The sequence below is a fragment of the Sarcophilus harrisii genome, chromosome 2 (genome assembly GCF_902635505.1).
Source record: "Sarcophilus harrisii chromosome 2, mSarHar1.11, whole genome shotgun sequence".
NCBI classification, from domain to species: Eukaryota; Metazoa; Chordata; class Mammalia; order Dasyuromorphia; family Dasyuridae; genus Sarcophilus; species Sarcophilus harrisii.
Genome location: NC_045427.1, coordinates 259,075,168 through 259,219,346, shown reverse-complemented (window position 1 = coordinate 259,219,346; position 144,179 = coordinate 259,075,168).

Below are 144,179 nucleotides of genomic sequence, written 5' to 3'. Positions count from 1 at the left end.
AAAGATGAAAAAATCAATATCAAACAACAACCTTAATACAGAAGCTTAAGAATTAAAGGAATTACAGGTGAGAATGAATTCTCAAAAAAGAAAGATGGGGAAACTTCTGGCCATCTATATGGTCACAAGAAATCCAACACATTGAAAAGTCAGATCAAATACAAATCAAATTCAATGGTTTAAATACAGAAAGTTCAAGCAGTATTAATAGGATGCATGAGAACATTTAAATCAAAAGATATGAATAAAAGCCAAGGTTACCTGAAAAACTGGAAATTGTTAAGTCTGGACAAGATCCATTACTGTTGACATGAAATATTAGCAAAGTATTTTACCAGCTTCCTCTCCAATGCAAGGCTGCTCCTATCTTTCTTAACCAAAATAATCACAAATCTATTGCCAAAAGATAATAGCCCTGAACTCCTCCAAACACATGCCAATTATGTGTTTATGTACTTTATTCAAAGCATTCAAGACATATCATTAACAAGATCTATAAACACTTAGAAGAAAACAACATATTTGTAGAAAGATAAAAAGAATGGGTCAAAAAAATCTGGGGGATATCAAAACAAACTTAATTTTGATCTGATAATTATTGAACAAGGTACTTAAAAGTGTCACAGCATTTAAACATCTTTGTTGATTGCAAAGTCTTTGACTCAGTTCCACACTCACAGACTTTTCATTTACTGCATATATGTAAAATTGACCCAAGGATAAAGAGATTACTGGAGCATTCAATGTCTACATAAAACTTATCTCTACTTAATTCCCTTAACTCCACTAAATATTCCACTGACACAATAAAGTCAAGAAGAATTGAGTTTAAGCATGACATCTTACAGGAGAGCAGTTAAAAATCATTATAGGTCTGCTGCCCATTATCATTGTGCTGAAAAGGACAAGGTATAGCTAAATACTTTTAGTATTTAATAGAACTTGGAACTTCTTCCAGGATTATCCCACTGCAAGGCCCACACACTTCTCCCATTGGTGAGGTCCTTGTGGGGAGAACTCTATTTTGTTAAGAAACCCAGGCTTGTCATCCTTTTTTTTCCTTTCTGGCTCTGCCCCATAGTCCCTGGAGGAATACAATAAATAACTGTTTCCTTCTTTCCTTCCTTCTTTTCCCTCCTTCCTTCTTCCTTTCCTTCTTTCTCTTCCTTCCTTCTTTTCTTCCTTCATTTCTGTTCCTTCCAGTCTTCTTTCTTTCCTTCCTTCCTTCTCTCCCTCCCCCTTTCTTTTTTTCTTCCTTTCTTCCTTCCTTCCTCCTTTTGTTTCTTTATTCTTTAATTCTTCCCTTTCTCCCATTCTTCTTTATTTCCTTTCTCAGATCAAGGCTAAACACAAATATATTTAAATTAGTTAACACTTATCATCAACACAACACAAATTCTAATAAAAAAGGTCATGAATGTATTCTCTCTCTCTTTCTCTCTCTCTCTCTCTCTCTCTCTCTCTCTCTCTCTCTCTCTCTCTCTCTTTCTGTGTGTGTGTGTGTGTGTGTGTGTGTGTAGTAATGAATCACAGGACCCGTTCTTTTAAGGCAGCTAGACAAAAATTAATATTCACCAAATAAAAAAGAAGAGGATTATTAGTAGTATTTTTATTAGAGCAGGTGATAAACAGATTAGAAACCTACAGACATGACTTTTGGAACAAGTAGAGTTTATTCAACAAACAATAGTGAAGACTGATTGCAGATATATGCCATTGAATTTGTCGATTATAATTATATGGAGCCAATGAAACAACTAACATTCAAGAATGGAATCAAAAGTCACTCCATGGGCAATAATCACATTAATTCCAGCAACACAATGTGAACAAAGAAACTCTTTTTTTTTTTTTTTTTTAGAAATGACTAGCCATGAGGATTTGTCTATGGAAAGGGAGGGGTTTAAGATGATAATTCCAGACCAAGTAATGCTCTTTCTATATTTCTTTGCATATCTCAGATTCACATACCACTTAAAGTTTTCAAAGTGCTTTCTCATAGATCATTTCATTTTGACTTTCAAGTAAACTTTGGCTGTCAAATAAATTATGTAGGTATTATTATCCCATTTTCACAGATGAGAAAACTGAGGCTCAGAACATCTACTCAATTCAACCCCAAATTTCAAAGTTGCCAAGTGATGAAGCCAAAATCAAAACCTGGAACTTTTGAGTATAGGTCCAGTCACTGTACTTTCCATTACTGATGTCCTTTAATTGATCTGTTCTCAAAATAAGTTTCATATTTCAGGTTTTGTTTAAAATAGAAACTATCTGACTGCCAGATCCCCAGTGTTGTATCCACAGCAGTCTGAGTGAGTATCTATTAGGCACTAGACAGACTTTTTTGCCAAGTTTTTCCATAAAGAAGGCAGGATTTTTTAAGTTAGCATTCGCACTACATAAATGTTGAGATGAACTTGCTCCCTCCTTCTCAAGCATTTTCATCAGCAAATCCATCAGCCTTTCATTATATGCCTGGTTGAACTACAATTTCACTCATTTTCCTATGCGAACTGAGTGGGACTCTTTGGGAGATTTCTTGCACTCAGAAAATTTGTTTTTCCACTTTTAATTTAAATCTTGCCAATATGTATAATATATAATCCAATATGTACAACATATAAAAGCTTGGCAGATAACCAAATTGAGAGCCTGAGAGTCAAGGAGAAACGCGAAGAAAGGAAGAACTTCACAGTATTAGGTTCAGATCTATTGTGTCTACTGTCTGCTGAGAGAACTAGATAGTAGTTACTAAGCAGGAAACCTAGAAATACAATAAAGGAATGAGCAATAAAAATGGAGGCCAGATATGCCAAAAGATGTATTGCAGCGTTTTGGGTAGTAACAAAAGTTACCAAAAAAAAGCAATCAAGTGAATGCCCATTGATTGGAGAAAGCTAAAAAAACAATGTGTTATACAAACAGAATATTATTTTGCTTTAGGTAATGACAAAAGATAAACATAGAAAAGGATGAAAGGAGTGAGGTGAGCAGAATCAAGAAAACAATAAACATTGGCTGCAAAAATGCAAAGGACAAAAACAACCACAACAAAACAATTAATACTGAAGATTACAAAAGTATATCAAAAAAGTTTGATCCCAAAGAAGACATATATGATGATGCTCTTAGACTCTTTTCCTTCTCAATGGTAATGATTTGTGGGAAGAGGACATCATGTTTTTCTATGTGTTGATCAGTTTTACCAAAAAAAAAATTTTAAATTTACTTCACTTTTAAAAATTCTTTGTAATAAAGGATGGCTCTCTCGGCAAGAGAGACAAAAGGCTACAAGGAGAAATCTAGTTAATGTAAAAACAAAAACAAAAAAAAAACTCAATAAAAAGCTATTTTTTACCAGAAAGAAAATGGAGGTCCAATTCCAGTAGGTCACCACTCTCCTATCTGACCATGATCATAAGCATCTTATCCATTGTTGCAGCCTTATGTCATGGACCCTTCAGAGAATATCTGTCTACCACAAATTATAATTTAGCTGTAAAAACTCAACCATGCTAAGGAATTTTTCCATGAGAAACAACATGTCTCAGTCTTCCCGGGGTGCACTGAAATACTTTTTGTAGGCTTTTAAAAATGTGACTGGCTTTTAGATACATTCTTACGGGAAAAGAGACTTCAGATTCTCTAAGCATGATGTGAATTCACTCGTGTGCTGCTTGGTTTCCCTGTCAAATAAGCTGCTTTTTAGAGAACAGACCTCATTCCCAAAGGACTCCTTACCCTCCAGGAAGCTAAAAAGTGATTTAATAACGTTCCACACATCCTATAAAGAGTTGTTGGGCAGAGGAGAGGGACCAGATCCTCTCTAATTTGACCGGATTTCAAACAAGAGGCCACTTGGCCTAAAATGTAGCTAAGGGATTAATTACATTCAGACATAAGGAAGGCTATACTGACAGTGAGTCATTCAGAGAAATTAATTTCTTTGGTATATTATGAAATCTCTAATTCTAATTCTAAACTTTAGAGATTATAAGACTTTATGTGTTAGTGTGTTTTTCTTGTTTCTCCGTTTCTCTGTCTCTTTCTGTCCTAGCCTTTCCAGTTATGTCCAACTCTTCATGATCCCATTTGGGGTTTTCTTGGCAAAAATATTGGAATGTTTGCCATAGCCTTCTCCAGATCATTTTACAGACGAGGAAACTGTGGGAAACAGGGTAATGTGACTTGCTTAGGGTCACACAGCTAGTGAATGTCTGAAACTAAATTTGAACTTCCAGGCCCAGCACTCTGAGCATATACCCAGTGCCACCTAGCAGCCCTAGCCCTAGCCCCCTCTCAAGTAGCTTTGTAATCACTTATCTGTCCACTAGAATGGAAATCCATGTCAGGGGCACTTTCAGTTTTAAATTTTTACCTCCTCAGATCTAGCAAAATAACTGGCACAGAGCAGGTGCTTAATAAATGTTAATTATTGAATTACAATTGGAAGTAATTAAAAAGTCATCTGGACCTGTTCATAGCTCAATCATGAAATCTTCAGTCCAATATACTTTGACTATGCTTCCAGACAAGGAAAAGGATTTTATGAACCAACAAGTTTCCTTGCAGCCCTAGGAAGGGCTTCCTAAGCTATAACTGGATCCCAGCCCTAAAGAAAAAGACCATTTAGAAATGGCATTCTGATGAGGGAAACCTGGAAACCCCAGAGGGAATTAAACACACACACACACACACACACACACACACACACACACACACTTACTTTCTTGACTGAGTATTTGAATTTTTCAAGGGAGAGTTAACTCCCAAGATGACAGAATTTTAGCATCGGAGGAGATCATGTACTCAGACAATCAGAAGATTTGATAGTTTGACAGCAATTTAGCATCTATTCCCTTTATACCTACCCACACCTGGAAGGAAACCCTATTGTACCTAGCCTGATCTAGCTTCCTTTTGTGTGTGGTTCTATTCCATCTTCTTGAGGGCAAGAACTGTCTTTCTTTTTTCTTATTTGTATCCACATCATTTAGCACCATGCTTGACACATAACAAAATCTTTCCAAATGTTTATTGAATTGAATTGAGTTGAAATGATATCCCATTCTCCAGGTAACCCTTTACATTTTGGGTTAATTCTAATTGTTAAGAAATTTTTCCTGACTTCAAGCCTATATATTTAGATTCATAACTTTTGTTTCTGCCTTGTAAGGTTAAACTATTTTTGTTTGGTTATTTTTTCAGTCCTACCATCACTTTATGCACTTTGCTTCCTAGCTTGCCTCCTCTAGAACCAAAGAGAACACATCTGATCCTTCCACCACAAAATAACCCTTCAAATACTTGGACACACTACTTTTTCTTCAGGCTAAGATTCTCTAGTTCCTACAACTGATCCTCTGATACAGAACCACACGGATCACTACCATAGTGGTTGTCAACCCCTGGATAGTGCATCTTATCAGTGTCTTTCTTAAACTGTGGCCCTCATAATAGAACACAATACCCTAAATGGGATTTGACTACAAAGGGCAGAGTACAAAGGAATAATGACTTCCTTATTCCTGGAAATTGGGCCTCTCCTAAGGCAGCCAATATTGCATTAACATTTTTGGCTGCCATATATCTCTGCTGACTCACAATGTACTTGAAGTCTACTACCACCCCTGAGATCTTTTTTTTCAGAATAACTACTGTCTAACCATTTCTCTCCCATGTGGTAGTTTTTTACTAGGAGATTCCTAAGCTGATTAAATCACAGATACAGTAAAACACACAGACCATGCATAGGGCCTTGTAAAAGTCTTAGTGCAATTTTAACTTTTAAGTTATTTGCAATAAAACTTTTGGAAGACTATGTGTATGTACCCATGTATATATTTATTCATATATACATGTGTGCATATGTATGTATGGATACATGTGTTTTGGAGAGAAAGGCACTAGATGTTTTCTGAGATGCTTTCTATTTCAGATAATATGATTCTATAGTTATCATTCTTTAACTGTAAGGACATGAAGTAAATGAGATCCTTCTATCTAGAAAATGAGTAGACAACTTTCTAAAAGAGATGGGTAATTGGGAATGTTGGAGAGTAATATTCATATGTGTGTATATACTGTTAATTATATATGTATGAATAAAAATACTAGTCTCCTTTACCCTTCTTCAAAAGGTTTCCAAAGAAGACTAATGGAGAATAATACTCATTAAACATATATATATATATAATATAGATTTAGATATAGATATATAGTTATATTCATATATAGAATGTATCAAAAGACAGTACAGTTTAAAGTCATATATTAAACTTTGTATACTACTTAATATATCACATAATTTGTTATATAATAAAATTATATAATATAAATTTATATAGATATTCCAGTATTTATATATAAATCTTGACTACATTATTTATATATGACATAATATAAATTACATTTATATTATATACAATTTATTCATAAATTTGTACACAGAGAGAGAATGAGAGATGGGGGGATCAGACAGAGACAGAGACAGAAACATAGAAAGGAAGACAGAAAGATAGAAAGATTAAAACTACACTAAAACTTTAGATACAACTTTCATTTGAATAAAAATAATAACCCTCTGTCTCCAATTACTCCTCTTTTTCAAAAAGTTGCCAATCTCTTTTCCAGGAAAAAGGATCTCATTCACTTTAGGTCCTTACAATTACAGAATCACATCACCTGAGTGAGAAGGACCCAAGGAGCCATCTTATCTATCCTATATTTGAATAGAGGAACATTTGATCTTTGTTGTAAGACCTCCATCATGCTCTACATCCTTTTCCCTCCCCATGACCTATTTTATTTTTTATCAACTCTAGTTAGGAAATTTTCATTTTCATATCAAGTCTGAGCTTTCCTCTTTGGAATACTAATTTTGTCTTCTCTTCCTTTCACATAATATCTCTTTAAACATCTTAAGAGAATTATCCCACTGCTGTCTTCCTCCCACTAAGTCCTGTCTCCTCCTGGCTAAGCATCTCCTACTCCTTCAATTAATTAATTTTCCATTTTCAAGTCTCCAACAATATCTTCTTTCTCCTCTCCTCTGAGAACTTCTCATACTTCAATGAGAAAATCACAGCTATTGGCAAAAACTTCCTTTATCTCATTTTTATCTCTCACTCCATACACACATTATCATCCACAATATCCTTCTTTACTTCAGTCTCTTATAAAGTGGTCTTGTTAATACTTTTATATATACCTTTGATCCCACTTTCCTGTCTTCTCTATATCTCTGTGTCTCTGTCTTTGTGTCTTTATATCTCTTTCTCTCTCTCTCTCTCTCTCTCTCTCTCTCTCTCTCTCTCTCTCTCTCTCTGTTTTTGTATGTCTCACTGTGTGTCTCTCTCTCCCTCTTCTCTTTTCTGTTCCCTTCCCTTCCTTTCCCTGCTCCTTTGCCATTTCTGTCTGTGTGTCTCTGTATCTCTCTCTGTGTCCTGTATGTCTCTGTCTCTCTGTGTGTCTCTGTCTCTGTCTCTGTATTTGTCTCTGTCTCACTCTGTCTCTCTTTGGGTGTCTATGTCTCTGTATGTGTCTCTATCTCTCTGTCTCTGTGTAGCTCTCTTCTCTCTGTCTCTCTCTCTTTCTCTGTCTATCTCTTTCTCTGTCTCTGTTTCTGTCTCTCTCTGTCACTCAATCTCTTCTTTCTTCTCTTTTCCTTTCATCTTCCCTTTTGCCATCTCTGTGTGTGTTTCTTTATCTCTCTTTCATTTCCCCTATCTTTCCTTACTACCTACTGATAAGTCCAATTAGCCCTCATTAAAAAAAAAACAAAACTATTTCCAATTCTATCATTTCTGAGGGTTATTGTCCTATTTCTCTCCTACCCTTTTCAATTAAAGTCGTTGGAAAAAGTCATCTTTGTTTTATGTTCCTACTTCCTCTCCTCTCATTCTTTTCTAAATTCTGTACAATCTAGTTTCTTATCTCATCCCTCAACTGAAGCTACTCTCTAATGATCATTTCTTAATCCTCATCCTTCTTGCCTTCTCTGAAACATTTGATACTGTGTCCTAACCACCCTTTTATCCTATACACTTTTGCCTCTCTAGATTTTTCTCCTTCCTATATGAACTATTCTTCCTCAGTGTCCCTTGCTGGAAATATCTCATCCACATTTCTCTCTCTAACCATGGCTATATCTCCAAAGCTTTTTAAGCCCAATATCAGATTCCTGTGATTTTCTAATCCTTCATAAGAGAAACATCATCTGTATTGAGTCTCAGCACAAGGAATATACTTCTGTAATAAATGATCACTAAAACCTTTATCTTAATAAGTCTCCAAACTTCTTCCAATTAATTTGGCTTCTGGGCCTGTGTATTACATTGACTTCATGCATAAATCATAACTGACACATTGGGGTACAAAAGGAAGAAGGGAGAAAGTTGAGTCAACATCAAGGCAGATGATTTATGAGCACCTTTGTCCACTCATTACTGACATGCAATTAAATACCAAAGAAAAAAATTCAAAAAGCAAGGATATTCATGATATCATGTGAAAATCCTCAACTTCACAACACCTCACTTTTTCCAGATTGCGTATTCCAAGCAATGAGTACTCATAGTCTGTAACTAGGGTATGGGTAGCCATGTTTCACAGCCTAAAGTACTCCCTTGAGTTCAGCTCCATGGTGAGTAAGATTTTTCCTCTATGGAATTTTTTACCTCCTTCTAATAAAGTTTAACACAAAAATATGAAATACTCATAATTCCCAAAAATACAATTCCGATAATGAGAAATCAAATTTGGGACTGTTAACCTGAGCATATTTTTATTTGACCTTTTACTGAAAAAAGCAATGCATGGAACAAATGTCATGGCAAAAACCAAGCAAGCATCTACCAAAAATGGAAAAATTGGTCTTATTTTCTATCCCATGCACTGTTGTTCAAGTTTCTCACTTTTTTACTTTTACAACATGAATTCATTGGTATTCCAACTATTGGACCATTTACAAATATGGAATTGGTAGAGGAAGATGATAGACCAGATAGGGACAGGAATAAAAGGCCTGATGGAGTAGAAAATGATAAAGAACCTGGTTGGAAACACCAGGTGCCACATCCCACTACTAGGTGTCAAGTTAAATGATCTATCAGATCTTCTGGGACTGGGCAAATGGATAATTGGGCTGAGGTTCAATGTTATTAAACTAAGGAAAGAAGACATACTACAGGAACTAGTTATGGAAATGGAAAGGAAGCTGTAACTCTTAAGTTACTTAAGTTAAACTGAGGAATAGTTGTAAATGCCTTTAGAGGATAACCAGAATAACCAGAATAGAAATGTTGAAAATTCAGAATTTGGTTAAAAGGGCCTAATATAATAGTCAAGAAAGGGGAGAAGAACAAATAAGGTGATAAGAACAAGTCCAGTTCAAAATATTAAAGCAGCACTCTCTGTTAAAAAGTTCAAGACATCCTACAGGAGTAAAGGCAAAAGAGAGAAAGGAATTATAAGGACACAAATATTTATTGTAACATAATAGAGTGGGAAAGGTTTCTAGATTTGAAATCAGGCTACTTTGATTCAGAACTTGCCTTTACTATTGGCCACTTGAGTGATCTTGAGTAAGCTGTTTAAACTTTCTAGACCCATTTTTCTCATCAATATGTTGAATTAGTTAAACTCCAAGGTCTTTTCTAGAAGGAAATTTATAATTCTTTAATCCACTGATTTACCTAAGGTCATATAGGTAGTTGTTGATTCCAACTGTAGCTAGAATCCACATCTTCAAACTTCTAATTTAGAGCAGGGAGCCTTAGAATCACTTTCAGTATAGTACAGTTATTTCAGGTTTGCCTAAAATAAGAAACTCATTTACTGAAGCCACAATGAATCTTTACATAGTCACTCAATAAACATTTATGAAGCACTTACCATTATAAGGCAGAAGCTAATTAGGTGGTTCAATGGGTAAAGTAAGAAAGACTCTGAGTTCAAATCCTATATCAGACACTTACTAGCTATGAAACACTGGGTAAATTATTTAACCTCTGCCTGCTTCAATTGCTTCAACCCCTAAAATGGGTATATTAAAAATGCTTTTTTTTCCAGTGCTGTTATGAGGATCAAATGACAAACAAAAAAAATTTGTATAGCAATTAACTCAGTGCCTATTTCATAGTAGGTTAATAAGTACTTGTTTTCTTCTCATTTTATTCCAGGCCTTATACTAAGGAATAGAGATATAAAGAAAGGCAAAAGACTCCAAAATGATTTCTTACTCAAATTTCCCGAGTCAGGACTTGCTAAGGAAAGGAATGGAAGCAGAGAATGGGCAACAGGAGAAATTTTAAAAAATAGAAGTAAAATGTCTGGACTGAGTGACCTCTAAACACTCTTCCAGATCTAAGCCTATGCTCTTAAATTTAGAGAAAAGTAGGTGGCATAATGGTCTGAATTTGAATCCTGCCTTAGTTGCTAGCTAGCTCTGTGGTCTTGGGCAAGTTGCCTTATTGGGGGAAATGAAACTACAGCAATAAACAGCACTTATTTCACAAGGTTTTTCTTTTTTCTCTTTTTTTTTTGGAGGCAATGAGGGTTAAATGACTTACTCAGAGTGACACAGTAGTGTCAAAGTCAGATTTAAATGCAGGTCCTCCTGACACCAAAACTGTCACTCTTTCTCTCTCTACCATGCTACCTAATTGTCCCCTTCACAGGGTTTTTCTAAGAACCAAATAGGATTAACAGATATAAAGCACTTTGCAAACCTTTAAGCCCAATACAAATGCTAGTTATTATTATTTTTCTGAAGGAGAATAAAAATGAATATGTGCCTATATGTATATTTATGTGTATTGCTACAAAGAGGGAAAGCAAATTGAAAGAAAAAATAGGCATATCTTTGGAGAGTAGCAGAGGACAGAGGAAAGAGAGAGAAAGAGAGACAGAGACAGAGAGGGAAAGACAAAGAGAGAGAGAGAGACAGAAACAGAGATGCAGAGGAGAGACAGAAATAGTGAGACAGAGACAAAGAGACAGATAGAGACAGAGACTGACAGATACAGACAGAGACAGACAGAGAGACAGACACAGAGAGAGGCAAAAAGAAAGGGAAGAAGAGAGAAGGAGATTATTTTCTTGCTACTATCAAGAAGAATTCAAGGTACTATCTTATCTGCTACAGAATCCAAGATCTGGGCCTATGAACAAAATATGCAAATAATAGTTTTTCCAGATGTCCCTTCCCTGCCTGAGCTCACTCCCAGCCTCACCCCCATATAGAGAGCCAGAGCCAATAATTGTCCTTCTCTTTCTGGGCTCCTCACTGCCCAGGGCCTGCTTTCTGGCTAACTGTCTTTTTTCTTAGCACTTGTTGTCAGTCCAAAAAACAGGGGAAACTGAAGTTAAATAGTTCTATTTGTTTATGTGGCAACAAGTTTTTTTTGCCGAAAAAATGTCCTTGGCCTTTGACAAAGCTGATTCGGAGATGCCTCTGTCTGTTTTAAATAGGCCACAAATTGTAGCACGGAAACCAGTGCCCTCCGCCAGAAGCCATTTTGCTGAATAAACCTATATTAAGGGAGAAAGACTGGGGTGATTCAAACACATGGGTGTTTTTGAAATTTTATTATATCATTTAGCCTCAGAAGAATGTAGTCCTTTTTAAGGCAGGGCTTTAGGGTTGGAGATTTGGTTGATGCTGGAGAAAAGTCACGTGGAGATTGATTTCTATGAGTAATATTTTCAGATTTTGGAAATTTTAAAAATATAATAATGAGACTTTAAAAAATTGGTTTTATTAATGGAGACTAGTATACAATATCATCATAGAATTCTAGTCAGGGTTTCTGAATCTTAAGGAAATCTTAAATAAGGTTCCAATTTTTTTTTCAGATGAAACATAGAGGCAGAGAGAAATGAAATAATTTTCCCAGAGTCACAAAGCAAATTGGAGCAGATCCAGTCCTAAGACTTGGACTTCCAAGGCAGAAAGACAGGCTTCTTGGAAAACTGAAAGAATCCTCATTTTTCAAGTATGGAAATTATAATCCAGAAATATGAAGTGATTGGTCCTAAAGTACATATATTAAGAAACTAAGTCAGAGTTTGAAGTTAGGTTATCTGACTCTCTTCTAATGCTGATTCTATTAAATGATGCTACCTGAGACAGTGCATAAGAAGACTGATTCCAAGAAGAAATACTTTATATGAGACCAGGTAGCCAAATCAAATTTCTCTTTAAGAAAAATAGAAAATATACAAAATTTAAACAAGTTTTTGAATAATGATTGAGTTACAGTGTCAAAAACTACAACAAGAATAAGAGGAAGCTTTTGCCCTTATGGAGGCAAAACATAAATAGGGTAAATATGGATCCAAATCCCACCTGGCAACTAATACTACCTGTGCAAACTTTGATAAATTACTTAACATCCCTGAGATTCAATTTCCTCAATTGTAAACAAGACCATTTATCTCTCTGGGTGATAGTTTTTTCATCTGTAAAATGAGATGATTGGATTATATAGACTTTGAGTTATTTTGCAGTTTTACACCTATGATCTTATTGTCCTAATTTTAAAAAAAATACAAGAGATATCACTACCATTAATTGTCAGATATTAGAATAAATCATAAATGATAAGACGTTGACTTGAGTTAAACTATGAAGGTTTCATGGAGAAGGAAAATCTGGGCTGTGTCTTAAAAAGAAGTAGGATTTTGAAAGAGGAAAATATTCATTTGATCATAGCTTTAAAGCTAGAGAAAACCATAAATTAAACCTTTATTTATAGAGGAAACTGAGTCCCAAGAAGTTTGTTAAATGACTTGCCTATCATCACATATAAATTTTTTTTAAGTAGGAAGAATGATACCAGCCAAAAAATACTATGACTAGTTTCTGACTCACCCCATTTCTGTACAAAGACATGGGGAATACCTAGAACTCCACTTCAAATTCTTGGTTTTGTCTTACCTACATTGCTATGCAGTGAGTACTCTTCATAAAGTACATAACTTTCACCACCTGAGCCACAAAAGCAATAATCAAGGCCCCTTTGCCATGAATTATATATGTCTCTGTGTGTCTACATAGCTATTTATATATACATGTATATATCTATAAAAATAAAATTGTATATATGTATATGTATGATATACAATGATACAGTGTATGATATATATATCATGGTGTGTATACATACATATATAATTTCATATATGTGTATCATTGTATATATGTATCATTTTGTGTGTGTGTGTATATGCAGATGTCTATACATTTATTTGTACATATATGTATATATGGCACTGGATCTGAGAGGCCATCTTATTCAGGACTTTTAATTTAATAAATGAGAAAATGCAAATATAGAATTGTAGTATTTCAGCCTCTTACTACCTTATGACCTATGTGATATTCAATAAGTCACTGCATTCCATAGGCCTCAGTTTCCCCATCTACAAAAAAAGAGAGGTTGAACTAAATGACCTCTAAGATCCCATCTAATTCCATTTTTATGATCTTAATATGATTCAAAGTTTGAAAATGTACTGAAAAAAAATTCCCTTAGTTTTTGGAATCAGCTACATAGCATTCTCTATCAACCTCTTCATTTTAAAAAAGAGGAATCTCAGGTCCAAAGATGCTAAGAAATTTCCTACATAACAAGAATCTAGGTCTCCTGCTCTCCAGTTTGGAAAAAAATATATTGCCATCTTGCTCCTCTTATGGGACAAGGTCTAGGAAAACAAAAATATTCTTTGGGAATAAATTTGAGAGATGTTTTGGAGCAGACTCCCAACCTCCTGCTTTCTCCTTCATCTTCCTAAAATTGTCATCCTTGCTAATTCTTGTCACTTTAATCAATGCTGAGTATTTATAGCCAAAGAGAACCTTCAACATCTTGAGATTATACACACATATATATGTATGTATATACATATATGTATTTGTATATTTTTGAATGTACTTTATTTTAAAAAATAGAAAAAAAGAAAAACAGAAAAGGTAAACAAAACCGAATAGAACAGAACATTGTCAAGTACCCAGAAGAACACCAGGGAGGATTCAAAATATATAACAATAAATTACGAGTTCATCATGAGTGTCCATCTTTTCTTTGCTTCCTTATAAGTTATTCTTTTGTATTCTGTTGTGTATTTATTTTTTTTACTTTATTCTTTTTCCCCCCTTTCATTCCTCCCCTACCTCCTCCAAGCAGGCTATAGTTAAGTACAGATATATGTTATACACATATGTAGATGTATGCACATATAGATATATACACATGTATTCACCCCATATATATGTACATACATACACACATATATACATATATACACATATACATTCACCCACAGATTCACTCACATATACATATATCTATATATACACATACATAAAGCAACATGTATATATATATCTACATATACTCAGACACATATATACACATGCATTTAACCATATGTAAAAACATGCATCTAAAACAGTATTAGTATGGCTGACTGACATATAATATAGATTTCTCTCTTCATTGAATCTTTAAGTTTGACTATGTCTAAGATCAATGATTATTAGTCATACTTGATTTTTCTAATAAATTCTATTTCTGATCCTTGTTGTAATGTTTGTATATATCTCTTCTTTGTTATCTTTGTTAACTCTTCTGTTTTAATTCTGCTCCTTAACTTGTCTTGATATTATTTAACCTCTTCCCACCCATGGATCCTTCCATCTTCTTCCCCAATTCATTGGTTCCTCCTTCACCCATTCCTTTCCCCTTATTTCTTTATTGATTTTGAAGGGTGCTATCTATACCTTTCATGATATGTATGTAATGTCGCCCATTCAATGTGAGTAGTTTTTCAGAACTAGGAGCCCCACACACATACACACTTCTAATGCCTCTGTGTCTATTCTTCCTCTGTACCTTATTTGTATAACATAATCAATATTTTTACTTTTTCTAGGTTTTGGGTTTTTTTAGAATTAGATCATGGTAAAATCTGCCCCAATATTTCTTTTGAGCTACTCAATTGCTGATATCAATCTTAAATATATGATATACATTACCATGTCAAAAATATAAACAATTTGTCCATATTAAGTTCTTGAAATTGATCTTTGATATTGGCTTTTGTATGTTAAATTTTCTATTTAGTTCAAGTTTGGTTGATAGTCCTAAAAATCTGCAATTCATTGAATATCTATTTTTTCATTCAATATTATGGATGATTTTGTTGGATATGATATTTTTGGCCATAGGCTACTTCTTTTGATTCCTGGTATACAGAATTTCAGAACCTGTAGTCTTTTATTGTGGCTGCTGGTAATTCCTATACAATTCAAATTGCAGCTCCAGTGTATTTGAATTGTTTTTCCTTGGTTTTTGCAGAATATTCTCTTTTATATGAGGGTTTCAAAATGTGGCAATAATATTCCTATATATTATCCACAAAGGATCTCTCTGAGGTGGTGATCGGTGTATCTTTTCTATTTTTATTTTTCTCTCATGTTCCATCATTCCAGGAAAATATTCTTGGATCATGTCTTGCATTATTGTGTCAAGGTTCTTTTTTTGGTCATAGTTTTATTTTTTATTCTTATATCTTCTTTTCTTCATCTGTTCTCCAGATCTATTGTTTTTCTTATAAGATGTTTTTCATTGTGTTCTATTTTTTCATTCTTTCATTCTGTTTGGTTATTTCCTGGTCTCTTATACTTTCTCTAATCCAATTCTAATTTTCAGAGTTATTTTTATCCCCAAGACTCTCTATCTTTTCTAGTTGGTTAACTTTTTTCATAACTTTTTTGTTTTTCTTGGATTTAAAAAAAATTTCCTCAATGTCTCTCATTGATTTTTTAATTCTTTTTTGAGTTCTATAAATTCTCTTTGGGCAGGGAGCCATTTAACTTTACTCTCTAAGCCCCCTGAGATTTTGTGATTGTGAGTCATAAATATATGCATGTCCTTTACCCCAGATAAGGACCGGGTCGGGACCCTGACATTTATTTGACAGAGGGTCTCTCCATATGGCCTGTGTATAAGTATTGGCTGTAGATGAATGCCAGAGGCGGTCAGCGGCAGATTTGCCATCAGTATCATAAGTAAGAAAATTCAATACAAACATTGCATGATTTAGAAGAGTTTTAAAATTACCTGCTTTGGGATATAACATCTCTCCCCCTAATTGTAATTTTGAGACCATATTTTTTAAGGTTTGATGAGCCCTTTCAACGATCCCTTGACCCTGGGGGTTATAAGGTATGCCAGTAATGTGTTTAATTTCCATCTGAGCACAGAACTGTTTAAAGGAGGAGCTAGTGTATTTGGGACCATTGTCGGTTTTAAGAATCTTGGGTTTTGGGACTGTCGCTAAGGAGGCAAGAACGTGACAGATTACATGTTTGGAAGCTGTAGAAGTTTTTTTTTTTTTTTTTTTAACTTCTGAAGCTTTTTTTAACCTCTGAAGGTAAATCCAAGTCTTCCCTGTTACTATAGTAAGTTTCTTTTTTCCTGGTTCATTTTTTTAAAAATTAGAATTAAAATTAGAATATTTAAAATTAAAATTAGAATTTTTAAAAATAGAATTAAAATTAGAATTAGAATTTAAAATAAGAATTAAAATTAGGAAAATAGAATGTAATCATAGGTTGAGATAGTATTTCTAGCTTCACTTCATCTCTTTCTCTGACCTGGAATCCCAAACTAAGAGCTCCCCTCTCCCATAAGTGTAAGCAGCCAGCAGCACCTTTGCCCCAAAGCCCCTGCACTTATGGGTCTGCTGATTCCTTCTCACCCAGAACCAAGTTTCTACAGCACAATTGGGTTTGTCCTTCCTAAACAGCTGAAGTTTCCTCAGTCTTTCTGGACTCAGATCTCCAATACCTGATGCAGTCTAGGAGGTGAAAGTTTTGTGGTTCCTCTAGAGATTCCAGCCAAACCCAGCTAGCCCCAAGGGGCCCTTCTTGGTGTTTGTGCAGAGCTAGCCTGGAGATGTTTGCATGTATTAATCCCCAGCCTGGGGTCTTTCTTCAGATCTTCTTGGGTGGTAACTGGTGGATCCCTATTCTGCCCCATCTCCTTGATTTTTCACCAGTTTTTGTTTGCCCTGAGGCATAAATTTGTTGGGGGGGGGGGGCGGGAACCTGGAGAACTTGAAATTTATAGGCCTATTCCTCCATTTTCCCAGAATCCTCCCCTTATGTGCAAATATGTATGGATATGAATGGAATGATAATGAGACAAACAGGTAGATAGGTAGGAAGTAGATAGATAGATAGATAGATAGATGGAGGAAAAGCGGGAGGAAGGAAGAGAGATATAATAGAGAGAGAGACAACACAGAGAGAGATGACTAGATATGAGTATTGGTATGATAGATAGATGATAGATAAATACATGGATGAATAGATAGATAGACAGGTAGATAGATTATAAATAATTGGATAAAAGGATGGATGGATAGATGACAAATAGATTGATAAGATAAATGATAAAGCTAAAGTCCATGGAAGATATCACGTGACCAAAATCACACACGTAGCATGGATTTGAATCCAGGTACTCTGCAAACCCTGCACAGTCCTCTTATAAAAGGGACTGAGGAGGCCCCAGAAGTGAAATGATTTGACCACATTTACACAATAAATTAGTGTAAGAGACCCAGTTAATACTCAGCTCTCCAGATTCCCAGGCAACTGGTCTTTCAAATCCATAATGTCTCACTCTCTCAAAAAAAAAAATCAAAACATCAGTCTAGCTACTCAGCCTGCCTCTAATATGTGGGCCTAGGCATTTGCCTGAAGAACAGGGTATAAGGACATGGCTGAGATGTCTCCAGCCAGTTTCAGGAGTTGAGCTTTTCATCAGTTTTTCTGTACCACCCAAAGTCAGAAATAGAACAGTCTGCCAATTCTAAATCCCAACAAAATGTCAGCCCTGTTTGGCTTGGGAAGGAATAATAGCACAGGGTGGCAGGACCTGGTTTGCAAATGAGACGTCTCCTTTTCCCTGAGCCAGTTGGAGAGGAGGCATGATTGATGACAGGAAGAAGGACAGAAAACAATCCTGAACCTTCGCCTTCACACCTGTCTCAGACATCTGGGTAAGCCAAAATAGAAGCAAACCTGGCATATACTGGATGTTTTCCTCAGGAGGTTTTGGGCAAAATTTCTTTGGAGGAGGGAAGAATGGAGGCAGGAGGACAATTCATTGCAGGTGCAACATCTGTTTCTACTTATAACACAGTGGAGGATGGACAGTGGTGGCTGCTTTCATGGGATCACAGATCCACAGCTGGAAGGTACTTCAATCTCCACATTGGACAGATGTTGTATTATCTATTTAGAGCCAGTGAGGACCTCTAGGGTCATAAAATTTATCCTCTCATTCTACAGAGGAGAAAACAGTCCCAGGGCAGCTAAAGGACCTGCTTATGTTTACAACTTGCAAGAATGTCACTCACTTCCCCAAAAGAGTTATGGAGTAGCATGGTTTGACTCATTCCTGGATCTATAATCAATTTTGTCTTTGCTCAGGGAAAAGGGAGCTATGAAAATTTTTTTTGCATAAGGGATGGTGTTGTTCAGTCCTTTTCTGTCTTATCTTACCTTTTACAACCCTATTTGGGGTTTTCTTGGCAGATACTAAAATGGTTTGCCATTTTCTTCTCCAATTCATTTTACAGTTGAGGAAACAGAGGCAAATATGATTAGGTGACTTGCCCAGAATCACACAACCTTTAAGTGTTTGAGGCTAGATTTGAACACAAGTTCACCTGACTCCAGGACTGGCATGCTATCCACTACACTAGGTAGATAGATAGATAGATAGGTGACATGTATAGATAGATAATAGATACATAGAGAGATATAGATAGATGATAGAAGTATAGCTAAATAAATTAATAGACAGGTCTGTAGATAGGTAGATAGATGATATGGATAGATAGGTTAATAGATGTATAGGTTAATTGATCAATAGGTGGATAGATAGATACATAGAGATAGATGATAGAGATATAGATAGATGATACATAGAAAGATGTACAGATAAATAAATAGACATAGATGCATAGATATATAAATGTATACATAGATAATGGGTAGATAAATATATAGATGATAGATGGATAAACAGATAAATGATATATAGATGGATGGATACATGATAGTTGTATAGACAAATATATAAATGATAGAGATATGTAAATACAGATTATAGAGATACATGTATATGTAGATGTACACACATACATGTTTATATTTTATATTTGCTTATATAGTAGTAATAATAATAGCTAGCATGTCTTTAGATAGTTGGGTGTTACAATAGAAAGAGAGCCAGGCCTGGAATAGGGAAGACCTGAGTTCAGATTTGACACTTATTATCTGTGTTATCTTGAACAAGTCACTTAATCCTATTTGGGTCAGTTCCTTATCTGTAAAATGAGCTGGAGAAAGAAACAGCAAACTTCTCTTTATGAAGAAAACCCAAAAAATGGGATCACAAAGAGATGAACACAACTGAAAAAACTTGAACAATCTATAACACTAGCACAGTGCCTGGCACATTATTGGTTCTTAGTAAATGCTTGTTGATTGATTAATTAATTGTTCAAGGGAATTGAACTAGACAATCTATGAGGTCCCTCAGCTCAAGGTTTATGATGTGATATTCTTATGACTTAAAACAGATCCCATTAGCCCATTTCTGTGTTCAGAGTGGTAAATAAAGTCCCTCTGTGTCTGGATGAATAAGATAATAATATTTCTGGTTTTGTAGGACACTCTAGGAAAAGGTCTCCAAAAATCTAACCTCAACAGATAGATTTCCATTCTGTCATGCTCCATGGTGAAGGTCCCAGCCTATGCAAAACCTTAGTATACAAGATGACTGCCATAGTTTCCATGAGTACCAGAGAGTGATGGGGTCTTGGCAAAGTCTTCCCTCTAACTTACAGGACTTATGGCTAAATCCTTGTGGGTTAGCTCTCTGTGTTTTCACTTGTGAATAGGCAGGAGAATTTTCTGAGAGGCCTTTCTAAGGAGAAAAGACTGGGAGGAAGCCTGTGTTTGATTTTCCAAGCATCTTAGGTGATGAGTTTTCACTGGATCAGTACTTAGACTAACATTCTTGTAAAGGCAGCAACCTTACCCATCTTCTGCCTTTGAAACCCCACTTCTGCTGGCTCTTCTCCTTGGTCCTAGGGGCCTCTTTTGCTGGTGAGCAATCATGGCAATCCCTATACTTTCTTCCTGGGCACTGTTTCTTAAGACCTTATGCAAGTATTTTCATGCACAGACTGTTTTCATGGTGGTTATGTCTCCCTCACCTGTTAAGTTTCTTTACCCTAGAAGCACTGCCAATTGACGATGACTTATTTAGAATATCAGCCTATCACAAGAAGAGGATTCTGCTCCATGAATGGCTTTTAGGGAGACATCTCAAAACATGGAAAATGAACCCTAGAGATGTTGAGCTGGCATCAAACTATATAGGCCTCCTAATCTAACATGGTGCCAAGAGAAGTGGTTACAGAAATGGAAAACTCATTAGGTACCGCCAGACTTCTTTGTTCTCACCTTATAAAAAGTGGCAGAGAACATTTAAAATTGACATCTGCCATCTTCCTCCCTTCATCCTTCCCAGACAAAATATAGCAGGTACATCTGTAAAAGTCAGAGTGAAGTGACAGCCAGAAATACCCACCCAACATGACTGGAACTATGATGTGTTCTGAGCCTGCTAAAGTCTCTGTGTGAGAGTCCAAGATAGACTGGGCAAGGGGAGAGTCAAACATTTGGATATCAAAGAAATAACAGACAATGATGAGTTCTATCCCTATTCCTAAGAAGAAGCAAGGTGGAGCAGTGAAAAGTGATGAACCTGAAGTTGGGAGACATATTGGGCTCCAACTTTTGCTCATTGGGGAAAATATTTAATCTCTTAGCCTCAGTATTCTCATTTATAAATAGGAAAAAACACAATATGTCCTTTATACAGTTATTGTAAAATTTGTGCATCATGGTCATTATTCCATTGCCCCCTGCCACCAATTTTCTAAATTTGCTTTCTAAACCCAATCCCCTCTTTTCTGTAAGTGGGAAATCTTTTCAGAATGGCTTGGTCAGATGACCAATGGAAAAGCCAAATGCAAAGAATGATAAAGACAGAATGTCACGTGTTTAACATATATTGGATCACTTATTGACTGAGGATGGAGGGAGGGGAAAAATTAGAACACAGGGTTTTGTAGGGGTGAATGTAAAAAATTATCCATGTATATATTTTGAAAACAAAGAGCTTTAATTAAAAAAAGACAAAGTGTCAAGAGCAAAATAAGGGCCAGATATAAATATGAGAGTCAAGGATAATGATCATTCTGGGTCACTGGAATTTGTTTTGCTTTCCTGATTTCCTTCAAAAGTCAACTCAGACTTTACATTTTTAGGAGGCCTTTCCCCATCCAACCAGTTGCTGTGTCTTCCCTTTCTCAGAGAACTTTCCATCTACTCCTTATCTATATCTTCCACATATTTACTCTTATTCCCCCTGTGACATATAAAAAATCTGGAAGACATAATTTCTAGGTAATTAATCATTTTATTAATAATTCTAACATATTAGTAATAAAAGGATAAATATTTGGCCATCTCTTTCAGAATTAAGACAAATCATGGAACCCATTCAACACTTGGAAGCCCTTAATAAAGTGGGTGTTTTTAAAGGTAAAAATCACCTCTAATTGTTAATAACTAACAAGAGCATGAATATTATAAGAACTAGATGTGTTCTAATGAGGGCCTAAGGGGCTAAGGGATGACTTTGATCATGTCATTTACTTCTAAATCACCCCCAGCGTTGGGCCATTTAATCAAACAATTTATCCCCATTCAAACCTGATTAGAATCACAATGGGCAGGGACTCACCTACAGAAGACAGTTTAGGTGGGATAAATTTTTGGCATATCAATAACTTTCTTCAAAAGATGAACTTTGAACAAGAAAATGGGTGAGGGGAAAAACTTGGATCTCTCCCATAATTTATTATTTATAATCATTTCTTTTATCCCATTAGAATGTGAGTTTTTTGAGTGTAGAGATCATGTTTTTGCCATTTTTTCCCTATTCTCCTTGCTTAGCACTGTATCTGGCACATTGGAAGCTCTTAACAAATATTTAATGCTCAACTATACAGACACCAAAGTAGTCAAAGACAGAAAGGTTCCCCAGGACACCTTCATGGAAGTACTTTAAATGAAACACTCTTGTTTATCCTCCTAAGGACCAAGGACGTCACCAGATGATGTCTTGACTTAATAAATTGGATTTAAGTGAGACTGAGTTGTACAAAGTCTTCAGCTTCATTCTCTCTTCCAGAATCATTAAAATACAGTGTCAAGACAAAAGTGAAGATAACTAATAATGACCCAGCATATAGTGAATAACCTTGACATCTTTGATGTCTAATCAGGCTCTAAAGATTCCACAATGCCTGCTCCAGCACCTTTATGGCTATTGGAACAAATTCTTCTCAACCACCCATTCTGCTAGGGAAAATCTTACATGCCTGAGATAGGTATTCTCCTAAGTAAATTACTAGTAAAGTGCAAAGTAAGTGATTGTAGATCAAGTGAATGGTTAAAAAAAAGATGTACATAACTGTGCTGAAATACTATTGTATATAAGAAAGGATCAAAATGAAGATTTCAGAGAAACATGGGAAAACTTACCTGCACTGATACAGAATAAAGTTTTTTTTTTAAAGCCAGAGACACTATATACATAATGATTACTATAATGCAAATGGGAATAACAATAATAACAAAAAGAAAAATGAACACTGGACAATTAAAATGATCAAGTTTGATCCTGGAGAAGACTCGAGAAAATCTACCTCTCTACTTCAAACGAAAAGTGTGGATAGTTGTGTATATTGATCCGTTAAATGATTTTAATAAAATAAGATATTTTTCTCTTTTAAAATCTTTGTTACAAGAACTGGACTCATTGGGAAGAGGAAAGAAATATACATCTGAAATAAAAAAAATAGATAAAAATAATAATTCTACTATATATATCCAAGCAAGCCTCTCTAAAAATTTCTCCAATTAAATATAATTTAAATAAGTCTGTATGTACCTGTGTTTATATAATTTTGATTTCCAACCTTTTATTACAAGCCCCGATGCTGACATAGTTGGATCACAAATATTTTCCACTGTTTAGTCACAGGGATGCCCCCAATCACTTTCTCTTCACTGAAGAGACTATGGAGCTCAGCCCTCATCATCTCAAATATAAAATTTGTGAAGCTTTCAATAGCAACCTGATATACAAAAATTCTGAGACTGATCGAGGAGGGGTTAACAATAGGACCCAAGCTAACAATAACAATAGTTAACTTATGTATAGTGCTTAAAGGTTTGCACAGTACTTTACAAATATGATCTCACTTTGCCATCAAAACATCCCTGAGAGTTTTGGAACTATTTATTTTACAGTCGAAGAAACTGAAACAAAGAAATAGGATCACACAGCTATTAAATGTGAGGCCAAATATAAAACCAGTCACTATGAAGTTTCTGACTGGTGAGATCTGTTCCTCGCTCCAAATCCAGGACTCCATCCACTGCAACATCTAACTGCTAATAGCAACACTAAATTCCACAAAGTCTAATCATCTCCCTTGGGAACAGGGGTGAACTAAAGGTCTAGTAGTAGAGTACCAAAAAGGCTGATAGGCAATTTTTACTCTGTGTCCTGAGATTGCTTCTGAAATTGTGCAGTTCTAACAGGAACCCTGAAATTTAGACACTGGCATTATTACTGATGCTTAGTACCACAGGCAGTGTGATAAAAATGCTCCTGTGAATGTAAGAACTAGATAGTGTAGCATAAAGTTGCAGGATGACCCTTCTTGCAAAGCCACCATAACAAATGGCAATACTTTGTATTCTAATACCACAAGAGGGCAGGATCCATCCCAGCAAAGTAGAAATACCAATCCCCCTTCTGGTAGAAATGTTCCAGGACACTGACCACTAAAGCAGGCAAACCAGGATTGGGCATGAAATGGACTAGAGATCTGAATGTTATTATTGTGCACCACAATTATATTATAGAAAAATTGGGAATAGATCTCACCAGCTAGAAGTTTCATACTGCCTTTTATCCATGATAAATTCAGCTCCTTCAAATATCCTTTAAAGTAAAAACTGTCTTACTTTCTTTTTGTATCTCTAATGTTTAGCAGTTCTTTACACATAATAAGGGCTTAATAAATATTTCGGACATTCATTAGACATAGTACTTTAAAGTATACAAAATGTTATACATGTTATCTCATTTGAGACTTACAATTAATTCTATGAGATAGGTGCTATTATTAACCACATTTTACAGATATGTCTCTCTGTGTTATTATCTCTCGTTCTTTGTCTCTTTCTCTGTGTGTGTAGGTCTGTGTGTCCCTATCTTTCTCTGTCTCTGTCTCTCCTTTTTTCTCTGTCTTTGTGTATGTGTCTGTCTCTATCTTTCTCTCTCTCTTTGTCTCTGTCTGTCACTCTCATCTCTCTGTCTGTCTATCTCTCTGTTTCTCTGTCTTTATCCCTGTCTCTCTTGGTCTCTCTGTGTCTCTGTCTCTGTCTGTCTATTTCTCTCTCTCTCTCTCTCTTTCTCTTCCCCCTGAAGGTGGGAATAAACTTCTTCCTTTTTTGGGGTGGTGGTGGAGAAAGTTTTATCAATATATGCTGCTGCTTTCTTATGTAGTATGCAATTATTCTCTATTCATTCAGCCTCCTCTCCCTTATAGAATTCCCTTAGAATTCCTTCTTCTCCCCTTTTCTCCCTTCTCATACTTTCACTCACTCTTCTCTTAGTACATACTTTAATTCCCCTCTGCCCACTCAAAGTCATGCTTTTTCATACTGAATTATTTCTATTATTCTTTCTGGGAACTCTTTACCATCTTTAATAAATGGGAAAGCTGAGAAACATTCCTCATTTGTAACGCCAGCTAATAGTCACCATTCTTAAGGAGAAAGATGAGTCTCAGGTATTTCTCAGAACCTATTACTTCCTGGGTTTCAAGATAAATAACACTCTCTCATTCATCCTTTAGGGATACACCTTATAAAACACTATCAGTTTACATAAATCACCTACAATTTATTAAAAACTTTGTTTCCCTGCCTATTCCATTTGTTTGTTAGAAATATTTCATTCCTACTTTTAGCTCTAGTTTCCCTTTTATCCTATCCGACAATATATTTCAAAGTTTTAGTAATTAGAAATAAGAACTAAAACTGTGGTTTCTTAACATACAAATATTCAAATGAGGAAATTGGCTCTTCCAATGTATCTGAGAACTTATCTGTCACCTAGAGTCTCAGAGAATTGACTAGAGAATTGAGGGGTTAAATAACTTGTCCAAAGTCATTAACACAGTTTAAATCACTGCCTGCCCTTTCTGATCTATTTATTATTATTAGTTTTAAAATGTTTAAGACAGATAAAAGGAAGACAAGGTTCAATAAACCTTTAAAAAGCAACATCCAGTTAGATTGGAAAATTGTTCAGTTGTTTCTTAGACTTAACAGTTTCCTAGACTGAAGACATTTCAATTGCTTAGAAAACTTTGATTTTGAAAAGGAAGTTGCAAATGATTATACTACTTCTTTCTGACAGTTTAATAGATGGTTAAAATTTTATCTTCAACTAAATTGGCAAGATAGGCAAATTAACATGAGGTTAGGCTTCTGGAAGAAACTTTCAAGGGTGGTACTCAGAAATAACTGGCCAAGCCCCTTCTGAAATAAAAAGAGAGCAAAACTAGGGTAGAAGAGAGACATCATCATTCTCAATAACTAATTAGTTATTGCCTGCTATATTGAAGGAGTTGAACTAGGAAATAGGGATAAAAACAGGTATTAGATCTGCTCTTCCCCTGAAGGAGCTTAAATTCTATTTAGAAACTTAGGACATACACACTTAAAAATATATCTTTTTGATAATTTCAAAGAAAATTTTCTTTGTATTACCTCTTTCTCTGAGATCAAGGAATTAGTCATTTTTCTATTTCTATCTTTAGAGCTTAGCATAGGACTTGGCATCTTTTGTTTTTGTTGTTATTCAGTAGTTTTGTCATATTTGACTTCATGACCCCAATAAATGCTTTTTCATTCATTCATTTAATCATTCAAACACAAAGAACCCCGTGCAAGGAAACTAGAATAAAAATCACCCTCCAAAATAACACCTAAAAAAATTTGTATTTTTCTGAGGAGGGAGATTCTATAGAAATGCAATTCACTGGTAATAAAAGAGCAACAGATGGACATGATGGCTTACATAAATATTTTGATAACAGCTTCCATTCTTTTGTGTAGTTCAGTCATTTCAGGCATGTTTGATTCTTTGTGAAGCTTTTGGGTATTTTCTTGGCAAAGAAACTAGAATGGTTTATCATTTCCTTCTCTAGCTCATTTTATAGGTGAGGAAACAGAGACAAATGGGGTTAAGTGACTTGCCCAGGGGCATACAGCTATGTCTAAGACCAGACTTGAAATCAGGGAAAAGTGTTTGTTCAACTCTTAGCTTGGCACTCTATCCACTGTGCAATTTAACTGTCCCCATTCATTTAGGGGACATTTCAGTAAACATTTGGGGCAAAGTTTTGTACATCATCAAAGAAACAAGAACCTTGTATTCCTGTAATAAATGCAACAGGAATTTAGGGAATCTAAATTCTATCTATTGATAAAGGCCCTACTATGTACAAGGTTTGTCCACTGTGTCAAAAGCTGCCCCTGTGCTAGGTACTAAGGATACAAAAACAATTCCAATGTAGGATTACAACATGTACATGGATAAGAAATTACAACATATATACAAAGAAATGTGGAAAGAGAGAACTAAGAAAGGAAGAATCAAGAAAGGCTTCATGTAGGATCAGTAGGAACTAATAGTAAGGAGGGAGAATGTGGGAAGTTGGATGTGAACAAAGGTATAGAAGTGGAAGAAGGATTCTGGTGGGAAATAGGTTGAGGAATAGGTAGAGGGTCAAAGAAGGGATTGTGGCCCATGGTAGATAGGGAAAGGCTTCTTACAGGACTTAAGCTGGGACTCTGAAGTATTGCTTTAGATAAATAGAAAGCTCAAAAGAAAGCAACTAATTTTTCTACCTTTCTTTTTCATTTTCACCTATCTTTTCAACCTCAATGACATGACAAAAGGAAGATTAGTCCATGAACCACAAGGCATATTCCCAGATGAATTAATCTGGCTTCCAAGAAGGGAAGACTTTATAATTATAAAAAATTATAATTATAAGAAATTTAAAATTATAATTGTCTGCCTTATACTACTCATATCAATGTAGGACAGGGCTTTTTTTCTGCAACTTATCTTCTTAGAACATTTACAAGAGCTACAAAAGTTTAAGTGACTTGTCCAGTATCACACAACCAGTCACACAACTGAACTCAAGTGCCTTTTGGATATCATGATGGTTCTTTATCTAAGCTTTAATTTTTCTTTAATAAGCAACTTCAGACTCCAATATGTCATTAAATAAAAAGGGGGAGTAGAATAAGTGTTGGAAAGACAGCCATCCACCCCACCTCCCTCTGCTAGAAGCATTAACACATGCAACGTTTTTTCTCCAAGGACCAGTCGCCATGAGTCTGGCAAATGGGAGGATGAGGTGTGTCCCCCCTTCTATCACCAGGCAGACAGAGACAGACCCGCGCCCTTGGAAACTTCGCATCTTTGTAGTTTTTGAGCAGAAGGGCACAGATGGAAGTATGTCTGCTGCTCTCTCAGCTGCCTTCCAAAAGGTGCACTGAGCAAGTCTCAAGACTAATGAAATCCACATGCTCCCAGAGATATTTATAGTTTCATATGACCCTAAGTGTGTTTTGTTAAAAGAGCCGAGATCATATTTCTCTGCCTTACAAGTTTATTTCCTACAATTGGTCTATTAAATCCTGCTCTCCTCTCTTCCACCAAACACATTCTTGGAAATCCACAGTATGCTACACAAACAAATGGAAGCTATTAAATCTAAATATTTGGACAAGCCGTCATTTGGAGTATTGGGACTTCTGGCTAAGATGACAGCATTTTAGGATCTAGAGGAGCCCAGATTTCCCCAAAAACACCCCAATTAAATTTAAAAAAATGTACCATAAAGAGCAATGATAAAGAAAAATGGTCTTAAGATTATCCCTCCAGGCCAGGAATGCATGGAAAGGCTTCCAGGAACTTCAGGAGACTTTGAATAAAGACCAGTTCAAGGTAGGTCAGAGTTATACCGCACAGAGCCCAGAATCATAATAAGAGATAGGGCTAGCAGAATGGGACTACAGGTCTCAGGCAGCCTATCCAAAATACAACAGGAGTCAGGGATGATAAAGAACCATACCAGTACCCGTGATGCACACTGACCAGACAGCATGCCGCTCAGGATGGGTGGTATAAGCCACAGCACGAGACAGAGTTAAACCAGAACCCAATACTCGTGCCTGATTCAGAGCTCAGATAGCCCACATAAGAACCACAATATGAGAGAGGGCCAGAACATCACTCAGTCAGCTCAGCTCCTGTGTAGGCAGGCCATCATGAGCCACAAGAGGAGAAAGGCCAGACCAGCATCTGGGAAGCAATGTTCCCCTTGTGGGAGGCGTGCTACCAGCACAGTCAACAAACAACATCTGGTTGAGGATTGTAGAGTCATAACAAGGGGAAGAACTAATTCCAAATTTGGTACTATCCAAGGCAGAGGTAGAGGAGCATTCCTAGGCAAAATACTAAATCAAGCCACCAGTTGACTAACCAAGAAACAGGAATTTCTACAGAGGGTGGAGCCTCAGCTTAGTTATCACCTTCAGAACTTTTCACACTATTTAACAATATGGGAAGAAGCAGAGATTATGAACAAAGTCCAGTAGAGAAATTACTTGGATATGCAAACAGAAGAAAATGCTGAACACAATGAATTAATATTACAGACAGAGACCTCAAAGGTAAACTAAGAAGAGAGTCACTCTACAATAATTCCAAGTAGAACTTCTATTTAAAAAAAAACATAAAGACTACATAAATATCTGCAAGATATTAAGCAAAAGTTATAAAATAAATTAAGCATCTGGGCAGAAAATAAGGAAGGAAAAGTTATAGCTTAGAATAGCAAATATTATCCAAGAATTGGAATCCTGAAAATTGCAATGAGGCAGACAGAAAGCAAGGATTCCATTAAATTAAAAAAAAAACTTTTTAAAAATAAAAAAATATATAATAGAAAATATACTATTTTTTAAAGTTGTCCTGGAAGAGAAGTCAAGAAGAGAGAGTTTTTAAAATCATAAGACTACCTGAAAATCATGACAATAACAATAGAAAAACTGGTTACTATATTTCAAGAAATCAATAGAAAGAATCTACTATTCACCTCCTGGAAATAAATAAATAAAGGAAAACCTCACAGGAATGTTAGAGCCAAAATCCAAAGCTTCTAGGTCAAAGAAAAAAAAATTACTGCCAGGAGCCGAAAAAAGAATTCAAAAGAAAAAGTACAAAACAACCACAGGCAGAATCATACATGACTTGATAGCTACTACCGAAAAGGAAAGGAAATCCAAAAATACAATGTTCCAAAAGATAAAAGAAAACAGATCACAACCAAGAAAAACAATAAGCAAAATTTATCATAACCCTAAAGAGGAAAAAAAATAGATTTTAATAGAATAGGGGACTTTCAAGCATTCTTGATGAAAATACCAGAGATGAGTAGTCTTAAAAACTTTAAGGCACTATATAACTGCTAGCTATTATCATTATCACTAAACTACTTAGCAAATATATTTAGTTAAACTAGAAAGCTATTACATGGTAACTTTCTTTTTTTCTTCAGTCTACTTTTTCTATGGCTATACACCAAGTAGATCTAAGATAGATAGATAGACAGATAGATTAGATGTAAATATGTATCTATTCAGCATAGATTCCTTTTCTTCTCCCTGAATAACATACTAGCACTGGTCTTTCAGTGACACAAGATCTCTGTCTCTCTCCCTTAGGGCAATGCTTTGAGGTATGTCCCATGAGTCCAATGTTGTCATGTCTCCCCCCCTGCCATGGTTTATTTGAGTGTGTGCTCAGTGCTGCTTGCTTTGGGCACCAAAATTATAATGTTTGGCTCTTATTTTCAGTAAAGTAGTTGGAGAGGAAGTCAGTGTTCAGAGTGTTAAACCAAGGATTCTTAATTTTTTTGTATGACTTATTTGGAAAGCTGGGGAAAGCTATGGACACTTTAAATGAGAAAGTGCTAAATTTCAGTTAAATTAGTGAAAATATAAATTTCAGTTTAAAAATAATGAAAATTAAAATGTGGGTTTTTTCCATTCAAGTTCATGGATTCTTTAAAATCTGTCCACAGAGAAGGATCCATGGGCTTTTGGTTAAAAATCCTTGGGTTTAAGAGTAGCTTTGAAGAAAAAAAAAGTAAATTGTTTTTTCAAAACTAAGGTATAGGAAAGTAGAATAACAAGGTCATAAAGTGTTGTTTGGTTTTGTTGTTGTTGTTATTTAGGGTGGTGATGGAGAGGCTGGAAATACTCAGATATGTTTGTAAACAAAAAGGGAAGGAACCAGTGGAGAGAAAGGAAGAGAATGTATAAGATGAAAAGAACATACCTAAAATTAATGAAAAAAAAAGATCCCTGAACATATGGGAGAGGAAGTTAACAGTGAAAGGATTATATATAGATGGAGAAGCTAACCTTGGCAAGGGGAAGATATTCTTTCCTAAGCAATGAGAGGGAAGAAATAAAGAATGAGTGAAGAAAAGGAGACATTCTGAGTCTTTCTCAAGAGACAGGGGTAAAATCAATTAATCAGTCATCTGTCCATGAGTTGATAGTGAATCCTTACCCTCTATGTGCTATCCCTGACCAATAATAAGCTCATAATAAATATTTATTAATGTGACTTGATGAAGAAGGCAACACATGGCAGAGAAAGAGTCCTGTCTCTAGAATCAGAGGTTCCAAATTCAGCCCCATATCTGACACCTCTATCCAATATATGCATATATGTTTATACAATTATCTTGCAGTACAAGAAAAATCAAATCAGACCAAAAAATGAGAAAGAAAACAAAATGCAAGCAAACAACAACAAAAAGAGTGAAGATGCTATGTTATGAACCACACTCAGTTCCCACAGCCCTTTCTCTGGGTATAGTTGGCTCTCATCATCACAAGATCATTGGAACTGATCTGAATCATCTCATTGTTGAAGAGAGCCATGTCTATCAGAATTGATCATCATATAATTTTGTTGTTGCCTATACAATGATCTCCTGGTTCTGCTGATTTCACTAAGCATCAGTTCATGTAAGTCTCCCAGGCTTCTTTGAAATCATCCTGCTGATCCTTTCTTACAGAACAAAAATATTCCATAACATTCATATACCATAACTTATTCAGCCATTCTCCAAATGATGGGCATCCATTCACTTTCCAGTTTATTGTCACTACAAAAAGGGCTGCCACAAACATTTTTGCACATATAGGTCCCTTTCCCCTCTTTAAGATCTCTTTAGAATATAACCCCACCCAGTGGAAACACTGCTGGATCAAATAATATGTATAGTTTGATAACTCTTTGGGCATAGTTCCCAATTGCTCTCCAGAATGGTTGGATCCATTCACAATTGCACCAACAATGTATTAGTTTTCCCATATTCCTTCCAACATTCGTCATTATATTTTCCTATTGATATATATATATTAAAATTTTAGTTAATATTTTCATTTTCCCAGTTACATGGAAAACATTTGTTTTTAAAATTGTGAGTTCCAGATTCTCTACCCTTCTCCCCACCTCAGCCCTTTTAAGAAAGCATATGTGAAGTTGCACAAAACATTTCCATAAAAATCATGTTGTGAAAGAAAATAAAGATTCCCCCCCAAAAAAAAACCTTCAAAAACTAAAGTTAAAAAAGAGTATGCTTCAATCTCTATTCAGACACAAAAGTTTTTTCATCATAAATCCTTCAAAGTAGTCTGAATTGTTGAGAATAGCAAAGAGTCAAAGCTGATTGTCCTACAACATCGCAATTACTTTATACACTTTATTTACTTTGCTTAAGTTTATGGAGTACTTTCCAAGTTTTTCTAGAGTCACAATTTATTCAGCCATTCCCAGATTTATAGGCATCCCCTCTGTTTCCAAATCTTTGTCCTAAGGAGAGAGCTGCTATAATATTTTTGTACATGTAGGGCCATTTCCTTTTTAAAAATCTCTTTTGGGATTCATGCTTAATAATGGTGTTGATAGGTCAAAGTATATACATGATTCTATAGTCCTTTGAGCATAGTTCATTCTTGATCATTTAGCAATTAGGAAATGGCTTGGTTTTTTTTTTAATTAATTTGATTCAGTTCCTTATACATTTGAGACCTTCATCAGAAAAACTAGCTTCAAAAATCTTTTCCCAATTACTATTGTTAATAGTATATTATTATTGGCATACCTTATTATTACCCCCATTTATTCTATTCTCTCTCTCTCCTTTCACCCTGACCTTTCTCAAAAGTGTTTTGCTACTGGTCACCCATTCTCCCAATATGACTTTTTTTATCACTTTTCCCCCTGCACATATCATCTTCCCTCCTACCTTCCTGCAGGATAAGATAGAATTTTATTGAGTATGATACATATTCTTATTGTTACCATTGTACAACAGGAAAACTGAGATTGGGAGAGATTAAGTGATTTTCTAGTCACATAGCTAATAAAAGTCCAGAATTTTCTGAATCTAAATTCAGCTTTCTATCCATTGTACCCCCATCTGCCTTCTACACTGATGAAGTCACAGAAATATTACCAAAATGTAAATACAAATAATTCTAAATTTCTCTTACTTTATATAATTATTCTTTTGAAATTTTTAGCTCTCTAATTATTAATGCTCTACAACAAAATCCAAGGTGCACCAACCCTGTTATATTAATTTTGGCATAAGTAGTCACAGAACCAAAAAATATCTTGGACAGATCTTAGAGATTATCTAGTTTCAACCCTCTTGGTGGGCTCAGAGGTGAAATTACTTATCCAAGAACCCTTAGCTAGATAGTGGTAGAGCAGAAGGGCTAAATCCCAGATTTAATGAATCCTAGTCTTATTCTGCTACAATTAATCTGGCCTATGGGATATGCAGCAATTTTTACACCTTTCTGGAACAGGAAGAGAACAGCAGAGGAGCCTCACTTCTTGGAAACTCTTGTTAATGATCTGACATCATGGGGATTTTCCTGACCTGATTTGCAGAAGTGATCCCACCCTTACTTTACATCTCTACTTTTTTTTTTTCTAGAGAATTCAAAGAACCATTTAAAATGATGCAAGAATCAAATGCGATAATATATATAAAGTACTTTAAAAGTACACCAAGTTATATAAAAGTTGTTACTATTAACAGGAGTATGAGGATAGAGAAGGGAGTTAGAAAAAAAGAAACACTCCCTGATGAGAAAACCAACAAATTCTCTTAAGAAAATTTATAGCCTCAAGGCTTCAGATGACCAGAAAACAAGTCTAGTAAAGTTTTGGGTTTTTCTTTCACTGCTCCACTTGACTCGGTTTTTATTTATCTAGCTCTACATTCCCAAAAACCTCCACCCTGAAATTTCTGTATCCTTCAAATTAAAATGGAAAGAACATTGGATATAGACCTCAAAGAAGGTCATAGGCTCTTTCTGTGTGATATTCAAGAGAATTAAACAAAAATTTTAAGTACCTACTGTGTCTGAAGCACTGAGGTTATCAAAACAACAATAACATAGACAGCAACAACAAAATAATCCTTGACCTCCTAATGCTCAGATTCTTCTAGTGGTATCCAACATGTAAGGGCATAAGAATAAAAACCAGACTTGTTATTTCACTGGTATATAAGAAGTCCCTAGTGAGAAAACAACTTCTAACCATCACCTTTTCTACAGCTTGGAACCCTGGAGATTTCCCCACAGCACTGGGAGAAAATGACTTACCCAGAGTCACACAGCCCACCTCTATATATGTTTATGTCTGTGTGTATTAGAAGTAGGAAATGTAAACAGATGAGTAAATAAAAGATAATTTATAGAGGCAGAGAGTTCTAACCAAGGGAATTAGAAAAGGTTTTGAGTTGGAGGTATCTCAGGAACTGAGGCTTGAAGGAAGTTGAAAATCCTGAGATACATCTAAGGAATTTGGGCAAACCATTTCAACCCTGTAGGTCTCAGTTTCTTCATCTGGTCAATGAAGGGTGAGACCAGAGAATTTCTAAGGTCCCTTTTGTCAGCACTGACATTCTAGACAGACTGTGTATTTATCAGACATTTATTTCCAATTTCACCCCAGCACAACCTCTGCAGCTGTCAAAATCATTGCTTAAGAGTAAGTTCAACACTACACCATTCACTGAGGGAACATCCTTGGAAATGGTGCCCAGTGATGATGCCCAATTTCACATGCTCTGAAGGTGAAAATGCCAAGCATGATGCCAAATGGAAAGACTGGGTCAGACTTTAGCCCAGAGCACAGGAGATGGAAGCAAGGGTATGTAACAATTACTGGAGGCCAAAAGAAGCTTGTCCTAGTATTCAATCAAAACTCATTTCAAGGACAAGTGATCCCGTATCCATTGCATTCAATATTTGTTGATGATAGCTCTAATTTCTCCTGCCTTTACCCTTTTCTTGCAGAACTCTAATCTCTTAATATGGCACCTTCTAAACAATAGATGCTTAATTAAAGAACACTGGACCTGTAATCATGAACACTTGAATTCAAATCTATCCTCAAGTACTTTTACTAGTTTTCACTTAAGCAAATCATTTAACCTCTACCAACCTCTTTCTCAGTTTCTTTATCTGTAAAATGGGGATAATAACAGCATCTAACTCTCAAGGCTGTGATAATGATAAAATGAGAACATATGTAAAGCATTTTGCAAACCTAAAAGTATTAAGTAAATGCTAGTGGTTGTTGCTGCTGTTACTATTAATCTATTGAATGGAATTGAACTAGAACTCTGGTCATGTAGAAACAATTTCCTATAGATACAACTCTCTATCTGGGTTAGTAAAACAAAATTGTACTTGTGATTGAGCAAAGTATCCAAGAATTACAGCATATTTGCCCTATGGACCCTAGTTAAGGAAGTGATTCTATATAAGTGTTTTAAATGTCTGCTCTGTAAAAAGTCCTGTGTCTGAAATGGGGCATATACAAAGTTGAAAAATAACATAGTTCCTGCCCTCAAGAAGTTTACATTAGATTATGGAGATAGGAAAATAAGACATATACATATTTAAAAGGGTAAGAGGAGTCCCTAATAAATCTAGTGATTCCCTGAATCAACTTGATGAGATTGCAGTAAGGTGTGAATAATTGGAAGCAAGGAAAGGTCCTCCAGGCAACTGACAGAATCTGCTACCTCTCCTAGCAGTCCATAAATGAAAAGTGATTATACTTCTATGAGCCCTCACTCTCCAGTATGAGCTCTTTGCCATTACCTTGTATCTTCTTAGGTGAGTACCCTGGGAAAGGGGAAAAGATTTCATCCCCTTCTTCCACCTAGGAGCTAAAAAGGGCCACTAGTAGTGAGACAGTGAGTTGCCCCTGTTTGCATGCATCCTGGGAGAATAGTTTAGGGACACTGCACCAGAATTCCAATTTAGAGGAGGAAGAATTTTGAATTCTCTAGATAGCAGGATTTCAGATTCTAATATTCTAATCAAAGATTTTTTTGGAAGACTGCAAATTCAAGAGTTTCAGAGTTCCTGAATTTGGGCAGTATTCCTCCAAAAAAAGAGAGAATGATTTGTGACACAATTCATGTTGCAGGTGAGGAAACTGAGGCAAACTGTGTTAAGTGTCTTAAGATACAGTTAGCAACTGTCTGAGGTCAGACTTGAACACAAGGACATGAATCTTCTTGACTCCAGACTCAAGACTCTATCCACCATACCATTTAGCTTTCCATTTGGTGAGGGGAAACAGTGAACAATTTCCCCTAATATAATGGGATTTTCCCCAGTCTAGGAATTTACCCAGTCTACTACCTTGTGATGGCCCAACATAGGTGCTGATTATGTACCTAGATAGAATTGCTAAATATACTCCTGGGTTGGAAAAAGGCAATATATCTCTATGGCTAAATTAGAGCCAGTGGAGTAGAAGCTGATTATTCTGTCTGTGGTTTTCCTGTGTCCCTTGCTGTTGCTTCTCCCCCTTTATCTCCCCCTTTATCCTAGCCATTTTCTTGCATTAGCAATTCACCACGAAGGCAGATGAGCAAGGAAGAAGGCACATGTAAGGAGACATTCCTTATCTACTTATTAACTCTTACTACTGATTGGCTAGTAGGGTATGGGAAAATATGGGCTCCTGTGATGGCTCTGCCCCTTGTACCTTCCTTTTCTCATTTGGAAATAAGTGTTTCAAGACTAGATGATATTTAAGGCAGTGTGATATAATGGATAGAATACTGGATTTAGGAATAAGATGATCTGTGTTCAATAGTAATTGTAACTGTAGGCAAGCTAGTTAATCTCTGAAACTCAGTTTCTTTACTTTACTCAATTATCTCCACAATCCCTCCTAATCCTAATCCTATGACCCCATCCAACTCTATTAATTTGTGGTTTTATAATTCTAATTAAGAAATTTATAGAAATGAAGCTATAATTTTGGACTGAAATTAAGTTTTGTTCTCCTTGCTGTTGCTGCTTAATTATCTATAAATTTCATTTTTCTCAGGATGACTTTCATCAGAACAGGTCTGAAAATTTTCTTAGTTCATTTAACATTTCCAGTGAAAAAACTCCTACAAACAGGACAAAAAGATAGGAAAAATATACTGTATAAGTGTAAATTGAGAGACTGCTCAAATCTGACTCAGGAGGAGCCAAGAAGTCATTTGTCTCTTCTTTCTACTTGGTTGATTAAGAAACCCATGTCTGATAACCAGTCTGGTCTAAGAATTCTCTTAAGGGAGGGATGAGGAAGGGAACGAGGGAGATAGTAGGCAGGGAAGAAAGGAGGGAGAGGAAAAGGGAGTTAGGAAGAGAGGAAGGGAGGGAAGAAGAAAGGGAGAAAGAAGGGAGCTAAGGAGAGAGAGAGGGAGGGAGGAAGCTAGGGAGAGAAGGAGGAAAAAAGGGAAGGAAAAAAAATACTATAAGCCCACATTGTTAACATAGAACTCAAAGTTGTTATTTTACATTGAATCAATATTGTGACTTTTCACTGACATGACTGTATGCCTTCTTTAAATACCCACAGCAAATAGGTTATAGAGCATAGAGAAGACCCAATTGCCATATTTTTTATGAACAGAGCGTCCACATTCATACCATCATGGAGAGTTTTATTAGACAAAGAAGCAGGTACCATGAAAAGGAAACCCACACAAATAAGTACTGACATGAAGAAGGAAGTCAGAAAAGGTCCCAACATGGAACTCTGCTTTAAGAAAATGCCTAAATCAGATTGGCCATCACAGAGGAGCTTTTTATTTAATAAAGAAGAAATGTAAAGACAGGTAGAGTAAAAGAAGAGACATTGAAATTAGTAAAGGAGACACCAAAAAAGGAAAACAGATTAGTCAGATTTTGTCTGCCTTCCAATTTACCAAGAAGCTTTCAATGTATCGTTTCTTCAGACTTTTCTTGTTCAAAGGAATTTTTTCATTAGGAATGTTAAAGTAAACTAAGAAAATTTTCATATTCGTTCTGATGAAAACTATCCTGAGTTCCCTCATGAATATCCAGATGATTATTAAAATGGCTCACCTCTGTCACTGAAAACAAGGAGAAAGTAATGAATAGCTGATGATGACTCACATTATCCATCTGACTCATCTCCCAACTTAATTCCCCCAAAACATTTTATTCTGACATATTAACAATTTGCCATCAAAGAGATGTTTGGAATATGGCTGATGATCATGTTCTTCTGAAACAATCACCCTGAGAGGAGAAAGCTGTTCACCATCACTGGAAGTTCATTTTCAGCAAGGAAACTAGAATGTCCTTTCATCAAAGTAAAGAACAGCTCTAACTTCTCTCCCTCCTTGTGTTTTTGCTGTCACAACATGATGGGCTTTAATTGCATTGTTAAGACTCTAGTCATCTTGTTTCCAGTAAGGGCCTCCATCTGGTTCCCTGGCCAGCTCCTGAAGATCAGCTACTGGACACCTCATGGAAAACTCTTTTTTAAAACAGCACGAGAAACAAGTGGGTTCATGAATCCACTTGGCGTTTTCTTGGCAAAGAGACTAGAGTGGTTTGTCATTTCCTTCTCCAGCTCATTTATAGATGAGGAAACTGAGGCAAATAGGGTTAAGTGACTTGCCTAGGGTCACACAGTATCTGAGGCCAAATTTGAACGAAGATCTTCCTGACCTCAGGCCTTGTACCACCTAGCTACACATATCCTCATTAGCCCTGCTACCACTCTTTTTTACTCATTCCTTATGCTACAAATTAGACCAGTATTTCTTATGGAAAGATCCCTTTCTGACATTTTCTTACTTTAAAGGTTCCCTATTGCCTACAGAGTAAAAATCAAATTCTTTTTCCTGGCATTCAGACTATATCCAGCTGGCCACCATATTTTAGAGGGACATTGACATGTTATGAGATCATATATTTAAGTCTGGAAGGAATCTTGGGGATCTGTAAAGTTAGGATTCACATTCAAGCCTTTGTGATATAAAATCTGGCATGCTCTCTATTGCATCACTAGGGGAGAACAACCAGGATGGTGAAGGGACTCACCATATAAGAATAAGTTGATGAAACCGAGGCTATAGACCTGGAGAAAAGAATAATTAGAGGATACACATTCCCTGACTTCAAGTATTCCTCAGGTTGTCATATGGTATTTGAGTACAGGATAGATTGGGTCTCTGTGAGTCTGTGAACAATATTTTAGAGTTGGAAAGAACTTCTTTTATCAAGACTATGAAAAATATATTAATGCAGCTAACTAATGCAGTCAGTTAATTCCTTCTTTCAAGTTAGCAAAGTTACTTTATAACTAGTGGCTACCTTGGAACTATCTGCAAAAGCCCTGCAACCTCAGCAACTTGATAAGTTTCTAACAGCATTGAGAAGTTAACTGACTTACCCAAGACCACACAGCCAGTATACTCCAGAAGATAAATTTGAATTCAGGTTTTTCTGATTTTGAGACCTTTTCTCTAACCATGAGGATACACTGTCTCTCAGAAAAAGCAAAATAAATCATAAATAATATTATATAGCTTTTTACATAGTTTGTGAAATATGTCTATCTATCTTTATGATCTCCTTCAATATTACAATAATTCTGAGCTAAGCAGAAATATTATGGAGCCACTTACATGGGTTCTTGATAACTAGTTCTTAAATTTTCGGATGTCAGCAAAATCCGAAGAATTGTTTTGTTTTGTTGATTGTTTGAACATAAGAAAATGAAGGATAAAAGAACACTTACCAGCATAGCAGATATTATTTATCCTTGCTTTATAGATGTGAAAGCTAAGGTTCAGAAATGTACCCACCATCATAAAGGGGCAAGTATAAGAAGTAGTATTTTAACATAGGTCTTCATTCCAAATGGGGCATATCCAATAAACCATAATGCTTCTTCCATCATACTCATTCTACAAATGAGGAGTCAAAACATCACCTTCCTGATGTCATTGGTTCTCTCTTAGTTAGGGGGTAGGCTGAATAGCAATCTTTGAGCAGTAGTAGCTATCTATCAGAGACCCAACCACCCAGTTCCAGTAGGACAATGCTTCCCTCCCTCCCTTTCTCCCTCCCTCCTTCCTTCCCTTTTTTCCTTCCTTCCTTCCTTTCTTCCTTCCTTCCTTCCTTCCTTTTTCTCTTCTTCTTTCTTCTTTTTCTTCATCTTCTCCTCTTTCTCTTTCTCCTCCTTCCCTATTCAAACAGTTATATTCTTATGTATGTGTGTTCTGTCTAAAGAAATTTAAATTTTGATTGTTTATACTTCACAAGGTATCTAGAGGACTGGGAGCTAGATTTTTTTTCTTCCTTACTTATTCTATCATTGAGGAAGATGGGGGAAGTTTAATTGGGACAATAACTCTTTTGTCTCATATAGTTTTCATTTATTATTTCTTGAAATATAATTCTGGAAAACCAGGCTTTGATGAAGCACATTAGGATTCAAATGAAGCTAATTAATTGTGCCTTTAAACTTAAATCATTCTGGCTCTCACTGACTGATCAGTAATAGATCCCAGCCCAAGCCTTATTTTGTTTGGGTTTTAATGGCTCAGAAGTGATTATAAATAGCAATTATTCTATTCTATTCAGAAACTCTGAGGGTCTGCCCTCCCAACTTGATTCTATTGTGACTGCAAACTAGATCATCTTTGGCTTCCATTCCAACATATCCTCTAGTTACTGAATAGGTGTGCTTCAGACAAACTGAGATCTGGGAAAGATCTAACTTAAAAGGACCAGGGTATCCCACTGCATTTGTGATCATCACAAGTTGTCTTGACCTATGTCTTGCTCTGATGTCTTTAGAGGAAAGAGTGAGGGTGGTGATAAGCAGGTCTTTCTCACTCAACTCCAATTCACCTGAAAAAATCAAGCCATCACCCTACTGAGACCACTGGTCCTCTTCAAAGAAAAATGAACAACAGATGAGGGAGCTAAGGTCAAAGGAGGTAAGGTGATTGCAAAAAGATCCACAGCAATTAAGTGAAAAAGCAAAACTCTTAATTCTTTCTTATAAGAATTGTAAATAAGATGAAGTAGATATTTCCAAGAATGTTCTAAGCTCCATTGAGACCAAAAAGTTGAATAAATCCTCCCTTTCCATTGTTAAATTTTTCTATCATGTACATATATGCCTTTGGTTTTTCTTTCTTTTTTCTTCTTTCTTTTGGGAAATAGCTTGTAAACACATTCATAATCCAACCAATGCCATCTGTCTGGCAGTCATAGTGTTTCTATTTATACACATGCATGAATTTAAATACCAGTCAAGTTTTTGTGTGGTTAGTATTGGATTTGGGGGTTTGAGTGAGTGTTAAAGGGCTTTGTGGTTTTGTTCTTTTATTTCAGGAAATATTAACTCGAGCTTTACTCGTCATGGTTTTGTTTCTGAATGTGGGAAGCTAATTCTTTATCTGGGCTGCTGTTATTCATTTTCTTCTTGGCTGGAGAGATACATCTTTAGGATTTGATAATAAGAGAGAGGTGCCATTCCTAACCCAGCCTCCAATTTAAGCACCCAATATCAGATGTTATCAGTTATCTAACAACTTTCAAATTCAGGCTTTAATGTCTGATGTCATTCTTTGAGTTAATACCATCTACCCCATCTGGAAATAAGTTATCATCTTTCAATTAGGGACTTTGAAGTCTAAATTGCCAATTGTCTTACAGAGCCAGTTTAGACCATAAAAAGCATGTTTTTAGAAGCTTCCTGATTTCAGTCTATTTCAGTTAACTCTTACTCTTCTCTGGAGTTCACCTTTGATGTATAATTAGAGGAAAGACTGCTATATAAAGCATTATCTGAATAGGAGTCTTTTCCAAAAGTCATGATTAATTTTCATCACTACCTATGAGCTTTACCTTGACTCTCTTTGTCTTTATTGCTGCCTATGAGATGTTCCAGATCTCCCAGAGTTAAATCTCTGAACTCTTTCAAGGACTTATAGGTTTAATGTAAAAAAAGTTCACCACTTTTAAATGTCTTGAGCCCCTGCTTATATGGGTTTTGAGTAAACAATTGATAGAGTCAGTGATTTTCACTTACTGTGATTTCACTGCCCAAAATGATATTAGGTTTTATTCTATTGTGTCTCTGCATTTGATGACAAGATTACAGAAAGCTGCACTACCTGCTATTAGATACATCCTAATTGGGAGTTTTCTTCATCTGTGACAAAACCAGTTGATGGTGGGGAAAGAGATATAGTACAGAGGACAATCTGGCTTCAGGTCAATAGAATCTTAATGGAAAGAATCTTGGAGGTCGTCCAGAATAATAACTTCTTTTTACAGATAGGAAGGTGAAGCCCAGAAAGTAAAAATCTTGTCCAAAGGTATACAGAGAATAACTGGCAGAGGTGAGATTTGAATTCATGTCTTGTGACAACAAAAGGACAATCCATCCCCAAAGAGTCCACAAAGTAAATAAGGGGAAGATGTGACTTGGGAAAAATAACTCCACCTAAAGGATTCTGGGAAAGGGTCCCTGATGGTCAAAATGTTTAGTGGTAAAATTGAGTCTGGATATAGATAGAGTAGTTGCTATAGAAAGAGTGTACTAATCAGTTATCAACACATTTAAACAAAACTCTATTTACCCCATGTGAAGGAAAGCTCATCCTGTTACCAATCCTAAATTATCAGAACACTGATGCTTAAGGAAAGATGGGTCTTACCATGCCCTTCAATTGCAGTGGCTGCCTCCTCTGCCTAGAGCAGATTTAAGGGCTGTACTGAGGCTCCTCACAAACTCTGCTTGTGATATAGTGAAGAAAGAGAAGAGAACATTAGTCACAGCTCCCATGTGGCCTTTGCATGTGAGATGCCCCAGCTCTCCAAAACCCACTGAGAAGTCAATAGCTCGTAACTTGCTCTTCAATCTTTTCAGTTTAAATTCTGCTGTATTAAGCTCAATGTACTTTTCCCTGCCTCAAATCACCATTGCAGTAGAATTTTAATTGGTAAGTAAAAAGCTAAAAGAGGAGTGAGATAATAGAAAGGAGGATGACACAGACCTTCATCTTAATGAACTTAGACATTTACTAGTCCCATCAGAAGACCTACATTGAGATATAAAGGTGGCACAATAGACAATAGACTGCACTTGGAACCAGGAAGATATGAATTCAAATCCTTCCTCAAATATTTACTATATAATGTATGATGCTAAGCAAGTCATTTAGCCTGTATTTGCCTCAGTTTCCTCAAATGATAAATGGTTCATAGATCTGATACAACATTATTGTGTTGTACTTGTGGATTTCCAAGTCTACAAGGAAGCATCTCAAGCATCTACCTCCCCATCTCCATGAACTGTAAGGACACATACACCTTCCTCATGCCATAGCAAAGGTTAACCTTTAATGGCCAGCTACTCTGAAAAACAGAAATGAAAGAACAGAATTTGGATGTGCTTTGTAGCCCAATTTTTTTCTTTCCCAATCCAAAAATCATACCTAATCACATAAAATAATGGTCAGTTAGTCAAATGATATTTACCCGAAAGCTTGCAAAAGCAAAATATGGCTCACCTTCCCAGTAGTTTTTTTTCTTTTCCACATCTTTCATACTTAACTCTGTATTATTAATCCTGGGGATACATATCTGAAAATAACAATAATAGCCTGAGTTTTAAAGTTTGAAAAATTCTCTACAAATATTGTCTTATTTGATCCTCATAACTTTGAAAGACGGATGTCATTTGGTAGCCCTATTTTTCATTTGAGTCAGGTTCCAAGATTAGAGTTCTGACCACTGGGCTATCTATCTGTCTCAATGTAGGTCTTCTGATAGAACTATTAAATGTGTAAACCCCTTAAGAGGCAGGACTATGCCCTCTCTCTTTGTATTTCCCCATGCCCTCCCCACAGCACCTAGATACCTTGCCTTATACATAGTAGAATGTAAAGTCCTTGAAGGAGAGGACAATTTTATTTTGTATCTCTTTTTGTCCTCATATCTATTATGAGACACTCCTTATTCAGGCCAATCTGATGATTCACATCTGGCACCAGAAAAGTATAAGATAATAGCAGACAAGCTTTTATCTAACAAAAGGAGATTTACTTAACAATAGGAAAGAAATGTTAGTAATGACACAGAATTGATTCAACAATAAAAAAATATTCTTTTGAACATTCACATATAAGGGGATAACTCCTTGTATTCACAAAGGGAGAAAAGAAGGGAGTGGGAGCAGGAGAAGGAGGATCAGCATTGCTCAACTGGGACTGACTAGTTGGGTTCCCAAAGGGACAAGTTACTCCTCCTCACAGATTGTTGTTCATCCTTAATTCTTAAAAAGGACCACTGACATTAAGAGAGTGATGTTTTGCTTCGCAAATGAATAGGATATGAGTGAGGCAGAGTTATATAAAATTAATAGCCTCACTGTCTCCTTCAGCATTATCAGAGTCCAGTGGCAAAACATAGGTCAAGGCAACTGGTGATAGCCTGAATACAGTGAGAGACCTTGACTTTCTTAGGCTCAGGTCTTTCCCAAATCTCATTTTGTCTGAGACAATTCAGTGGAGTATTTTTTACAATTTCTTACCTGTTTTTCCTATCTCCATCTTTCTTTCACCAAGTGCTCCTTCACATCACCACTAGATAATATTCCTATAGACCACTATTGTCATATCTTCAACTCTACTTAAAAATATTTTAAAATTTGTGCACAGAAGAGAAAAAAGAAAATCTACAAGGAAGCAAAGAAAAGATGGAGAGTTGTGAACACAATATGTATTAATTATATAGTCTTCTTGAAACAGAAATTTATTACATGGCAATTTTTTTCTATTTTGTATTTAAGTTTTTAATTAATTAATTAAAATGTTTTAAAGATTCTCATTAAATTACAAATAAAGTATTATCTCATGATTGACTCTCAAGACTTTGTCCAGTTCTGCTCAAATCATCTAGTTAACTCATACCTTATAAAATTCCCTTATATATGGCCTGTAGGTTATCCACATCCTACAATTCAAGCTTCCCTTTCCCACTTCCAGGGCCATTGCTTATACTGTTTCATAAGTTTGGAATGGACTCCAACCCTTAGGATGGACTTTTTGGAAGTCCATCCCTTCCTTCCAGACCTAACTCAGTTATCACTTCATTTCTTGAAACTTCTCTAACAGACTCTCAACCCTGAGTAAAAAGTCTTTCTTTCTCAATCACTCTGCCAGTATCTCTCCTTTGTGTATATTTCACTTTCCCTTCTGTACTTTATATTTGTGTACCTTCACCTCAATCCATTATTGTCTTTGAAAGTAATACCTATGTTGTATCTACCATTGTATTCCTAGCACTCTGCAAAAGACCTTTTAGCAATCAGATCATTAAGAAATATTTATTGCACTTGAATTTGCATTAAATAAGGTTGAAGATGAAACTACTATAGATTCCAAAGCTACATGAATTTGCTATACTATACATATATAATTAAAAGTAAGCCACATATAACAGAGAGCCCCAATTATATGTACAATCTTTGGGGATTTTTTTCTGTTCTACTAGGTATATGGAAATGCCCATTTTATTTGGCATTTATTAAGTTCAGAATAAAAAAGAATTAATAAAAAATTCACAAAAAATATAGATTATCTATTTCCATATTTTCCTTGGGGTTATTGATCAGAGAAAGTAGATTTCTGAAGGGGAAAGCATATAAATGAAATGTTTTATTACTGAGATGGGAAGGACTCATATCATCCCAGAATCTGATGAGTCTGATTCCCATTTTAAGTTATAAGTAATGTGACTACTTGAGTTTAAACATATAGATCATCCTTCTATATCAGGACACATGGAAACTAACAGCCCAGGGAGGTGCCCACCTGCAATGCCAAGTGAAATTCCATATCTCCATTCCATCCAGCTGCAGGCACCAATACCCACATAGCAAAAGACCAATATAACTCCAGAGCCAGAAAGTACATCCTTCTCCAAGCCACAAAGCCCACAACTGACTGGAGCTCATTGGGTATAAAATGTAAGCATTTCAGATGGCTCACCTCCAAATCTTTCCAGCTGGCGCTTGCCTTATTTTGCCTCTTTCGCCTCCTGGAATGTTCTCTTCTTTATACCCATATTTTCAAGTGGTATTTAGTAAGTTACAATATTCTTTCCCACAGGGATGACTGGACAGACTCTGTTTATGAAACTTACTTCCATTTGTGAGTCCTACTAGAAGTGAGACAATACCAGCCAGTTTTCAGAGCCCCAACAAAAGAGATCCAGATAAAGAGCCACAAGTTTCCCAGGCTAACTAAAGTTCCTGAAGGCTCAAGCCAAAGAGGTAAAATGGAAAAAAAAAGATGAAATGTCTCAAATGAATCTACCTTCATGTAATTGAAAGATGGAGTGTAGGGAAAAAATCTGATTATTTAATAAACATTTTTTAGTACTTGTATGGAAAATACTACATTAAACTCTACTGGAAAATGAAGAAGACAATTAAAATTATTCCTTCCATATAAGAGCTTATGATCTATTTGGGGTACAATTAGGTACTAATTTTCTAAAAGGTAGAAAAAACTAGTGAATTTGCTTTGAATTCTTGATTGTTAAGGTTGTGGTTGTTGTTGTTCAGCGGCATCCAACACTTTGTACTCCATGGACTACAGCATACAAGGTCCTTCTGTCTTCTGCTATCTCTCAAAGTCTGTCCAAGTTCACATTCAGTATTTCCACATTTCCACAACATTACCTATCTATCTCATCCTCTGTCTCCCCCTTTTCCTTTTGCCTTCAGTCTTTCCTGGTAACATTCTAAAATTTGGTGTAGTTATTTGAAACTATGTCCAAAAAGTTACCAAAGTATGCATAATCTTTGATAGGTTTTTTTATCACTACTATCATATTCCAAAGAAATCAAAAAAGAGGAAAAGAATCTATAAGTACAAAAATATTTATTTCAGATCTTTCTGCAGTAACTCAAAATCAACAAATCGTGGCATAGGAATATAATAGAGTATCATTATGTCATAAGAAATAATGGAATAGTTTCAGAAAAAAACTAGCAAAGCTTTTATGAACTAAATCAGAACAAAATGAACAGCACTAGGAGAACAATTTACATGATTATAACACCATAGAGAAAAATAACTTTGAAAGACTTTGGAACCCTGAGCAACATAAAAACAAATCTCAAATCCAACAGAGTAAAGGAAAACCAGACCCAATAAATAAATTTCTCAGAACATGACCTTATAACCTGACAAAGCAAATTCTTACATTGACCATACTGGAAAATAGATGTTTCTACATTTTAAATTCATCAACTTTACTGTGTTGGATTTGAAGTTTGTTTTTTGTTTAGCTGAATTTTAATTACACTTATAACAAAGTCAGTTAATTAGCATTTACTAAGCACCTACAACTAAGTTTAGTTCTGGGAAAGAAAGACAAATACTGGTTCTTAATTTCAAGGACTCCAAGATCTAATGAGCAAGATGAAAAGATGTAGACTGCATAGATACATAAAAATTCAGAACTGGTTAACTTAGCCTTAGAAAAAGGTAAATAATAGAGCAAACAATTAAATCTGGAAAGAAGTTGATATACTGTAATCTTACTCTAACAGATGCATCAAGAATCTATTCTTGAATTTTTTGTTTATATTGAATCCTCTCTTATTTTCTGTTGTGTATGTCAGGTTTTTTCTCATTTTGCATTTGTTTAAAAAATAAAATTTTGTTTTAAAAAAAGAATCTATTCTTGCCTATATTCTATTAAAACAAATTTCAATAACTTTGATAAATCTGTAAATGGCATGAGTACCAATTTTCATGTGACAGAAAGTTAGGAGGAATAGATGACAAAAATCACTATCCCAAACTATCTTGACAAGCTAGAACTTGTCAAGGCTGAAATCTGATAGCAAACAATTTAACGGGGATAAATATAATGTCCTATTTGACTTCCAAAAGTCAACACCATGAAGATTGGAAAGACAAGCTAAAAGTAGACAATTTTGGTGAAAAATTCCTAGAAATTAAATGAACAGGATCAATATTGGTCAACAATGTGACATGACAGATAAAAAGTTGATATTTGGTTGGGTTTTCTTGAAAGTTGTTTGGTGTTTGGAACAAAGAAGGTTATTGTCCTCTATGTTCTGCCCTATTTGATGCACTTGGTATATTGTGTCAGTTCCTGAGCACCACATTTTAGAAAAGACATTAGCAAATTGGAGAACAAATAAAGGATGACAAATAGAACAGTGAAAGGACAGAAAACTATCCTATTAAGAGTATACAGTAAAATAAATAAAAGTATTTAGCCTGAATAAGAAAATACTTGAAAAAAATTCATCCAAGAATTTGAAGGATGGATTAGGCTTGTCAGTCCGAGCGCCAGAAGATAGAATTTAAGAGTGATGAGAGTACATTATAAGTATATGGATTTTTAGTTCACTATAAAGAGAGAAAAACTAGAATTAGAGCTATGTCAAAGTGGAATCAAGTGTTTTGATAGATATTGCTTTCCCCATTGTTAAAGTTCTTCAAGTTGAAGTTGAATAAACACTTTTCAAGGAATTCTATTTAGAAATTAGGATGAAATAGATATTGTCTGAGATCCCTTCTTAGATTCTTCAATTTTTCAGGTATAAATTAGAAATAAAAGAAAGTTAGCAGCACACAATTCAGGCTCAGGCTTCCTGAGCTAGTTCCATCGAAGACTCCTTGAATCTCATATGGTCCTGTAAATAATGAATTACAAACAGTTGCATTGTGAATTGTAAATTATACTGATACTTTCCCAGGATAAATCACAGTATAGGAAGTTTTTCTATTTCTTTGCGCATTGCGATCTTTTTCTGGGTATGTCAAATTAACCTTCCAGCTGCAAAACTTTTGAATAAAGAGTACTAAAGGTTATGGGAATCCATTCCCTCTACTTAGACTAGGTTATAGTCACCTGCAGTCCTTTACCTACCATTATGAGGGATGCTGAGAATTACAGATGATCAGTGAATCAATCAGTTAGTCATTTATTAAGTACTTACTATGTACAAAGAACTATGCCCTGTATTGGAGATGGAAAAATTGAAACAATCTTTGCTCTCAAAGAGCTTACATTCTAATGGGAAAGACAAAGGAAAGGTTTCAGCTACAAGTCGGATGGGAGATTCCAGGATCTTAGAACATAACAGCAAAGCAAATGATAATGCTTCTTTTTTCTTATTTTTCCAATGGGAAGAAATAATTTCAGTATGTACAAGAAAAAGGATACTGACTTTTGAATCTGCCCCATCGTATTTATTAGAAATATGGACTGCTTACTTGACACCTATCTCTAGACTGCTCTTAGTACAATCATCCTTGTCTCTCTTTCTCACCATTCCTCTTATCCCCATTATTGTTCTTCTTCCCCATTCTGACCCCAAACTAAGAGGCAAAAAAGGATAGATTCAACAAGAAGTGATAGTATGGATGAAAGAGTGATAGATCTGAAATCAGGAAACCTGGTTTGAATCCAAGCTCTAAATTTGTTTGTTTTGTATCCTAAGCTAATCATTCTACCTTTCTGAGTCCATTTCTCTATGTGCAAATTGTGCTCTTCGTCTCACAGGATTGTTATAGGGAAACTACTTTGCAAATCTCAAAGCATTTTGAAAATATGGATTATTATTGGGAGGAGGGGACACATATGAGAAAAAGATAAATAAGATAGGATATAGGAGCATCTTCTATCTTTTATTCTTCCATATCCTATCAGACTCTCTTTAGAGTCTGTACTTGTGTGGAAAATACTACATTAAACTCTACTGGAAAATGAAGAAGACAATTAAAATTATTCCTTCCATATAAGAGCTTACGATCTATTTGGGGGACAATTAGGTACTAATTTTCTTTTTTCTTCTTTCTTTTATCTCTGGTACTTATTATCTATGTCACCTTAGACAAGTCGCTTTACATATCCATTGAGATGTTTTCTTTCTATTTACCTTTCTGAGTCCATTTTTCTATGTGCAAATTGTGCTATTCATCTCACAGGATTGTTGTAGGGGAACTACTTTGTAAATATCAAAGCACTTTGAAAATATGAATTATTATTGGGAGGAGGGGACACATATGAGAAAAAGATGAGATAGTATATAGGAACATCTTCTTTCTTTTATTCTTCCATATCTATCAGACTCTCTTTAGAGAAAGAAAGCTTGTCTCTTTCTGGTGAAATATATATGTACAGTAACTATGGGGGATGATTCCTATGCCTGGAATTCACTCCTTTCTCACCTTCTACCTATTAGATTTCCTTCTAGACTCAGCCAAGACTCATTCCTTTTTACAAGAAGAGATTCCTTATCTTCTCTTCCATTGTTGATAATGCCTTCACTCCCAAAAGGAACTTGTATTTATTTTATATATGGCGGGTGTGTGTGTGTGTGTGTGTGTGTGTGTGTGTGTGTATTCAGAGAGAGAGAGAGAGAGAGAGAGAGAGAGAGAGAGAAAATTCCTTGAGGGCAGATTTAAACATGATGTGTGCTTAATAAATATGCTTTGTGATTGATTGAATGATTGGTTGATTACAAAGAAAGAATGATAATACTCTCATGGACTCAGAATTCTATATTAGGATTCTTTCATTCCCCTCTCCTTCCCTTAAGAAAAGAGACCTTAATTGATTCTGCAGTCCAATTCAATTTATTAAAGGAAGTTGAGTATTGACACCATTTCTTAATAACAGAGCAGGGTTCTTGGATTGTATAAATCTTCATTGGAAAACATTTAGATGAGTGTTTAACATCTGATGCAACTTGGTAAAACTTGAGTTTGGTTTGGGAAGACTTCAGTGAAGTGTGTAATGTCAAAGAAAAGTCTCCTTGATTAAACTTCACATTCTCAGAAAAACTTTGCACAAGGCCACATAACCAGTGTTGTGGCAATATTTGAACCCATGTTTTCCTACCTTTGAATTTTCCTACTATTTTCTTCATTCACTACACTGTGTTGCCTCTTAGGTAGTCATTATTTAATAATGCTTCTTTACTGATCAGAGATTTTCCAAAGATCCAATAGCTTTGTTCATGCCCATAATGCCTTTGATCATCATGAATATATACTTCCTTTACCATATTGAAAGAAGTCAGCGACATATCATTTCAAATCACACAGGTGAGAACTTCCTTTCTACTTCATCTCCCACACTAAATCTCTGCCCCAGTATTTCCAAAGGTATATGAACTCAAGGTATATCTGAAGCATCATAAGATCCTAAGTTTGGAGGTGAGAAGGCTTGAAAAGGCCTTCTAGTCCAATCCTCTCATTCTACAAATGAGAAAATAGAACTCCAAGGAAGTTATGTGATTTATTCTGTGGCACCATTTCTGTGTAACATGACAGTAACAGACATAGAGATTCATATCCAGGTCTTCCTACTCCAGGTCAAGTACTCTTTCCATTATGTAATGCTGCCTCTTCTCAACTAAGGTGGTTGTATTTTAGCTGCATGAGTGCCAGGAAAAGACTTTCCAAAAGCTGAAAACCTACTCAGCCCATGTTCAAGCATCTTAGCAGATTCTGGGGCAGAATGCAATGCTCTATTTCCTAAACTTTTCCCTTCCTTTCAATTTTGCTAGTGAGTTTGAAATTATTCATGCATTCATTCAACAAACAGTTGCTTGGCATCATGTTACAGTGGGAAAAAAGTTAGTTCAGGAGTCAGAAGACTTGGATTCACATTTTATCTCTGGTACTTATTATCTATGTAACCTTAGGCAAGTCACTTTACATATCCATTGAAATGTTTTCTTAATGTAATTCTTTATGCACGAACCTGTTGCCCCATGTATAAAATGAGAGCATTGGGCAAGACAATGCAGTAGAGATCCTTGACCTTGTGATAGTGTACAGTGCCTCTTTAAATGAGAGAAAGAGAGAGAGAGAGAGAGAGAGAGAGAGAGAGAGAGAGAGAGAGAGAGAAGAACAAGGAGAACAAGAACAAGAAGAAGGAAGAGGAGAAGAAGGAGGAGGAGGAGGAGGAAGAGGAGAAAGAGGGAGGGGGGAGGAAAGGAGGGAGGGAGAGAGAGATTCAAGCACTAGATTCTTCACAAAGCTTTTTTCAACTTTCCTATGACTCCCTATCTCTGCCAAGAAAATTCCAAATGGGGTCAGAAATAGCTAGATATAACTGTAAGAACTCAACAACAGTACTTAACATGAGAGAGTTCCATGTACCAATGAAATCATAGACTCAGATCAGGACATGTGTTCCCTCAGCAAAATGTAAACTTCTTGAGAGAAGAGGCCCTTTGATATTTATTTTTATTTTCTCTACAACTAATAGGGTCCCATGTACACAATAGGTAGCTAATAAATGTTTATTAAATTGACTTGGAACCACCATGTAACTAAAGAAATATATTATATCATATACTATTGATAAAAGAAAATGTAATATAATTAGCTGTTTTAAGTTTTAAAAATACTTATTTTTAAAATAAGAATTTATGAGCATAGTCCCAAACTACTCTCCAAAATGGTTGGATTCGTTCACAACTCCACCAACAATGCATCAATGTCCCAGTTTTCCCGCATCCCCTCCAACAATCATCATTATTTTTTCCTGTCATCTTAGCCAATCTGACAGGTGTGTAGTGGTATCTTAGAGTTGTCTTAATTTGCATTTCTCTGATTAATAATGACTTGGAGCATCTTTTCATATGACTAGAAATAGTTTCAATTTCTTCATCTGAGAATTGTCTGTTCATATCCTTTGACCATTTTTCAATTGGAGAATGGCTTGATTTTTTATAAATTAGAGTTAATTCTCTATATATTTTGGAAATGAGGCCTTTATCAGAACCTTTGACTGTAAAAATATTTTCCCAGTTTATTGCTTCCCTTCTAATCTTGTCTGCATTAGTTTTGTTTGTACAAAAACTTTTCAGTTTGGTATAATCGAAATTTTCTATTTTGTGATCAGTAATGATCTCTAGTTCATCTCTGGGAGATGACTAAAAACCATTACATTGAATTCCCAATCCCTATATTTATGCACACCTGCATTTTTGATTTCCTTCACAAGCTAATTGTACAATATTTCAGAGTCTGATTCTTTTTGTACAGCAAAATAACATTTTGGTCATGTATACTTATTGTGTATCTAACTTATATTTTAATATATTTAACATCTACTGGTCATCCTGCCATCTAGGGGAGGGGGTGGGGGGGTAAGAGGTGAAAAATTGGAACAAGAGGTTTGGCAATTGTTAATGCTGTAAAGTTACCTGTATATACCATGCATATATCCTGTAAATAAAAGGCTATTAAATAAAAAAAATAAATAAATAAAATAAAATAAGAATTTATTCCAATAAGATCCCTATATCAGAGAATAATTAGAGAATAATGTGAATTGAGGATTTGCTCATGCACCTTGTCATCCTCCAGAAATATCAAAAATCCAGAAAACTGCACCATTTCATAATAACTCACAAGTTACAGCCTTTCCAACATCCACTTCCACAAACAAACTTCAGGCCTTTGTTAAAGTAAAATGACATATTTATTGTATAGTTTCTGACGCAGGAGGGATTCTGAGCAAAGATAGGCTTCACCAAAAAGCTGTTTTTCTCATTTTCAATCATGTTCATGGCCCTTTCCTGGGGCTTATCCCATCCCTCAATTTTACCTACTGAGGTCTCCTAAAGCTTCTCATCTGTAGCCATCAACTTTTTCCAGCTCAAATTCCTCAGGAAATGAGGTACATGCTGAGCACAACCTAAGACTACAGACACAGTCACCTTTTACTATACTATTTATATATTTCTTAACCATTTAACAATTTTGAAAACATTATCCTTTTTATTAGGTTCCTATCTTTTGTGTATCACTGAAAAAAAATTGCCTATTCATAATGTTTTTACTATAGGCTTGAAATTTTTGCACAGTGCAGTGATGTTTAAGAACAAATATGTTTTATATTTTTTAAATGGACTATTCAGTCTTTACTATCAAGTAGGTTAAAATCTTGTAAATGGATATGTTAACAACTTCAGTAATGGTATAAGTATCATGCTTAAGTATGAGTATCATCATAAGCTTGACTATATTGCAGTAAGGCAGCTGGATTCTACCATACTACATAGAGTGCCTGACCTGGAATCAAAAGTACTCATCTCCCTGAGTCCAAACCCAGCCTCAGATACTGACCAGTTAGTTGTGTTATCCTGGGCAAGTCACTTATTTCTGTCTGCCTCAGTTTCCTCATCTGTAAACTGAATTGAAAAGGGAAATGTCAAACCACTCCAGTGTCTATGCCAAGAAAACCCCAAAGGGGGATGCAAAGAATCAGATATAATTGAAGTGACAACACAGACTTCAGAAGAGGGATTGATTACTGTGAACTGTACAAAGTATTATGACAAAGGAGAGCCAAGGAGATATTAAGGTGGTGGCAGTAGGAGAAACAAGAAAGGAATAAATGTGAGAAGGTTATTTCGTGTTTTTCCTATATGTAAATTATTTGCGCAAAATTGATTGTTCTCTCCCCAATTAGACTGTAAACTCCTTGAGGGCAAGGGGCTCTCTTCTGCCTCTTTTTGGCATCCCCAAAACTTTACACTGTGGTGCCTGATATATAATGAGCATTTTATAGATGCTTTTGATTGAATATTAGGGAAAATGGAAGAGTCAAAGATGGCTTAAAGGCTTTATATTTAAGTGACTGCGAGAATTATGGTACCATTAAGAGAAAAAAGGAAGTCAGAGACATGGGTTTGATTTAGGACATGAAGATGAGATACTGGAAATGAGTTATAATTGGAGCTTTGATGATCATCCCTGCCTCCACCTTGGGATATAATAATTGGAACTGGATGGTTCTTCGAATCTGTCTCAGAAGGGAGACAATTCAACAAGTGACACAGGATGGCTGTGACACAGGATGGCTTCTGAAAATGCCCAGCCAGGGAGTTAAGATCTGTTTATCCCCAGTATATGTGGCTTAGAACAGACAGGATCTCAGACAAGAAAAGACAAAAATATGCACTGGGGAAAAACTGAGATTGATTGAAAAGCAGCACAAGAAAGCATCCTTGGGTACCCCCCTCCCCGCCAATGAATGTGATGACCACAAAATAACTGCCTAAGAGTTGTGGGCAGGGTGGTATCTTGCCTCATATTGGTCTCAATCCAATTCCACCAGACTAATTGCAGAACACATAGTACTCAATACTGCTCGATGTTCATAACCCTCTGCATTACCCAGCCTTGTCCAGGGATGTTACAAAACAACATTTTGTGCCAAAACCCTTGAATTTCTCAGCCTTGTGGATTCCACTCAGATCAGTTACATAGGTTCACAATTGCACATAGTCTTTGTTGTTTTAGCCCCAGATGATTCCAACAAAAAGAAAACCTGCAAACTACCACCAACTGAAATCAGATATTTGGAGTTCTCATATATCCAAAGCCTACCAAATTGAGCCCATGGAGGGGAGAAGCTTCTGGGTGAGTGGGTAGTATGTTAATAACAGATCTCTCATTAACCATATGGGTGGCCATTAACCGTATGAGAGACTATTTGTCTCTCAACTGCTCTGTTTCTTGGTCTGGAAAAAAAGAAAATTTGGATCAGGCAGCAGAATACCATATAAAGGAATAAACTTAATTTAATAACCTTTGAGCTTTGTTGGCTTTTCACATGTGCATGTGTATCTCTGGATTGTCTCAATCATTTCCGTATTCTTTCTAATAGTAAACAAACTTGACCAGAGCCCACTTTTCTTGAGTTTAACTTTCTTTTTTTCTTCCACCAGCACTTTTTCTCCTTCACATCTCCATCCTTCTGATTGACAGAACCAGAATATGAAGAGATAAAGATAAGAATTACTCTCTGCCCTGCTCTTCCTCAATACTTAAAGAAAAGTGGTATTAATTGATTTATTCTAACCATGGATGTCCTTTTATGATATCACAGCAAAGAAGAAGAAATATAGGGATCTTAGACTACCATATATTAATGAGACATTGGTCAAACTAGACTATTGGTTTCTCCATCTAGATTAAATCCAACATTTTATGCTGTACTTCTGTGGATTTGCACAGATGATTCCTAGAATATATTCCCCTCTCACTCTTGTTTCTTGAATCATTGGTTTACTTTAAGACATAGCTTAGGCAAGACCTCCTACTCCAACCCATCCCAATTACTCTAATTAATACTTCTTGTCAATTCTTGCTATTATTTTGTATATATTTTCCATTTATTTGTCTTTATATACATTATGTCCCTTAGTAGAATGTAAATTCCTTAAGAACAGACATTATACCATTTTTATCTTTATATCCTAACATAATGCCTTGAATATAAATAATAATAAATATTTATTGAATATATGAAGTATCTTCTGAGTTATGAGTTACTATTTTCTAATTTTTGAACAGAGCTTACTCCAATCTACTAAATATCCTTTACATATTACATGCACTGCAAGTAGAATCAAGTCTGTGAAGACTTCCCCTGGAAGAATGGGTGGGTGAGAACAATTTGTTCCAAAGACCATGAAGAAAGCTGAAGCAGACACTATGGGGAGCTTAGAGCTTAGTCAGATATTGAAGACACTAAGGTCATACACTGCATCCTGAGCATCACCAGTCATCTTGATTTTCATCTTGCCACTCTGGAAAAAACAGTGAGGCTGATAACTCTGTTCAATTCTGCATCATCTAAACCTACTTCACACATAAGTCAATACATCACTGACATGTTTTCATCAATCATCTTCAAAAAGGAAGGACAAACAACAACCAAAACCAATCAAACAAATGATAAGCATTTATTAAATATTCATCTATGCCAGGTACTATATTAAGTATTGAAGTTACCAACCCAATAAGTGAAACATACCTTACTCTCTTCAGTCCTAAAATACTATAAGTTCTAAGTGATGTCATCTTATGTTCTAAAATGTTCTAAAACATTTACTCAGTTTGGATTGGGTGGAACCACTAGTCAAGCCAAAAGATGATAGCATTTATCTTAATTTGAAAAACATGATTCAAAAATAAGAGCAATAATTCTAGAAGCAGGACACCTGTATTCAAAACCCACTTTTGCCAAATATTTGCAAGCTTCTTGTTCATGGGAAAGTTGTTTAACTTTCATAGACATCCATTTCAGAATCTATAAAACCAAGAAAAGCAGGATTAGATGAACTTTAAAGTTTCTTTTAGTTCTAGAGTTGATTGCAGCTGAGAAACAAATATTTAGAGAGCAGATTTCACAGTAAATTTGCAGATGTACCACTTTTTCAGGTAAACCAGAAAATATGGGATAGGCCAGAAAATAGGACAAGACAAGACTCCAACTTGCTCATTTCCTAGCCTTATATCCCACCATCCTTGTTCACATGTTCTGCATTCCAGTTAAATTGGAATGCTAGTGATTTGCTGAATACATTTTTCAATATTTTGGCCAGCAAGCCCATGACTTTGGTTTTGATGCTCTCTGTGCTTAAATCTTTATTTTTCTTCTTCCCCAATAATTTGCTTATTGAAATACTATGCACTGTTCAATGCCAACTCTGAAGTCACCTCCTCTGAAAGTCTTTGAACTACCTCTGCCCTCATATAATTGATTTCTGAGACTTTCCTCTAGATTTTCTAAGCACTGGCTTTATATACTAGACATATGCATGACATGGTGGAATCGCTAGACTTGGACTCAAGGGAGATATGGGTTCAAATTCCACCTTTGTCAAATATTAATTGCATAGTTATAAGCAAATCACTTAATTTCTCAGGCCCTTAGTTTCCTCACATAGAAAATGAGGCTACTATATGAAAAGATGCTCCAAGGTATTATTAATCAGAGAAATGCAAATTAAGACAACTCTGAGATACCACTACACACCTGTCAGATTGGCTAGAATGACAGGGAAAGATAATGTGGAATGCTGGAGGGGATGTGGGAAAATGGGACACTGATACATTGTTGATGGAATTGTGAATACATCCAACCATTCTGGAGAGCAATTTGGAACTCTGCTCAAAAAGTTATCAAACTGTGCATACCCTTTGATCCAGCAGTGTTACTACTGGGATTATATCCCAAAGAGATCTTAAAGAAGGGGAAGGGACCTGTATGTGCAAGAATGTTTGTGGCAGCCCTCTTTGTAGTGGCCAGAAACTGGAAACTGAGTGGATGCCCATCAATTGAAGAATGGCTGAATAAATTGTGGTATACAATTACACGAACTGATGTTGAGTGAAATGAGCAGGACCAGGAGATCATTATATACTTCAACAATAATACTATATGATGATCAATTCTGATGGACACGGTCATCTCCAGCAATGAGATGAACCAAATCAGTTCCAATAAAGCAGTAATGAATTGAACCAGCTACACCCAGTGAAAAAACTCTGGGAAATGACTATGAACCATTATGTGGAATTCCCAATCCCTCTTCAACAATGAGATGAATCAAGTCAGTTATTGGAACTAGTTCAGTTATACACTTCAACAACAATACTATATGATGATCAATTCTGATGGACCTGGCCCTCTTCAACAATGAGATGAACCAAATCAGTTCCAATAGAGCAGTAATGAATGGAACTAGCTACATCCAGCGAAAGAACTCTGGGAGATGACTATGAACCACAACATAGAATTCCAAATCCCTCTATTTTTGTCCACCTGCATTTTTTATTTCCTTCACAGGTTAATTGTATACTATTTCAAAGTCCAATTCTTTTTGTACAGCAAAATAACTGTATGGACATGTATAAATATATCATATTTAACTTTTATTTGAACATATTTAACATGTATTAGTCAACCTGCCATCTGGGGGAGGGAGTGGGGGGAAGGTAGGGAAAAATTGAAACAAAAGGTTTTGCAATTGTCAATGCTGAAAAATTATCCATGCATATATCTTGTAAATAAAAAGCTATAATAAAAAAAAAGAAAATGACACTACTAATAACCATTTGTATCTATGTCACAGGGTAACTATAAGGGTCAAAAAAGTAATATACACTCTGTATATCTTGAACCACTATCTAAATACCAACTTTTATTTTTATTTCCCATACTAGACTATAAATTCCTTACAAGTTGGGAATGTTATAGTCTTGTTGATATTTCCAGTGCCAAGTACAGTAACTTATGTATTATAGAACTTAAATGCATATTTATTGAACTTAAATCAATGAATTGAATTGAATTAAACATAAATTAACTACACTGAACTGAGCTGAGTTGAAGAGAAGCTCAGCTCCTCATCAATATAGATTATTTGGACAAGTGAGAGAAGGGAGCAGATGGAAGCATAGTAATTAACTAAGTGAAAAATGGTTCATTGGAAAAAATATTGTATGTGAGATCATAGATCTTGAGCTCAAGACTTAGCTTTACCATTTATTATTTTTATGACCTTCAGCAAGTAATTTAAATCCTGAGTATCTGTTTTTCCATCTATAAAAACAAAGGGTTGAAATAAGTGACCTCTAAGGTTACTTCCTTCTTTAAGCCAATAGCCATACATATCATCCTATCATCTTACAAATCAAGAATAAACATATGATTCTAGTATCAGATAAATCATAATATCAGTTAAATAAAATCCATATATTCCCCAAGGTGGATAAGTTGAAGTGACTTTATAATACAAATAGATACAGATTTCTATGGCATAGCTATGCTCAATACTTGGGCTCAACCCAATGTGATTTGATTATCTATTCCAGATTTCTGTATGAAAAAAGAAAATCCCCAACTTCAAGATGCAAACATCAAAGACTTGAATATCCAGAGAAAGAACATCTAAAGGATCAGAACAACAGGATTTTTTCTGAACACTTAAAGAAATAGTATACGAGTAGCTGCTATCAGAACAGCACTCCCATGGAGCTATCCATGGTGCTATGACTGACACAGTTTGAGCTCAACTGGCATGGCTCTGGCCTAATTTGTCTCTTGTCAATTGAATATTTCTATATGAAATTTCATTTACCTACTCTACAAGGCTCAGCCAAATGTCTGTCACCCATATACCGTCTTGTGTCTTACCAATACAACTTTTCTAACTTTGCACATTGCCTGATTCCCAACTACAGTTCAGAAATTCAGGAACCTTCATTTGCCTTGCTTTGCCTATCATGTCCTATGAAATAGCCTGAGTTTTCAAGCCCAGTCTGTCTCATCATCTAAGTTTCCCAATCCAGAGCAAGAACAATTGTGAAAATCCTTATTTCTGCTTTCTGCCATGATTATTGATAGATAATTTCCTGACCTTCAACTTATGTTGTCTCTGATGACCCACTTTGTTTTTCACTATACCTAACTCAGATCCCCAAGCCTAGCATATTCCTTGTTCTCTTGGTCCTGTGTTCTCATCCATATTTAGAGCTTTAAGTTTTAATGGTCTTGGATTTAACAAAAAATTAGTTTTGAACAGATTGGATAAGACCCACAATACTAAAGTAAAATCTCAACATTTTATTCTGTATTCACAAGATTGTTGATGATGATGATGATGATAGCTAACATATGTGAGAAGCTTGAAAAGTTACAAAATACTTTATACATGCTATTTCATTTGATCTTCACAACAGCCCTGTAAGGTTGTAGGTGCTATTTTAAACATGAACACAGTGGGTTTTTAATGAATGCTTGTTGACTGAATGATGGGTAATGTGGAATTTCTTGTGTCGTCCATTGATTCTGATAATACAACTCTAGGGACAAAAAAAATAAAAGTAAGCTGAAATGATAAAATTCAGATAGGCAGTTACATTATAGATTTGACTTCATAGGTATCATCATTAGTTCTGATATACAATCTCAGGAAGAACTTGTATAATGCAAACAATGAACTTAGACCAACACAGACATACAGAAACTCTCTAAGCATACCACAATGACAAAACATTAAGAGATGAGAAGTCAGAACTCATGGTTGTCACTGATTTTTATCTTCCAGTCTATACCAATCGCTTGTACACAGGCACATCTTATTTTCACTACAATTTTCATTGTCTCTTAAAAAAAGATTCTATCACCACTACTTTCTCTTGCCACACATCCTGGTCTCTGAATATATCAAATCACTCATACAACTACTGCTTTCCTGTGCCATGATACCCCTAAATATTCTGGCAAAAATACCAATGCAATGAACTGTATCTTTAATATGAGCCATTCTCATTTCTGAAGAAATAATGAAAAAAAGGAACATACCCTCCATAATGCAAAAGCTAGGGTCTATGCCTAACTTTCACTCCAAGTCCCCAAAAGTTCCATTCTCTAGAAAGAGCCACTAGAGATTTTTTAGTATGGAGGTTAAGAGAAAGAAATAAGAAAGGATAAAAGGGAAGAAGAAAGGAAGGAGGGAAGGAAGGAGGGAAGGAGGGAAGGAGGGAAGGAGGGAAGGAGGGAAGGAGGGAAGGAGGGAAGGAGGGAAGGAAGGAAGGAAGGAAGGAAGGAAGGAAGGAAGGAAGGAAGGAAGGAAGGAAGGAAGAAAGGAAGGAAGGAAGGGAGGAAGGAAGAAAGGAAAAAAGAAGGAAGGAAGGAAGGAAGGAAGGAAGGAAAGAAGGAAAGAAGGAAGGAAGGAAGGAAGGGAGGATATGAAAGCAAAGACAAGCCCTATTTTCTTCTCTAGCTCACTTTACGCATGAGGAAACTAAGGCAAACAGATTTAAGTAACTTACAACTTAGCTAGGAAGTGTCTGGAGCCAAATTTGAACACAGGAAGATTCGTTTTCTGATTCCAAACCTAATACTTTATATACTGTGCCACCTAACTATCCAAATTGTTGCCAGACCCTGTCCAAAATAGTGCTCCATATGAGGCAATCACCAATTAAAATATCATTGTCCCAGGAAAGAAGTTTCTGATACAAAATGGTTAAAATAACCAGGATGTGGTTTCTGATCTAACAGGTTTGTTGTTGAGGCTGTCAAGAAGATGGATGGCAAACAGAAATATTTTTGGAATATGAATGAAATGAATCTTTCTATGAGGTCAGTAACAAGTTGAATTGGCAATATATTAGAGACAACCAGATTTAGAGGATTTTTCAGTAACAAGAATTATAATTATATATAGATATTATATATATCTATATATAATTATAATGGTGGTAGTAGAAACCAAAAGAAAGGAAATTTAAAAAGTATTACACAAAAAATCAATAAAGTTCAGTAACTTACTGGAATTAGAGCTAAGAGAGACTTGCATACAAAAATATAAAGTAAAGATGATATAGAATTTTGGAATAGAAGTCATTACTAAATACTTGAGGTGAATTCCTAATGGAAATGATGAAAATTCTTGAGGTAGGGATGGAGATTTGGGAAATATAACATCTTTGCTACTGGTTCTTCTCATGCAGGAAATTAGAACTGGAAACAGAGAGAGAAACAATTTTTCATTAAAATGAAAAATAATTATCTTTGTATTTAATTTAGTTTTTAAGTTGCTTGTTCAGAGATATCAGTAATGATGGTGATGATATTTATATAGTGGTTTAGGATTTTGAAAACACATTACAAATATTATCTATTTTATACTCACAACAACCCTGTCAGGAAGGTGCAATTTTATCTTCATTCTGCAGTAGAAGAAAATGAAAAGGGCAGTTGTTAAATGACTTGCCTAGGGTAATTCAGCTAATGTCAAAGCTCAGATCTGAACTCAGATCTTCCCGGTTCCAGATCCATTACCCAGTCCATTATGCCACAGATAAATATATCACTGATTAGGGTCACTTTGGAAAGTCAATGGTTATGATGTTAAATAAATATAATTTGGAAAATCAATAAGCATTTGTTAAGTACTTAATCTATACTTGTTTTGAACCTTTAGTCCTACCCCAGTTTATATCTCACCAAAGAATGAGTAGTACTGGATTATGGGATATAAAGCAAACAAAACATAGCCAGGGAAACCAAAGCAGACTAAGGGAATTAGACATATCTCAAAAGTCAAAGCAGGATCAGAATAGAGTTGAAAAAGTGCTAGCTGGCTCAAAATTTTACCTCTGGTGTTTATTACCTAAAATAGTGAGTCACATAATAATTATCAGGACAGTGGGGACCTTGTTGCTGTTGTTCAGTCATTTTCACTTGTTTCTAACTCTTCATGACACTATTTCAGATTTTGTTTGGCAAAGATACTAAAATAGATTGCCATTTCCTTCTCCAACTCATTTTTACAGATGAATAAACTAAGGCAAATAGGTTTAAGCAAATAGGGAATCACACAGCTAGAAAATGTTTGAGGCTATACATCTAGTTGCCCATGGCAAATTAATTAAACTCCATGTATCTCAGTTTCCTCATTTGTAAAATATACTGGATTAAATGGCTTCTTAAATCCTTTCTAGATGAAGATTTATGATCCTCTAAACTCATGGATTTGAATCAGTTGGACAAAGCTGGAATTGGTACAAACAAAAGGTCCAGAGTCATGGCCAACATCTCCAGATTGATAAGAACCAGAGGGACACTAAAGAGGAGAGCAAGGGCAGAGTCCAGCAATCAGATATCCAGTCAGCAACCATGAGATCCACAGGTGTTGGAGACAAAGTATAGACACAAAAAGATGAAGCATTGGTAATAAAAAGACCTTTGAATAATTAAAGCACAGTGTTAATTCAGTCAAGAAATTTTGATATACTTCATTTTAAAGGAAGTAGCCTCTCCCCAAGTATTACTATTTTGAGGCCTGTTAGTGAAAGAAAATGAAAATTTTTGGCTGTAGTGAAAAGTAAGAAAGGACATTCTGACAACAGTCTCAAAGTCAGCTGCCCAGTTACTGTCAAGGTAATCTGATCATGGAACTTTGAAGAGGTTTTCTCTTCCATGGGTACACCATCATATGCTTTTTTATAGGAATCACAAATTGGAATACATTATGACCCAAGGATGATCATATTCTCAGCCCTGCCATTCTTTCAGGGTGAACTCAGGTGAATCATTTCAAGTTCTGGGTGATTCTATCCATCATCCCTAAAATCAAATGAAACTTTGTTGGGACTAAACCAAATATAATTTATTACAGACAAAAGTAATTGAAAAACAACCAAAAAACATGAGCAACAGCCAATAAGACTGTCAGAATTAATACAAGCAGCAACTACAAGTAACATTATCAACCACCACTATATGACAAGAATAATCAGACGGAGGCATTAGATTACTAAGAATCATACTCAAGAAATGGCTATGTGAACCAAGACATTAATCTCAATAATTTGAGATAAAAAGTCTAAGTAAAGAAGGTTAAAGATCTTAATCTTGATTCCATAAACCCAAAATGAATCTGTGGAGAGATTTCATGGGGATCAATGAACTTGGATGGGGGAAAATTACATCTTTGCCCTTACTAACCTCTAACATAACATCTACTTTAATTATGAATGTTAGTATTATGCATTACCAGAGAAAGGATTCATCCACAAATTTCACTAGTCTTCCAAAGAGTCCATGAAACAAATAAAGGTTAAAAAGAACCCCTGGTACAAAGGCAAGAGGAGGTGGAGGAACACATGTTAGTAATTTATTTAAGATTTTATGGCATCACACAGTTTGGATTGGGTTTGGGCTCTGCCTCATTTCCAGACTTTCTCTGGGATAGCTAGACTAATTTCTTCTCTCCAGCAAAACAGTTCAATAGATATTTCCTCAGCATTTCCCTGCTACTGGGATACTAAGGGGTGTGAATGGAATCATGCCAGAAGTCCCTTTGACATGACTGTGTGCCCCTACCTTAATAGACCTCAAAGTTTGCCAAAATGTAAACTGATGAACAATTGGAATTCTCAGGGCCATTCATAGATATTACTCTGGTCCCTTTCAAATCCACAAGCTTGATCCTCCTCCCCATTCCAAGAGTCAAGTTGTGAAGCATGAGAGTAAATAAAACACTAATTCAAAAGAGAAAGGCTATCTATGACATGTAGCCAGATCCAGAGGTGTCTCTGGTAAAGAAAAGTCCCCATGAAGCTATACCATTCCAGTGGGCTTCATGGTTTAGATCCAAAAACAATTTCATTCTCACCATTTATTATGCCTAGAAATGTAAGAACAGCATTTTGGCATCACCCCTAGAGATACTCTGGGTTATGTAGTTCATGTATTTGATAGGTGTGAAAATAGCAGAGAGAGAGAGAAAGGATTAAGAATATTCAAATCCATATCAGAAACTGGGTACACATGAGGAATCATTATAAATAAGGGAAATGTGTTAAGGTGTTTCCTTCTCACATTACTGAACTCATACACATTTTAATAAGTCCTTGAGTCCCCAGATGAATAGGTAAATTTTGTCATCTAACAACTGTAGTTGTGACCAAACTTGAACAAGTAAATTCATACATTTTTTCTTGCTCTCATTACCCAGAAAATATATAATTACTATTCAGAATGGCAAGAGATGACAGTCTTAGGAAAAAAACTACTCAGGAGAATATAGTACAGTAGAAAAAAACAAGGAATTTGGAGTCAGGTATGGATTTAATCTCTGGCCCTTTAACTTACTATGTGTATACCTCTCACCTCTCAGATTGACTAAAATGACAGGAAAAGATAATCTAGAACACGAATGAGGGAAAACTAGAACACTAATACATTGTTGGTGGAGTTGTGAATTGATCCAACCATTCTGGAGAGCAACTGGAACTATTATACCCAAAGGGCTACGAAATTATGCATATCTTTTGATCTAGGAGTGTTTCTACTGGGTCTCTATCCTAAAGAGATCATAAAAAAGGGAAAAAGACCCACATGTGCAAAAATATTTGTGGCAGCTCTTTTGTGGTGGCAAGGAACTAGAAACTGTGGATGCCCATCAGTTGGTGAATGAATGAATAAGTAATGGTAGATGAATGTAATGGAATATTATTGTTCTATAAGAAATGATCAACAGGATGATTTCAGAAAGGCCTGGAGAGACTTCATGAATTGATGCTAAGTAAAATGAGTAGAATCAAGAGAATAATGTCACAGCAACAAGATTATGTGAAGATCAATTGTGATGGACTTGGTTCTTTTCAACAATGAGGTAATTCAGGCCAATTCCAATAAACTTGTGTTAGAGAAAGTCTTCTGCATCCAGACAGAGGATTTGGGGATAAAAGTAGATCACAATATAATATTTTCACCTTGATTGTTGTTCGCTTTTTTTTTTTGTTTATTTCTCATTTTTCCCCTTTTGATCTGATTTTTCTTGTGCAATATGATAAATGGGGAAATGGTTAGAAGAATTTCATATGTTAATGTAAAAAACAAACCAGTTAAGGCTGATGGAATGTCTGGTTTTTCTAGTTAACAATTAATTAAACCAGGATCAGTGGGTTTAGTGTCATTTTTCAGTTCTTGCTGATAAGCTTTCTGAAATGTATTGTGTCCCCTTCCTTATTTAATAAGCAGAATATGAGTGACCTTTGATGGATTATTAAGTAACTTGTAGCATTTCAGAGGCAAAACTGAAAAATCCACTTTTCACTGTCCAGAACATAACATTGTTAAACTTGTATCCATATGGATTAATCCATTCATGTGAATGATTCACTTTTACTCCCATCTTACCATCTTCCTACCACCACTGCATATATCTACCTAGCCTTCTATAGCTACCTGACCCCAGACCCTAGACTAGGCAATGCTTAATCTTCACATCCTATTCAGTCCTCTACCTACCTACCTTGCCTTTAGCCATTTGGAACATTCCCTACTCACAATCTCATTTTCTATCTCCTTTTCTGAGTACCATATTCAAATTACTATCATTGCTTTTGAAAATTGCACACCAATTGACTACCCTATGAATTGATTAATCATTCCTATCACTTCCCAGTCATTCTTTTTTTTTGGAGGGGGCACCATTCCATGGTCTTTTCCTATTAAAAAAATCTTCTTGAGAGAAGGGGATAATCTCATTTTTTACATGTGCATCCTTGAACACAGTAAATGTTTAATAATTTTTATTTTCATTCTTCTATGGTTGTCTTAGGGAAAAGAACTAGCCCACATTTCATAGAATATGTTGATGCTATTTTTTATATGAAAATCCCATGGTTAAGGTACTTCAGTTAGTTCAAGGGAAAATTCTTTATTCATACTTATAATCTGAGCAGAATAAATAATTTGACTTTTTCACCCAGTATCAGGAAAGGATCTCTTCAAGTATTTTCTGGCCAAACTAAGTTCCTATAGAGGCTGAACTAGACATTATTTAAAAATAATCCATACATCTGCTATCTGAGTTGGAGTATTAAGTCAATCTCCTAGGGAAAGAGAACAATTAAAGAGATGAGACTATATAAAATATAGTCCACTGGTTAAGTTAATTGCCTGTGGGGTCTTTAAATCTGTCCTTAGATTTGTAAAATTCCCCATTTTACAAATTTCCTAATTCTGCACATATGTGGGGTTTGGTTGGCTACTAGATGAAACCTAAGGTTGCATCTTTATTCTAGTACCTTGTATAGCTACAATACCTTCATCCTCTGAGGGAGAAACCTGAGAAAACAAATATGTAGTTTGGAAGATTTGTATTTTTGTTGTTGTCATTTTGGTTTATTTTTAGTAGTTACATTGGATTCATCAACTTCGGGGGGGAGGGGGTGCAGAGAAATGGTCCTTGGAGAGAATGTCTTATAGTTGATAGAAACCCTGTCTTTGACACATGCTGATTATGTTATCATGGCAAATCATTTAACTACCCTTAGACTCAGTTTCCACTTCTATAAAAGAGAACTAATATCATGTTCCTCGAAGTGTTCTTGTAACTATCAAATCAATTGACATTATATACATATATATAGGTACTTTGTAAACTTTAAGGTGTTATATAAATATTATCTTATAGATAAAATTAAGTAAATAGTAAATAAATAAATAAATGAGATAAATAAAACAAATTAGTATTGATTACTGTATTGATAGGAGTTTCTCATCCAGGAGCTCACCTTCACAGGTTGAATCTAGACCAAAAACTTGTCCATGAAAAAAGACCAAATATTTGGTAGAGGAAGCTTAAGTTTCCAGATAACAATACCAGAACATTTCCTAAGACTTGATTTAAAAACAAAAACAAACAACAACAAAAAAAAGGTATTCTACTGAAAACTTCCCAATGTCAGGGAAAAAAATAAAAATTATCATTAATAGATCCCCCTGTGGGACATTTATGGGAGAAGTAGGGTAAAAGTTATGCATGATAGGCATATATAAATATTTAACAATCTGCATCACTGGAGGAAATCTGCAAATCAAAGAGATCACAGAACTATTTGAATACCAGAGCGGGGCAGAGCCAAGATGACAGAGAGGACACATGCTTCATTCTGAGCTCCCTTCTACCCTCACTACTGATTACCAAATTCAGTCTCTGAAATAGTGCTTGAATGGTAGAATTCACTAATATTGGGAGTACAATAAATTACCAGCAGAAGATAATCTGGAAGATGCCCAGAAAAGGTCTGTCTTGATCAGGTAGGAGGAAGCCAGCACAGGCAGGAAAGCAGAGGCTAGTGCCCGCTGAGTGAACCAGGGGTGGGATATAGTCTCTGTGGGTGGAGAATTTTCAGGGAGGATTCTATCACAGGTTGGCTGCTCTGCTTTGGTTGCAAAACAGTAGATCAGCAGAGAAGTTACACAAACACCAAAGGTAGAGTGTACCCCAAAACACCAGAGTTTCACAGGACCTGGCCACATCCATACAACAACGAGAATGACTCAACACAACCACAGCACAGCTGCACAGCCACATTTCGCAGTGCGGGGCTCTGCCCAGGGCCGTCACATTTCCAAAGCATGGCCACTCTTTGCACCCCTTTCATAGCCCGTCCATCTGTCCCTGTTCTATAGAGGAAGCTGGGAACCTCCTTGCCCTGAAGGCAGATCCCAAAGGCTTTTTAAAAATGAGTAAAAAAAAAGCAAAGTGAGTTCTAACTATAGATAACTTCTATACAGAAAAAGAATAGATTTCCAACTCTGTGGAGACTAATAGCAGATAGTCTCCAGACAAAAACCCCAAAGGGGGATATAATCTGGTCCCCACCACACACCACTAGAAAAAAATATTAAAGATCTTAAAAGAGAACTAGAAGAAAAATGGGGAAAGGAAAGAGAAGTTCAGCAAAAGAGTATGGAAAAGGCTTATAACTCATTAAAAGAAAGATTCACCAAAATGGGAAAAGAAAACAACTTCCTGAAATGTGAAGGGGAAAAGGTAAAAAACTCCCAGGAAAACAGAATTTATGAATTGGAAAAGATAAAGAACTCCTAGGAAAGTAGAATTTGTGAATTGGAAAAAGAAAAGAACTCATTAAAAAAATTAGTGAAATTGAAAAAAAATTCCATAGAGCAAAACAACTCATTTAAAAACTCAATTAGACATTTACAAAAAAAAAAAAGTTTAAAAACTTAATGAAGAAAATAACTCATTAAAAATCAAAACTGAACAAATGGAAATGAATGATTCATTGAGACATCAAGAATCAATCAAGCAAAAGCAAAAATAAAAAAATAGAAAAAATGTTAAATATCTACTTGGAAAAACAAGAGATCTGGAAAATAGATCTAGGAGAGATAATCTACGAATTATTGATCTCTCTGAAAACCATGATGAAAAAAAGAGCCTAGACACTATTTTTCAAGAAATCACCAAAGAGAACTGCCCAAATGTAATAGACTCAGAAGGTAAAATAGGCTTTGAAAGAATTCATTGAACACTTTCTGAAAGAGACCCCAAAATAAAAACTCCAAAGAATATTGTGGGTCAATTTCAGAACTATAAGACTAAGGAAAAATATTACAATCAGCCAGAAAAAAAAAACAATTCAAATAGCAAGGAGCCACAATAAGGATCACTCAGGCTCTAGCAGTTTCAAAATTAAAGTATCAAAGGGCCCTGAATCTGATATTCCAAAAGGCAAAAGAACTTGGAATGCAGCAAAGAATAAACTACCCAACTAAGCTGAGTGTTTTCTTCCAGGAAAGAAGATGGACATTCAATGGGACAGGTGAATTCCATTTATTATTAATGAAAAAACCAGAGCTAAACAAAAAATTTGACCTCCAAATAGAAGACTCAAGAGAAGCATAAAAAGATAAAAAGAATTCTTGAGAACTGTATTTATGTTATGGGCATACATAAAGAGAGTATGTATAATTTGATTTTACTGTTATAATATTTTTAAAAAGGGAATTATAAGTGAAAAGGTGATTGTATCAAAAAAAGGTAAAAGTGGAAGTAAAAAGAGGGAAATTACATCTCACAAAGAGGCAAAGGAAACTTATCTGAGGGAATTAAGGAAGGGGGAGGAACATTGTGTGAATCTTACTCTTGTCAGATTTGGCTCAAAGAGAAAATATTAGACATATTTGGTTTACAGAGAAACTTCTGTCACCTCGTTAAACAGTGGGAGAAGAAAGGGGAAAAGGAAAAAAAGTATGCTAAATAGAAGGGAATACAGAAAAATAAGGGAGAGGTACAAGAAAGGGGTAGGAACTCAAAGGGGCTGGAGGGATTCTAAAGAGGGAGAACTGCATGAGGCAAGTGATGTCCTAAGTTTAATACTGGGGAGGGAAATAAGAGGGGAAAGAAAAAAAGTATAATCTGGGGATAATAAGATGGCAAGAAATACAGAATTAGAAGTTTTAATCTTAAATGTGAATGGGATGAACTCTCCCATAAAATAGAGGTGGCTAGCAGACTGGATCAAAAGCCAGAATCCTACAATATGTTGTTTACAGGAAACACATTTAAAGCAAGGTGATACATACAGATTAAAGGTAAAATGCTGGACCAGAATCTATTATGCTTCAGGTGAAGTAAAAAAGCAGGAGTAGCCATCTTTATTTCAGATCAAGCAAAACCAAAATTAATTTAATTAAAAGGAAGGAAAGGTAACTATGTCTTGCTAAAGGATAGCATAGACAATGAAATAATATCAATACTAAATATATATGCACCAAGTGGTATAGCATCTAATTTCCTAATGGAGAAGTTAAGAGAGCTGAAAGAAGAAATAGATAGCAAAACTATAGTAGTGGGAGATCTCAACCTGGCACTCTCAGAATTAGATAAATCAAACCACAAAACAAATAAGAAAGAAGTTATAGAGGTAAATAGAATATTAGAAAAGTTAGGTATGATCGATCTTTGGAGAAAACTGAATGGAGACAGAAAGGAGTCCACTTTCTTCTCAGCAGTTCATGGAACCTATACAAAAATTGACCATATATTAGGACAGAAAGACCTCAAAATTAAATGCAGAAAGCCAAAAAATAGTAAATGCATTCTTTTCAGATAACAATATAATAAAAACTACATTCAACAAAAAGCTAGGGGTAAATAGACCAAAAAGTAATTGGAAATTAAATAAGCTTATCCTAAAGAATGAATGGGTGAAACAGCAAAGCATAGACACAATTAATAATTTTACCCAAGAGAATGACAACAATGAGACAACATACTAAAATCTGTGGGATGCAGCCAAAGCATTAATAAGGGGAAATTTTATATCTCTAAAGGCTTACTTGAATAAGCTAGAGAAAGAAAAGATCAATGAATTGGGCTTGCAACTTAAAAAGCTAGAAAAAGAGCAATTAAAAGCCCCCAATCAAATACTAAACTTGAAATTCTAAAATTAAAAGGAGAAATTAATAAAATTGGAAGTAAAAAAACTATTGAATTAATAAATAAAACTGGGTTGGTTTTATGGGGAAAAAACAACAAAATAGATAAACCTTTGGTAAATTTGATCAGAAAAAGAAAATAGTTAAATCAAATTGTTAATCTTAAAAATGAAAAGAGAGAACTTTCCACCAATGAAGAAGAAATGAGAGCAACAATGAGGAGTTACTTTTCCCAACTTTATGCCAATAAATTTGATAACCTAAGTGAAATGGATGACTACCTTCAAAAATATAGACTGCCCAGATTAACAGAGAAGGAAGTAAATTGCTTAAATAGTCCCATTTTAGAAAAAGAAATAGAACAAGCTATTAATCAACTCCCTAAGGAAAAAAATCCCTAGGATCAGATGGATTTACATGTGAATTCTACCAAACATTCAAAGAACAATTAACTCCAATGTTATATAAATTATTTGAAAAAATAGCAAATGTAGGACTCCTACCAAATTCCTTTTATGACACAGACATAGTACTCATACCTAAACCAGGTAAGTTGGAAACAGAGAAAGAAAATTATAGACCAATCTCCCTAATGAATATTGATGCAAAAATCTTAAATAAAATATTAACAAAAAGACTACAAAAAATCATCCCCAGGATAATACACCATGACCAAGTAGTATTTATACCACAAATGCAGGGCTGGTTCAATAACAAAAACCATATGATCATCTCAATAGATGCAGAAAAAGCGTTTGATTAAATCCAACATTCATTCCTATTAAAAACACTTTAGAGTATAGGAATAAATGGACTTTTCCTTAAAACAGTCAGTAGCATCTATTTAAAATCATCAGTAAGCATCATATGTAATGGGGATAAACTGGAACTATTCCCATTAAGATTGGGACTGAAACAAGGTTGCCCAAAATCACCATTACTATTCAATATTGTATTAGAAATGCTAGCTTTGCCAATAGGAGTTGAAAAAGAAATTAAAGGAATCAGAGTAGGTAATGAGGAAACCAAATTATCACTTTTTGCAGATGATATGATAGTATACTTAGAGAACCCCAAAGATTCTACTGAAAAGCTATTAGAAATAATCCCCAACTTTAGCAAAGTTGCAAGATACAAAATAAATCCACACAAATCGCCAGCATTCTTATATATCAATATCAAAATCCAACAGCTAGAGATATAAAGAGAAATTGCATTTACAGTAACTGCCAATAGTATAAAATGTTTGGGAATCTATCTGCCAAGGGAAAGTCAGGAATTATATGAGCAAAACTACAAAACACTTTCCACAAATAAAGTCACATCTAACCAATTGGAAAAATATTAAGTGCTCTTGGATAGGTCGAGTGAATATAATAAAGATGACAATACTATCTAAATTAATCTATTTATTTAGTGCTAAATCAATCAGACTCCCAAAAAAACTTTCAATGACCTAGAAAAAATAACAACAAAATTCATCTGGAAGAACAAAATATCAAGACTTTCAAGTGAACTAATGAAAAAAATAAAATGAAGATGGCCTAGCTGTACCAGATCTAAAACTATTTTATAAATCAGTGGTCACCAAAACCATTTGGTATTGGCTAAGAAACAAACTAGTGATCAATAGAATAGGTTAGGTTCACAGGACAAAATAGTCAATAACTATAATAATCTAGTATTTGACAAACCCAGAGATCCCAGTTTTGGGGATAAGAATTCACTGTTTGACAAAAACTGCTGGGAAAATTGGAAATTAATATGGCAGAAACTAGTCATTGACCCACACTTAAACCCGTATACCAAGATAAGGTCAAAATGGGTTCATGATCTAGACAGAAAGAATGAGATTATGAATAAATTGGAAGAACATAGGATAGTTTACCTCTCAGACCTGAGGAAGAGGAAGGAATTTGTGACCAGAGAAGAACTAGAGATCATGATTGATCACAAAATAGAAAATTTTGATTATATCAAATTAAAAAGTTTTTGTACAAACAAAACTAATACAGACAAGATTAGAAGGGAGCAATAAGATGAGAAAACATTTTACAGTCAAAGGCTCTAATAAAGGCCTCATTTCCAAAATATATAGAGAATTGACTCTATAAGAAATCAAGCCATTCTCCAATTGATAAATGGTCAAAGGATATGAACAGACAATTTTCGGATGAAGAAATGGAAACTATTTCTAGCCATATGAATAGGTGCTCCAATCATTATTAATCAGAGAAATACAAATTAAGATAATTCTGAGATACCCCTACACACCTCTCAGATGGTCTAGGATGACAGGAAAAGATAATGTTGAATGTTGGAGGGTATGTGAGAAAACTGGGACACAGATACATTGTTGGTGGAATTGTGAATGCATCTAACCATTCTGGAGAGCAATTAGGAACTATGCTCAAAAACTTATCAAATTGTACATGCCCTTTAATCCAGCAGTATTACTATTGGGCTTATACCCCAAAGAGATACTAAAGAAGGGAAAGGATCCTGTATGTGCAAAAATATTTGTGGCAGCCCTTTTTGTGTTGGCTAGAAACTGGAAACTGAATGGATGCCCATCAATTGGAGAATGGTTGGGTAAATTGTGGTATATGAATTTTATGGAATATTATTGTTCTGAAAGAAATGACCAGCAGGATGATATCAGAAAGGCCTGGATATTCTTACATGAACTGATGCTGAGTGAAATGAGCAGAACCAGGAGATCATTATACACTTCAATAACAATACTATATGATGATCAATTCTGATGTATGTGGCTCTCTTCAACAATGAGATGAACCAAATCAGTTCCATTTGTTCAATAATGAAGAGAACCAGCTACACTCAGTGAAAGAACTATGGGAAATGAGTGTAAACCACAACATAGCATTTCCACTCCTGTTTTTGTTCACTTGCATTTTTTATTTCCTTCTGAAGTTATTTTTTACTTTATTTCTAAGTCCAATTTTTCTTGTGCAACAAAATAACTGTATGGATATGTATACATATATTGTTTAACATATGCTTTAACATATTTAACATGTATTGGTCTACCTGCCATCTAGGAAAGGGAGCTGGGGGAAGGAGGGAAAATCTTGGAACAGAAGGATTTGCAAGTGTCAATGCTGAAAAATTACCCATGCATATATCTTGTAAATAAAAAGCTATAATAAAAAAAAGAAAACAAATATTTGAATACCTGAGTATTTCACTTTTTAAGTATCAAAATCAACTTATGCAAAGTCAGATCATATATATGGAATGCCTACCAAAGGAATGAATTAAGGCACTCCAAGTAGTTCCATAGCCCCAATTTAGGGGATTGCTAAATCTAGAAGTTATTCCCATAATTTCTTTCCCTATAATCATTTACATTGGTAATGGAGGACAAGATGATACCTGCCATTTATATAGCATTTCTGATGGAAAGCCTTAAAACTCCATGGAATTCCAATGGTCCAAAGTTCAAATACCATCTCTGTCACTTATTACCTGAGCAGCCTAGTTGGCTAATATCTCTGGACCTCAGTTATCTCATCTATAAAAGGAAAGAAATATAGAGGGATTAAAGGAAAATAGACACATTCATGCATTGTCAGTGTAGCTGTGAATTGGCACAACTATTTAATGTCCAAAAGATTATTAAACAATTTATAATCTTTGATTGAGCTACATCACTACTATATACAAAGTGATCAAAGAAAGGAAAAAACCCCTAAAATATTTAGAAAATAGCTATTGATAATGGTGAAAAACTGGAAAGTAAGGGGATATCCTTCAGTTGGGTAGTGATTGAATATGCTCTATGTGTGACCATGTTCTGTGAGCAAAGAAGAATTGTGGTAGCTCAAGAGAAATGTGAAATGTGCAAATTAGAGACATCTCCTTCCCAAATGTTAATACTGGTTATTTGTGCCTGTCTTGTGGTAGAGCCTTCCAAGCTCATGTTAGATCAGCTACAGTTAATATACTATGTACTGACCCTGACATTATGATGTCGTTTTAGTCCTCTTTGATTATGAAGGTCAACAGCAAATGAATGGTTAAATAAAATGTTGTAGGTGAAAGTGCCAGAATGCTATGGAAATAAAGAAAGTAAATGTGAAATCATTATCTTTTCCTGCCCACCTCCTGCCTTCCTTATTATCACAAAGGGTAATACTATCCTCCCATTCCCTCAGGTTCACAACCTAAATGTTAGACTCAACTGCCTACTAGTTCTATTTCATAACACTTATATTACATCTGTCCCTAAAGCCTACTGATTTTACCTTTCCAATATTTCTCAAATATATTCCTTTCTCTCCTTTGACACTACCACCATTTTGGCACAGAACTTCATCATATCACATCTGGACTATTGTAGTGGCCTGCCTCAAGTGTCTCCTCATACAAACCCAATCTCTATTCATCTATCAAAATGATTTTCCTAAATCACAGCTCTGACCATGACACCACTGCACTCAGAAAACTCCAGCAATTCCATAACACTTTCAAGATCAAATATAAAATCCTCTGTTTAGCTTGAAAGAAATTCATAATCTAGCTTACTTCTACCTTTCCAAACTTCTTATAATTTACTCCCTACCATATACTCTTTGATTTAATGACATCAACATTCTTACTGTGTTAAAAACAAGATCCTCTTTCTTTTAGCTCCAAAAACTGTCCCCCTACCATTGTGAGTTCCTTGAAAGCAGAAAAAGTCTTTTGCCTCTTTTTATGTGAGCATGTGTTAGCACAATGTCTGGCACATAGAAGGCATTTAATTACTGTTTATTGATAATAATTCAGAATGAATAGAATCAGGATAAAAATTGTTATAATGAATCTTTTTTAAAACTGCAAACTTGAAAAAATTGGAACTCTGATCAACAATCACATCAATGACCAACAATTATCCCAGTGATCCAACCTTTATTAAGCAAACTTGAAAAACTTGGAACTCTGATCAACAATCACATTAATTATTAATGATTATCCCAGTGATACATCCTTTATCCTATTCTATCTGTTTTCTGACAGAGAAAGTATAGATCCAAAATGCAAATTGGGACATGAGATATATTTTTGAACATGGGCCAGTGGCAGAGAAGAATTTGTTTTGTTTGACTATAATTATTTGTTACAAGGGTTTATAGGTTTTAATAGGGAGAGAAAAGAAAATTAGTTGTCAGATCAGTAGGTTGAAGGATAACAAAAGAAGTATATTTGCCCATAGAGTGCTGAGCTGGTCCAGTCTAAAACATCCTGACATTGATGACTACCATGTGCCAGAAACCAAGTACATCTAGAGAGCAGAACCAAAGGAATGTGTGGAGACTGCAAAAAAAAAGCCAACAAATTTGATGTTAGGAAAACCTTCCTGGACAATTCAAGACATCCAAAATTGAGTTACCTAGAAAAGTGATGAAATTCCCCTCCTTGGAGGTCTTCAAGACAAAATTAGATGACTATTTATTGAGAATGATATAGTGCCCATTCTGTTCATGTATGGATTGAACTAGGTGACTGATGAATTTCTTTTTAATTCTCAAATTCTGTGATTCTCTGATCCTAGTCACATGTGTTATGTATAAATACTAAAATACATGAATTCTATCATCAAGGAGTATTTGATCTCAGTGGGAAAAAGAAAGGTGAACTTGGAGTAGGAAGATCTGCCTGAGTTCAGATTTGAGACCATACTTCCTACCTGTGAGGCCTTGGGCAAATCATTTGACTCATGTCATCCTCAATTTCTTTATCTGTGAGCAGAGTATAATAGCCTCTACCTTCCAGGATTCCTTTGAGGATAAAATGAAATATTATTTGAGGAAAAAAATTTGCAAATTTCAAAGCACTAGATAAATGTTAACTATAATCATTGTTATTCTAAAAGTTAGAAAAGTCTAGAAGATAAATTTTGTGTGCATGGTTACATAAATAGAAAAAGAATTCAAACTCAGTATAGAATTATGCACTGAATATTATATATCAGATCAAAAAAAGGAAGGATGCATGTGGCAGTAAAGGAGTCTTTCAGAGAAAAGTTGGGATTTGAGAATTACAGTTTGTAAGCTTGATAGACCTTATAAAAATGGACAAAAGAAAATGGGGATACCAAACTGGAGCACATGTAAAAGGAGAGAGAGGGAAATGAATGTGACATATAAAGCATTAGGTAGGATTTGGGAGAACTGTTTCGTGAAAGACCTATCAGTGGTTTATAATCTGATAGAAATCTCAACATTTAGTCAGGATACTAACCCAGTAGGCACTTTCATAGCTCAACTATAACTCTCTTACAGGAGAAAATAGCTTTAAAAATGGTCCTCTTCCCATCATTGCCAACACTATAAGTAATTGAGAGCAGAAAATAGGGGAAAATTACTAATTTCCTCATCCTCTGTTTCAAATGCCAATTTTTCATGGGTAATTTTTAAACTAAGAATTTTCCAATGCTAAAGGATAGATGTTTTTATTTAACAAACAGCAGGTCTCTAGCTAGAGAAAAATATATATGCATATACATATATACAGAAGCCTTATTCAATTCGTTTTTACTCCCAATGGCTCCCCTATATGGATTGGGATGGAAAATGAGAGGCCCCTTACAACTGTAGCCACATGTTACCTCTCCACTGAAAAGAGTCTTGAAATGCCAAGAAATTGGGCCAAGAAACTCCATTCAGCATGATGGAAAGGGTACAAAGCTGGTCTGTATGAGATTTCTGGAACTGGTGACCTATGTAGGGCTATAATTTTGACAAAGAGCCAACCCTGAGCCAGAAACCCTAGCACTACTGAAGAACTACAAATCCATATAATAATATATGCATAGCATTTGATGTGGATACATTTAGCAATCAAAAACATCCTACATGGGGACAATGGTATCATAGAATAAATAGCTAAAATGCTGTCACCAGTCAGGACCTTGCCAAGGCAAGTTCTCAATATGCATCATAACTCTCAAACAATGCTCCATTATCCTGAGTGAAGTTTTCTCTTAAACTCATCAAACAGGAAATCTTTCCAGGGTTAATACAAACTTCCTAGGAATTTGTCTCCTACGTTCAATAACACAGAAGAGTATTGCTGATGTCTTAGATGAAAAATCAGTGTCAACTTCCGTCAGAATCAACCACCAGTTTCAATCTTACCACTCACTTCAGTTCCCTCTGTTCCAATTAGGCTAATCTGATCACTAGCCTAAGCATATCTTTAATAGCTCTTCCTTTGCACCTTTCTTTATCCTACCCAAGGCATCTTTCGACTTTTCTCTATCTTTGCATTAGAAAATTCTACTTATTTTTAAGGTCTAATTCAAGCACTAAGTTCTCAGTGGCTTGCTACCTTGCCTGATCACTCAAACTGCAATAATTTCTTCCACTTCCAAAGCATGAAACTTATCATTTGCAGCAGCAGCAATTTAGCACTTAAAACATATACAACTACATCAACAGAGAAATCATTGTTTCTTCTTTCTCACTAAACCTGAAGGACAATGACTATATCTTATAGTTATACTATACATTATACTTACTTCAATACATTGCACAATAAGAGCTTGCAGTTTTTACTGGTTTGTTGAATTCCTATTCTACTGACTTTTAAAAATTATTTTTATATTATTGTTATTAGATTTAAAACTGAAAGGTACCCCATTGGTCATGTAGTCCAGTCCCCTCATCTTACAAATATGAAAACTATTAAAATTCTTAAAACTGAATTAAAGTAGTGAAATTAATGGGGGAAATTATACACATATACTCACAGAAGATAAACTTTTAAATATATTTTTAATAAACAAAATTCTCCAGTGGTTCTGTGAACTATAGCTTATAACCACATACATTTATAAAATTTACTATATGCCAAATAAAACTGAAACACATTTAAAACTTACATAATAAAAACATATTTGAATCCTTTTACTAGTTTTTATGAAATAATAACCAGTAAAGAAAAAATAAGCAAACTCAACTTCCATTAAGAAATGCCCACACAAATTGTGATTTATTAAAATAATAAATTATTATTTGCCATCAGAAAAGACAAATATGAAGAATTCTGAAAGTCTGGAATTCTGGAAAACATACACTGATGGGACAAGTAAAGTAGAAATAGGAAAAAATATTTACCTAATAGCTATCACAAGATAAATTAAAAGAAAAAATCATAATTGGATGCCATATAACTATAAAGACCAATCTTAGCTTTTAGAAAAAGTTGAGAAACTTCTGCTTCCCCTCATCTCATACAGAGGTGAAGAACAAAAGGTGTAGAATATTGCATACATTGTCATCCATGTTTGTTATATTGATTGTTTTTTATCTTCTTTTTGCTTTCTCTTTTGTCCCAAGAGATAGTTCACTGGGTAGAAGAGAGACAATTCACACAATAAGGAATAAAGGTGGTAAAAAAATAAAAGATATCAATAAAATAAGTTTATAATAATGATAAGCAACATTTACATAATTCTTTACATAGATCATCTAAGTAGAGGCTCACAACTGGGATAGGTACTACTATGATCTCTATTCCAGATGAGGGTACATATTCTCAGAGAAATTAAGTGGACTAATGTCACATAGTTAGTAAATATCAAAAATGGAATTTGAACCCCATTAGTGTAAGACAAAGTCCACTCTTCTATGTTTTCCTCCCTGTCTCTCTATCACATTGCCTCTGTACACTACTCTTTGTATAGCAACCTTTCCTGGAATTTGGTCCTTATCAACCAAGGCTTTGAAATCCAAGGAAGCAAGAGGTAAATGATCAAGAAATAACAAATGGTAACTATGAAAACCGTATCTCAATTCATTTAATTAATTATTTTATTAATTAAGCTGTCTAAATAATCCAGTTGTGGGAAAATAGCAAAGTCACTTAGCCTCTTTAGCATCCAAAACAGCTATCTAAATCTAAAGAACAGCATGAGTAGAGGGAATTTCCTCGCCAGAAGTGCTTTATGCCAACTAAATAATAGTTTAATAGTACATTCAAAAATAGTTTGATAATACTCCATCAACCTAAGGGTTTTTAGGATGTTAAGAGCCTTTGATGGTGATCAACCTTTAGTATTTGAAATAAATTAGAGTTTTTACCCTATTATCTTTTTTAAATTTTATTTTAAAAAAGGAAAAAAAAAACAGAACATTTGTCACGTGCCTAGCAGAATATGAAGGAGGATTCAAAATATATAACAACAAATTATCAGTTCAAGAAAGGATATATATTAATAGAAGAAATTATATTCATGAGTGTATATCTCTTTGTATAATTTTCTTTTGTTCTCTGCTAGGCACTCTTTTCTTTGTTCTTTTTTTTCCCTTTTCATCTCCCCAGCCTTCCCTATTATCTCCAGCAGATGAGAATAATTAATGGTATAATGGATATAGTACTATCAATGAAATGAGAAAGACTTGAACTTGAATCCTACTTCACATACTTCTAACTGTGTAACTGTAAACAAATAATTTAAACTCTGTAGGCCATAGAAAAAGCAAAGAAATGAGGTGGGAGGGAAAGAACAACAGTTTCTAAAATCTAAAATCCCTTTCTAGCACTAAAGCTATGGATAGTCCTTTAAGAACAGGAAAATCTCTTGATAAGGAAGAGAATATTACAGCTTTTGACACAAATGAGTTAGAGAGTAATATACTATCACTTCCCCCACATATACACACTTTCCCCCCCTGAATTTGGAAGAGGAAGTGAGGAAACAGAGAAAATAAATAAATTGGACTTTTCTCTTTAAAAGTTAAGAAGAAAATATAATAAAATATTGTTATTGTTATGGACTCTCAAAGATTTCTTCATCTAAATTATTCACATTTGTACATAATTCTCCCATTGTTTTACATGTATTAATTTTGTCTTCCCAAGGAGACTTAACTCTTGGAGCTCTGAGAATATTTTGTATATTTCTTTGGCCATCACCCTTCTCTCATAGTACACAATAAATCTCTTCAATAGGTCTTGATTAACAAATTAATTGATTGCTTGCCATAAAAAATAAAACTCTTACCTGCAAAGCTTCACATGTGAGAGCAGGTCTTCTCTGTGAGTCCTTAGATGACCTTACCAACTCCATACTCATACTCACAAATCCAGAATGTTGATTCTTTTTTCTTTTTTCTTTCTACCAAAGTCTTTCCCCCAATTTCATCCATGTTGGCAAGAATAAGCATTTATTAAGCACCTCCTATGTACCAAACATTGTTCTAAACACTGAAAAAGTCAGGAAGGAATTTGAAGTTACCACAAGAATAATTTCATTTTTCTTTAGTTTGGGGTGGGTTTTTTTTTAACCTTTGAGTGTCAGAGTAGTAATACCATCACAGATTCATCCCTATTTTCAGTGCCTCAGATTTTTAAGTAATGTAACAGAGGTCAATGAGAAGGAAATTGGAAGACTAGCTATTCACCAGATTTCCACAGCTCAAGAAATGCTCATTCATACCAGATTGAAGATAGTTTGTGAGGTTACAATGAGAAAGACAATATTTCCACATTAAAAAAAAAACATTAAACTCTTTATTTCAAGTTATTTTTAGTTCATTTTTTTCTTGCTTACAAATGAGTAGAAATGAATAATCCATCCAAAAGTAAAAGGGACTTCCCAGTAGCCAAACCTGGTATTGGAGCACTTTATAATGGTTTAAGAACTATCTTTCCTTTTTAGAATAGAAGCTTCTTGAAGAGAAGGGCTGTCTCACTTTTGTATTTAGTTTCCCCAGTTACTTTTACATAATTTTTTTCATTCATTCAGTCAGTCAGTACTTATAAGAGCTTGGTTTCAAGCCTAGGTTTTCTAATTGGAGAGGTAGCTCAAAACAAAATGATGAACTTATAGGAAAACTACAACACATGTCATAGTGCTTTTTATTCCAGGATAATAGGAGCCAACAAATCTGTTTTTCTTCAGAATGTTGCAAGTTAATGCTATTGTAACATTAAGAACGTTTCAATGGGGTCTCAAACAGGAATTTCCAAAATAGAGAGTTTTCCAAGATTATAAAAATGTCAGCTCCCAGAGCCTTTTGGAAAATATTAGACTCTCTAATCATTGTCAGGTCATAATTATAGAGATTTTAACAAGAGGCATTAGAAGGAAGTATTTCCAAGATAAGGCTCATAGAACAAAATAACAAATAGTATCAAATTTATACAAAATTTATTTTGTAGCATATAAACAGTACATGCTTTAATCGTTTGTAGAAGTTTCCTCATCCCTTGCAACTCCTGTCAAAATATAGAATCTATTTTATTTGATGTATCAGGAGCCTGGTAGTTTAAAAAAAGACTATGTGAACTCTAAATGAATATCTTGGTTCTAAGGAAATTTCTTATTATTAAATGTATCTAACCTATGTCACACTAGACATTTGTTTTTTTTTCCTTTTGTACTAATACTCTAGTTCTATTCTCACAAATTCATAGGTTTAGAGCTAGAAGGATCCTTAGAATATGAATCCAACCACTTTTTTTTAGATGGAGAAACTGAGACATAAATGGGTTAACTGATTTGCTTAGGATCATGCAACTAATGTCTGAAGTGGGATTTAAAATCAGGTTTTCCTAACTCCAGATCCAGAGCACTATTCTCTAAATCAGACAGACTTTCCAGTCATCCTAAAGCATCTTTGGGGAGGTAGGGGTTTTATATGCATGTATTTGGGTTAGGGGAGGAGAAAATTAGGGAGTGTTCTAAGTCGAATCAAGCCATTCCCATAATGGGATCACCCTAGAAGGACCAATATCTTCCTGACTTCCTCCATAATTCTGGTCTTGAGTCTATACTAGAACTTACAGAATAAACATATATTTGAAGATAAAATGAAGTCATCAGCCATGTTGGTACTGCTCTCCAGGATTGAGCAGCTTAGTAGGTGTCTGGTTTTCAGATCATTTCTTCCCAGATGGATTCGTTTGCATTTTTCCAAGATGATTCGCTTTTTGTATCTGCCTTTCATCTTCTCTTCCTGTATCACTAACTCCTTTATGTTATCCTTCTGGTTTTGCTGGTGTCTGTCCCATCTCTCCATTTAGGATCATCTGCAAATTTCATTATCAAGCTGTTTACTCATTCCCGAAGTCATTAATAAAGGACCCAATGAGATGACAATAAACGCCAAAATATTGGCCCACCCTAGAGAATTTAACACATATCCACCCCCACGCTCAATTCCTGAGCCAGATATGGTGTCATGGAAGCTTTGTTTACTTCAACACAGTCCATTTTCCAGCCATGTGACAGGATGGAAATCCAAGATATCTGCCTTCGTTTATGCCACGTCACAAGACCCTGTGTGAATTGCCAGTCTTAAGCTCACCGATAGAACATTTGTTCTTCACAGCCTTTGTATTAAAGTTACATGAAGAAGAAAAATTTTAAAAAGGAAAGCATTTTGGCTTTGGAAGAAATGTCTATTCCAGGAAAAGACTAGAAAAATTGTTGTTCTATAAATTGTGAATTCTGAGATTCCTCTTTCCTACTGCTTTTCTTCCAGTTTCAAGTGGCCAGCCTATTCTCTTGAAATTCTTGTGACTGGTTAAAGGATAAGCAGAATCTTTTTATGAACTATTATTTGGGATTTGTAACCATTCATCTTGATTCAGCATTGTTTTAAAATTGACTTTCAATATTTTCTTCTCTTCTTTGAGTACCTGACTTATCAGTCCATGCTTGGTGCAAAATGATATTACCAAAGGAGGATCCCACTTCTTCAGTGAAGTGAAGAACAAGAAAAGAGATGGTCAATCAACAAACATTTATTAAGTAACTGTCATGTGTTATCCACTGTGCATTTATTAAACACTTATTATGTGACTTTCACAGGTACTCACAAAATACTCTGTTCTAATTAGAACTGCCTATTGTATTCATTGACAAACCAGAAGAGGTCTAAAAGACAAGAACAAGAATGGTGAAAAGCCATGAAGATCAAAATTAAGAACCAAAGATGTTTAACTTATTAAAGTGAAGACAGGAAAGGAGTATAATAGATAACTTTTTCTTCAAGTGAGAAGACTTGTCACATGGAAGAAAAGTTAGATTTGAACTTGGTATCAAGGTCAGAACTAGGATCAAAGAGTGGAAATTTCAGAGATATGTGTTTAGTATTGAGGTCTGAGAAAATAAAAAGAAAAATAAAACTTCCTAACAATTAAAACTATCCAAAACTGAATTAGGCTGCCTCAAGATAAAGTCAATTCTGTATTACTAGATCTCTTCAAGCAAAAAAGAAGTCAACTAGAGAAGTGTCAATTAGGGATATGCTGGTAAATGTTTTTAACTGTTTGAAGTTTAATCTCCTTTATTAAAGTTTTCTCTATCATTTTCTTAAATCTAGACAATGCATAAAATAAATCAAACCCTAATTTATGGACTTTGACAATTTCCAATGTGCCAATTTCATAATATACTAAAAATTTAACAATTTGCTCTCACAAGAGAATGTGAGCTCAAGCACATGCTTGAGGAAATTTCTGTTCAGTCCCAGATGTTGACCTTGATGGCCTCTGAGATCCCATTGTTGAATACTACCCTCAGAGGGGTTGCCTCATCCTGAACCCAGTCAGAGCAGTTTTGAACCAGTAATGTGGTTTCTCTTGAAATTCCCTGCTGCTGCATTTGAAGTACACTGTTTTGACTAGGTGTCACCATACAGCCTCCCCAGAATTCTTGATGGACTTTCAGCTATTTTGCGAAACAATTTACAGAACAGCTTTGACAGATTGTGCCTTCCATGAAATTCCCTCCCTATTGAAGTATATTTAAACTCTTGACTGTTTTAAGTGATATTTTGGTAGCTCTCTATTTCAGATTGACACTTTCCAACCTTCAGATGCTGTGATTTGGTAAAAGGGCAGAACATGACATCAGGACTCACAAGAAAAAAAGAATAGATGAAATGCAAGGAAAGGAACTATAAAAAAAAGAAAATTCATAGTGAGAGTTGCTGCTTTTCATTGTAGCAATAAATACCCAGGACCCAGAAAAGAGTGCTGTAATGGTTCCAGTTTAAACAGAGAATTTCAAGATCATATAAATGTATGATAGATGGGGAAATGGGTCAGTCTTCAAGACTGCTGGGTTATATTTCCAAAAATCATTCTGAGTATTTTTTTTTCCTTAGGTAAAAATTCCTCCTGGCAAAAATAGAAGAGTGTCAATCCCCTCCCACTTCTCAACATATAGTACCCCTCTTTGCTCCTGATGCGGTTTTTCCTTTGTCCCAAGTCAACAGAGCTTTGTGCCTTGCTATACCTCCCTGAGACATACTTACCAAAGGTGTTTGCCTTCAGTAAAAGATTAGATTGCAAACGCCTTGAGGGAAGGGACTATCTTTTAACCTCTTTTTTTGTAATCCCAGGAATTAACACCTTGTCTGGCTAATGAAAGGGACTTAATAAATGCTATCTGATTGATTGTGCAAAAGACTATGAGAAATTTGAAAAAGGTAAAAAAAAATCATTTCCATCTGGAATGATCAAAATAAGCTTCCAAGAGGAATATCTGCTTTCAGAAAGGAAAAAAAAAAATCACTCAGGACATAGGAAAATTTATAATGTAATTTGAAATGAAATTGATTGAAAAAAGCAGCCAAAAGACCAGAGTGATTTCATTGCTCCTCATATATTCTGTGCTTCACACAAACTATTCTGCTTCTTCAAGACCTCATTTGTGTTTTTCTTGGCAAAAATACTTGAATGATTTTCCATTTCCTTTTCCAGCTCAATTTATAGATGATGAAATTTAGGCAAATAGGGTTAAGTGACTTCCCCAGGGTCACACAGGTAAGAAGTGTTTGAGATCAGATTTGAATTCAGGAAAATGAATCTTCCTACTCTAGTCATGGCATTCTATCCACTCCACCACCTGGCATATCCATTGCCCTGATTGCTCCTCCCCATATATAACTGTAAAAGGGCAGAACTCTGTGGAAGTATACTTGAAAGAAGGTATTAACTCACTAGAACTGATGAGACGATGATTATCTAGTTTAGCATGGTGATTAATAATTCTCTAGTTCAGTATGATTGACTTAATCTTACAACAAGGTATTAACTCAGTGGAATTAAGAAAATGATTCTCTAGTTTACATGTACTTAGTATTTAATATAATTCTACAAGATTGACATCTTTTTCTACAAGATTGACATCTATGATGATGGAATCATAATAGAGTATATAAGAGCCAAGAAAGACTGGGAGAGAGACATTCCATCTCCCATCATGATGGTGGCTGGCCTATCCTCCTTCATGTCTCCATTGAGACCAAGGCCCATTTGAAGGCCCTCCAGAAAGGTAACTGGGACATCACATATAACATTCTATTTTCCTCTGTGTCTCTTTCTCAGTGTTTAGAATTATCTCTCTAGCATTCTACCTGAATGAATCCTTAGTTTCCTTATCTCTTTTGAGTTCTATCTGAATGAATCCTTAGTTTCCTTCAAGATATATCACCTCCTACAGAAGGGCTCTCCTGATTCCTCTCTCCCAGTTGCTTTTTCCTACTCCTAATCAAAATTACTTTGTTTTTCCCTTTCTCTGTGTCTTTCTCTCTCTCTCTCTCTCTCTCTCTCTCTCTCTCTCTCTCTCTCTCTCTCTTTCTTTCTTCCCCACCCTCCCCACACACACTGCAATATTTATGTGAGATCCTTAAGGAGAAATTATTATTAAATTAATTTATTTTATTAATACCTAGTGCATATCAGGTACTGTGCTAAATATTTTGCAATTATTATCTTATTTGATCCTTCCAACAACTCTGAAAAAGAGATGTTATATTGCAATTGAGGAAACTGAGCTAAATAAAGTTTAAGTAACTCATCCAGTACCCCCAGCCAATAAGTATTTGAGCATGGATTTTTTCCCCTTTATTAAAGATTTTTTTATTTTTCAAAACATATGCATGGACAATTCTCCAACATTAACCTATGCAAAACCTTGTGTTCCAATTTCTCCCCCTTCCTCCACTCCCTCCCCTAGATGGCAAGTAGTCCAATATATGTTAAACATGGTAGAAATATGTTAAATCTAATATATGCATGCATATCTATATGCATATCTAATGAGTCAGTCTAATATATGCATGCATATCTATAATACAATTATCTTGCCGCACCAGAAAAATCAAATCAAACCAGAAATGAAAAATGAGAAACAAAATAAAATGCAAGCAAACAACAACAAAAAGAGTCAAAATGCTTTGTGAACCACATTCAATTCCAGCAGTTCTCTCTCTCAGTGTTGTTGGGTCCCTTCATCACCAAACCACTGGAAATGGTTTGAATCATCTCATTGTTGAAAAGAGCAACATCCATCAGAATTGATCATCACATAATCTTATTGTTGCCATCATGTATAGTCATCTCCTGGTTCTCCTATTTCACTTAGCATCAGTTCATTAAAGTCTCTCTAGGCCTCTCTGAAATCATCCTGCTGGTCATTTCTTACATAACAATAATATTCCATAACATTCTTATACCATAACTTATTCAGCCATTCTCCAATTGATTGGCATCTAATCAGTTTCCAGTTTTTGCCATTACAAAAAGGACTGCCAGAAATATTTTTGCACATGTAGGTCCCTTTCCCTCCTTTAAAATCTTTTTGGGATATAAACTCAGTAGAAACACTGCTGAGTCAAATGGTATGCACAGTTTGATAACTCTTTGAGCATAGTTCCAAATTTGAGCATGAATTTTAATTTAAATCTTGACTCCAGACCCTGTGTTCCATATACTACACTACCTAGATTTCCCCTTGAGAATAGGACTTTCCTTTTTAGTTTTGTATCCACAGTGCTTAGCACAATGTTTGGCACAAAGTAATTATTCAACTTACGCTGGCTGAATTGAACATAATAATATAAATAAAATTAAAATGGAAAGACAAAATAACCTTTGATCAAATGTGACAATGTCAGTACTATACTATTCAAGTAAAAGGATACATTTATGCTTTCTATTACTCAAACTACTACTTGAGATAAATGTATTTTACTTTGCAAGGGAATTATTTGGGGGGCTTGTCAGGAAATACCTCTTTTGTCCCAAAAAGTATGTTATATTTAAAGTTTTATATTATATTTATTTATATAAATTTATAAAATTTACATATATTTATTTAAAGTTATATAATATTTAAATTATTTTATATTTAAATTAAAAATCTCACTTTTATTCTTGACATTATTATGTAAACAAAATTATTTTTGTATCACAAAGTGAATTTTTTTCACATATATCACCCAATGGATTTTTTTTAATAATAAAAATCTGACACTAATTAACAAAAAACTTATGACAGATATCTGGATAAAAAAGTAAGTCTTCATTAATTTGCCTTATTGCTATCATGCTATTTAGTCAGTTAACTTATTCAATTGAGATCCTCACCTAAGTAAGGTAGATGAAGAAAGGGCTAAAGTGAGGGAAGCTTTCATGATTCCTTTTCCAGGCCTCCATGGATGATTAAATCACTCCAGCTTTTATTTCTCTTTTTTTCAAATGAGTCTCCTAGGGAATTGATGTGGTTCCAAACCATGATAAATGTGTCTGAATTACACATATCTGCTTTTCCAAAAGAGAGTTAGCTCATCCTAAGCGACATTTGGTACTGGGTTTTTTGTGACTTGTACCCTCTTAAGGTCTTTTTACTGTCCTATGCTTGAACTTCACTAGACTCAGGATCTAACCCAAAGAATTATATTATAAAAGACTTGCAATAAAGGACCCTCTTGGTATTTCTAGTTAAATGAACCCCCCTAGGTGAAGGATAAAGTTAGTCTATGTTACACTGAATTCTATTAAGTCACTGATCACAGTAGAGAGAGCTTTTAAGGTATCATATTCATTTTCAGTACTATTAAGACCATTCCTGAGTTTTTCCCTGGAAGACAGACCTAGAAAGACAATAAAAGTGGCAGTAAGATCATAGACCTAGAGATGGAAAAACCCTTAGAGATTACTTAGCCAAACCAGTTCATTTTACAGGTGTGGAAAAAAGACCCCAGAGAGGTTAGGGCTCACCTCATATAACAAAAATATACCATTTTAAAGTTAAGATTTCAACTTAGATCCTTGGACTCATAATCAAGCATGTTTTCTACATGAAAACAAAACACATGTACACACTATTTTAAACTCTGGACTTAACAAAAGGCAATTTGTTAAAAGGGATATTTCTATAAATACAAAGTAACAGAAAATATATACAAAACCACAGAGAGCTTTTCATCAAACTCCTACAAAACTGAATGTGTCCAGAATCAGACAAAAACTAATTGAGAAATATATAATAAAATAAATTTAAAACACAATACAATATAATGTTGGTACAATATAATGTTGGTATGTGGTTTTCTAAGTCAATATGTAGAGCAACCAGGTGGCACAGTGTATAAAGCTCTGTCCTTGAAGTCAAAAAGACTCGAGTTTAAATCTAGCCTTAGACACTTACTCAGCTGTGTGACCCTGGGCAAGGCACTTAACCCTATTTGTCTTAGTTTCTTCATCCTTAGGATGAGTTGCAAAAGTAAATGGCAACATATTTAACTTATATTGGATTACTTGCTGTCTGGAGAAGGGGTGGGAGGGAGGAAGAAAAATCTGAAACACAAAGTTCTGCAAGGGTGAATGTTGAAAACTATCTTTGCATGTATTTTGAAAATAAAAAGCTATTATTAAAAATAAAGGAAAAAAGTAAATTGCAAACCATTTCAGTATCTTTGCCAAGAAAACCCCAAATGGGGTCATGAAGAGTCAGACATGAATGAAAAAAACTAAAGCAACAATACTTATGCAGCTAGAGGGATCTGTTACTTATTTTAAATATATAATAAGTATACTTAACTATATCAGCATATATTTGTATATATGCAATATATATTTGTATATGTATACATATACATATATGCTGATATACTTAAACATACTTATGTTTTATTATTTTATTATCTACTATAATGTGTTTTTATATATATCTACATACTTAAACATTTATATGTAAACATTTTTAATAAATAACTTTCAAAACTGCTCTATTTGTGTTTTCCTTTTTTTTTTCTTCTGTGCATTAAAAAAACCTTCAATGACTATTTTTTTCCTAGCTCTATTCTCTCTTTAACTCCCTAATGTGAAAAAACAAAAGAAAAGAAGTACAAATCACAAATTGTAACAAATAAGCTTAGTCAAGCAAAACAATTTCTTGTTTTGACCACATTCAGAAATATTTGTCTCATTTTGCATCTTGAGTTGATCATCACCTCTTTCTCAAAAGTCAGCAATATGTTTTAGCAATGGTCCACTAGATTGCACACAAACCACACACACAAACTACACACATACATACACACACACACACACAATCTTTCCAAAGATACTATATTCCCATCCTTTGTTTCCAAGATAAGAGCATATACCATAATCTCTTCTCTCCACACTTAACCAGAAAGACCCCAGAATTGAAATCCTCTGAAGTTTCATTTCCAAATATTTGAAACTCAGGCTAGGATGGCTCAAAAGAAGTCTGTGTAGATAATGTTGAAAAACCTGAATAAGTTCTATGCTTTTATTTTTCATCTCAACAAAGATTTTAATAAGATTTCTTCCATCTCTAAGTTTCTAAGATTCTATTGTTCTCTTCTCAGCTATAAGTTTCATCCAGATCCTCCAAAACAAGATAGTCCCCTCAAGAATAAAGTCTTTCAGATATATTTTTATTTCAGACAACTAGCATTATACTAGTTCAAAGGAGGCACTAAATAAATGCTTCTTGCTTCATTGATAAAAGGTGAAATAGCAAACCATGATCCATCTTCTAAAGCAATATCACCATCTATAATAACAAGGATTCTTAATTTTTATGTCAGGGACCTCTCACCAGCATGGTACAGCCTAGGGATCATTTATTATGATGATGTTTATAAGTGCATAAAACTACAAAGGAAATATAGTAAGTATAATCATCAAATTATAGAGAAAAAAGTTCTCAGATCCCAGGTTAAGAACTCCTAATCAAGTACCTGATGTTTCTTGTGTATTTATTTGTGTATGTATGTGTGTATACATATATGCGGGCGTATGTGTGTATATATATTATAATAGTTTTAAAATATATAATAAATCATATGTTAATGTAAACACCTAAAGTAATGTTTATAATACTATAATAATTATAATATTATATAATAATACTGTCATTCAGTTCTCCAATTGCAGAGACCTGTATAAAATGCTATATATTAAAAGATGAAACTAAACATAGTCCCTACCTTCAAGTTATAAATAATCTTGTAGGGAAGATAAAATAAGATTAAACACCCTTGATTATACAAATTAGACAATAAATGATAAAGAATGGTTGGTGAAATGAACTATGGTAAATTTGGGGAAGGAGAAATTACTGATCTGAGATGATCAGGAGTAACTTCCTAGATGAAAAATTGCCTAATTCTGGACCTTAGAGTAGGTAGAAGAATACTGTAAGGATTCATTCTAGGCAAAAGGAATGCTGTGAGCAAATACAGAGAGGCTGAAAACAGCATAATGATGTTGGAAATAACACTCGACACTGAGAATCAGATATCGAGGAAAATTTATTAAAGAAGAATCTTAAGGAGCCATTTTCACATTTCTGACCAGAAGCAAGATCTTGTTCCTCTTTGGGAAGAGGGAGCACTGAGTACAGAAATGGGGGAACCTTTATACTTGACTCATAATGTAGCACCTCCCTTCAGAGAGCGGATTGGTCCATTTTATCTGGGTTATAGTTGTTCTGATATGCCCACTACATGTTTCCCCTTAATATGTATAAAATATGCATCCCATGTTCATACATCCTATGTTCAAAAAAATGGCAGAAAACTCCTCCTTTGGGAGGTGTTGTTTAATATTCAATTAGCCTATTAAGCAGGTGCAGTAGTGATTTGGTCAAGTCAGGTCACTGACCCCAATTAGTTTGTGCTGGATGGGCTATGATCTTAAGTTTGTGGTTTTCTCATAACCATAAGACTCTTTCTGATTGGCTGAATCCACCTGTGCCTTCCTAGCCCCCCCAATTTCTTGTTTGCTCAAGGCTTCTATTGACCACTTAATTGTTTTGTGAATCCTAACCTTCCTTAACCTCTCACATTCTGAAAACCTCTTGGTCAAGTGGTACCCACTATCTGACACAAGAGCAAAGCTTGCAACACTGGGGAAACCCAACTTTTCAGCATTTCCCATAATGGGGATTAGCCCAAATTGACTAACATAGAGATATGAAAATTATTATGAATTTAAACTGAAAAAGGTAAATTAGACATATAATGGAGACCATGAAGAGCAGGCTAAACATGTAAATGTTACTTGGTAGTAAGTGGGAAATAAGTGGTAGTATAAGGGCAGCTAGTGGTGCAGTGGATAGAGCAATAGACTTGAATTCAAGAAGACTCTTCATGAGTTCAGATCTGGGCTCAGAACTCAGAACTCCAGAACAGCTGGGGTGACTTAGGCTAAGTCATTTTGCCTCAGTTTCTTCATCTGTAAAATGAGCTGGAGATATAAACAACAAAATCACTCCATTATTTTTCCCAAGAAAACCCCAGATGGGGTCTAAAAGAGTCAGACACAATTTTAAAATGACTGAATAACAACAAAAGTAATTAGGGAGCTGTAATTGATAGTTTCTAAAGAGGGTGACAAAATCAGAGCACTGCATTTAGGAAGCATTGTGATGATTAGGATAGATGAATTAGAGTCCAAGAAACATGATTTTAGATTTTAAAATCTTCTTAGTTATTAAAGAAAATTTTGATAATTAAATCATCTAAATGTAACTATTAATAAAGTATACTACATTTTTTCTATAGAAAAATTCTACCTCATTTTTTAACAGTTATAAACCTGCATTGTTGGACTTCACTCTCTTCAGCCTCATTTTTACATGTGGAGATTTCTTAATGGAGGCAATCTCCATGCTCATCACTGAGAATCATTAAGTTTTCTACAAAGACGTCTACATGTGATTCCAAGGAAATAATTTTCAAAAAACATCACATTCCTTAATGTTATAGTCTTTGGGAAGATCATTCACATTCTCTTAGTAATTTCTGTCTTTGCAATATCCCCAAAACTTTTTCTTTAAAGCAAATTTCATATAATCCTTCAACCAAATCCAGTTCATCTTCAAAATATTTTCCATCACTTTCCTTTTTTGAGGATACACAAATATCCCCTCTTTGATATTAGCTTCACTAGTTATTGGAAGCTTCTTTTTTCAGATAAAGAAAAGCTGCAAATATTTCAATCTATCATGTTGATAAATTTTCTAATTAAATCAAATTTAAAGGGCAAAAATAGTAATAAAACTTTTTCAACTGGTGAAGAGCTTGTCACATTTTTCCCCTAGTTCCATTTCTTTCCTTTAAGACAAGCTAAGTGGAATAGAGAGTAATGGACTAGACTCAGAGTCAGGAAGATTTGAGTTCAAATTCTGCCTCTAACGCTTACTAGCTATGTGATTTTTATCAGGTCACTTAGCTGACCTCTCTCATCCTCAGGTACCTCAATTATAAAAAGAAGGATTTGGGTTTGATGGCCTTCCAAGTCTAAAGGTCCTTTCCAAGTCTAAAGCAACAATCCTTTGAGACCATTGATTTCTTAATGAATTCTGCATCAAAAAAAATGTATATCAAACTCTAAGAAATTCCTATTTAGCTAAAAGCATGTGGATCCATGTTGTGTTTTCTCATCTATTTGCATGTTGTCTTCTACCCCAATTTGAATATAAGCTCTTCTCAAAGACAAGAGCTTTTTTGTTTTCCTTTTTTTTTCTATTGTTTTATCTAGTCAGGGCTGAATTGTTTGGGAAGCACATAGTAGGTGGCTCCAAGAAAGTGTAGCATACACAGCACTACACCCCAGTAAAACCTTCTCAGCAGATGGGCTAAACCATGTTAAGGGTAACTGATGAGACTCAAATCCATTAGTGAGTTAGGGGGATATCTAACTCAAATGTGTCGAGTCCCCAGTAGAATGGATGGATAAGAATAATTTGTTTCAATGACCATAAATGTGGTTGAAGCAGGTACTATGGAGTGCTTAGAGTTGGTCAGACAAAGAAGTCTCAGAGATCATCTGATCTGAGTCATCACTGGTAATCTTGACTTTTGTCTTACCACTAAACTTCAATGAGTCTGGAAAAAAAGGCTGATGACTTTGTGCAATTCTGCCTCACTTAAATCCAATTCTCGAGCAAGTCAAGATACTATCATAACTTAAGTCCCCTTGGGAAATGAATGATGAAAAACAATGGAATGAATTATTATTGAATTTACTAGGCCATGCATGATTGAAAAAAAACATTGATCTTAGAGTCAAAAGACTTGAGTTGGGTTCCCAGGTCTGCCAATTACAAGTGTCTCAAGCTTGAACAAGTAACATTAACTTTCTAAGCACGAGATTGCTTCAACTGTAAAACTGATCTCTAAGGTCCCCTTCAGTTCTAATGGGCTATGGTTCTAGTCTCAGATGCTAGAAAACATGATATGCACATTGAGCACCAACAGTGGAGCTGTCTGAATTCATCAACATAATACCATACTCCTTTTCCCAGGTGACTCCTAATTGAAAGAATAACATTTATATGTTCCCTGGGAACAGTATATAAGACCAAATTATGCTTTTTACTGTTCCTTGAACTAGGAATAACATATATGCGTCAATTATGTGCAAACATTGTGAAGGAAAATAAATAAATAAAGTTCTAAAAACCCTATTCATTACTTAGATGGTAGCAGGCCTCAAAGCTGTAATATCTGAAATCCACTCTACCATTAACTTCTGAATTTGTAATGACTATTTACTAGCTCCAAAGATTCTTCTGCTTTCAAGTCAAAATGAAGGATTTCAATTGGATGGCTTCTGACGTACATTCTTTGAGGATGGCCTCTAAATTCCATGAGCTTTCTTTTCTCATTAATATAGTTATTTCTCTTCCACTTTCCCATATCAAATATTGCCAAAACATAAGTCCCAAATGTTTCACCTTTACTGTTGCTTACTGTTATTATAATATCATTATATTGCCTCTGTTGCTGGTCATAATCAGGATCTATTATTCAATTATCTTTTATTCTTATGGTCACTATTGCTTCTCTCCTTCAAATTGAGAACAGTCTGCATCATTGGTATCAAGCTCAAATAGAAATGGGAGGGTCATTAAATCACAAATAAAGATTCTTGAAGGCTCCATATTGAATTAGCTGTGAAATGTAATATTATCTAATAGCACTTTTTGTTGCAGCAAAGAATTGCAAATTGAAGGAATGCCCATCAATTAGATAATGGCTAAGCAAATTGTGATATATGAATGCAATGGAATAATATTGTGTTATAAGAAATTATAAGCAGATGAATTTCAGAAAAACCTGGAAAGACTTACATGAACTGATGCTGAATGAAGAAAGCAGAATAAAGAGAATATTGTACACTGTAACAGCAACATTGTGTGATGATTAACCATGATAAACTTAACTCTTCTTAACAATTCAACAATCTGAGACAATTCCAAAAATTTCATGATAGAAAATACTATCCACATCCAGAGAAAGAACTATGGAGTCTAAATGCAGATCAAATCACACTATTTTCATTTTGGGGTTTTTTGTTTTGTTTTTTTTTTTCTTGGGTTTTCCCTTTTGCTCTGCTTGTTCTGTTTCTACTTTCACTACAATATGTAAATGTGTTTAACCTGATTCTAGATGCATAACCTATATTAGATTGCTTGTCATCTTGAGGATGGGGGGAGAAAAAATTGGGATTCAAAAATCTTATAAAAATAAATGTTAAAAACTATTATTACATGTAATAGAAAAAATACCAAAAGAATGTAATATTATCTGTTTCAATTGTGCTTTATTTTTGTTAAACATTTCCTAATTACCTTGGTTTTATTTGGTTAAAGAAGCATTTGGGAGGGCTAGGAGCCACATGTAGCCTGTAGGTCACTTGTGAAATACCTCACATCTACAAATCCCTCTCCTGGCCTCAAGTTGACATGCTTGTGATAGAATATGATACATATATTGATAAGAAGCATATCATAGCATAATGGCCAAGGTATTGGACTTGGAATCAGCAAGACCAGCTATAAATTGATGTTAGAGTACTTATATAATTTCCAAACAGGACTATTATGAAATTCACAATAGATTACATTTACATATAGCTTTGTAAGCAAGGAAGTGCCACATGACATCAGTTATTATTCTATACTTTGGACAAGAGAAAGACTGAGGTATTGAATATAGAAAAGAGAAATCTCCTAATCAATAAGTCCTGAGTACAAGTCTGCTTCTGACACTTTTTGGCCATAGATAAAACTTTTGCCCATTTAGTCAATGCTCTAGAATTATCACTTATACAGCAGTTGCCACTCTGCATTTGCAAAAGAATTTTCCTATCTAATGATCAATTCCAGGTCATGACAATTCTTAAAACTAATCAAGTTATTTCAGACACTGATGAGAGGTCTTTCATATAACTTTACTGAGCCAATACCTGCCAGGCCTTTAATCCTTTAATGCTTGGTAATATGATAAATATCAAACTGAATTTATTCCATTTTTCTTGTTTTTTCCAGTTTTATCTTTAAATGTCCTCAGAGTGAGCTGGCTTAGTTGAGTCCTACACTAAACTTTCTGTCAACTGTTTACCATTCCAGCATTTTGTAACATTTTATGAGATTGTGCTATTTGTATCTTCTTGTATTTGGCCAGCAACATTTTATGGATTAGTTTAAATTCCAAGTCAGTCTCTCTATTTGGCAAATAAATCAAAAGTTAAGTCATCTAAGGCAGTATCTGGACTTTCTTACTTTCATCATTAAAGCAACTCTTTTTCCATTGGTTAACTGCAATAAGAAGAGATGAGAGGATATCTTTTTTGTTTCTCTACCCTTTATTTTTCAGTGTTAATTGTTAGTTTGAATAGATCAGATTGAAGCTATTATAATTAAAAGCAATGTGGTACAATGACAGAAATGCTAGATTTGGAGTCCGAGGGCCTAGGTTCAAGTCCCAGTTCTTTGTCTGACATTGGATAATAATAGCTAATAACATCTAGCATTTATATAGAGTTTATTTGTTCCAGGCACTGTGTTAAGCACTTTACAATTGTTATCTCAGCTGCCCCTTACAATAACCCTGGGATATAGGGACTAATATTAGCTCTATTTTACAGATGAGAAAACTGAGGCAAGCAGAGGTTTAAGTGAGTTGCCCAGAATCACACAACTAGTAAGTGTCTGAGGCTGGATTTGAACTGAGGTTCTCCTGACTGGAGGCTCAGAACTCTCTCCACTGTACCACCTACCTGCTTCAAGTCACAAGACTTCAGTTTTCTCGTCTGTAAAATAAGGAGATTGCAGTAGATAGCCAAAATTCTTTCTATCTCTAGATATATGATCCTAATTGTTCAGTGTCTTTTTCTCATCTTTATCCTTTTTTTTTCTTAGTGTCTTTTTTAAACTTTTACTCTAACTTTGGTAACTGGATAACACACTAGATTATAATGTTGGGTCTGGAATCAGGGACACATCTCCCTGAGTTCAAATCTCAGGTACTTAAAAGCTATCTGACTAGCTAAGTCATTTATCCCCGTTTCCCTCAGTTTTCTCATTTGCAAAATGAACTGGAGAAGGAAATGACAAACCACTCCAGTATCTTTGCCAAGAAAATCGCAAATGGGATCATGAAGAGTCAGACTTGACTAAAAAGTGACTAAACAACAGGAAGAACTCAACATTTTTGTTATAGACATGGCCATGAAGCTTATAGACCTCTTTTTTAAATTAATATAATAAAATATATCATATAGATGATATAAGTGCACAAAATACATAGCATTACAAAGAAAATAATTATATTGAAATATAGTTATTAAAAATGTATTGTTTTGAAAAACAAGTTCACAACTATGCCCAAAGGGCTATAAAACTGTTCATACCCTTTGACCAAGCAATGCCAATACTGGGTTTCTATCCCAAAGAAATCATAAAGGAGGGAAAAGGACTCACATGTGCAAAAAATGTTTGTAGCAGCTTTTTTGTGGTATCAAAGAATTGGAAAAATGAGTAGATGCCCATTAATTGGAGAATGGCTGAATGGGCTAGGGTATATGAAGGTAATGGAATATTATTGTTCTATAAAAAATGATGAACAAGCTGATTTTAAAAAGGCTGAGAAAGATTTACATGAACTGATGCTGAGTGAAACAAGCAGAACCAGAAATAACATTGTATATAGTAACAGCAAGACTGTGCAATGATCAACTATAAAAATCTTAGCAATCCCAATAAACTTTGGATAGAAAATGTCATCTGCATCCAGAAAGAGAACTATGGAGATTGAATGTAAATCACCACATACTATATTCACTTCTTTTTTCTGTTTTTTTTTTCCTCATCCTGTGTTGTTTTTTCTTTTTTTCCTGATTTTTCTCCCTCAACATGATTTATATGCATATGCATACATGCATAACCATAAAATAAATAAAAAAATAAAATGTTTAAGAAAAAGGAAAAAAAGGGCTAAGAACTCCTGCTTTAAATAGTTAATAATCTTAAAAGAAAAATTACTTCCACCTACTTCCTCTCTATTAGGAAAGAATGTTTTCCTTTTAAAAATGCTATTCTGCCCACTGAAAAACATCACCAAGAAAAATTACTCTGTATATTTGAGTGCCTTAAACTAGAATGCAGAAATGCCAATGGACTACTTGGACCAACTATAAAAGAGGACACAGATAAACATTTCACCAACATCCTGCAGGGAAACTGACTGAGTTAGACCACTTCTTTTTCTCTGATGGTAGCAGTTAAGTCCTGATGTCTTTTGGCCCAAACAAAATGTCAGATTAAACTTCTCTCCCAAGGGGTAACTGTTGAGAAGTTGTTTGGTTCCTCAAAAGGAGATGTGAAGCCTTTCAATGAGGTCCACAGTTTTTTTTTTCCTCTTTCACCTTCAGGCTTCTTAAAACAGAAGGAAAAGAAAGTGGCAGTTGATATTATAAAGTTACATAGGCTTGTAAAAATATTTGAAAACTAGTCTTAGGAGTCAGCCTGGAGTATTCTTTATTTATATCCACACAATCTGGTGCAATTGGGATTTCCATCTCCTTCAAGATATTCGGAGCTCAGGGAAGGCAATCACATGCCCCTAAACCTTTAATAGTTCAGTTTTTATAGAGTGTTTATATTGTAAAGGCTTCCAAGAGCTTCCCTGGGAGACGTGAACTATACAAATGTCCCTTTGTCATTCATAAGAAGGCTGGATCCCTTGAGCTAGTTAGATGTTCCCAACAGCCCCGGCCATCAGGAAATGCCAGGTGCCCACAAGCATTTCAGGAGTCCTGGAAATTCTCTAAAGGATTAATGAAAATACAGTTTCAGCAGGGTGAAATAGACCCAGAGGATAAGGTGGTATTTACTCTGTTGGACCCTGGTGTGTTGGAGGTCCAGTCTGGGGTCCTAACCTGGTATCCAGGGACCCTCCCTAGAGAAAGATAGTGTTTGCTTGGATCTCCCACATCTTTTCAGGGATCTCAGAGAAAGAATGTTATTATAAGGAGCCTATCAAGCAATAGAACCTCTGGAGATTCTTTCAGATTCTCTTCCTTCCACAAAGCTCCTTCTACTCCTTCCCCCACCACATGAACCCCCACTGCCAACATGTATGCCTTGCAAAAGAGCCCCAGGCATTCCTTACCAGTCAGCTTCACCTCTGACCACAAAAAATTTTCCAACATATCCATTAGTCCCGGATTAGTGCCAGTGCTGTAGGGACACAGAGTTTCTGTTCAGAGCTGGAGATGTGGGGCCATAAACACACACACTTACAGAGGAGAGAGAAAGAGGGAGACAAAAAGAGGAAAGAAACAGAGAGAGAGATGATAATTATGAAAGGAGACAGATGACAGATATACAAGGAGATAGATAATAGAGGCTGTTGTTGGTTTTTCTTCATTCATGAAGAAGACCAATGACATCAGGAGGGTGATGTCCTGACTTGGAAGTGAATTGTATTTAAGGGAGGCATGATTGTGCAAAGTCATTAGACTTTCCTTCAGAGTCCAGACAGAGAGAGATAAAGAGACAGAGGCATAGACAAAGAGACAGACACAGAGACACATAGAGACAGAGACAAAGAAACAGAAAGACAGAGAGGCAGAAAATGAGAAGGGGTTAGGATAGATAAGGATAGATCAAGAAACAGATTCAGAGAAATAGAGAAAAGACAGATGGCAGGAGGCAATGATTAAAATTAAACAGAAGGACAAAAAAAGAAGTCTTAGAAGCTCTAAATTAGCAAAGTGTATGTAACTGATTATGATTTTAATATATAAGTCCAGAGATAGTGCCCTTCAAAACATTAGTTCCACAAGATGTATAAGGATTGATCTAAGCTTCTCCCTATTTGAATATTTGAGAAGGGGAATAAGTTTGAATGGAAAATTAATAAGCATTTATAGAGTGCTTACTACATACCAGGCACTATGCTTTAGAAATTTGATCCTATGATCCTCACAACAACCCTGTGAGGTAGATACTGTGGTTATGCTCAATTGAATTTTACAGTTGGGGACACTGAAGGAAATTAAGATTAGTCATTGTAAAGCTCATACAAGTAAGTGTCTGAGGGTGAATTTGAACTCAGGCCTTCCTAACTTCTGGTTTAGGGTTCTATCTACCATGTCATCTAGCTACCTCAATTTGTGCTTGATTTGGAGAGGGAAGGAGAAATTTAGAGGTATTCTTAAAAGTACAGATCTGACAATTTTGCTTCCCTACTCAAGAAATTTCACTGTTTCTCTATTACTTCCAGAATAAAATGTAAAATCCTGAGGATGACAAATATAGCTTTCACAATTAAACTCTATCCTATTCTAGACATTTTTATATCACTGCTCACTGTTCACACATGCTATATTCTAATTAAACTATCTAATGTGGTGTTCCCCATTCACTAGTTTCCATCTCTCACATCCACACCTCTTCCCACTTCCATATCTTAGAATCCCCAGTCCCATTCATACCTTAATTCAATGCCATCTCCTACAAATATTCTTTCCTTACCCCTCTTACTCTCAAATTGCTAGTGTTGTGGGAGTTTCCTAGTTCCTAGTTCCTTGAAAGCCAAGGGAGAATCTTCCCCACCATGATGTTTATAAAATGAAGAGGCAAAAAGTGATTTATTAGTGCATTCAGGAAGAGTGCTTGAGCTATTTGCAAGTTAGTTTTTAGGGTTTGGATTGTATTTTTAATAGCTTTGTACAAAGTCAATCAGAGGCAGTCCAAAATCTAATGGGAATGGGGAAAGTGGACAAACCTTGAGATAACAGGAATTGCTAAAGGTTTTGGTTTAGTCCTATGAGAAAAGCCTTTCTCAGCAGTGTCTTATCAGAATTCCCATGTTAGTAGGAAATCTCTGAGATAGTGGAGGCCTACTTAAAATAGACTCTTTCTTGTCTATCTATGGACTGAATGCTAAATTTAAAGCCAAAAAGTCCTAAGTTCAAATCCATCTTTTGTTACTTATATGACTTTAAATGAATCACTTAACTTTTCTGTGCCTCAGTTTCTTTATCTGTAAAATATAGATTAGAAATATTTCAAGGGTTATTGTGTGGATAAAATGAAATAAAATTTGTAAAACGTTTTTTGAAAACCTAGAAGTGCCATATAAAAGCTAGCTATTATTAAATTATAACTGTTACCTACTTTTATATATATGGTAGCTACTTATGTTTGTATGTGTTGTTTCCTTCCAATTTAATGCAAGCTCCTCAAGAGCCTAATTTTGTCTTTGTCAATTACTGTCAGTCCAAAATCTAATGGGAATGGGGACAGTGTACAAGTCTTGGGATAGCAGGAATTATTCATATGAATTTAGCAAAGTCTCAAACATATAGTAGGCACTTAACAAATATTTGCATTCTTTGTATCATCAGATGCCTAACACAATTCTTGGCACACAGTAGGTGCTTAATAAATTTTTGTTCATTCAAAAAATGAAATTTTGTTCATTATTCACAAAATAATATTTTGTTCACAAAAATAAATTTTTGTTTCATTCACAGAATGATTACTGAACTAAATTAAAGAGATACCCAAAATTTGGATCTTCCCTCCAAAGATTTACTCAGTGCACTGATTTTCCATTTTATGTCTCATACAAATTGAGTTAATCTAACTTTAGGCCTTTTACGTGCTTAACTGAAATTTCAACAAGAAGGAAGAAGAAAAGTATTATGTAAGAAGGTATGACTTTGGTGACCGACAAATCTGTGCAACTCTGCCTTACTTAAATCTAATTCATATGCAAGTCAAGATGTCATTCCATGTTATATTGGTTTTCTTCACAAAGGAAGGATGAATAGCAACAACAATGTGTATTATATTTATATTGTTACTGAGTTTATCTTTGCAGATAGATTGGTTATAATTATTTTAAATAGAATTTCCACTGGACTTTGTTGCTCTTATAAAGAAATGCTGATGATTTATGTGGGTTACTATCTTTATACAGTTCTATTTTGTCATAAAACTTATTCTAGCCTAGAGATCTAGGCTCTAGAAGAAATCAGGACAAAACTCATGAGAACTGTGGAACAAGTTTGTTTCTTTTTTATGTTGCAAAATAAATAGAACCCTGAGCTGATAGACAGGAAGACCTAAATTTAAATCCATCCTTAGACACTTGCTAGCTATGTGATCCTAGGCAAGTCATTTAACTTCTACATGTCTTAGTTTCCTCATCTTCAAAATAGGAATAACAATAGCATATATTTCCCAGGGTTGTTGCAATAATCAAATAAAATAATATTTGTAGGCAATTTCAATAAACTTGGAATGCAAAATGTCATCCACATCCAGAGAGAACTATGGAGACTGAATGTGGATCAAAGCATAGTATTTTCACATTTTATTGGTTTTTGGGTTTTTTTGCTTTTTTCTTTCTCAATTTTTTCCCCTTTGGTTTGATTTTTCTTGCACAGTATGACAAATACGGAAATATGTTTAAAAGGATTGCACATATTTAACTGATATTAGATTTCTTGCCTGCTGTCTTGGGGAGGGGGAAAGGAAAAGAGGGAAGGAGAAAAAATTGGGACAGAAAATATTTCAAAAATGAATGTTGAAAACTATCATTACATATATTTTGAAAAATAAAATATATTAAGAAAGATAAAGAAATAATATTTGTAAAATAATTATCACAGTGTCTGGCATACAGAAAGTTAAGTACTTGTTCATTTGTTGACGTGGTGACCCTGAATCTGTGTCATAAGATCAATGTGACATTAACTGGTATGGTGTTGATTCTGACCCAGAAAATTATTCAGCTTTAATGACCAATCTGAGAGAGAAAAGGGGAAAAAAGAGAAGGGAGGGTAGAAAAGAAATAGATAGAAACAGATAGAAACAGAAAGTCAGAGAGACAGAGAGACATTTAGATAGACAGACAGACAGACTAACATTGTTTTTCACAGGAAGACCCAAACCCAAAGATCTAAAAATATTTACAATACTATGCTACATATTTTTCTTCTACTCAATGTATTTCCTGTGAAATGAAGGTATAACATCATAGCTATAAAATCAACAGAAACCTTAGAAAGTATCTAGTCAAATTAGCTCACATTTTGCTAAATCCTAGAGAATGCCTTAAAAAAATAAAACAAAGTAATTTGTAATTAGGAAGTAATTAGGAAAATATGGAACTAAGAAAAATACAGGAAGATATATGATTTGATGCAGAATGAAGTAAGCAGAACCAGGAAAACAATATGCACAATGGCTATAATAATGCAATATAAATGTTCAATAAAAATAAGGCTAAATGATGAGTGAGGCAGCTAAATAGCTCAGTAATAGACCGCAGGGCCTGGAGTCTGGAAGACTTATCTTCAGGCATTCAAATCTGACTTCAGACACGTATTAGTTGTGTGACTCTGGGCATTTATTTAACCACTTTGCCTCACTTTCCTCATTTGAAAAATGATCTGGAAAAGGAAATGTCAAATTACTCCAGTGTCTTTGCCAAGAAAAACCCAAATAGGGTCATGAAGAATCAAACAAGACTGAGAAAACAACCAATAATAAAATGATGTGTAATTATAAGAACCAAACTTGTCCTAGGGAAAAAAAACCGATGAGAAATCTTTTAACAAATTAAATTAAAATTAAAAACAAATTAAAATAAATACTTAAGAGTTTCTCCCTTTTACTGGAAAGGCAATGTTAAATGCTACAAAAAGTATCATGAATAATTTACTGGTTGGTTTTGCTTAACTTTCATTCTTTATTTTTTGTTATTCTTTTATTTTTTGTTAAAAATAGTCAGGAGACATAATCCAAAATTTCATATACATATATAAAATATGTATATATACATATATGAGATATTTGTATATTTACATATGTAAAATATATGTATTTGTGTGTATGTTGCACACATATACACATATAGTATCAAAAAAGCAAGAGAGAAGGAAGGAGAAGAAAAAAGAAAGGAGAAAGAAGAAGAAATTCAAGCATCAAAGGCTAATCCAGATTGTATTCAGAAGCAGCATAAATATGATGATAGTTGTCTGTGCTTTGATTATATGACTCAAGTTGGTTGATTTATGACTTCTGTAGCTTACTGCTTTAGGAGCTGTCATCCAATCAAAAACAAACTAAGACTAAAGTAAAAAGGCCCACCTTCAGGAATTTAAAGTACTTTCCCCATCAAGGTGTACTTCCACATATAAGTTCTCCAAAAACTATTTACTGAGAATCAGGAGAGTGGATATGAAATACATGACTGAGACTGAGCTTGTAATTAAACTCTGACCTTGATTAGATCTAACCCCTCCAGTACAAAATTCAGTCTTTCAGTCAGAGGGAAAGAGGTACCACAACATTTGACTGAGATCCTACTGTGTATTTGAGTACACAGTTTGGACCTATGATAAGAGAACTCTGTCATCATGATCAAAACTGAGAGTAGTTATCCTGCAGTCTCTGCTAAGGGGAAGCTGAAGCCGAGCTTCCTGCCTTTTTTTGTGTATTATCTCCCTTGATTAGTCTATAAGCTCTTTGAGGGCACCTAATCTCTTTCCTTCCCACTCAATTCAGCAATCCTCTGTTAAGTATCTATCAGGGAATTGTGCTGAAAACAGCACCTGCCCTAGCAAGCTTATATTCTTCAGAGATGTATTAAAACAAATACCTAAAACAGTTCCTCCCTTTTATCCCCTAACAATCCCCTTGAAAACTGTTCCAGAGACTTAATTGGCCCCGTCTCCCTTGATGCAGCTTCCTGCTCACCTAAAAAGAGGTGGATTCCCATGGAGTCAGGACTTCCCTGACTTGGTGGATGTTCTAAAAATATTGTGAATCACATCCTGCTCTGCTGATCATACTCGATTCCAAATGGAGACAAGGGAAATTGTAGCTGTAGAATCTAGGTGTCTCTGTGTCTTTATTTTCCTATTCTTGCTTGATTAGACCTAAGTAAATCTCCTTTTATGAGCCATTCAATGACTTATCAGTGTCTCATTTTATCACAAAATTGAAATTGAACAGAATGTCAGTATCAAATTCATCCATAAAAAGAGAGGAAAATTACAAAAATAATTAAATATCATTAGGTGTTTTCCCCAAGGTGATCAGGGAGAAATAGAAAGAACCCATATTTCTAAAATATTAATAGAAGCTCTTTTTGTAGTGCAAAGAACTGGAAATTGAGGAGATGTCCAACAATTGGGAAATGGCTAAACAAGTTGTGATAGAATACTACTAAGCTATAAGAAATGGATGAATTGTTGATTAAAAAAAAACTTGGAAAGATTTGCACAAAATAATGAAAACTAAAATGAACAGAACTAAGAGAATGTTGTACATAATAACTGCAATATTTTTCAAAGGACAGTTGAAGACAACTGAGTTATTCTGAATACTACAAATACTCAAATCAATTATAAATGACCTATGAAGGAAGAAGTTATCCATCTCCAGAGAAAGAACTAATAAGTAGAAGTATGCCTATTATGGTTTTACATATATTTATAAATCTGTGTCAAACAGTGGTCTTCTCTCATATAAGGAGGGAAGAGAGGGAAGGAGACAATTCAGCACTTAAAATGCAGCAAAAAATTAAATTGAATTTTTAAAAATCCAACATAAACAAACAAAACATAAAGCAATTTCAGCTTTACCCTTTTTTTCCAGTCTTACAATTTAAGCTCAAACAAAGCACTTCTATAAAATGTCCTATCTAATCACTTTTCTCTTTTTCCCTCCCTACTGTCTAAAGTATCCTCATAGACATTGTACTCCAGACTTATCAGTAGGTATCATTTGAACAAAGCAATCTATGGCCAAAAAGCAATCATTGTGGCAAGTTCATAAGATTAGAAGAGAAAGGTTTGAAGAAAGAGGAGGTAGAGAAAGATTCCTCTTTGAACAAAACTAATTTTTCAAGGTCAAGAGTTATACTTGATCATTTCTTCAGACAAACTCACACCACAATGCCACTGCCCCAGCAAGCTAGTCAGTTCTAATGATTTTTGGCCTGGGAATAAGAACACCTGAGTTTTAGTACAAAGTTTGCCCTTTGCTAGACCTCGGAGCTGGGCCAAACCACTTAACTATTTCCTTTCTCAATTCTCTCATTTGTATAATGAGACATTAGATCAGAGATTCTTAACCTGGGATCCATGCACTTATTTTTTAATTGTTTGATAATTCTATTTCTATAGAATTGATTTCCTGTCTAGTGCTGCCCATGTAATCTTATATATTTTTTCTTTATGCATTTTGCAATTGAGGAGAGGTCCAAAGGCTTCATCAGATAGATAAAAGAGAGACACAATAAAAAAAAACGCTTAAGAACCCTTGAAATATATGATCTCACCTATTTCTAAATAAAAATTTAGAATTGCATTAAACTCCATCAAATCATTGACGTAAATTAAACAAAGGAAAGATGGGTAGGTAGATGGGAAGGTAGGTAAATAGGTAGATAGAAAGATATATGTAGATAGATACAGATAGATAGACAAATAGATACAGACAGAGAAAGAGAGAGGCTGACAGAGAGACTGACAGATAGACAGACAGACAGGCACATGAAGTATTTGTCAACAGTTCTATATGCCAGGCATAATAGAGACAGACATTTAAAAATTATTGGTTTGGCAGTTGTGTGTGGTATGCAAGCCCTTTCAAAGTAAGCCAAGCATCCTGCTGACACACTCCCACGCACAAATTTCTTCAGTTTGAGCTCACCTGTCCTGAGTTTTGATTTATTTTCTTCTTTTTTCCAGTCATAAATTTCATAAGAGCAAAGGGCAAAGGAGGGGGGAAACCATTTTATATTCCCCTTGCTCTGCAACTTTTCCTATCCCATAGCATAAGCCTATGCTAATCTGGCAAGAGTAAAAAATAGGATAGCAGCAAATGAAAGCACTGAAAAATGTCACCCTGGGGAAGACAAATGAAGTGAAAAAGGGAAAGAAAATAATAGAAGGGAATAAAAGGTCCAGGGAAAGAGAAGGAGAAGTGGAGGAAGGATGATGGGATAGAATAAACCAAGGGAAAAGAATGGAGAAAAAGGTAGAGGAATTAAGGAAAAGGGTGAAAGAGGGAACACAGCATTGTCCATGGCTATGAACCAAATGCAGGACTTATTGGACCTTAGCTGAGCAGTTCCAAAAATCCATACAGCTGAATATTTTCCAGAGACTATATGTTATTTAATCATTTAAGTCATGTCCAATTCTTTGTGACCCGATATCGGGTTTTCTTAGCAATAATACTAAATTGGTTTGTCATTTCCTTCTCTAGTTCATTTTATAGATGAGTAAATTTAAGCAAACAGGATTGTGACTTTCCCAAAGTCACATAGCTAATAAGAATATGGTATCAGATTTGAATTCAGGTCCTCCTGATTTCAAGACTGGAACTCAATTCACTATACCATCTTACTACCCCCAAGAAACTATATGACAGCCCTTCAAAATCTTAAAGCTGGCTTCAGCATCCATCCGTTACAAGAACACTGACATTTTGCTGGAGTCTAAATTACTTAAACTTGACTCTTCCAATACCGTTCCTTCTGCCTCACCATTGGCTGCTTTTTGCTATTCTAATGATGCTTGGAGGTGACATCAAACCCAATCACTCTTGCTCTAGATCCCCTTTTTCTATAGAATGAATGGAGAAGCAATACTGTAGGTTGGAGAGATACTGGAGTTGGATTCCTTAACCCTGGGGTCACATGCTCCCTGTGTGACTTCAAGGAAGTAAGTCATTTCTGTGGGATTGAATTTCCTCATACATAAATGTCTAAACTAGAAAACTTCTGAAGTCTATTTTATCTCTGGATCTATAAGCCTGTGGCCTGGCTTCCAATACCAGTTCTGCTACCCATGTAACTTTAGTCAATTCACTTCTCTTCATTGGGCCACATTTTCCTGACTTGTAAAATAAGAAAGTTGAACCAGATGATTAATTTCTGAGATTACTTCTCAGTGCAAATCATGAGATCTATTGAAACTCTTATAGTGATGTTTTCAAGAAAGCTCTCCTATACTTATAGATTATTGGCTCAGTAAGAAGGCAGATAAAATTCAGTTTTATGCTGATAGTAATAATCCAAAGCATTTTTATGATGCCCTGAAGGCTATTTATGGACCAAAAACCCATGGAGTCTCTCAACAACTCAATACTGATGAGCCATATTCATTAGGGATAAAGATGTGATCCTGAAGAGTTAGACTGAACACTTCCATAATGTTGACAGAAATTATTAATAACCAATCATTTGGGGAAATCCAGAGTTCCCCCTTTTTCTAAAGTCCCCATTTTGAAAACTCAATCTAATAGACTTTAGCCAATCTTACAAGAAATCTCTAATTTAAGATGGAATTCCATTCAATCAAGCTTGGGTGGAGGTAGGTCCTGGGTCTAAATTGTCTAAGGCTGGGGGTAGTCTGGGTATAGGAATAGTTTTTCTGTCCAAAAGTGACATGATGTCACTGCCAGACCCTCACTGAAGTTCTCTTTGTAAAGTCTACCTCTCATTGTTAACCAGTTAGAATCAATTAACATTTGCTGGAATACTTCTTCTACAAGGACGTATAAATTTCAGAAAGTGATCATGTTTCTTTAGTTATCCAGAGGACAGTGAGCCCATTTTGTCATTTATTTGCTACTGTAATTGATAAAACTGATTATAATTTGCCCCAAAACCTTGTCTCTGGAAATAATTTTTACCCACAACAGTTTTCTCAATAGATTACTATCAACCAATACTTAAGCCATTGACCATATACCTCAGGGTAGTCAGTACCTCTCTAGCTAAACTTCTAAGTGAAAAAGAAGTTTTGAATGACATTAAGCTTCTCTCAAGTAGCAAAGAACCTCTAACCATAAACTCAGTCTACTGGTATCCTGGCCCATGGCTACTATTTAATGGACTGACTATGTCCTCTCAATATTTACACAACCAATTGTAAGCTTCATCTCTAAAGAAGATATTAAACATTTCTCAATCATTAGATGAAATCTGTGACTGCTTTGGTTCCTAAAAAGAACATGACATCTACTTAGGATTTTGAGGTTCTGGTTTTTCTGTCAATTTGGTAACTTTAAAGGTGTCTTTAAATAGAAAAGGATCTATTTAAACACAACACATCAGACATCTTTTGTCCAACTGACAAAGGAGTTCTAGGGTAACTGAGTCAATTTATAGGGAGAGTTATTTAATTGTTTGGACATGTATACTTATATTGTATTTAATTTATACTTTAAGATATTTAACATGTATTGGTCAACCTGCCCTCTGGGGGACGGGATTGGAGGAAGGAGGGGAAAAATTGGAACAAAAAGTTTGACAATTGTCAATGCTGTAAAATTACCCATGCATATATCTTGTAAATAAAAAGCTATAATAAGAAATTTATTTGGAGAGTTATTAATATTTGTTTTTGCGTCATGGGCCTCTTTGGGCAATTTGGAAAAATCCATCAACCCCCCCCAGAATGTTTTAAATCCATAAAATATATGTAACTAATAAGAAAAATAATTATAGTGAAAGACAATTTTTTAAAAAAAAAATTAAGTTTTAAAGTAAATTAGTATACTTCAATTTAAAAACATCTGATTTATGAAATCATAGAAGAGCAGGATAGGGGGCTTCATTTATCCCAAACCCCCCATTTTATAAATGAGAAAATTAAGTCCTAGAAAGATTAAGTGACTTGTTTAAAGTCACACAGGTCTAGGGTTTGAACCTAAGACCTCTGACTCCAGTCAGTGCTCCTTCTATCATATTGGTTGTCTCCCCTCTTGCCTTTTGAACATAACTGTATCTTCAGTATTTGCCTAAGATGGTCCAAAGACCAGGTCTCAGTCTAACCCATCTGGCAAGGAAAGGGTTAAGGAATCATTCAAACTGCCTAATATAGCAAGGGAGAATCCAAGACATTGAAAATATCATCAACAAAAGCTTCCAGTGCCAGCTCAATGGGCTGGAGGAATTTTTAAAAATATAATTACAGCCTGACACCTTTTTTCTAGGGTCAGCGGACACATTACTCATATTGACAGGCATTTTATAGCCTCACCCCACATCCAGTTTAACATCAGGGAATTCTCTGGGTGAGAAGGAGGCAGTAGTTTGAAGAAGAGCTTAGTAAAATAATTTAATTCCAGGAAGGAAAATAGAAAAGAAAAAAAGAAATTTAAACTCAAGACAACTTTTTTGAAAAAATTTAATAATTGATGAATGATGACATCTATCTTAATTGTGAGTGTCCCCTTCTTAACTGAGGATGTTCTTTTCTCTCTACCTTCTCTCCCTCAGGGATTTAATTCATTCTTTATATTTAGACTATTGATTCCCAAATACATCCAGATCCTACTTCATATCCACTTTGGATGTCCCAACAAACATATAAATATATACTTTAGGGCTTTCCCCCCATGAACCAAATGCCATTGTTAATTCTGTTAATGGGCTTACTATTCTCTAACCCTCAGGCTGTGTGTCCATCTTTGGCTCCTCCCTTTCCAATCAGTCACCAAGAATTTATTAGGTGCTTATTCTAAAATAGGTAGTGTTCTAAGTACCAGGGATACCAAAAGAGGTAAAAAGGTAATAGCAGGGGGTCTTCCCCTTAAAGAGTTCACATTTTAGCAGGGAAGATATCATGCAATCACTATGTATGTGCAAGAAAAACAAAATATAAATGGGAGGTAATCTTGGAAAGAAGACACTGTGAAAGATCAAGGAAGGCTTCTTGCAGAAAATGGGAATTAGGATTAGTCATGTTGAACCAGTTGGCGTGTTCAGTCAACAATTGGAACACTAGAGAAAATGTATCAGAAACCACAGCCGAAAGGTTAAGAAACATAGAGGAAGAAGAAAAAGAAGGCTAAGTTATGAGAATATTGGCGTTGGAGAAATGAACAAAGGGGATGTGGAAAAGAAAAAACACAGAAGTCTGTAATATTTTCCTTTAAAACATCTGCATCAGAGACAGAGCATTATGGTGGATAGAGCATTGGGCCTGCAGTCAGAAAGACCTGTGTTGAAATCTCACTTCAGACACCACTGAAGCCGAACAAGGATCTCAAATTCTCTGTGTCAATTTTTTCATCTGTACAATGAGGGGATTAGACTATGTGACTTCTAAAGTTCCTTCCAGCTCCAAATCTATGACAGTTAGAGGCTATCTAACCAACAGATAAACTGATCAGCATCCTTGACATGTTTGTAAAAAGAATGAACAACCCCCAAACCATTTCAAACAAATAAGAACTGATGCTTACTGAAAGATTCCCAGCTTCTTATAGTCACTCATGTGAGGAGCATCTGGTGAATCTGAGTACTTTGATCTAATTAGGAGCAAGACACACACTGGACTCCCTGGCCTGGCTGCAATTGATAATATGTGAGCCTAAGACTTCCCATGTTTCTCTGAATGCACAAAACAAAATACAGAAGATAACTAGCCTTTGCTTTAGGGTTCAACTCTCTGGTTGGTGTCTTTCCTACTCATTAATACTGTTATTCTGAACTAATGGACCATCAAGAGCAGGAATTCCCATCCTGATGTCTATAATCACCCAAGCAAAGTGGAAGGAGGGCTTTGTAAATTTGAATGGGTAAAACAAAACAATTATATCTTCATTGTTACTAACCTCTAAATAAATTTTTAGCATTACTTTTGGTTATGCATTAGCAATAAATCATTATTCTGAGAAAAGGTTCATAGATTTCACCAGACTCCCAAAGGGCACCATAACACAAAAAAGGTTAAGAATCCCTGATATAGATTAAATCTCAGGCTTTTTTTTTTGGATGTGTATTATTGTTGAGTACTTTTCCAATCATGTCTAATTCTTCATAATCCTTTGTATCCAGCTCTTTGTGACCCTATTTGGGATTTTCTTGCAAAGATACTGGAATTATTTGCTATTTCCTTCTCCAACTCACTTGACAGATGAGGAAACTGAGCCCAAAAGAGGTTAAGTGATTTACTCAAGATCACACAAGTAGGGAATGTCTGAGGCAACATTTGAACTCAAAAAGATTAGTCTTTCTAACTCCAGACTCAGCACTCTTTCCACTATGTAGTTTTGGTGTAAACCTACCCAAAGACAGAAGGATGCATTAAAAGATCATTACAGAACCTTACATTTCATTGCAGTAGCAAGAACTTGAGCATTCGGCTCAGGAAAGTGGATTTGAATTTAAAGGAATTCAGATGACTGCAATAAACCATAGGGAGTCTCTATTGAAAAATAAACCTCAAACACAAGCCACAGAACCTTTCCTTTTTTAACAGTCTCACCTCCTCCCTCAGATTTTCAACTGGTTGCTTTTTGCATGAAATGCCCCTTTCCTGTTTCATATAAAAGTTTGCTTTACAAATGAATAGCCATGGATCTCAGGAGGAATACATCTGGAAGGAGAGCCCCAAATGAAGACCTTGCAACAAAGAATCTGAGATACTTCAAGCCATTTGACAGTCAATGGGGCCCTCCTGTGGAAAAAAAGTCAAGGCAACAACTTGCAAAGAATTGAAATTAAAAGTTACTAATAAATCTGATTTTTTTCCCCTCCAATTGCTCAGCATTCCAGTCAGATCTCATAGGATCAGGAACAGAAGTGGACCTTAAAGGTCTCCTAGTTCAATCTCCTTATTTTATGAATAAGAAAACTGAGGCCCAGAGAAATTTAGGCCAAAATCATGCAGAATTGTGCTTCTGGTTTTGCTCAATGACAAATAGCAGTTTCCAACATTATGTGTAAAGAGTAAAACTTGAAAGTCAGAAGACCTGAGTTTAAGTACTAATTCTACCTTTTGATTTTCCCACCATCAAAATCAGTTATTCTCTTCATCTTCATCATCATCATCATCATTATCACCACTATTTCCTTTTAATCATATCTAACTCTATGTGACCCCATTTAGAGTTTTCTTGGCAGAGATACTGGAATAATTTGCCTCAAATCAAGTTTTTCTCTGACACATACCAGCCGTGTGACCATGGACAGGTCATTAACGCATTCTGTACCACAGAAAATTCTCTGTGAGTTGTCTCTGTGCATCAGGAAAGAGAGTTTCCATACAGGGAGTTACCTGAATAGATCCAGACCTGCTTCCTTCTTTCTCCCTCCTAAAAAAAGCAGAGACAGAGACAAAAAGGGGAGAGAACCTCAACAACAAATATTTATTAATTTCCAACTTTAGCCACTATTTATACAATCTTCCCTTTATGACCAATGAGAAATGTTGTGAGACAGCTGATCAAGTTGGAACTAGAGAGAATTCTTAAAGATCCAACTGACCTCTAAGTAGATCAAACCTTTCACCTTGAGCTTGTCAACACCAATGCTAATCTACTGACCCTAAGTGGCCCAGACAAAAGAAATAGATAGAAATAGACTTTAGAAATAATGTCCCATCCCCATTTCTACCTCCCTCAGGGAAAATAACATTCTATGACTTGCAAAGGCCTGTGGGAAATTTTCAAGGTCATCAAGTTATTTTCAAGGAAATATGCAAAGAAAGCCTACTTCACTGGGTCTCATTCTGACTGTGTTTACAACTAAAAGAGGCTAATAGATAAATAAGAACCAGATCCAACAATCTTGCAGCATAATCTCAGCAGGCTTGAAGAGAGCAAGCTTTTCAAATTGAACTAACAAACTCGGATGGTCCTTGGCGTTAAATCTTGCTATCTTCAGCTATTTTTATAAACAGTGAGGCATTTTTTGTCCCGAATTCTCTTACTAAAATCCAAATATTTTATCACAAATCCAAATATATACTACAAAAAGCAATCTGTAGTTTCCTAATCTATTTGCATTTTAATCACCATTGCCTGATTCTCTTGGGGCAGCAGGGAGCCTTAGATGGGTTTTTAGCTTCCTCAAAGTCTTCCTTGACCTCTTTTTCTTACAAACAGAAAACTGTGAGTAAACACACCAGAGTCTCCACTCTCCTGCTCTCAATCCCAAAGTTCAAATTCAAGTTGAAACTGGTCCTGTGCCCTGGATTTCTCTCATCCCTGGTTAAAAATTCAAATTTCTTTTTAAACGTTCTGTTTTTCCTGCAAACTTAACCAGTGTGTATGAGCCTCAACTGAAAAGGCATCTAAAGGTTTCCCTCCCTGTTTTTGGAAAACACCAGTGATGCTGGAAGGCTGCAAAAAGATGGTCCACAGAGCCATCTGCTGGATAAGTCTAGCCTAACTATTGCTTCTATTCCCCTTTTCCCAGAAAGTCAAAAACCTAGCTCAGTGCAGGAAAATCATGACAGGGCATTTAGATATCTACATCTCTTTTAGTTAATGACATTCTTGAAATAAAGAAGAGAGGAAAACTTTGTGAAAAATCTCCAGGGAGTCAATTTATTATCAATATATGAAAACTTGGAACAGAGCTGAAGAAGACACTAAATTACTGGAGAAAGAATCTTGGATTTGAAGTAAAAACACAGTGAGTTCAAATCCTAGCACTGTCACTTTCAGCCTCATTTGCCAATATGGACACTAGATTTATGAGTATCAGTTTCTACCATGTAAGCATTTGCAGGGACAGCCCAAAGCTCCATAAAGGTGAAGGTCATATACAGTCATGAGTAGGACCTTGTGGTCACAGCTGAGCCAAGGAGAAAATGGGATCAACTATTAGCAAGTCACTACCTGGTACTGCTTTGGGGAGGATGCCTCAAGTTATTAAGTCACATCAATTAGGAACTGATCCAATAACCAAGATTTGGGGAATAAAGACCTGAACAAATATCCCACCAGATGGAAACAAATAGGTAGGGAACACTGAATTTCTTAACACTTGTGGTCTACCTGCCATAGAGATGGGGGAAAGGAGGTAGGAGATAGAAAATTGATTTAGCAAAGTGGAGAGTATGGACTAGATAATTCTCTTGAGTATATTAATATTACTTGTCTTTATTCACTTATAAATTTGAATTTAAGAGGTATACACAAACATCCTGTCTGTAAGATAGTTTACCTTCATAATATAGACATTTCATTTATTAAAAATGTTAAAAAAGGACGTCCATGTGGGAAAACACAGAGAAAGAAATTCTAAAGAGAAATAAAGTTCTGAGAGAACTAACTGAAAGTACTAACCCGTGGTAGAAATAACTACAATACATTGTTTCCCAACAGCTACTTTACCTCTGTTTTTAGAACTATGAAGTTTATAACTGGAAAATGCTGAATCAAATAAATGTTTTGAGCCTATGAGACAATGGTATATTGACTATTCCTGTCATATCTGATAAAAATACATACGGATTTCTGATTTCTCAAGCTAAGAGAGAGGAGATCTGCTACAAAGAAAAGTCATTATTCTCTGATTTGAGGAGAAACATAAGAAGCAGGGGATTTTGGAGTTAGAGACCAATTTTAAAAGAAACACACATTAATCAGAAGACGGAAAGCAAAAAAGCTGTGGTTTTTTAAAGTCAATATAAAAACAGAGAAATGGAAAGGAACCAAAAGATAATAGAAACTGCTATGGCCTAAGACAAGTTGACTAGGGATAGGTAAGCTCTGCAAGTAATGAGGGGAGTGAATCTATTTGGAGGAAGGCTCTGATGCTGTGAACAGATTGGAGAAAACAAAGTCTTTCGATGTATTAAGGTCCAATTAGGAAAAGGCTGTCAGACTGTAGTGCCAACTACAACTTTATAGAAAAATGGGAAAGACCTTAGGATCTTGTATATATTACTTTTTACATGTCCTCTATAGCATAAAAGAGAAAAACACTTCAAAACCAGAGATTAGACTAAATAGCTTTGTAGATCCCAGGTTTAAGGGAAATCTTATTCACTGAAAGAGTATAATGCTATCTCAGCATCCAGCTAATACAACAGATTGGGAAGATCTGCAAATCCCACATTTAAGACTATTTGCTTGTATGATTTGAAATTACCTTTCATATGTTTTAAATTGAGTTTTATGTGTGTTTTGTACATAGTTATATATGATTGTTATATTACCATTTAAAATATCCATAATCATAGTATTTTACACATCAATATAAACTTTTTTTAGTAATATTCTGTTTACAGATATATTAGGGTTATTGCCATATTACATTAAAACACTGGACTTTTTAAGTATACTTGGGCAATAAATGTAAAAAAGCTATTCTTAAAAGAGAGAAAAAAAACTATTTGATAAGAGAGTTTAACATAACTTTATTGGTCTCAGAATACCAAAGAAGTAGCTCCATGGAACAAAGCAGAAGAATGGAGAGACCCAAAAGAAAATGGTTATACACACCAGGTGATATGTGATAGCGATAGTTCCCTTAAAAAACCAAAGGTATCAAGACTTTCAGTCCCAAGTTGTTAGTTATTCTAATCATAAGGGTGTTCCTACTTATGTGTTTCATTGCTAGGTGTCTGTACATCTGTACCTACTCTCTCTCCTCACATCAAAGAGTGAGTTGTTAGAATAAAGTCATACCTATCAAAGACCCCAAATTTACCAATGCAAATGCCTGCTAAAATCTTCCTGAGAAAAATCATAAGGCAATGTACATAGCCACAGTATTTGCTGCCAAGGGAATGATGGGAATTAAAGGAAATTTATTCACTCTAACCCATGTATCAGTCAGACTTTTGGAGAGTTGGTGTGAAATGGTAAGCAAAAAGGTCAAAAGACTGATTGACCTAAGACCCTTTTACTCTAGCTTCCTGTGGACATGAACATGACTGACAAAAATAACTGAAAATGGCCCTAAAGCTATAGATTAGACTCACAGCAAGATGTCAGAACTCCCCACAGAGTGAGCCAACATAGTAGCAGTACTTCAGCAAAGAATCAGTAGATGGTAATACAAGCTCAGTGGAACCCCGGCAAAAAACAGCAAAGAAGTTCATCAGATGACATTAGCAGTTCTCCCTTGAATAAGCAAGTAGCAGCTTCAGAGGTGGAGGGGTGCTGAAACTGTACCACAACCCTAAAAATAAAAATCATCTGAGCCATACATCTGAGTTCCTTCCCCCACCTTCACTCTGAAAAGCTCTGCAAAAAGGAGTCAAGAGATAGCCTTTCGTTTTACCTTGTTCTTCTTTTTAATTTAATGCCTTTGTCTTGGATCAACATGACCTATAGTTTGGGAAAAGGAAAAATGAGAGAGGAGAAAGGAGAATGAAAAAGAAAAGGGAAAAGGAGGAAAAAGAGGAAAGAGGAGGAGAAGGAAAAGAATGAGTAGGAGGAGGAGAAGGAAGAAAAGGAGGAGGAGAAAGAGGGAGAGAACAAAGAGGAAAAGAAAGAGGAGGAGAAGAAAGAGAAAGAGGAAAAAGAAGAGGAGGAGAAAGAGAAAGAGGAGGAGAAAAAAGAGGAGGAAGAGGGGGAGAGGAAGAGAAGGAGGAGGAATAGGAGAAAAAGAAAGAGGGGGAGGAGGAGAAAGAGAAAGAGAAAGAAGACAGAAGGAGGAGAAACAGAAGTAGGAGCAGGAGAAAGGATGGGGGAAAGGAGGGGAGGAGAAGAACCAAGCAGTCGAATCATGTGCTCCAGGATAAAGTCACAACTACTGCTGACATCCAAGTAGACAGAGAATGAAGTATGCCTCTGAGATAGTGCTGTCTAAATTTTCTGCCTTAAGACAAACCTCCATTGACAAATTCTATCAGTGAAGATCATTTGGTCCAAATTTCTCATTTTAAAGATGAGAAAGGTGATTTCCAGAGTCAAAGCAATTCAAATCAACAAACACTTAGGTACTTACTGTCATCTGCCAGTGGTAGAGATACAAAGAAAATAAAGAGTTTTTCCCCAAAAGGAATTCTCATGGGGAAAAAATTAGATAACTAGGTTTGTAGAAGATACCAACAGAATAGATTGAAGGCAATCTCAAAGGGGAAACAGCTGGGACAACTCAAAAGTTCTGGTGCACAAGGTGGGAATCTAAGCTGAAACTTTAAAAAAGTCACATAGTGGATTCCTAGCAAAGACAAAACTAGAATCTTACTCCATCATCCTCATGTCTTCTTGTTCTCTCAGCTTAGTACTCTTGTCCCCAAATCATCCTGCTTCCCGCATTATGGAATGACGTTCTAATGGGTCATTTCATAACTGCCAGTGCCAAAAAAGTTATAAAAATCTCATGACTATGGTATAAGGATAATTATCAACTTTTTAGTATCTTACAGCATTTCCCCATTTATGGGACATAACACAAATGTTTCTATTTCTTTATAAGAAGAAAAAAGAAAATAATTCCTTCAAGTTTAAGAAATGTATGTTTCTCTCTCTCTGTCTCTCTCTCTCTCTCTCTGTCTCTGTCTCTGTCTCTCTCTGTCTCTCTCTCTCTGTCTCTGTCTCTCTGTCTCTCTCTGTCTCTTTCTCTCTCTCTCTCTCTCTCTCTCTGTCTCTCTCTCTCTCTCTCTCTCTCTCTCTCTCTCTCTCTCTCTCTCTCTCTCTCTCTCTCTCTCTCTCTCTCTCTCTCTCTCTCTCTCTCTCTCTCTCTCACACACACACACACACACACATCTAAATCGTGAATAAAAAGCATTTTCTCCTAATGATTTGTCAGAGTCAAGATCTCCACCCACTTTGAAGTCAAATGTAGGCAGTTCAGCAATAGCATGAAGACTCAACAGCAGGGAAACCATGGAAATCACATCTTTAATTAGGAACTAGGCTTCCTCCCAGTGGGAAAGCTTTCCTAAAGAATAAAGGGGAAAATAACCTTTCCTTCAAAAAGTGAACAATTGATGATTAATAGCAATTATGTGCCACCCTCTGATAATCTCTGCCTCCAGATTTTATGGTCCCCACGCAAGTGGCAATAAAGCCAAGTTTTAAAGAAAATTGGAGAGAAGAGGCGTGTTATGATTGCTCATGTAACGGGCATGAGGGTAATTTGAAGGTACAAATGGAATGACTGACTTAAGGCAGATACTTAAACTGCATGAAACCTCAGTTCAGCCAGGAGGACACTATATACACTGATGACAGAAATGTTAATAAAAAGAAAATTAAAATGAATCCAAATAATGAATAATTATAATGATCAAGCTTAATCTCATGGAAGAGATGAAAAAGCAATTTTCTTTTTAATAGAGAGCTAGAATAGGAGGGAAATAACACCTGGCATTACTTTTGTAATAAAAATAATAGACATCAATAAAATGTACTTATCCACTATCCAAATGGATCTATAGTTTTATTGATTTGGAAGTTCCCTCCAACAACACAGATCACAAACCACCCCTACCTGTCCATTATGTGGGACTCTTGACTATGTCCTCCCAGAAGTTCACCACAGAAAATTTATCCAAGGTATAAGAGGTCTTCTTCACATGTTCCTGAAATCACAACATCTCCAAGCGAAGGCTCTGGCTGCTCACCTGACATCTCTCAATCTCAACATGGGATCAGCCCATTCTATATCCTTGACAGACATCTCTGCCTTCTATATTCTTCAGAGTTTTTCATTGATTTTATGTTGTAGTCTGTTAACACACACATCATGCACTTCTCCATTACCTTCTCTTGTGATTTTTTATTTTATTTTAATGTATGGAATAAATGGAATAAAACAAGCATTTCTACAACATGATATAATATGAAAAATATGATTGCACATAAAACTGCAAATTCATTATGTACAACTTAATATATATATAGTCTATAATAAAGTTATCATATGAATTTCTTTTTTTTTCTTCCCCTCCCCTGCCTTAGAGATAGCTACCATTAGACACAAATAGGATATATATGCACATATATATATACACACATGTGTGCATATAGATACATATGCAGATATATCTGTGTGAGCATATGTACATGTGTGCATATGTATGTGTATACATGTGTATATATGTATATACATGTATGTGTAAAAATATTTTATATATACTTCAATTTTTCAATTCTTTCTCTGGATGCAATTAGCATGTTTCTTCATATGTCCTTTACAGTTAATGTGGGTATTTATAAAAGTCAACATTCTAAGGCCATAAATTTGGCCTTTTTATTTGTACTTTTATTTGTAGCCACTACCAACTTTTATTTGTAATTTCCTCGTGCGATACTTCTTTATACTAATGAAATCACTAGTCTAGTTCCTATCCCCTGATACTCAGAATTAATGGGTAGCCTATCCTGGTTCTGATGATTTCACTTTTGTATCAGCTTGGCACACTTCCAATTTATAAAAGGTTTTCTTTTAGGGGAAGATGTTGTTGATTATATTCAATCAAAAGATATAACAAACAGGAATTCTTCTCCTACAGGCAAATTCAATTGAGATATTGAGAAGTGAGAAAGAATATATAATTGTGATAGGAAAAAAATTATGATTCTTCCCCTTAATTTCAATCTGTGCCTCTGAGGCATGATTCCTGGTACCTGACTCTCTGATCCCACTATGCCAAGGTGATTCAAGAAATAAGAATGATTCTTGTTTCCAGGAAGCTTATAATTAGCTCAGCATAGTGCATATGCTTCGTGTATATAACATTTATGTATATATGGTCCATGTATAAGTTATTTTCCAACTTCCCCTGCCAAAGTGAAGTGACAAGAAGAACAATTACAAAAACCATAACAGCTTTTATAAATTGTTTTGAGTTTGGAAAAGCACTCCTACAAATATCTCATTTTATCTTCACAACAACCCAGGGAAGTAAGTGCTATTATTATCGCTATTTATCTCTATTTTTAGAGATGAGTCAATCACAGTGACTTCTCCAAGGGAGTGATAGCTAATAAGTGGCTGAGATTCAGTTTGAACTCAAGTCTTCCACACTTCCAATTCAGAACTCTAGATGGAATAAAGTGAATTGATTATAGTACTGAATCTCGAGTCAGAACCACTTGGATTAAAATAAGCTTCTGAAATTTATTAGCTTGGTGACTATAAACAAGTTGCTTATTCCCCCTGAGTTACAATTTCTTGCAAATCATCTAACTTCTCCTCTAAGAATTTGGATGCTATCCCACTTGATGCATATATGCATATATATGCACATATTGTTATTACTTCATTATCTATGGTAACCTTTAGCAAGATGCACTTTCCTTCCTTATCTCATTTAATTAACTATTTTTTTTATTTTATTTATTTATTTATTTATTTTGCTTTTTCTTGATCTGAGATCAGGATTGCTACTCCTGCTTATTTTTTTTTTACTTCAGCTAAAGTATAAGAGATTCTGCTCCAACCTTTTACCTTTACTCTGTGTGGATCTCTCTGTTTCAAATATATGTATTATAAACAACATATTATAGAATTCTGGCTTTTAATCCATTCTACTCTCCACTTTATCCCATTCACATTCACAGTTTAAAAATTAACTATATTTTTCACCATCCTATTTTTTCCAAGTTATACTTTTCTTTCTCCTTTCCCTCTTTTCCTCCTCACCAGTATTTTGCTTCTGACTACCATCTCCCTCAATCTGCCCTCTCTTTTTTTAGCCCTCCCCCTTTCTTGTCCTTTTCCCCTTCTATTTCTGCCCTCCCTTACATTAGTCCCTTTCTACTTCTATTTCCCTATAAGGTGAGACAAATTTCTATACCAAACTAAGTATATATGTATTACTTCTTTGAACCAAATCAGATGAAATTAAAGTTCAGACAATGCTCATCCCACTCCTTTTGTTCCTTCAACTGTTATGGTTTTTTCTGCCTCTTCTTTTGGCCTAATTTATCCCATTTTGCCTCCGATTTCCTCTTCTCTTAGTATAATCCCTTTTACAACCCTAATATTTTTATTGCCATCACATTAAAGTCAATTTATATTTACAACCTCTAAGTATACGCCCTTTGAAGCAAGTTTCCTAATATGTGAAATGGGAATAATGAAAACAAGAAAAATGAAGATGATGCTGAGCATCTATTCTTCAAAAGGTATACAAACTGTGTATCTACTGTCATTATTGTCCTTAGTACAAGAAAGATGGCCAAATGACCAGTCTTTTTTTAAAATGCTGATGTTATTAATAAAAATGCCAAATTACCCAGAAATTATATTTCTCAAATGTTTTTAATCACCACACTATGGTGAGTTAAATAGGATACTTAAGACTCTCATCAATTTGATTTACCATAAAATTTAGCAGACTGGCTTCCAGACCTCTGTCAGTTTACCATTCTGACCTTCTGAAAATCACAAGATAATATTCCTTTACCTAAAAATAAACACAAAGAATTAAATAACAGAGACCACATATGATCCCTAGATAAGTAGGACCAATAGATTTACAACCAGGCAGAAAAGGGAAAAAGGCTTTCTTTGGCTGGTTAGTTCCTTTTGAGTGCATCTCAGTTCCATAACAACAGTCAATCAAGTCTTTGTTTTTACTATATTATACACTTTTCGCATGTTCCAAGAATTGCATCAACTCTGTATACTGCTTATGTCCATGAGAATTGTGTTTGACCAATCCTCTTTACAGACCCATCTTCTCTGTTCTGTAGTATTTTTCAAGAAAATTTGCTTGTCTAAAAGCTTAGTTTTATCTTAATTGATAAAATTGGTTTTCTTCATTACACAGTTATGCATGGCTTCAGAGTCAAAATGTTATGTAACTGAGGTCATTCTTTCTAAACCCAAAGCCCTCTCCTAACCCAGACATTCCTTCCAAATTGACTCTTGTTTTTCCTCCTCTTCTAATGTCAAGTAGACATTCTACCTGTTCCAAGAAGACCAAGATAATAGACACACCCTAGAACAATGAACATCTACATCTGACCCAGTTGACATCTTAGCAAGTGTCACACACTTACCCTGATTAAAATGTAACTGGGAAATGTCTAACAAATATATATATATATATATATATATATATATATATATATAAAACACAGCATAGATAATGCTATGGTTTTCTAAGTTAAGATGTGGTAGTAGGCATCCATTTCTACCTTAGTTTTATACCACTGGTTTAGCATATTTTCCATTCTCAAATTAGGATCAGCTCTAGATCTGGAAGGGATCATTTAGCTAAACCTCCTTTACAGATGAGAAAACTAAGGACCAATGTGATCAAGTGACTTGTCCAAAAACATACAAATAATAAAGATCAGAGGTAGATATAAAGCCAAGTCATTTGGCCCCAAATCCAGCATATTTTTCCTGTACTTCAGGCTAGATAGGGAATGTATATTTACTACTGTAACATACTGTCTGTCATCCTTCTTTTTGACTTATGGTTTGGAAAATGTTTTATGTTTGAGAGTTAAATAATGTCACTGTGACTGCTTCGTATATACAGAAACATGTAATCAGAATCTAATATCTAAAATGATAAAAAAAAGAAGTATATCCCATACATCAGGTTTATTCTTTAGCCCCTAAGAATTTAAGCTATAGGATATAGCTGTAGCAATGAACAGTCTTCCCTCCAGGATAATCTCAGATCTTCCAAAGTGAGTATAGGAGAGTAAGTAAGCCTAGAGTGAGAAGTTGAAAATAGTGCTGTTTAGTAGCTGTTTAACAATCATCCCTCAAAAAAATGTGTGATATATTGTATCTAGGATATACTGTAACATATTTAACATGTATAGGACTGCTTGCCATCTGGGGGAGGGGGTGGAGGGAGGAGGGGAAAAGTCGGAACAGAAGTGAGTGCAAGGGATAATGTAAAAAATTACCCAGGCATGGATTCTGCCAATAAAAAGTTATAATAAAAAAAGGAAAAAAATGTGTGTGCAAGACATTTTTAAATTTGATCTGCATTATTAACATTTTATCATTTTCTTATGTCTAAATAATTGACAAAATAATACATTGAGTCCTGATTGGTAGAAAATGCTGATCTCTGAGGTATAAATACTGAGGCTAGAATACCGAGAGATCGGATGACTTGGCTAGGATCACATACCTAGTATGTGTCAGAGGTGGGACTATCTCTGTGACTCTGGGCAAAGCGTATTTAACAATTAGGTCATGTCTTCAGCACAGTTGTAAATACAGATAGATATCATATCAGGCATCATCCCTATACCACACTAGGATTCAGATTCACAATTAGAAACATTCAGTGGAAGATCAGTGGAATATTCCTCCCACAAGTCAGAACAGGGTCATAGCCAGAGAAAGCCTCCCATGGTCCACACCCAGACCACCCTTCACTTAATTTTTTAACCATCTTCTCTTTGGCCATCTGCTCTCAAACCAGTTAGTCAATCATCTGAGGTTTAATTCGAACTTGGGTCATCCTCACTGCTAGCTTTAAGTAAAATGAAGTGATTCAAATTAGCATTTTAATGTCTTCCATACTCCATCTCCACTCTTTTCCAGTTCTAGAGCCACGGTAAAATCAAATTTCATCGCTTCTCCAAAGGGTGAATCTATCTACTTCTCCATGGCTTCTCTCATCCATCTCTGTAACTATCCCTACTGCAGTCAGTCACTTTGACTAACAGGTCCCAGTTTGAAATGTCTCTCCCTATTTGATTTTAAAGCGTTGAAGTGAGCAACTATTTTCCCTTTAGTTTTGGTACACACATCATGTAGCGAAGTGTTGACATGGAGAAATCACTAAATAATCTTTTCATTCATTCAGTAATGGCTGAAGCGGAGCTAACTAGCTCCAATCATTAAGACAAAGAACACTGAAAAGGAAATTACACAGAAAAGACACTAGAGGGCAGCATCATTCACAAGATACTTAGATTTCTTCCATTCATTAAGATGATGTCCTGCCAGAGATTGTCAAACCCCCAAATTTGGGATTTAGGTAAAAGGATTGGCTAATTTGAGACGAAACAAACCCAAAGGGACAAGAACGAACAGTTGTGAACTATTTTCTCAGGAAGAGTATCATGTGCCCATAGGCTTAGCAGAACAGCTGGCAGAACATCTGACTTTAAAAAAAAATTCCCAACCAGTGAAGGTCTGCAGAGCAGGACACAAAAGCAAAAAAAGGATGGGGGAAGGGAAGAGAATTTTCTTCAATTTGTAGGCCAAGCGTTATGGGCTGGGAATCCAAGCCTAGAGCGCTCCTTTATCTCCAGATGGACTTTTCTTTGCTTTGAAATAGCTTGAGGGTACATTTCCCCAAGCCAAGAATGGGATCTGGGGAGCTTCAATCAAGTTGTTCAAAATTTAATAAATGTTGTGAATGATTTGGGAACTGCCCTATTACCACCTCATTAGCAGACATGATGCTTCTTTACAAAGCAACCCTACAGCAGTGTTTCCCAGATCACTTTATCAGCAGAACACTTTGGAGCTTAAAATACATTGCTAAAACTCATAAATATAGCCATAAATGAGAATTCTAGCATCTGAAGCAAATTCAGCCGAGAGTGGGAGGAAAAGAATGAGACTTCTGGGACAGCCCCCAAGTTCAGCTGAGGGAAGCAGAGAATTGGCTAGAAGTCTCCTAACAAATCATATCCTGACCCATGATTATCCTCTCCTGTTTTAAATTTGCCTCTTATCCTCAGATGGTTACTTGCTCTGTTTCTGTTTCAGGCCCTCTTTCAGGTGTTTATTAAATTTGGATTAGGCCCCACACATGAGATCTTCCTCCTCCTTCTTTGGGGCTCAGTGTAGATATAATTCCTATGCAGAATGTTACCAACTCATGGCTTCTTTGCTGATGCACATGACTTCCTCAAGGGAAGGGGGCCAGTATAAAGACACAGAGATGGGAAATGGAGGATGAGAATAAAGGAGAAGGTCAGATTAGCTAGATGGCAGATTGAAGGAGGAGAAGTCATTTCTAATGAAACTAGAAAGATCCGATGGATCCATTTAGTCTTGAAAACTAAACAGTATATATTTTACTCTAGAAACAATAGGAAGTTACCAAAATTGATAGAAGAGGGAGGTCACAAATCATGGAAAATAACTATGGCAGCAATGTGTAAGATAAACTGGAATAGTGAGAGATTTGAGGCAAGGAGTCTAATTGGAGTCCATTGCAGTAATCTAAAAGAAAGATGATGATCGAATAAACTAAGGTAGTAGAAATTTAAATAGAGAGAAGTTGGATTTAAAAGATGTTGTGAAATTTCTTTGTTCATTCCCAGAAGGATTCTGCTTTATTGAAAGTTATCCAAGAATGAAACATGACTTCTAGCTGTATTTTGCCAAAACCAAGGACCTCTGTGCCTCCTTTCCATCCCTATCCCCTGACAGGGCAGAGGAATATTGGTAGAGAATGAGTAGAATTCTGGGCTATCTGTCCCCCTTCACACTGGGAAGACCACTTTGACATCTGGTTTTCTTCCATTCTTCCCAGATGACCATACCATACTCTGCTTTGCTTGGTAATTTTTACAGGAAAGGGTTTTGGGACTTCAGGAAATAGGCTCCTAACTGAAAAAGGAGAAGAATACATACATACATATACATATACATATATATATATATATAATTTCATGCTCTATCTAGAATGGTTTTCACTATCTTTTGTAAGAATGTCCCTAGAGCCAAAGAATAGCAGAATACTGAAGTTGGAAAGGGACCTAATGAACCATAAATCTAACTGTTTCATTATTTTTTTATTAAAGCTTTTTATTCACAAAGCATATATATGGGTAATTTTTCCAACATTGACCCCTGCATAACCCCCTACCACAAATTTTCCCTTTCTTCCCCCATCCCCTCCCCCCACACCTGGCAGGCAGTCCAATACATGCCAAATATTCCAAATTTCATACCAGATCCAATATGTGTATACATATTCACATAGCCATCTGGTAAACTGTTTCATTTCTAATTTTTTTAATTGAAGCTTTTTATTTTCAAAACATGTGCAAGGATAATTTTTCACCATTCACTCTTGCAAAACCTTGTGTTCCAATTTCCCTCCCCTTTCTCCCTCATCCCCTAGATGACAAGTAATCTAATATATGTTAAACATTAACTGTTTCATTTTACATTATATTTTACATCTTGTTCATACTGCTTCATTTTATGTATGAGGAAACTGAGGACCAGAGAACTGAGTGATTGGCTCAAGACCATACAGATATTGTATATGATGATGGATTTCAATCCAGGTACTCTCACAACAACAATAACAAAATGCAGAGTCATATAATGAAGACTTTGGGTTGTTTAGAGAGTCAGGGAAATGAGATGGTATCAAAAAGGAAGAAACCAAGTGGAAAGCAATGGGGTGTGGTGGAAAAGAGCCCCCAAAAAAGTGACCTAGATTCTATCCTCATATTTGCCTGAACCTTGAGCTGTAATTTTGGACATATTTCTTAACCTCTCTGAGCCTCTATTTCATAAGCTCTAGAATTTTAACCCAGAAGGGTTACTGTGAGGATCAAATGACAAAATGGGTCTAAAAGGGCTTTCAGAAATATACTACTCTAGTGCAAGTACGTATCATGGCCATTTGGCAGTCTAATGAGGTCTATAGATGTCTGCCATCTCAGAATAATATTTAGTATTACAAAATACTCTATGTAGTATTACAAAAGAAATAAATTACACTCAAATACAATTAACAATCAAAAAAAAAAGAAAAGAAAATTAAAAAGTACAAAGACCACAGATTAAGAACCTCTCAATGTCAGATGAAATAAGGACAATTAAGCCAGGTCTATACACACAGTCCAAGTTCCTCTTTGGAATGTAGGATTAGCATTCTGTAGATCTAGAGGGGATGGGAAGGACATAAAGGAGGTTCAAACCACAGGCAAAGTTCATGCAAGGAGACAGATGAGTTGATGAGATGCCACAGATAGTCACAACACACAAAGGAAACAATTGTAAGCTCTGGCAGAACTCCAGCCCTTTGAGGCTAGGAGAACCAAGAATCCTAAAAAGCTACTACTTCCAGAGAGGTAGATATCACTTAAATCAGGAGTTCTTAATCTAAGGTCCTTGAATTTGTCTTTTTTCAATATTTCAATAGCTTTATTTTAATGTAATTGGTTTCCTTTGTAATTCTATGCATTTTACTTTATGCATTAAAAATATATATTGGATTTTTTGCTGTCTAGGGGAGAAGGCAGGAGAAGGAAGGGGAAAAATTTGAAACACAAGGTTTTGCAAGAGTGAATATTGAAAATTATCTTTGCATGTATTTTGAAAATAAAAAGCTATATCAAAATTTTAAAAACCTAGTAAAAAATTATTCTAAGGGACCCATAGACTTTACCAGATTGCCAAAGGCTAAAAAATATTTTAAAAGTTAAGAAATTCTGATTTTATCCAATAATCTCCTTTTTGTTGTTTGCTTGTCTCCTCGTGTGTTTAGATATTTAGGTGACTTAGAGTATTGCACTTGGAATCAGAAAGAACTGAATTAAATTTTAGAGACTTAACTGTGTAAATTGTTAAATCTCAGTTTTCTCATCTATAAAATGGAGTTAATTATAGCACTGACCTACTAGAGTTCCCAAGAAGATAAAATGAGATAATAATTCTAAAGCACTTTGCAAACCTTTAAGTATTATATAAATCCTAGATATTTTATTGTTGCTCAATCAATTTTCAATCATAATTTAACTCTTCATGATCCCATTTGGGGTTTTCTACTGCCATTTCCTTCTCCAGCTTATTTTACAGATGAGGAAACTGAGGCAAATAGGATCAAGTTACTTACTCAGGATCACAGAGCTGGTGTCTGAAGCTATCTTTGAACTCACATCTGCCTGACTTCAAGCCTGGAGTTCAAACCATCTTGCCACCAAGCTGCTCCACAACAATATTTTTTTAACAGGTAAGAAACACTGAAGATGAAATGACCTTGAAGAAATGCCTAAAGTCACCAAGTGAACTAATTTTCAGATTAATTAATAAAGTTTGGGAACTGAGACAAGAGCCTAGGTATCTTGTTTCCCTATCTAGGGTGCTTCCAGCTATGCTCCACTCTTAGTGAAGAAGTGAAAGAGAACAGTTCAGTACAGATGCTACATTCCCTGAGATGATAATAAAGACATTTCCAGTAGCTACCTGTGATTTTACACATCAACCACATCAACTGACAGTCTCTCTTTGCAATAACAGCCCCTTTTGCCCTCTCCTTAACACCTGAACAATTGCATTCCACTGTATCATCCAAACAAGCTCTCCTAATGAAGTCTAAAGTCTAAAGCTAACTCCCTACTCACCATGAATGCCGAACAGCCTAGGAAACACTCATTATGAACCCAGTGTGAAAAAAAAGAATATTCTTTATCAAAGCAAAAAATCCTTCAACTGGATCTTTCTGGCTCATTCTAATTGTTATATTGTTCATTTTTTCCCTTTGTGGTTGTCATTGCTGTTTAGCCCTTAACTATGTGCAAAATATCCTCCAATTATTGAATGTTATTAAGTCAGGACTGGAAGATAACTTAGAGATCATCGAGTCAAATCTCCTACTGTATAACCCAGAGTAAACTGAGTGGCATAGAGGGATAAAGTACTGGACCTAGTGTAAGGAAGCCCTGAGTTCAAATATTGCTTCAGACACTTTACTGGTAGTGTGATCTTTTCTAAAGCAGGTGACGTCTGCATCAATTTCTTAATCTGTAAAATAAGGATAAGTAGAAAACTTATCTCCAAGGATTATTGAGGTTTTTAGGTAATATTTTTCCCAATTATATATAAAGACAATTTTCAACATTCTTTTTATTTTGAGTTCCAAATTTTCTCCCTTCCTCCTTTACCTTCCCTCTAACTGAAATGATAAGCAATTTAATAAAGTTTATATGTGTGCAATCATGCAAAACATATTTCCATATTAGTCATGTTGTTAAAGAAGAAATGGATGAAAAAGGAAAAACACATTAAAAGCATATAAAGTGAAAATTATCTTTCTATCTGCATTCAGATACCATTGGTTCTTTTGTGGATGTGGACAGCATTCTTCTTCACTTTAAGTCCATTGGAATTGAATAGCCAATCTCTCACAGTTGATCATACAATATTGCAACTTACTTATGTATTCTGTTCTTCCTGGAATTATTGGGAGGATAAAATGAGATATTTCTAAAGTGCTTTGTGAATGTTAAAGCCATATATAGATGCTAGTTATTAATGTTGCATGAATAGAATATTAGGTATAGAGCTGGAAAAGCTAAGTTTGAATCCTGTCTTGAAAATTTACTAGCTGTAGGACCTTGAGCAAGTCAATTAGTCCTCAGTTTCCTTATCTGTAAAATGAAAAAATTGGATTTAATAATTTCTGGAATCCCTCCCAACTCAAAATCTATGATCCTATGAACATCCTTTACACATGATTATTGCAATCATTCTTTTATTCCATGGCAGTTGGATACTTCCCAGTTAAATTCAATTATAAAGAAATTCAAGATATTGCCTGAATTCTTTGGTTATGTGTGATGTTTGCCACAATAATGGGTAGTTTGCTATTGCTGTATCTATTTTATAGCACAGTAGGTATGGGGAAATGAATGGCAAGTTATGTCTGGAGTAAGGGGAGACTTTAAAATGCTAGTAATCAGAGTTTTAGAGCTTTTATTTTACAGATGAGAAAACTGGAAACTAGTGAGTAAAAGGGAGTTACCCAGCATCACACAAACAAGATTTAAACCTACATATTCTGCTTCAAAAGCCAATGATCTATCTACCAGAACATATTGTTCCTGGCTATAATGTAGAAGGCAAGAAAGCTAATGTACCCCAGTTGAATTAATAAAAACATAAGATCCAGAACAAAGAAAATGACCCTCTCACTGGACTCTGTTCTAGATAGATATGATCAAGATTATTGCACTTAGTTCTAGGGATCATATTTTAAGAGAGACATTAACCAGCACAAACTCAGCAGGAGTATCCAAAGATCAAAGATTATGAGCTTGAGAGATAGCAAAAACCATCTAGTTCAAACTCTTCATTTTACAGACAAGGAAACTGAGTCATAGAGCATTTAAGTGACTTAAGGATCACACAGCAAGTTTCTGAGGCAAGATTTGAACCAAAGTCTTTCTAGTCCCAAGTCCAGTGCCTTATTCATTACACCATGTTGCCTTTCACACTGAGTCTTTGTTGGGATTTCCAAAATGGATATTGATGAACAGAAGTCATCAAATTCAACTATCTCCATATATATATATATATATATATATATATATATATATATATATATATATATATATATATAAAAACATGTTCATCAGATATGAAGTAATTTGCTCAGAATCACACAGAGGGCAAAGGCCTGATGCAGGAACTTAGAACTTCCTGACTAAAATCATAATCATTTACCCACAATACCACACTGATGTATGATGAAGAGTGATGAGGAATGGTGAGAGAAATCTAAAAAACATACCATACCATATAGTCATCCGTTCAGTCTAAGACTCTTTTCATCAGACATTACAAGAATAAAAAAAACTTTCCTCTAGTAAGCTCAGGAGCATCTTGATGACATACTTGACCAAGCAGACACTTAGCTAAAATGAATAATACAATTCTACAAATCTGAAGAATTTGTATTAATTTTGAATAACCCCTTGTTCAACACACTTCTTTGCAAATTTGTTCATAAATGCCTCTAAGCAAGAGAAGACTGGTGACCCATTTGTGATGAGATTTATAATGACTTAGACAACTTAGCAGCACATTTTTTACATGATGAACATAGGCTAAGTTCTTAAGTTAAAATAGAGACCCAGAAACATTTGTTTTTACCTTTTAATTCAAATGAATGGTGGATGAATGCATGAATGCTTCCTTTGTACCAAATATGGTGCTAAGCATGAGGGATATAAATAGGAAAACATGACAGTCCCTGATCTTAAAGGTAAATACATGGATTTTATACATATATATTAATTAATTAATATATTATTAATTATTATTTAAATTATATTATTATTAATTATTAATTAATTAATCAATATATATTAAATGCTTTCTATGTATCAAATATGATGACAAACAAGACAGTCTCTGATCTCAGAATTTTTATGTTTCAATGGCAGATATGCCATACTTGGCAAGTTTCAGCCCCATATGATTTTAAGCATCCCCCTTATTCCCAGAGTTCCAGTGATCTCTAAGTAACAATTCACCTTCCACAGTAACTATTTCTCTTTCCCTAGTCTAATGATATTTTTGTGGTTGTTCAGTCATTTAATTGTCTCACTCTTCATGACCCCATGGATCATTATACATAAACCTTCTATCCTTCACTATATTCCAAAGTCTTTCTAAGCATATGTTCAGTGCTTCCATGACATCATCTACTCATTTTATTCTCCTTTTACCTTTAATCTTTCTCAACATCAGAATCTTTTCCAATGAGTCTTGTCTTATTAGGTGACCAAGATATTTAAGCTTCAGTTTCAATACTTGTCCTTACAATACATAACCTGAATTAATTTCTTTAAGCATTGAATGATTTGATCTCCTTGCTGTCCAAGGGATTCTCAAAAGTCTTTTCCAGCAGCACAATTTGAAAGCATTGATTCTGCAACACTCGGCTTTCCATATAGTCCAATTCTCATAGTCATACATTATTACTGGAACAATCATAGTTTGACTATACACATCTTTGTCAGCAAAGTAATGTCTCTGCTTGTTAGTATGCTATCCAGATTAGCCATAGCTTTCCTTCCAAGAAGCAAGACACATGGCTGTATTCATCATTTGCAGTGAACTTTGAGTTCAAGAATGTAAAATTTGACCGCTCCCATTTATTCTCCCTCTATTTGCCAGGAAGTGGTGGGATCAATTGCCATGATTTTAGGGGGGGGTTATATTAAACTTTATGCAAACTCTTACACTTTCTATTTTTATCTTCATCAAGAGACTTCTTAATTCTTTTTTTTACTTTCTGCCAATAGGGTAGTATAGTCTACATATCTGAAATTATTGATATTTCTCCCAGCAATGTTAATTTTGACTATTGATTCATGTAGTCCAGAATTTGCTTGCTGTCTTCTGCATATAAATTAAATAAATAAGAAACTATATACAATCTTGTCATACTTCTTTTCATATCTTAAACCAATCAGTTGTTCCATGTTCTATTCTAATTGTTGCTTCTTGACCCATATAGAAGTTTTTCAGGAGATAAGATGATGTGGTGCCTCCATTTCTTTAAGGACTTGACACATTTTGTTGTGATTAACACAAAATACTTGATGAAACAGTCAATTTTTTATTATGATTTCTGAAACTCCCTTGCTTTCTCCATAATGCGGTGAATTTTGGCAATTTGATCTCTATTTCTTCTCCCTCTGAAAATCAGCCTGCCCTTCTCATTTCACATGTCGCTGAAATCTTACTTACAGAATCTTAAGTATAACCTTGCTAGTGTGTGAAATGAATGTAATTGTTTGGTAATTTGGACATTCTTTGGTATTATTCTTCTGAAGTATAGGTACATAAACTGATTTTTTTCCAATCCACTGGCTACCATTGAGATTTTCCAAGTTTGATAGTATATTAAATGCAGCACTTTAATAGCATCATATTTTAGGAATACAAACAGTTCAGCTGGAATTCTGTTACCTCCACTAATTTTAATTTTAGCAATGCTTCTTAGGTTCACTTTACTTTCCAGGAAGCATAGCTCTAGTTCAGTAACCACACTATCATGCTTATCAGTGATGTTAGATCTTTCTTTTTTCCTGAACAATTGGGTTAAGTGACTTGCCCACGGTCACACAGCTAGGAAGTGTTAAGTGTCTAAGGCTCCTCCTGCCTTAGAACTCAGGTCCTCCTGACTTCAGGTCCTGCACTCTATCCACTGAGCCACCTAGCTGCCCCAATGTTAAGAACTTAACAGAAGTAGAAGTAGAAGATTGTAATGGGCTGAAGCTCTTGAATCTCTCATTGCACTGAGGTCCCTCTCAGCACTTGAGGCTAATTAGCAATTGGACAATACTCTATTAATATATGCTTGGAGAAGAATGGTCCTTGCCACTACTTGTGCAAGTTTGATGTGTTGTATAGGAGATTGCATAGACGATTTGGTGGATTGGGTGAGAGAGGCAGAGGCACTGCTGGCCGGATTCCTGTCGCAATTGCTCTCACTTCGTATTGACATTCCCCTTCACCTCCGTAAAGAATAAAGAGCAAGCATTTTCCCTTATTCTGACTCCGGCTGATTCTAATATACTCTGGGTGCTAAATGCGGTCACCACAGAAGATAAAAGACATTTTTGTCTTTTATCACACTCATTTTTGATAAAACATTCCCTTGATATCTCTAATTTTCTTGAAGAGAGCTCTTATCTTCCTCATTCTATTGTTCTCTTCTATTTTTCTGCATAGTTCACCTAAAGAAATCTAATTTCTTCTTGCTATTTTCTGGAATTCTGCAGTTGAGTATATCTCTCCTTTTGCCCTTTACTTTTTAATCTTATTTCTTTTTTCAGCTATTTATAAAGCCTCATCAGTTGTTTTGTTTTCTTGCTCTTTTCTTTCTTTGAAATATTTTTGTTGCTGCCTCCCATATAATGAATCTCTGTCTACAGTTTTTCTGGCATGTTGTCTACTAAATATAATCCCTTAAATCTATTCATCACTTCCACTTCCTATCCATAAAGGGTTTTATTTAATTCATACTTATATGGTCTGATAATTTTTCTAATTTTCTTTAATTTAAGTCTAAATTTTGCAAAAAGAAGTTCATGATCTGAGCTACAGTTGCTTTTCCATCTTTCACTGCAAAGTATATAATCAATTTGATTTTAATATTGACCATATGGTCAACAACAAAAACAGTGAGCTGTTTTATATAAAGCTTTTTTATTTTCAAATCACATGCATAGATAGTTTTCAACATTCACTCTTGCAAAACCTTGTGTTCCAAATTTTTTTCTCCCTCTCTTCCCCTCATCTCCTCCCCAGACAGTAAGTAATTCAATATATGTTAGACACGTGCAATTCTTCTATACATATTTCCATAAGTATTGTGCTGCACAAGAAAAATCAGATCAAAAAAAGAAAGTGAGAAAAAAAACAAAATGCAAGCAAATAACAGCAAAAAAGTAAAAAAAAAAAAAAATACTAGGTTGTAATCAGTCCCCACAATCCTCTCTCTGGATGTGGATAGCTCTTTTTACATCACAACACCACTGGAATTGGCCTGAATCACCTCATTGTTGAAAAGAACCACAAATATCAGAATTGATCATCATATAATCTTATCATTGCTGTATATAATGTTCTCTTGCTTTTACTCACTTCATTTAGCATCAGTTCATAAAAGTCTCTCCAGGACTTTTTGAAATCATCCTGCTGATCATGTCTTATAGAACAATAATATTTCATAACATTTATATACCATAACTTATTTAGCCATTATCCAACTGAGGGCATCCACCCCTTCCCATTACAAAAAGGGCTGCTACAAACATTTTTGCACATGTGGGTTCTCTTCCCTTTCTTATGATTGATCTCTTTGAATATAGGCTCAGTAGAGATACTGCTGGATCAAAGGGTATACATAGTTTGATAGCCCTTTGAGCATAGTTCCATATTGCTCTCCAGAATGGTTGGATTCGTTCACAACTCTACCAACAATGTATTAGTGGCCCAGTTTGCCCATATCCCCTCCAACATTCATCATTATCTTTTCCTGTCATCTTAGCCAATATGAGCTGTATGTAGTGGTGGTACCTAAGAGTTGTCTTAATTTGCATTTATCTTATCAATAGTGATTCAGAGCATTTTTTCATATAACTAGAAATGGTTTTAATTTTTTCATCTGAAAATTGTCTATTTATATCTTTTAACCATTTATCAATTGGAGAATGACTTGTATTCTTATACATTTGAATCAATTCTCTGAATATTTTAGAAATGAGGTCACTATCAGAAGCCTTCGGTATAAAATTTTCCCCCAGTTTGCTACATCCCTTCTAATCTTGCCTACATTGATTTTGTTTATACAAAAACTTTTTAACTTAATATAATCAAAATTATCCATTTTGCATTTGATGATGTACTCTAGTTCTTCTCAGCCACAAATTCCTTCCTTCTTCATAAATCTGAGAGGTAGACTATCCTTTGCTCTTCTAATTTGCTTATAATATCACTCTTTATGTCTAAATCATGAACCCATTTTGATCTTATCTTGGTATGGGGTTTTAGGTATACATCAGTGCTTAGTTTCTGTCATACTAATTTTCAATTTTCCCAGCAATTTTTGTCAAATACTGAGTTCTTCTCCCAGAAGGTGAAATCTTTGGGTTTATCAAACATAGATTATTATAGTCATTGACAATTGTGCCTTGTGAACCTAATCTATTCCATTGATCAACTATAGTCTTAGTACCAAATGGTTTTGATGGCTTGCTTTATAATATAGTTTTAGGTCTGGTACAGTTAGGCCACCTTCATTTGCATTTTTTCATTAATTCCCTTGAAATTCTTGACCTTTTCTTCTTTCAGATGAACTTTGTTACTTTTTTTCTTGCTCTGTAAAATAATTTCTTGGGAGTTTTATTGGTATATCATTGACTAAATAGATTAATTTAGGTAGAATTGCCATTTTTGTTATATTAGCTCAGCCTACCCATGAGTATTTAATAGTTTTCCAATTGATTAAATCTGATTTTACTTCTGTAGAAAGTGTTTTATACTTGTGTTCATATAGTTTCTGACTGTGTCTTGATAGATAAGCTCCAAATAGTTTATATTATCTACAGTTGTTTTAAATGGAATTTCTCTTTGTATCTCTTGCTGCTGGATTTTGTCAGTAATATATAAAAATGCAGATAATTTATATAGATTTATTTTGCATCTTGCAACTTTGCTAAAATTGTGAATTATTTTTAGTAGTTTTTAATTGATTCTCTAGGATTCTCTAGAATCCTATCATATCATCTTCAAAGAGGGATAATTTGGTTTCCTCATTACCTACTCTAATTCCTTTTTTTTTTCTTCTCTTATTGCTAAAGCTAACACTTTTAATACAATATTGAATAGTAATGGTGATATGGGGCAATCTTGTTTCACCCCTGATCTTATTGGGAATAATTCCAATCTGTTCCCATTACATATGATGCTTACTTATGGTTTTAAATAGATGTTGTTGATCATTTTAAGGAAAACTCCAATTATTCTTTACTCTCTATTATTTTTTAATAGGAATAGGTGTTGGGTTTTACCAAATGCTTTTTCTGCATCTATTGATATATTCAATGATTTCTGTTAATTTGGTTATTGATATAATCAATTATGTTAATAGTTTTCCTAATATTGAACCAGCTCTGCATTCCTAGTATACATCCTACTTAGTCATGGTGTATTATGCTGGTGATAACTTGTTGTACTCTCTTTACTAATTTTTTATTCAAGATTTTTACATCAATATTCATTAGGGAAATTGGTCAATAATTTTCTTCCTCTGTTTTTACCCTATTGGTTTAGCTATCCACACCATAACTAGGTCATAAAAAGAATTTGGTAGGATTCCTTCTTTCCTGATTTTCCAAATAGTTTGCCTAATATTGCAATTAAATGTTCTTTAAATGTCAATTCACATGTAAATCCATCTGACCCTGGAGATTTTTTCTTAGGGTGTTGATTAATAACTTGTTCAATTTCTTTTTCTAAAATGAGACTATTCAAGTAACTTATTTCCTCCTCTGTTAATCTGAACAGTCTGTATTTTTGTTAAGTATTCATCCATTTCACTTAGATTATCAGATTTATTGAAATACAGTTGAGCAAAATAGCTCCTAATTATTATTTTAATTTCCTCTTTATTGTGAAAATTTCACCTTTTCATTTTTGATAATAACAATTTGATTTTCTTTCCTTTTTCTTAATCAAATTAACTAAATATTTATCTATTTTGTTGGCTTTTTCATAAAATCAGCTCTTAGTTTTGTTTATTAGTTCAGTAGTTTTCTTACTTTAAATTTTATTAATCTCCCCTGTTGTTTTCAGATTTTAAAATTTTGTAATTAATTGGAAGTTTTGAATTCGTTTTTTTTCTAACTCTTTTAGTTGCATGCCCAATTTATTAATCTTCTCTTTTTCTATTTTATTCATGTAAGCATCAAGAGATATAAAACTTCCCCTAAGAACTGCTTTGGCTGCATCCCATAAATTTTAGTATGTTGTCTCATTATTTTCATTCTCTTGGATGAAATTATCAATTGTGTCTATGACTTCTTGTTTCACCCACTCATTGTTTAGGATTAAATTATGTAGTTTTCAATCAATATTTAGTCTATTTTCCTAGCCCTTTATTTCATGTAATTGTTATTACATTATTATCTGAAAAGATGCATTTACTATTTCTGCTTTTCTGCATTTGATTTTGAGGGTTTTATATCCTAATACATGGTAATTTTTGTGTAGGTTCAATGTATTGCCAAGAACAAAAGAAAATTCCTTTTCTGTCCCCATTCGCTCTTCTTCAGTCTATCATACATAACTTCTCTAAAATTCTATTTACTTCCTTAACTTCTTTCTTATTTATTTTATGATTAGATTTATCTAGTTCTGATAGTTCAAGGTTGAGATCCTCCACTTGTATAGTTCTGCTGTCTATTTCTTCTTGCAGCTCTTTTTTTACTTCTCCTGTAGGAATCTGGATACTATACTACTTGGTGCATATAAATTTAGTATTGATATTACTTTATTATCTATAGTACCTTTTATCTCTTTTAATTAGATCTATTTTTGCTTTTATTTGTTCTGAGATCAGATTTGCTACCCCTCCTTTTTAAAAAAGAAAAATGAGCTGAAGGTTAACAGATTCTGCTCCAAACTTTTATATTTACTCTGTATGTATTACTCTGCTTTAAATGTGTTTCTTGTGAACAACATATTTCAGGATTCTGGCTTTTAATCCAATCTGCTATCCACTTCTGTTTTATGGGAGAATTCATCCCATTCACATTCACAGTTAAAATTACTATCTCTGAATTTCATGCCATCTCGTTTTCTCCAAGTTATACTTTTTCTCTTTCCTTTCCCCCTTTACCTTCTTCCCACTGTTTTGCTTCTATCACCTCCTTCAAACACCCTCCCCTTTTACAGTCACTCCCCCCTTCTTATACTTTTTCCATTCTACTTCTGTTCTCCCTTCTATTGGCCTCCCCCTTTCCTTTCCCCTCTCTCTTCCTTTTTCCCTTTAGGATAAGACAAGTTTCTTTATAAAACTAAATATCTCTGATATTCTCTTTCTGAGCCAAATCCAAAATTAGATTAAGGTTCAAGCAATGCTCACCTCCCCCTCCTTTCTTTCCCTCAATTGTAATAGGTCTTTTTTGACTCTTCATGAGATGTAATTAATCCCATTTTACCTTCCCTTTCCTCTTTTTCCAGTACAAACCTTTTTCCACCTCTAATTTATTTTTTATATCATCGCAACAAAGTCAAATTATACCTATACCCTCTAAATATATCCATAACAGAGATACAGTCCTCAAGAGTTGAACGTATCACTTTTTCATATAGTATTGTAAAGTTTTAAACTTTTAAAAGAAACATAGTTTTGTTTTTCCTTTTCTCTTTATCTTTTTTGTGCTTCTCTTGAGTTCTATATTTGAAAGTCATATTTTCTGTTCAACTCTGGTCTTTTCATGAAAAATAAGTGAAATTCACCTATTTTATTGAATTGAATTATTGAAATATTGAATATATTTACTGAATTTTATTGAATCGAATAATTCAATTATTGAACTGAATTATTCGATTCAATAAAAGATGATGCTTAATTTTGCTGGATACTTATTTTTGGCTTCAATTCAAGCTCCTTTGCCCTTCTGAATATCATATTTCAGGTGCTTCTACCTCTAAAGTGGAAACTGCTAGGTCCTGGGCAATCCTGATTGTGGCTCCTCAATATTTGAATGTTCCTTTCAGACTGCTTGTAATATTTTCCCCTAGATCTCATAATTCTGAAATTTAACTATGATATTTCTTGGAGTTTTCATTTTGGGCTCTCTTTCAGAAGGTGATTGGCTTTTAATAGTTATTTTATACTCTGGTTCTAGACCTTCAGGGCAGTTTTCCTTAATGATTTCTTGAAAGATGATGTCTAGGCTATTTTTTTCATCATAGTTTTCATATAATATAATAATTCTTAGATTGTCTCTCCTATATTTTCCAGGTCATTTATTTTTCCAGTGAGATATTTTATATATTCTTCTATTTTTTTTTCTTTTTTGGTTTTCTTTGTTTCTTGATGTATCATTGAGTCATTCATTTCCATTTGTTCACTTCTTGTTTTTAGTGAATTATTTTTTTCAATTAGCTTTTTTATCTCCTTTTGCTTTTGGCCAATTTAATTTTTAAATGAGTTGTTTTGTTCATTAGATTTTTTTCCATTTCCCAATTTTTTTTCCCATGGAGTTCTTTTCTTTATCCACTTAATCAATTCTATTTTGTAAGAACTTATATGATTTTTCCATTTCACTAAATGTATTTTAAGGAATTTTCTTCAGAAAATTTCTGTTTTCTTTTTTCCAAATTCTCCTGCAAAATTTTCCTTTCCTTTCCCCATTTTCCTTCTAATTTTCTTTTAAGATCCTTTTTGTATTCTTCCAAGAGAGCCTTGTGAGATAAAGACCAACTTATATCACCCTTTGGGCTTCATCTGGAGACTTTTTGCCTTTAATGTCCTCATGGTTTGAGATCCATTCTTCTCTGTCTGTATAAAAGCTACTTATGGTCAGAGGTTTTTGTTTTTGTTTTGTTTTTTGTTGTTGTTTTTTTGCTTTTTTGCTCAATTTTAAAGGTTGAGATCTGTTCTTAAGGCAAAGAGGAGATTGTCTCAAACTTCCTCAACAAATGATTTAATGTTGTCCTGGGTCCAGTGATGTTGACTTCCTTCCTGTGCTAGGTGGGCATGGCCAAGTTCCACTATTCTGAGATTCAAGGGCTCACTATTTGCTTTTTGTAGTTGTGTTGGATGTCTCACAGCTAGTCTGCTGATCTACTGGCTTCTGCATCAAAACAGAATAGCCAACACTGGTATATTTTGGTTAAGACCCTCCCAGTAAATTCCCCTAGCTCACAGAGGCCACTCCATCCTGAGTCCCTGCACTGAACCTGTAGGGGCCACCTCCCCCATAACCAATTGAATCAGACCTTTTCTGAAGTTCTTCCAAAATATCTTCTGCTGGAAATTTATTAGACTCCAAATATGTCACTTCAAAATCATTTCAGAGACTTGATCTGGTGTTGATCTGAAGAAAGCCAGGAAAAGCTCAAAGATCTGTCTACCTTCTGCCATTTTGGCTCCACCCAGACCATTGAGTTATCTTGAAAAAATCTATTAGTCATCCTTCTGCTTTATTTTGTACTCAAAAAAAAAAAAGATAACTCAAAGTTGTCTGTTATTCCAATTATATTTTGATTTTCTACTTTAGTATTTCAATCTCCTATGATGAACATGACATTTTTTTTTTGGTTTTATTTCTGGAAGTTGATGTTTAAGTCTTCATCAAATTGATCAACTTTGACCTCTTTAGCATTAATGATTAGAACATGGATTTAAGTTACACTGTGATTGAATGGTTTGCCTTGGGTGCAAACAGATAGCATTTTATAATTTTTGAGATTATACTTCAGTGCTCCTTTTGTCACTCTTTTATTGTCTAGGAGAACTACTCCATTTCTTCTAAGGGACTTTTGCCTACAATAGTATATGTAGTGATAACCTGAATTATATTCATATCATTTCTGTCCATTTAAGTTCATTCACACTCAAGGTATCAATGTTTAATCCTTTCATCTCCTATTTTACCATATCTGTCTTGGTTCATAGATCTTACATCCCAGGTTCTTTTACAGTATCAAATTTTCCCTTCATCACCAGACACATCCACAGTTAATCTTCCTTTTGACTTTGGCCCAGTCATCTTTCTGGAGCTACTTATGGTTGTCCTCTATTCTTCCCCAGTAAAATGTTGGATACTTTCTTACCTGAGGGTTCATCTTCCAGTGTTTCATCATTTTAATACTGCCCATCAGGTTTTATTAGCAAAGATTCTGGATTAGTTTACCATTTACTTCTCTAATGGACTACCTTTTGCAAGAACTCTCGACAATGATCTATTTTGAGTAACTGGGCATAGCATAGATTATAGCTTCATATATATAATTCAAGAGAAGTCCTTCCTTATAATAGACATGCAGAGAAAAAAACAAAATTCCTCTCTTGAAATGCATATCTGATTCCAGTTCAGCTTAGACCTCTTGTCCAGGTCTTTACCTATTTTTAACATAACCTGCAAGCTAAGAATGCAGATTATAAACAGCAGTGTATTTTTAAGCTTAAATATAAATATTTAAATATAACATTATAATATGTAAATAAAGGTAAATTGATATGTAATATAAATATAATATTAAATATAAACTTAACTATGAATGTAATATCAAATACAAACTTTATTTAGATAGAAGCAAATCCAACTTTATTTCAAATTGTAAAATGCATTCTTGACTTGACCGATATGGACCACAGCCTGCAATTTGTCAACCCCTGCTTAGTTCATTTCCTCTCCACTAATAGGGACAAAACATGCTTCATCATCAGTTCTATGAAGCTATGATTAATCAATATTTTGGTCAGAGTTATGAAGACCTTCAATGCTGATCTTCCACTAAATTGTTCTCATTTCATTCAGAATCAGTTTATACAAATCCTTCCTCATTTCTCCATATTTGTCATATTCATAAAATGGCACATTAAAATTTCCATTATATTCATATACCTCAATCGAAAAGTACCTATTTTGTTTCCAGTACTTTTTGACCATAAAAAGTACTGGTATTAATATTCTTGTCCATATGAAACTCACACATGTTGTATCAGAAGAGATCTTGAATATCTAGTACAACTTATTTTCCAAAAAAATAAATAAATTGAAGCCCAAAGAGACTTGCTCAAGTACATAAAGTTTACTGTCCCATTTCCTCTGCATTTCTCTGCTTTCTGGGGCAGGGTTCACAGCAATACAGGAAGAAGCAGGCAGCACTGAGTAATGCTAATTAATGTTCTGCTGGGAATGGATGGGAATAAAACCACACATCTTGTGACATAACACTTTGGGCTGAGAGAATCAGGGAGTAGGTTAATGGGAAGGGAGGGGAATAACAAGAAAGTTCTTTTTACAGCAAACTCAAGAGAATATCCAACAAATTTTCCCCAAGTTAAAAGGCAAAGACAGTATCAGGTTTTGCTATATCAAAAACTTATTTAATACTTGAAGCTGGTTGTACACTGTGGTTGAAACTGAGCAAAGACAGGAAGGAAATAATAGTCCATATTAACTTCTTGTCCTTTTGACCTTGTTTAAACCTAAATTTCTTCTTGATAAGAAAATAAACTTATGTGATTGTTTGAATATGAAAATTGAAAAAAA